Consider the following 121,896-nt stretch of genomic DNA (forward strand, 5'->3'; position numbering starts at 1 on the left):
GATGTCTCTGGAAATGCCCTACAGCGCAGTCAGGACGTCCACACGGAGAGTAGTCACATCGGTGTTAAGGGAGGCCACATCTGCTCTGAGAGAGACTACCGCATCCTCCAAGGTCTGGATATGCTTTCCTAGGCTGGGTGTCTAAACTAGAGCATCAGGGATGTTTGGATTAGGAAACTGAGGCTTATCTTGACTCTGCTCATGAGAATGTACTGGTAACCCTACCGGAGAGTGATGTGGTGACTCCTCTGGAGGTTGTTGCTCTAAATCAATCTCCATGTGTGCATTCGCAGCCGCCGGTGGGTCTGCTGGATCATCTACTGCTGCTACTGTTGCCTCTCCCTCTGCCTCCTCCATCTCTGCTAACTCTGCCTCCTCAACTTCATCAGCTGCCAAGACGGCCTCATCCTTTAGACTCCTAATAAGAGTGTTGTAGCTCTTATTCCAGTCCTTCTTGCCATAGCGGCAAGCCCCTGCCTCAGAATGCTCTGCCGGGTGAAAAGGATAACGCCGGTCCCAGAGGATCTGGGTAATCAGATGTGCGAAGGGAAGGAAGGTGGCCCGCCCAGGCTTGGTCGTGTTGATGTAGCTCAAGTAAAGTCTCATCATAACACTCCAGTAGAGTGCAAGAACAAAAAACTGATGGCCTGTATAGAAGGCATAGAGGGCTACTATAAAATCTGAACGCCGCTGGATCTTATGGCCCGCCATAAATACATTTCGGTATAAAACTGAGTCGAAGAACCATAAATCATTGAGCAAATAAGTCCGGGTGGCGAATGTCTCGCCATCACTATAAAGGCCAGTCAGGGCAACAGCCATATCTGCGTCAGTTGGCTTCCAAAGAATAGGATACTCAAGGTCAGGAGGGCAGACGTGTGGGTACCGAGAGGATATGGCCAGTGTCTTGACTGTGATACGGATGAGATAGCCGTCAATGGTAGTCCGTAACTCAGACAAGTTACTTGGGGCCGGTCGGAGGTTCTGGTAGAACAACCGAATGAGCCGCGGGTAAACTGGGTAGGCCACCGGGGCCAGAATAGCTGAAATGCCGTGCCGATCAATCTCATCATAGGCCACCTTGGTCAGGACTGACCGGGAGAAGAAAGCAGTGTCAAAGACAGACTCATGCGCTACTGAAAGGCGTGAATATCTCCTAATAGGTCTGTCTCAAACCTGGCCGGGCTGTACCGGTGGTGGTGAAGGAAATGGTATTTGCTCAGCCTCATCTGCCAATGAAAAAGATGAGGATGTGGGAGCAGAAGAGGAGGAGCGCTTGGACTGAGCTAGAGCTGGCTCCTCTACTCGCGGTTTCACTCTGCGCTGATACTGCCTGCGAGCAACAGTCTTGACTCGAGTCATGGTCTGCAAAAGAAAGAACACTTGCAATTGTAGTCAGTAATAGGAATAGCATATGAAATATAGAATTGAAGCACAACAAATAGATTCATGTTTGTCAAGTTAAGATAGACAACTCAGAATAAATTACATGAATCTATGCAAGTGATAATGCAGCCAGGTATAGGCATTGAATGTTCAAATAAAGTGAAACATGCTGAACATGATAAGTATGGAATGCATCCAATGTGAAAAACACAGGCATTGGGCAAAAATAAACTAACATGAACACTGATAAGGGTGCAAGAGTATAAGTATACAAAGCAGTAAGATGAGATCAATCCAAGTTGGATCGATCATGAAATGGTTGAGATCGATCTTTCTCTGATCGATCAGAGAAAGAGTGTAATCGATCGATTTCTGTAAAAAAACACGAACAGTCATAGATCTGTGACGTGGACAACACGGGAGCACCCGAATATGCTCGAGGGCCCCTATACACCTCAACAAGTCCAAATTGGTCACTTAATTTGGCACATGACCCCCAAAATGAAAATCGGAACAAAATATATACAAAAATAAATACGCACACACACACACACACACACACATATATATATATACTTCGGAGCTTCAAAAATGGCAACAATCAACATCAAAGTTCTAGATCCAAACATGGAAAACATAGAAAACTCGAGATTGAACCTCAAAATTGAGAATAGAACCCAAAACTTACCAAGAACAAATGAGAGAAGTGGAGACGGAGAGGATGAGATGAGATCTGGGGAGAGAGAGAGATTGGAAGCTTCTGAGATGTTGCCGGAGGTGGTGAAGAAAGTAAAATAGTGCTGGGAGAGAAGGAGGGTCTGAGATCAATGTTGAAATCGATCTAAATGACCCTTGGGTTATATTTTTAAAAACTATCTCCGACCTGTTCGATCGATCACTTAGGTGATCAGATCGATTGAATTTCGATCGATTAGGAAAGAACTCAGATCGATCGAACCCACAAAATGACAAAGTATTTTTAAAAATAAAACAAAATATTTTGGGATTTTTGGAAAATAATAATAAAAATAAAATAAAACAGAATTTTATTTTATTGATTTTATTTTATTTTTTTTTTTTATAAAAAAAAAAATTCAAAATTAAAAAAGAATTCAAAGTCAACAGGAAGCACATAGATCGATTGAACATAGATCGATCGAAACTCGATCGATCCAACAGGTGAAAACCTGCAGACATGTTCGAACGATACATAGAGAATTGATTTTTTTCATGGTTTCAAAATTTTTCTAAGTATAGGACATAGATCGATCTGTGGAAAATCTAGATCAATCTTGGAACATTCAGATCGATCGGAAATAAAGTTCGCATGATACATAGAGGGCTGAAATATGCAGGAAACTTATGCACGATGGGACAGAGAGATGGTTGGATGCAGGGATATATAATTGTTCGATCGATCTGAATTCTTCACAGATCGATTGAACAGAAACTAATACCTAATTCAAAACTGAAAGTGCAAGCATTCTCAATCAAAGTCCTTAACAATGTGTATGAACCCAAAATATATCTAGACGACGCAAGAAATGAAAGGTAAAATAGAAATGAGGGAGGAATAGGGTTGTGAACCCTACGAAATGTACTAGTCTTTAACGTCTCTTGCAAGACGTTGGGCTCTTTTAGCCCGAATCAAAAATCTTGTTGTGCATCCCCTCCTTAGCGGGGTAAAAAGCACTTTGAACCCTACCTAACAAATTGTTCCCTAGAGAACTTGTTAGATTTGATTCAAAGGAGATTGATGGTCCTTTGTCAATGCTATTCTTGGGCTTCCATGCCCTTTCAGTACTTGTTTTAAAAACATTTTTCCTTGGAGTCTTTTTGGTAAGCAAACCATGGGAATGTGCAACATCAAGCAAAGACTCAACTTTATCAAATTCATTTTCAATACATTTTTCCACAACACACACTTCTTCATGCTTGTCCATTGAATTTGGGTTGGATTAAATATGTTCAACTTCACTTTCATGTGGTCAAATGAAATTTTCATTATCCCCGTTCTATAATTTATGTTGGAATTTGCAGTTGCCAACAAAGAACGGCCAAGGATAACGGGAATTTGGCTCTTGGAATTCCGAACCAGTTCTATGTCAATGACAATGAAATTAACTAGGAAGAAGAACTTATCAATCTTGATCAATAAATCCTCAATAATACCCCGGGGCTTTTTGATGGATCGGTCAGCCAGTTGTAAAACTACTAACGTCGGTTTTAAATCTCATAAGCCCAATTGAACGTATACCGAATATGGAAGAAGGTTAACACTTGCTCCTAAATCAAGAAGAGCCCGATTAATGACATGGTCACCAATGATGCAAGAAGTAGTAGATGAATTGGGGTCTTTGAATTTTGCAAAATAGAGTTTACTTGCTCGGTCAAAACCACTTTCTTTGGTGCTTGGCTTTTATTCTTCCTCTTTTGGGTGCAAAGATCTTTCAAGAACTTGGCATAAGCCGAAATTTGCTTAATTGCATCCAAGAGAGGAAGATTAATCTTCACTTGTCTAAACATTTCAATGATTTCGTTGGCTTTGCCTTGTTTTTCAATAAAGATGGATCCTTTCAAGGCATCCGGAAATGGAGCCTTTGGCTCAAAAACCTTTTCAAAATCCTTTTTCAAAACATCTTCAACACAAGAATTTTTTAAATCATTGTTCAAATCATTTTTCAACACTTTTTCAACAACGGGTTCACGCACATGCAATGAAGGATGAATAAAATGTGAAACGGGACGGGTGTCGACTTTTGGTTGCACCGGTTCACTCTCTTCATTAGAAACACCTACTTGATTGTCAACAATTTTTCCACTTCTCAAGGTTGTCACCACATTGACATGTTCAAATGTGTGACCTTCCGTTGAGGAATTGGTTTCCACAATAAATTGCTGCTTTGGTAGGGTATTTAGAGGCATCTTCCCTTTTTCTCTAGCATTCAAAGTACTAGTTATTTGTCCAACTTAGGTTTTTAGCTTAGCAATGGATTAGGAATGGGAGTGAAGTAATTGAGTATTTGCCTCTAAAATACCTAACGTGGTCAACACTTTTTCCTCAAAAGTGGGACTTCTAGAATTTCCTTGAGAGTAAGATGATTGATTAGGAAAATGAGAATTTGAGAATTGGTTTCCATGTGGCGATTGAAAATATGATCTATAACCTTGGGAACCTTGGCTTTGCATTAGAGACGGAACATACTTGCCTTGAAAACCACCTTGGGGAGGGTTTGAACCTTCCATTTGGCTTTTCCAGGAGAAGTTTGGATGGTTCCTCCACCTGGGATTATAATAAGTGCCATAGGGATTATTCCCTTGGTTGACAAATGTGGCATTCACTTGTTCGTGGTGTTTATTTTGCACATGTCCATGTTGACAATTGGAAGTAGAATTTAAGACACTAGAACAAGTCATGCATGCTTTATTAGATGGATGATGAACATGATTAGGGGAGGAAGACACTTGATTCACGGAATTTTGGTTGATCAAAAATTAATTAAATCGAAAGACTTGACTTCAGTGGCTATGCCATTGGAATTATCAACTTGATGCAAGCCTACATTCTTCCTTCCACCTAAATTTCTACCATTCTTGGAGGATAAGAATCTATGCATTGAATTCTCACTTATGCATTCATAAAGACGCCAAACTTCATTTTCATACTTATCAAGATAAGAACCAACCATAGATGCATCAACCATACCCTTGTGATTATCCGGCAAACTTTCAAAAAAGTATTGAACTAATTACCACTTAGGCATGTCATGATATGGACACTTCCTAAGAAAGTCATTAAATCTTTCCCATGCTTCATGAAACAATTCCCCATCCCCTTAAAAAAATTCTCTAATGGAAGTTCTCATAGCATTTGTCTTTGAAACCGGATAGTATTTTTTCAAGAACTCTTGTTGCATTTCCGCCCAAAAAGTTATCGAAAAAGGCCTAAGATTGTTGAACCAATATTTTACCTTATCTTTAAGGGTGAAAGGAAAAAGTTTTAATCTCAAAACCTCTTCTGGCATGTCTGTGTATTTCACGGTGGAACATACTTCAAGAACCTCATCCAAATGCTTGTAAGGTTCTTCACTTGGAAGTCCATGGTAATTAGGAAGCATTTGAATAGTTTGCGGTTAAATTTCATAATGGTGAGCTCTAAATGGGGGTAGTTGAATGCATGTTGGTGCATTGTATTCATTTAGAATATAATGATCACGCAAAGTAAGAGGAGGATTCACAACCGGTGGTGCAACATAAACATCTTGATTGCTTTGAATAATAGGAGGTTGTGCAGTAAAAATTGGCCGAGGCATTCCCAATGGAACTTGGCCTTGTTGTTGTGAAGCAAATGGTCTTGACTTGCCTAATGGTACTTGAATATTGTCATGGTGCACATTAGGGTGGAGGATGCCTTGTTGGTCTATGTGACCAAGGTCCTCCACACGGTCCTCATTGATGTCTTCCATTGATGAAATGGAATGACTAAAATTACCTCTTCCCTTAGAATTACGAACAATGGATTTAAGATTCAAATTAAGTGGGACAAGAGTAGGATTTAATGATCTACGACCATGCATGCACAAACAAAACACAAACAAGCAACAAGCAAGTAACAATCACTCCTCCTCTGAAACAAATCAACAATCAATAATCCTCCACATACGATGATCCCATACTCCCATACTTTGAACAATATGCAAGAAAAATTAAATTGCCTCCACGTGGGCTGACGATTTATCTAAGAACTTAAAGAATTGCCACCACGCAGGCCGACGATTTAACTAGAGATTGAGTTAAAAAGAGCTCACAAAGGGTCCTTAAGTAACTTCAAGTTGTTTTTCAATTTTTCCTATGCTTTGCAAAATTTTTTTTTTAGATTTTAGCCTTTTTATGCTTAGCTTAGCTCCTTACTTTAGAATTCTCCTTCGCTTAACTTCCTTTGCTCAATGCACCTAGCTAATCAAGAACAAACACAATAAGTAATCAAAATAAAATAAAGTAAAGACACGATCAAAAGAGTACTAATTCCTAATTGTTTCCAAAATACGGCGTTGCCTAATCCCCGACAACGGCGCCAAAACTTGGTGCGGTCGCTTACCAACAACTTAAAATATGTTAAATAGTGCCCAAGTTTAAATTTGTAAAGTGCCACTACTACCTCTAACTATTAAATATAGCTAGGGTGAGTAGGTGTAATGACCAGGTCATTTTCCTTTCTTTCCTTTTTCTTAAATTTTACGAATAAAATTTTTTCCGTTTGATTTTCTTTTCTGAGCTCTGTTTCTCGTCACTTGATGTTGTCTCGAGTGCTTAGAAATGGTTTCCAAGACTCTTTCATTTGGATTGAAGACTTCTTTTAAAGACCAAGTCATTTCCACATTTTCACTTTTTAGACACTATTCACTTTTTGTCCTTTTTCCTATTTTGTCTTTTCCCCGTTTGTCACTCATAACCTCACTTTTTGAGCTCAGAGTTGGTTTTTGACTTCATGTATTTTCATTCTAAGTGGTTTCCACGAAATACATATCTTTACTTTTGTAGAAAAGTACTCTGGTTGCTCCCGATGTCCATGGATGCACAGTTTTTTGGAAAAATTTTCTTTTCTTGGGGTATTTTTCATAAATACTTTTGAAGATATTTTATTTTAGGAGTTTTTAAGAAAATATTTTTGGAAGATATTTTCATTCTGGGTCATTAGTGCAGTTAACCCTTTTTGGAGAGGTCATTGTGCAATTAATGAAAGTTATTGCAAAATACCTCGTTTTGAGCCTGGATCCTCATACGAGATTCTTTTTCACTTTTCATCGAGTCATGAACTCTTAGAATTCCCTTCCGGTCGTTTTCCCCAGTTTTAGGGATTTTTGAACCCGGTTAGCGCCAAACTTGTTTGGGTCATATCTCTCTGCTCAGTACTCAATTTTCGACACCGTTTTATCTGTTATTCATATTTTCTCATTTTGGTTTTTTTTTATTTACAGTGTTTTGCCATTTGATCGCGTCTGCTCAAATTCTACTTTTTCAGACCCGACAGGGCCCTTTCGGGGCACTTTTAGGGTTTTTCTATAAATAGGGTGACTTAAGAGAAAAAATCAGATTTTCTCTATCTCTTTCCCTCTCTTGGCCAAAATCCATGGCAACCACCTTCTCTCTCTTCTTTTGAACCACTTCCCACGTGTAAAATGTCATAGTGCCTTAGTGTTTTACGCTCGCCTTGACGACGCACACCTTTCCCCCTTATTAGAATCCATTTCTGACCATTTTTTATTTCGGGTTTCAAGTTCAAGTTTGGATTTTCATGGTACCTCCTTGCTGTTTAATGTTCACCTTGTTGTCCTCGACATAACCTAGGAGTATCGTTGGATTCGGAGCACTTTTCTTTCGGTGGGGATTTAAGATTTTATCTCAAATGGAGGTAGGGGTGTTGTAGTTTATATTCTTGATGTACTGTATGCTATTGATGCTTATAAAACTCTTTTACATGTCTTTGTAACAAATCTAAAAATTTTATTATTTATTTTTCTTGTATGAGATTTGATTCTCCCGGTTGGTTATGGCTTAGTTTAAACATGTGGCATGATAATAAATTACACCTTGATATGATCATTAACATATATTAAATTTAAAGCATTTGGATAAGTATTGAAGTTTTTATTTAATATTTTTCTTGAATGAAAGTTTAATTCATGTGGCCTTATCTAGCTTGAAATCAATATGTGATGTCAAATTATATTAGGCCCTAACACACTCTTCGACATAGATGAATTTGAGAGTAATCGGAAATGTTTTAAAATCTAGAGATAATTAATTAATTTGATTAATTAATTTATTCCAAGTGTACTATTCACTTCATTGGATTTTCGACTTGATATTATTGATGTGCATGTTATATACTTTCATATATATTAAATCGAGAATACTTGATTAGGTTTTGAAACCCTTCATTTAATTATTTTCTTATAATAAAGTTTAATACTCATGGTCGTATCTTGCATGGAATTCACTTGTATCATGCTATTAAATCAAGTCTTGACATGTTTTATAACATACTTTAGTTTGAGATCATTTGGGTGAGTTTCAAAATCTGGAGATTTTAATCAAAATCTGGAATTAATTAAAATCCATTCAATGGTTCCATGGACTTGATTAAGTTTCTAACTTAGTATTCATGATTTCCTTGACAAGTTCTCTCACGTGTATCAAATTGAGATTAATTAGATAAGTTTTAAGACTCACACTTATGTATTTCCTTCGTATAAAATTTAATTCACATGGTTGTGACTTGTATGAAATGAACTTGTATCTTGCTATTGAACTCGTCCTTGACATGATCCTTGACGTATCTTGTTTGTAGAATATTGGACTTGCCATGTAATCTTGACAATTTAATCCCTTAAGTAGATTAAATTCCCTTTTATTCTTCCGTCGAGTTAATCATGTCTTGATACAGAACTCTTGTCAAGCTTATGATTGGACTTGTATTTCATGGACTTTTATCTTTCTATCAAGCATCATGACCCCTTGTATCTTGATTTCATTAATGTACTTAATAAACTTGCACAATTGTCTTGGAATTGTTTAATTACTCATGTGTTGTTTAGTAATTAATTAAATCATTAACCTTATACTTGTGTTATATTTACATCAATGGATTGCATGTACTATATATATCTTGGTTGTAGTCAATATAGATGCATACCATGATTTCTTGACATTTCACATGCCATGATAGTTGATGAACTTAAGGCATGACTTATGTGACGGCCCTGATTTTTCAAGCCAGTGCGTCCTGTGATGAACCGAATATTGACCCGATAACGGATCCGAATTGCGGAAGCAAAAACATAAAACAAGACTCTAAGAAATCAAAGTGACCTTCCATGAGGTCGTGGAACTCAATGAGAACTGATGCGGAAGCAAAAGATAAAAAATATGACAAATAAATCCTCAGGGGCAAAATAGTTATTTCTGAAAACTATGGACTCGGGTGCCACCGAGCACACCGTTGGAAGGATAACGAAAAACTAATCAAGATGGACTCAAGAATCACATGATTCGGAGTCCGGACGAAGGAGAAACGGCATGACGAAGAAAAATGAGCACTTAAGGCTAAAAGGGTAAACTGGTAATTATCCAGGAAGATCCGGGTGCAACCGAGTACATCGTTGGAAAGACAGCGAAAAATTAATCAAGTTAAAAAAAAAATTCATTCGATTTGGAATCCGGACGAGGGAGAAACGAGTGTTTGAAGTTTTGATGTCGTGGCGGCCCGACGAAGGCCATGGCATGCCCTATGCGCGCCCGGCGCCCAGTGGCATGCCCATGCTGACAGCAAGGGTTCAAAGCAAGTTTTTCAAAACTGAGGGTTGAAACGGAGATCAAGACTAGTTTTTCTGGAAAAACACACAAAAGAAACCCCCCCTAAAATTAAGTTTTCTACATAACTCGCGGAGAATTAAAAAAAAAAAACTCACTGTAAAATGCCCAAAATGCCCCTCCATGAAATCTAGTCATGAAGGCCAAAAAGCTGCTAAAATGCAAACTGGAAGTTGAAACTTCACGAGGGATTTCCATTACCAAGACGACATTTTCTGGAAAAATACAAAGAAGAAACCCCATCTAAAATCACATTTTCTATTCAACCAAATCAAAAGAAGAAATTAAAACTGATGTGAAAGGTCTAAAATGCCCCTAAATCAGATTATGCAACAAAATTTCAAAATGAGTCCATAGGAGGCTCATTTCACCAAAGAAGAAAGTTTGCCTGGAAACGACCATGCACACAAACGTAACTTACCTATTTGGACGCGCTACAATGGTCCACGGCTTAAAAATACCACCGATATAAAATCCAACCCCCCAACGAGCAAAAAGGCAAAAATGAACAAGAAAAGGGAAATTTGAAAACCAAAATTATCAAATAATTTCAAATTACCGTTTGGCCCTTGGCCACACTTCAAACATGATTTATAAGACCCTATGAAATAATAAGAATGGAATTCCCACACCCGATGCAAAAGTTATGAAGTAATGACATAGCATTTTTCAATATTTTCATAATATTTCATAAAGTTAAAGTTACATAGAATACAAGATACATATCATTAGCCTCTGGCCTCATCTCATACATGTCAAATACATTGCATAGAGTGTACTTATGTACACATTACATAATTGGAATCAAATATACACATTTTGACATCTAAGGTTACAAGTGGCATTTCAAGCCAACTTTTACAAGAATTGAAACCTTCAAGGCTACAAATCATCCAAGCAATATGAGAATCTCGAATCTTGATTCCTGTACCTGAAAAATGTCCCCACTACGTGGGTGAGTAACATAAAACTACTCGTAGGAGATGAGCATGCATCGACCTAGCATTTTACAATAAGATCACCTTATGGTGAAACATGTTAAAAGGGCTCATGCCACCTAACGTCTATATCAAAATGAGACTCAGGGAGCATCCTAAGCTACTCATACAATTGAAATGAACTACGGCATACAAGTATACATGCCAAAGTACACTAAACCGTATTAAAACATGATACACGACATTCAAGTACACATGCTCACAAGTATATTAAATCATGTTAAACGGGATAAGCAATATCTAGCATACATACACAAGTATAAGATATATGTATAAAGTACTAATAAATCAAGTATACAAACACAAGTATACTAAGCTAAACACATACGCACAAGACAAGTATATATTGCACAAGTATACAAAAATGAAATCCGCACACACAAGATAAGTATGCTAAGCGTAAATACACTAGATAGAGTTTAGATACACCAATAAGGATACAAGTTCAAGTATACAGTTTCAAGTATACTAAATGAGATCAAAATACATAGGCAAGCACCAATTCTCAAGTTACAAGTAATCCATGATTAACAACTTGAAATTGAATGCGAAATCAAAGTAGAAAGACTAGGACATGTGGTCACTAGATCAAGCAAGTGTTTCCGGGTAATTATGACCCATAAGGCACCACCTAGTGCGCACATGCATAAGTTATTCCGGGCAATTACGACCCACAAAGTACTACCTAGTGCGCACTTATGACTTAGAAGACTCTTGTCTCCGTACTAGAGCCAAACCCTAGCCATCACGTGAAATATGTCCTTATAAGCTTTCCAAAATCAATAAGTCCAAAACTTATACAAAAATCAATAAGTTAGACCAAACTTATACCAAATCCACGAATGCATAAAACCATCTTCCATGCATAAATAAGGTTGAATCCACATAAACCATGTCCTATAATTCAAGTCTAGATAACATATGACATGTCAAGCCTCTAATATGCAATTTATACACCAAAATAAGAATATTTTATAACAATTGAACCACATTACCACACTAAGCCACAAGTACTAAATAAGTTCCAATTTAGTAACTAGCTTCCAAGGTAAACAATTGTAATATTCTAACAAGCTATACACCTACACAAGATATATCTAAACAAGCTATGCAAGTCAATGATATTCTATATAATGTTAAGTCTAATTACCATTTCAAGAGGTCTCAAGTACTAATTCTACATCAAATTAGTAATATGTTCACAAGGTGATTAAATAGACTACATTTCAAGGGATTATCAACCTATTACCTCCAATATCAATTTAAGTGACCAACACACTTAAAATAAAATTAATTAAGCTCATTCATTAATTTTTCTCTAGATTTTCAAACATATCCCAATGTCCTCAATTTAATATATGTTAAAGAACTCACCAAGGCCTACTTTAATATCACATTACAAGTTGGTTTCATACTTGATATAACTATGTGAATTAATCTTTCACAAAAGATAAATATTAAATAAGTTTTGAAATTCTTACTCAAATGTTCCAAATTTAATATATGTTACACAACTCACCAAGGCCTAATTTACTAGCATGCCACAATTTAATTCTAAACTATATATCATCATTAGAATTAAATCATAAACAAAGAAAATAAATAAATTAAATTCTAAAAACTTGAACAAGGCATGCTCACAAGTTGTATATGCTTATAAAACAATCAATACAACAATAATATAAACCTAAGACATCCCCTACCTCAATTTGAGATGAAAATCTCAAAAGCCCACCGAAAAAAAAGTGCTCCGAATCCGACGATACCGAAAGGTTTTGTCGGGGACAACACGATCTACATGAACTCACAAGAAGCCCCATCAAAATCACAACTTGACTTCAAACCTGAACTCAAAATTTGGCCAAAAATGGGTTCTAATAAGGGTGAAAGAAGCGCGCAGTCAACATGAACACAAAACGCAAAGGCCCTACTATGTTCTGACAAAGAAATGAAGTTCAAATGAGGAGAGAGAAGGTGGCAGCCTCCCTTGGGCTGCCATGGAAGCTTCAAGTCGTGCAAGAGAGTGGGGAAGATGAAAAAATAAAACATCTCATCCCCCTTTTATGAAATCTCAAAAAGTGCCCCGAACGGGCCCCGCTAGGTCCGAAAAAGTGAAATTTGAGCAGATGCACTCAAATGAAGAAACTCTGTGAATGAAAAAGATTCAAAATGAGAAAATAAGAATAACGGAAGAAATGGCGTCAAAAAATGAGTCCCGAGCAGAAAGTTATGCCCCAAACAAGTTTGGCGCAAACCGGGGCCAGAAACCCTGAAACTGGAAAACATCGACCAGAAGGGACTTCTAAGAGTTTACGACTCGATGAAAAGTGAAAATGAATCCCGTACGAGGATTCAGGCTCAAAACAAGATAATTTGTAACAACTTTCATTAATTGCACAATGGTCCCCACAAAAAGGGTTAACTGCAAAACTGCCCTAGAATGAAAATATCTTCCAAAAGATATTTTCTTAGATACCCCTGAAATAAAATATCTTCAAAAGATATTTACGAAAAACACCCTAAGAAAAGAAATTAATTTCAAATAATTATGCATCCATACCCCTATGGACACCGGGAGCAACTAGAGTACTTTTCTACAAAAGTAAAGATACGTATTTTGTGAAAACCACTCACGATAAAAATACGTGAAGTCAAAAACCAACTCCGAGTACAAGAAGTGAGGTTTTGCTAATAAAGTGACAAACGGGGAAAAGACGAAATAGAGAAAATGACGAAATAAGAATAAGGACAAAAAAGTGAATAGTGTCGAAAAACGAAAATTGTGGAAATGACTCGGTCCTCAAAGGAAGTTGTCAATCCAAATGAAAGAGTCTCAGAAATCATTTTCGAGCACTCGAGACGACACTAAGCGACGAGAAACTGAACTCAGAAAAGAAATTTCAACGAAAAAAATTCATCCGTAAAATTCTGAGAAAAAAGGAAAGGAAGGAAATGATCGGGTCATTACAACTTATATGTTCCAAAATCTTAGTTGTGCATGGAATGTGGTTTAATGCATTACTTGTACCTTGATACACTCTTGGTGGCATAACTTGTTAATTTTGGGACTTGGGATATCAATCAAGATTTGACATGGCTAAGACTTGGTTCTAGTACGGGAGATAGAGAGCTCCCTATATTATACTGCGCACTAGGGGAAGGTACCTATGGGTTAATAGCCCAAAAGTGATCCCAAGAGTACGGTTTTAATCCGGGCGATATCCAAGTATCCATATTAGTTTATTTCACTCTTTAAATTTCAAGTTGCTATTCCTTGAAATTTTAAAACTTATCGTGTTATGTGAAATGCTCCAATCTTGTTTAATTGCATAGATATTATGCAATATCCTTGATTTCATATATCATTCTTGTCTTGTTAATTGGAATATCCCAATCATGTTAATTACATTGATAATATAATTCTTGTTAATTTATATCCGAGCATCTTTCTTGTCATGTTATATAGAGTATTCATACCACGTTTAATTGCATAGACATTATGCTCGCTTCGTGTATTTCAATCTCATTTAGCATACTTGAAACTGAGCACTTGCTTCTTATATCTAGATTCCATTTAGTATACTCGTGTCTCGTATACTTGCCTCATGTGTTTCTGATTCCGTTTAGTATACCTGTGTTTTGTATACTTACCTCGCATGTTTTCATCGTGTAATGATCCGATCATTTTCCTTCCTTTCTTTTTCTCAGATTTTCACGAATATTTTTTTTCCGTTGATCTTTCATTTCTGAGTTTGGTTTCTCGTCACTTAGTGTCGTCTCGAATGCTCTGGAAGAGTTTCCGAGACTCTTTTCCTTGAATTGACAACTTCTTTTGAGGACCGCGTTAATTCCATATTTTTATTTTTCGACACTATTCACTTTTCGTCTTTTTCCCTATTTCGTCTTTTTCCCCGTTTATCGTTTTTCTTTGCATAACCTCACTTTATGTGCTCGGATTTGATTCCGGCTTTGCATGCATCCACAATATTGGAATTCCATGACATTTGTATTTTTACTTTTGTAGAAAATACATTCTAGTTGCTTACTTTTTCGTAAAGGGCATGGACGCATACTTTCTTGTAAATATTCTTGATTTTTGGGGTTTTTGTGTAATTATAAAAAATAATTATTTTTCGTCTTAGGGACCTTTTAACAATTTAATTTGTAAAATATTTTGAAAAAGAACTTTTTTGCAATTTTTGAAAAATGTGACAAGTGTCACATTCTCATGGTGCCACTTATTGGCATTGGGGTGGAGTGACTTGGATGCATCATCTTGTGACATTTGAAGGGTGGAGATTCACCCACTTGTTGGCCTAGGATTGGTGCACTTGTTGGCTTAGATGGTTAACAAGTGTAGGCTTAGGATTAAGCTTAGGAAGGAGCATTGGATTTGTGACAAGTATAGGCTCACAAATTAGTCTTGCATTGTGTGTGCGTGAGAGGTAGTGTAAAAAAACATAGTAAGTGGAGGAATACTAGATCCTCCACTCACCATTTTCACTTTAGTCTTTTTCATTTCCTTGTTCTTCAAAACCCTAACCTAGCCACCATTAAAGGAAAAGCTTGGTTTAGAGTTTTCACTTCATTTTTGGCCTCATTCCATTCACCTTAAACCATAAACCTTTGGAGACAAAAGTTTCCTCTCACTCTCCTCTTCAAAACCCTTATTTTGTTTTCCATTTTTGAGCTTGGTTGCTTGGGATTATAGAGATTCAATTCTCTATTGAGGTAGGGGGTGTTATAGTTTATTTTTCAAGTGTTTTACTTGCTTTTGCATGAAATATAAGTTGAATGCATGTCTTTTATTAATTTGAGAAATTAATGATGTATCATAACTTGCATATAACTCATTTTAGACTTGATATATGGCATAGCCATGACTTGATCTTTGTTATATATTAAATTAAAATGATTTAAATGAGTTTTCAAATCTAGAGATTAAATAAATTTAATTTGATTTAAATTCTAGTTAATTGTGTTTTGCTTATATTCCATTTTAGACTTGATATATGATATGACCATGACTTAGTGCTTGATATATATTAATTTTAGATCATTTCAACAACTTTTGAAATATAAAGATTTAATTGATTTAAATTAATTAAATTCTATTTGAGATTTTGACTTGATTTTACCCTAAATTGCAAATGGATCTTGGGCATCCTGAAAAATAGGATCAGAATATAGATCCTGTAGGTGACTTGATTCAGCAATAGAAGAGGTATCATCAGCTTCTTCTTCATCTTGGGACAGCTCTTGGATGCGATCCGTTAATGAGGCTGCTATCTTTTTGAGCTCTTCTATTTCTGTCTTGGGAGCAGATCACCTTGTTCTGGTGGTATCTGTAGAGGATGTTGGTTTTATTTTACTTTGCCTGACTTGCTTGGGTGCTGTTGTTATGTAACTTGCAAGGGGATCTATTTAGGAAACTCAGTATCAACGTAACCCATGATCCGGTCAAATTGGAAGGTATCCCACCACTTAACATAATGGCGACGAATGACTAAATTTTTGTGGATATCATATTACCATTTGAAAATCCATGGAACTTTGTACTTGGAAGAGAAGAGTAGAAGAATTGGAAATTGAGAATTGTGTTTGTTAACTTTAAAAACAGTATGGAAATATTTAACTTGACAGCGAGGGATAAGGGAAGAATTTCTGGAATGGGACCATGATAAGCCCACCATTTCAGAAACCAAGAAGGGATCTGACTTTTGAACTTATTATCAAAATTAATAAATCAAGAATGAGTAAATGACTCATTTTGGTATAATAAGATAATTGACCAGGCTTCTGCATAGTTAAAGTAACTGAAGTGGAGGTCATGACCAGGAAGAGGCTGGAGCAAAGAGGGATGAACACCCCATTCTTCCATAGAGATGATCTTTTGAATATATATTATTTAAAAGTATCTGGATTGGCTGATTATTAAAATAAGGTTTTGCGTGTAATATGCATAAGATGTCTACATATGGATTAATTTCTTGTTAAGTTAAAGGTTGGTACATAGTTGAATTGCATGCATGGATTAGTTGCCAAAGGCTTAAATATACTGTCTTATTGGTTATGAATAATTTTCATATATGGGAAGCATGGTTGAGTTGCTAATTAAATGTATAAGTAAATATATTTATGGAGGCGTGGTTGAGTTGCTAATATATAAATAAATGTGTGTATAATGGCATGGTTGATTTGCCAAAGCATAATTAAATTGTTATGTGTTAGATGATTTAAAATTCATCTATAGATATTGTATATATAAGTTGAATTATGATTGGATATTCTTATGAGAATAATCTAGTACATACAGGTTAATTATTATTTTATTATATTAGTAAAATAATATTGGTAGAGACATGGACTAATTGTCAAATCATAAACATTAGCTATGTGATATAAATAATTGAAATTATTATTTGGTTTTGGATTAGATGTAGTATTCTTTTAATTAAAATTTGTTGTTTAATTAAATTATAGTCTATGATGGAATTAAGGTTGGAGGAGTCTCTTTTTAAAATAAATATATATTGATGGATTGGTTTATGTATGATTATTAATTAATCATTGGTTAATGAATTTGACAATTTAAAGAACTTATTCATTGTACTTATAAGTATTTATATATGTGTGTATCGTCGTACATTAAATTTGAAACTTTATTAGGGTTGGTTTTAGTATAGATGATTTGTTTATTGGTTTTTAGAGGGTTGGTAGAAAGAACTTGCTCGTGGGTTTGACCCACTTTATTTTTATCTTTCAGGTTACTAGAGGTCCAAGTCTCAAGGTTAAGAATCCGCAACTCAAGGACTAATCTATTCTTTTGGTTTATTTCAATGTAGGATATTATTTCTTTATTTGACATTACTATTTATTTCTAAAATTCTGGATAGTGACTTTTAGTTAAAGAGTCTTTAAGATACGGGATTTTCGAGTTATAACTATTGGAGAATTATTAGTAGATTTATTATTTATTAGTTTTTCTTCAGCATATTATTTATTCTTTATTTTGTTTTGTAATCTGTCCTTGTTTAAATACTTTAATTGTTTTGATTTTCCCTGATGTTGTGCGCGGATTTGATTAACCTCTGTTCCAAAATTAGGGGGTATCACAATTTAGGACTCTTAACAGAGGAGAATGAAGCGATTAAAAGTCGCTAGAGACGAAGAAGAAGGAGAGCAGTAGGCCGAGAGTCGACTCCCTTAGAAAAGGAACCAGCTTCCTTTTGATTTTTTACGGCTCTTAGGGCGAGAGTCGGCTCCTTTTTTAGGGAGTCGGCTCCCTTGCTGGGAAAGCTAGCTGGATGTGTTTTTGAGTTTAAATTTTTTATACGGGGGTTTTCGAAGCTATCTAAATTGAATTTGATGATTTAAATGGACTTGATAAACTCCCTAAATGCATAATATACATTAATATGCTTAAGATTGAAGACATAATAGAATTTGATTAACTTATGAGTTGATTAATTCACAGAATGCATAACATACAATAATATGCAATGATATGGAGATGTATGCAATTTAATTGAGATTTAAGTTAATTACTTGTTTTGTAAGTTAATTACATGCTACTTAAAATTGTATATTATTTAATTAAATGTAATGGATATTTGTATGATTATTATCATATTTATTTCTGGATTCTTTGATGTATATACATACTTATATCATTTGTTGGATTGGGAATTGTTATCAGGATATGGTTTCGGATTTATACACCACTATCAGGATATGGGGGCATACTATGGATGAGTTGGCTAATTTGTTTGATCTCATTCTTCGTGTCAGGTCACGAATCCATGTGGATGACATGCCATTGAAAGACTATAGAGGATAGTTTATTTTTATTATTTTGGATTTGTATATATTTTATGGATGAGCTGGATAATAAGTCTAGTCTCATACTTTGTGTCAGGTCACGGATTCATTTGTAGTTGACATGCTATTGAAAGACTATGACGGATAGGATGTTTTATGTTTTGGATAAGATAAGGATATATATATATGGATATGTGCCATGATATGCGCTTGAGTTCTCAGAATCGGTTGTTAAGGAGTGTATATTGCCTTGGGGATGCATAACTGGATATAGTGGAATACTGAATACCCTGATAGATTGATGGTATTCATGACTACCAACGGGTTTTGCATTTTGCCTACTATCCAATGGAGTCTGCCCTATAGTCTAGTGAGAGTCCTTTAGTGTGTATCTATACGTATACGGACTATGTAGCTATTGCATAAGTATACTAGGATATATTTGTTCCTTAGGTCTCCATGAGATGTAGTAGAAAGAACTTATTTGTGGGCCTGACCTACTATTTATTTTTCAGGTCTATAATAGTACCAGGTGTAGATTTTGTTCATGCAGAACAGAGACTAGTCATCATCATTCTTCTAGTTATCTACATAGGATTTTGATTTATATTTTCAGTGTTCAGATGTAGACAATTATTACTGTTATTTATTCCAGTTTGGAATTTTTTAGTGGTCCACATAGTATGAATTCCCGAGTTGTATTCTATAGGATTATTGGCATCAGAGAATATTATTATTTAAAAAAGTATGATTGAGAATTTAATTTTTAATTTAGTTTTCATTTTAGCATTTTATTTATTCTTTTATATTCTGTGTTCATTTATTGCCATATTGTTTATGATATTCCCGGATCTTCGGGCGTGGGCCTGACCAACCCACATTTAGAAATTCAGGGGTATCACAAAAATTTATTCCAATGCAATTATAAATACAATATAATAATCATATAAGGTATACATTTTTTATATGGTATACATTTTAAGTGTTGGTCCCACCTTTGAATTAAGGTTTGCCGTATGTAATGTCAAAAAGATTTTCTCAAGTCCTTTTCAGGGAATTATCCTTGATATTAATGTGTTCAGTACTTTACAATGTCACACAGGGGTAGTATAGTTATTGCACATTCATGAGATAACTTTTCATACAGTTTAAGGAAGGTACATTGTGTTGACAATACATTTAACAGACACAATAGTGGATTATTCCTGGTTTTGCATATGTTATATTGTCACATAAGATTTCAAGGGCAAAAAGGTCTTTTAACATATGTATCCTATTATTTTACACTTGCTCATGAAGCTATATTGTAATGTATAGCTAAGAAATCCAATGCCTTTACATATACACAACTTTTGCAATAGATTCCAGGATATATTGACAAATGTCCACTTTAGGGGTATTTTGGTCATTGCAAATGATGAACACTTCTGTGGCATGTGTCCTGTAGTCCCAGTCTGAGAAACTAAAGCCTGTTATGCATTTTTTTAGTGATTAAATTTGATATATATTGCTGATCTATACACATATACAAGCTGTCAAATAGTATGCTCACTAGAGGACAAATTTGCAACGGTGGTAGGGACATTATAACCTCCCGAATCCAAGGATCCGAATCGCGAACCGGGTTCATGCTGAGCCCGAAGACTCTCAAGGGAAAAATGGTCATTACGCACCTTACTAAGTGTTAGGAGTCATAATGAAGTCATACTAGTCGTTTCTAATCACATCGGTTCATGAAAACGATATAATTCCAATTTCAGTTTCACGCCAGACCTCAAGGGTTTAGAAGGGTAAAATGGTCATTTTGATTCATAATTATGAAGCGAGATTGGTACTAATGGAAATAGGATTCAAAATCCTTCAATTTGGACTCGAGAATGATCTAATTCGAGTTAGAAATGAAGATGATATGTTTAATCAAAGTTTGGTCATCGACTAAGGGTATTGGTACTCTTTGTTGATCGATCGCATCCCAAATGCAATTGATCGCAAAAGTTGTGATAGGTCAAAATTTCGCAGTGCCCAAAAACATCTCTCTGGAGATGGATAGTAACCTATCTGCGATCGATCGCAACCCAACACTTAAAAAGAAAAACAAGCAACAACTCCGAGATTTGGCCCTCTGTCGATCAATTGCAACCTAAGGTGCGATTGATCATAAATCCCCAAAAATTAATATTTTCCTCCCCAAATGCTATGGTTAATTCCTATACCTCTATTTTGATATGATACATACATCTCAAAATCTATCCCAAAGTAATTAAGCCTGCAAATGAATCGAGTTGTTTATGAAAATTATATGATCTAGGGTTAGGGAACACAAGACGTCCCAAAATCAGAACTATGAAGCTATCAATAAATAATTCAAGCATATACCCACAATCAATCGACACCAAACCAGAGGTTTTGAAAATTATAAGAATTTAGGGTTAGGGAACACAAGACGTCCCATTTTGACGAGTTAAGGTTCTGAGTTGGGAGGGAAAGAGCAAAATGAAAATGGTAAATTTGAGAGAGTATTATACGTGGAACATAACATTTCAGTATGCCGTAACAAATTTTTACCCAAACAACGTCATCCCCACTTATTCGACGTGGCACTGCGAGGGCCATGGGTTTCAAACCAGCTGGAACAGCATGCTCTTCCACACGTGAAGATTTCCTTCCATATATTTCTCTGTTCTTTGTAGTCAAGGTTAAACAAAAATGGCATATTCATCCAGCTCTGCAAATCAGACCCAAATAAAATAAGACCCAAATAAAATAAAATAAAAAATAAAGAAGAAAAAGTGTACTGTTATCGTAGATTGAGAACACCCTTGAAGACCACTTATGCAGAGAAGAGCCTTGGTGCAAGGTTCTATGGGTGTGCCAGCTATATGACAAACTCTTGTGATTTTCTTATGTGGGAAGATGATGAAGTTACCGATTACTACAAAAAAATTATTTTTGATCTTATATCAGAAGTTAGGAAGCAGTTAAGAGTCGGAGGAAATAAAGTTTAACATATTGTAAGAGAAAATGTGAAGGATCTGAACATGCATGGTATAAAAAATGCAGAGGCAACTATAGGGGAAATCAAACAATCACAAATGCAACTGTGTGCTTGTCTATTCGGTTTTTTGCCCTTTTGATTGATGTTGTCATTTTGAAAGTTGTGCTATGGGGTCAAAAATATTATTATGTGTGAAATATCAGGATGTTTTGTATTTGAATGTGATCAGTCGAATTCGTAGAATATGATCAGTTACTTTTTTGTATTTGTATTTTGCATGTGATCGCTATCTTCTTCTTTTTTTCATTTGTAATGGACAATACATTTCAAAGACAACCGTATATATAACCATCCACAAAACCAGGCAATAAACATGTACAAAAGACACCATTTAACTTTATGATAAACTACGCAATAATCCTGTATAAATGAAACCAACCATGCAATAACCCTGTACAAATGACACCAATCAAATGACAAATTCATTAATTACAAAGAAAATTTAATCGAAGCTCATTGTTTTACAAAAATGCAAGCTCATTGCCTCTACAGTCGACCTGTGAGCTTGCAAAATGGACTACTTAAACAGTTAAACCTAGCCACTTCAACCTTTTTTGCTTTATAGCTATATCCTTGCTTCGCTGGGGCTTCTCCTACTTTTGTTGCTGCCACTACTTTTGGCTTCCTAATTTAGTTGCTGCCGTTACTTTTGTTATTGGTTTCTTCAGTCCGGACATGACTTTTGCAATGGGTTTCTCATAAGCTCTACCCATGTAGTCCAAGTCAAGCTGATCGTCTCGGCATTCATGACTGCAAAATGCTCGCAGGTACCTGCAATATTAATTTTATGTGTTATCATTATAATTTATATCAAATTTGCACTAATGATAAACCCCAAAACATTCAACTTAATGAAAAGAAAAATGCAACAAGTAACAATCCTCTTCCTTTGATGCATATTATATTAATGTAGTGTATATATAATACCATTTTATAGATTAAGAGCTAAGAGACAGAAAAATTTGCCACCAATAAAATAAATATAAAACCTATATAGGAAAAGTAGCTTAAATTGCTAGAGAAACTTGGGAGTATGGTGAGACTATGACTATATTAGAGAAAGAATTTGTGAATTTAATAAATAGTTGGACTGGTAATATCATGTGTGTGAAAGCATTAAATATGGTATACAAAAGAAGAAAAATAAATATAGATCGGAAACAAATTAAGAAAGCTAATTTTAAAATTATATTCAAATAATGTTGAAGGAAATGAACTGATTTAAGAGAGATCACTAATTATAACAAAAATATATAGACGCATTAAATTAATTTTTTGCCCCCCGAAGTTTTAACTTGTGTATATACTAATCTATATATATATATATGATTTAAGAGAGATCACTAATTATAACAAAAATATACAGACGCATTAAATTAATTTTTTGCCTCCCGAAGTCTTAACTTGTGTGTGTATATATATATATATATATATATAAAAGTAATATAGAGAGGTAGAGAATAAAGAGAGCTTAGCTGTGGGAATTAAATTAATAAGCAAAAAATAATACAGTAAGAAACTTACCCATACATGAATACATCGTTGTGAGGTTTGAATTTCTTCTTGCATCTAAAACAAGCTTGAAGAAACATCCGGTATCCTTCATCCACTTTATCCTTCTTCTTCGTCTCCTTCTCCCGAACAGGTGATTCAATTGTAAAGATCCACGGGCGAGTCTCTGGCGCCGCCACAGGCACAGCAGGTGGCACCACCGTCTTTGAGACCGCCTTGACCGGTGGCTTACTATCAAGTACTACTGCCGCTGCTTTGGAAGAAGAGGCTTTAGTTTGAGTAGTAGTTTTCTTTGAACGGAGAGGCATCGGCGAGTACTCAATTGGACTGACAATTTCTCCGACGCTAGATGACCGATTCCACGTCATTACTCTTGGAGGGTTAGATTTAGGGTTGGTGTTGGAGAAGGAGAAGGAGAAGGAGAAGGATGTGTATCATATATATATATATATACATATATATATATACATATAAACACACTATGATCAGTCTACAACTAGGAGTACATCTTAAAATCCGTCTACAACTAGGAGTCTTGAAAGAGAGTTTTGAAGAGCTTCCACGAAGACGGTTCGCGCGTGATCCCACCTCCACTCTAATCTCAAAGAATTAAATACTCGTTATAAAATTTTGACAGCTGTCCCAACTCCCCTTACACTTTACCCTTTTCTTTTTTTAATAGTCTTTTTATTATTTTCCTACGTGAGGGTAGGTGATAATTAGTGTGCATCGTGTCAATTCAAAGGCATTATTTTACGTTATTCATTTAATCTTGACCCGGTTAATAATTGTATCATAAACTCTCAACACTAATTCGACCTATTTATTAAATAAATTATAAGTGTAATTCGTTTAATACCTATTTACAAAAAATATATATATATATATATATATTATCTTAATTATTAATAATACTCAATAAAATAATACATACTAAGAAAATATAAGTTTTAATGAACCAAATTATTAAATAGTTTTTAGTTTATAAAAGAATAAATTATAAAACATAAGTTTATACAATAATTTTAGAATTTTAATAGAAATTTATTTATGACACATATAGTTAAACGTGTATAAATATGTTATACGAATTAAACTCCTTAACTCAAACATTACAGGATTAACTAAACGGGTAAATCGTATTAATCCGTTTACGACTCGAACCCGTTTAAAGTCAACCCAAATTCGTTTAACTCGCGTCTTATTAACGAGTCGGGTCAATTAACTTTTTCTCAACTGGCCTGACTTTTTTTATTGTGTGTTATCCAACAACGTATAAAAACATATACCCAACAATACCCTAACATGAAAGCACTACAAACTGAAATCACAATGACTTTGCAAAAAAAAAAAACTGAAATCACAATAAATTGAAATGCAAAACAGAAAGCGTAAACAATCAGATTTACAAACATAATAATAAGAAATTGACAAACCAACGATGATTAATATGATTTACCTGATATATAGCTGCCAAGACAGAGAGACGAGTGGAGCTGAGTTGCAAAATTGAGACTAAAAAATTGCACATCATCAATGGTGAGAGATGGGAGATAATTTTAGTGAAAAAAAAAAAAAAAAATTGACAGAAAATTATGGTAAGGATTTTAGAATTGAAGAGGTGGTGGACAAAGAAGGTGGTGTAGCCATGGCGGAGTCAGCCTTGACAGGGGGTTATTGTCCCGTGGCCATGCTGACCTATTAGTTTTTATTACATTTTATCATTAGTTTTTATTACATTTTATTTATATAATACTAAGTTTGGGTAAATTTGATCCGAATAGAGCATTTGACATTTATTATAATAACTTTCTCTGAAGTTTGGTGCATGTGCGCACAATGGCTCCCTCACGTTGTATGTCTGTCAAAACCGTTAATAAAAATTCATAAAATAACAAAGTTAACCTTATTATGTAACTCTTTTTGTTGAGCTTCCACGAAAACGGTTAACGATCCCACCTCCACTCTAATTAAATATATTCATTAGAAAATTTTGACAATTGTCCCACTCAAACGCCCCATAGTCTTTTATTATTGGTTCAAGTGCAAAAAAACTCACCACACATATCTTACATTAAATAGCACGCTTTGGCCCTTCTCAACCTCTCTCTGCTAGGGTTTTACAGGACCGAGCGCTAACAACTTTCATTAACGGCTAATTAGCCGTTAATTGCAATTATTAGATTGAATCGTTATTCCTTTCTTTGTTTGGGCCTTGTTTGGGCTATTTGGGCTTGTCTCCCTTTCCTTGGGCTGTTTTCTCTCCTGTATAAAGTTCACACAGCTTTGGAGTGGCAATTCAGGCCCTGTTTGGCTGGGCTTCCTGTAGCCTCAAAACGGGCTTCCAAGCCCAAAAAATCCTTCGTCAATAATAAAGAGCGCTTGGTAGATTTTTGAAAACGAACTTTTAAAAAATCTCAGTGGTTTAGAAGTCCGATTGACTAAAACCAATAAAACATGCTTCTTAATTGACTTCCAGTAAGTTATACACTTTTTTAAGTAATAAATATAAAATTCCTATATTGTCCATTATTTAACCTATTTCCATTTCTAAATTTCATTGCAAACTTTTATGTTTCTATTTTTGTATCATCTTTTTCCTTTGTTCTCTACCCAAAAAATAAAATAAAAAATAATACTAAGCAAAATTTCACAGAATTTTATTGAAAAAAAATATTGTTGAAAAACTATTCAATAAAGGAAGAACAAAAATATTGAGGAGTTGCAGGAAAAAATACTATTGAATCCTATTTGACTTCAAAGTCGGAAGAGTTCCAAGATTTATGAACTCTCTCATCCGAAATTCAATCATATGTAGAATTCTAAATAACTTTTCTTTCTCTATAATATATATATATATATATACACACACAATATATATATATATATATATATATATATGTATATATAATTTCTTTTTTCTTTTTTGAAGGCTACTCGTTCCGCTATTAAAGTGATTTAGAGTTATAAATAAGAACAAAAATGGAATATTTTTGCTGCCATCTTTCTCTTTCGTTTTATTTTTCTTTCCTTTTCTTTTTTCATCTCTTTCAACTTCTTTCTTGTAGTCAACAAAAAATAAAATTTCTACCATGTCAATTGGGTTAAATTTGTACACCCAAATCTTCACTATACCTACATCTTAACAATTTCACTCCATTACTTTAATTATGATTTTTTTTTTTCTTCCCTTCTTTGTACATTTCAATTCAATCTTTACTATTATTCATGATTTATTAAGGATATAATTGTCAAGTTAAATTATATTAATAGTTAAAAGAGCTTCAAAAAATTTACCCACCAAACAACTTTTTGTGTTTTAAATTCATGTCATCAAAATGCATTCTTTAAAGTCGATTCAGTGGAAGGAATTTTAGAAAGTGAAAGCTACCCCAAACAGGACCCTAATGTATTACGTTATATGGTAATTAAGTAAATAGATATCAAATTGATATTATAGTCAACTTTATTATTATGATAATTATCATATTGGTATTTAATTATTGGATAAGTATTTTATTTTTTTTTTCTACTTTGAAACAACACGCATAATGTTTATGTGCGCAAAAAAAGCTAAGAGAGAGAAACCAATTTTTACGCTTGACTATTGTCCAGAGTTATAGTCTAGCACATTGTTCATTCCGCTCAATGTTTGGCTTGATCTTTACTAGGTATACTGTCATGGATCGAAATATTTATATTTATATTTATATATATATTTTATATTTATTTATGCATTATGAATATGTGAAAAAAATAAAATTTTAAAGAGTTTGGAATTCATATTTTATTTGTGTATGCTTAACGTTTGCACGAATAATTATAATTTTTACATCCCTAAGTACATCTCAAAACTCCCCTCATCTCTCTGTTTTTTTCTCTCCCCCTCTTATATTAACTCTTTTTTAACAATCCACATCACATTCTCTCTTTATATATACACCTATAAGGTGTACTTGATTTGAATATACATATATAATGAAACTTCAACAGAGGCATGAACGAGCTGACAGATTATCATGTCGACTGACATTCAAAACTTTCATATTGGCATTCGACAAATCCTTTACTTTTCATAGCTAACATTTACTTGAGTGAGAGAACTAATAAAATTGTGAATCTGAATAACTTTAATTACTCTCCAATTATTTGCTTTAATTGATTGGAGTTTTAATTTCTCCATGAATCAGAAGATAAAATAGATTTTTTGATGATTTTTATTTTCTCTCTAACCAAACAAAAGATCATGGTTTTTTCTTCAAATTGTAATTGGATTGATGAAATGAATTGCTTGTAAGAGGAAATTTAATAAGAACAAAAGAAATTTATTTATATGGATCCGTGGTGGTGGATTTTCATCCCTCCAGACTTTTTTCACTATTTTATATATATATATATTTTTTTTTATTTTTTTTTTATTTTTTTTTTTTGTGCTATCTGCAATTTCTGGACAGATAAAGGAAGAAATAAGAGAAGATTAAGGAAGAAGGAAGAAAAAATAAAAAATTCAAATAACAGTAAACTTATGAATGTAGGAATCAAACAATGGAGCAAATTTTTTTTTTTTGAAACCTTATGAAAATAAAAGAAATAACAAACAAAACAATAAACCAAAAAAATAATAATAAAAATGAAAGGGAGAGATAGAAAGTTGGGTGGACTATCAGGAAATTTCAGTTCTGAATTTTTGTCTCCGAATTCTTAAACTTGATGCGGCAACGGCGCCATTTGATGAATGTAAATGTCTAAAATAACCGTCGTCGTTCTTCTAAACTTCATGCAAAAATGATAAAAACCTGCAAATACTTGATAAAAATAATATAGGATAAGCAGGGTCGAACCACTCTCGAGTTAGATTTCGAACTCAAAGTCAAAACCAAAATCTATGGGATGAAAAAGAATATTTTAAAATAATTTCTTGAACTTTTTAATTATGAAATAAAAAATAAAATAAAATAAAAATAATATTAAACAATTTTTTTGATCAAATAATGAAAAAAGTCCAAGGGATGAGAATCCTCCACCACGGATCCATATAAACAAAAAAATTTTGCTCTTATCAAATTTCCTCTTATAAGTAATTCATTTCATCTATCCAATTATAACTTGGAGAGATGAAGAAAAATATATAATTAAATAACACTTGCTTATATATGAGAGAACATTTTTTATTTAATGTGATGTATTTTTAGTAAATAGAAAAAAATATTTTTCGAATTAACATTAATTGGCAAACACGAGGAATCCTCCTTCTATTTGATTTATCAATCTAAGAACATAGAATGGAAAAATAAAAGACATGTTCTACAGAGGAAAATTAAAACAAGAAATGAAAGAAATTCAATTACATGTCAGACATGGTGCCTTCATCTTTCCCTCCGAGATGAAATATTTTAAGCTAACATATTAACAATAAAATACAACATAGAAACAGAGATGTTCTTCGTTGAATAAAAGAAAGAATTACAAAGAAAAAGAAAAATGATGCAATACAATATAAAATTTCTAACTCTAACTCTTATTTTTAACCCCCTACCTCCTCAGCGTCCTCAGCCGAGGCCATATGTCGAGGCTGTTGTCTTTGCGCCTTTTCCAGCGTCCTCAGCCGAGGCCATATGCCTTGGTAAGGCTGTGTTTTGGGCCTTGAGTGGCAATTTTATTCCAATTTGGTTTGAAAGTGACTCACTATTTGTTTGCAAAGCAGTGTTGGGGCTGTGCCTGTGCCATGGCTGTTCCAAAATTCAGGCTATTGTTTATGATATCATGTAGGCCTCTAGGACCTTGGCTTCGGACTCTTTTAGCCATTTTTTTTTTTCCCGATAATTCTTTTAGCCATTTTCATTGCACTGGCAATCAAGTTGCTAAATTTTTCCAAACTAATTATAATTTGTTTCCAAAAATTGAGCCTAGCAGGTTCTGATTTATACCAAAACATATTCTCACTTCTTTTAAGCATGTTTTTCCAAAGATATCGGAATCAGAAAACAGAAAACAGAAAATACTAAATTAAATGCATAAGCACTTGCCCACATCATTATTAAATTCAAATAATTTACTTGAAAGTCCAAACCTGTGGACAGATTTTTGGCCTTCACGCTTGTTGAACCTTTTTTTTGGTAAGGAATGGGCATTAAAGTCAACCTACTGCATTTTGAGAGAGTGTTGTAAAGAGTCCCACATGGAAAAAAAAGTGAAAGCAGCAATGGTATATAGAATCCAAGCCTAACACACTTGGCCACGACCTTACTTGAACAGGATCTGTTCTATAGGCTCGTACCTCTGCATCCTTGATTACTAAGGAGACAGGAACCTAAGTCTGGTGGATGAACCGTGACTGCATGACCAGAGCGTGATTAATAGCTCTGTGGTTCGATGGACCATTAGAGCAGTAGAGGATCGTTCCCAGTCAGTTCCATCTGGCTGGGGTGGTCGTGCAGTTGTCTGACAGACTACCCAAAATTTTTATTTTGCTCAAAATAAACCGGGTTTTCGGGTTCTAAGACGTTCATACAAAAATAAGAAACCATTGTAACACTCAAAACTGAGAAATCATCCAAAGAACAAAGAAAATTGCATCCAACCTCACTTGTCCGACCTTTGATTAAACCACCACTGAAAATGCTCACAATAGAAACCGAAAATCATATATTACTACTTACTAGACAGGTGTCATATTAGGATAGAGCAATAGTGTATTCATTCCTAGATTAGCATACTCACCAGCTTAGAATATCCCTGTAAGGAGGTTTGCAGCAGTTGAGATGGCTGCACCGGTAATAGCACCCTGCACAATTTGCTCATGAGAAGAATCATCGGACGTGAGTGCCATCGCCATACCCGTAATAGCTCCCGCTACTGCACTGTTTTTCTGCACCATATAAAGGAAAAGCAATAAGACTAATTTAGGCTACTGAGAACATGAGGCAGCTGCTCTTCACAGAAAGGAATACGGTTCTTGGCATAAGACACGATTACGTCAGATTATGTCGCTTTGAATGGTTGATCAACACAGTGCCACCAATGAGTTGGTGTATTTGAGTCTTTCTTTTCTTTTTAAGTATAAAGGTCCGCTTTCATACAACACAAGATAGAATTGTTGGCCACTGAATAGCAAAGCACAACTCTTTCTTTGCCTCCGGTTAAGCCGTTTAAGCCCTTTATTACAAGGCGTCACAAAGTCCTTGCCTTCCACCTAGGGATGGCAATGGAATGAGTTCGGGGTGGGGGCTCGCTTCCCCAATCCCAGCCTATTGTTCATTTCCTCTGCACAGTCATTGCCCAAAATTGTTTAGCAGACAACCCCACCCCCCTTCCTGTCACCCGTTTAAATTCCCTGCCTCACCCCGTTTAAGTTCCAACTCAAAAAAAATTCTTAATTTTTCACTCATATTTAGGAATATAAACCAAGTAAACCTCCTTAGAAAATAACACTATTGTACCAAATTTACCAAATAAACATTAACATTCTTCTAACAAGAAGAGTAATTTTGTACACAAAATATAAGAGTGAAATAGTATTTTTCGCATTATAAACTGAGCAGGACCTTCCCCTTTCCCTGCAAGCACTCGCGCAAGTTTTCACTATAAAACCCGTCTCCGCTTAAAACCATTGAACAGGCCACCAAGACAATTTTAAACGGGGCAAGAAGGAGCGGGTGCCCAATGAGGCAGACCATTTTGCAATCCGTACATCCACCTATTGTTTCAAAATAAACCTAATTAAATTAGGCCATGCTCGGGCTAAACAGCAACCCGAATGGGAAACTTGGGGCCTTGACTTTTACTAGCCTAATAAAGGGAGGAGAGGTTAAAATGAGAGTAGTGTTTACTTCACGTAGGAACCGGATAAATAAAAGTCACAATTAGAGTAACCCTTCTACACAATATAATCAAGATTTTGTTAGAAATTTGCTAACCATATACCTTAACAGTAAGTAAATAAGTAAAGAGAAGGCAAATTGCAGTTCCTAACTTCTATCATTTTTGTATCGCAACTGCATAATTGTTGGCTTGATTGTCCTGTTAAATTAACTAAAAGGACCTTAAATCAAAGGGAAAAACGAATAAATTCATGATATTAATGTAGATCCTGACAACACTCAAGATGGCATTGTAAGCACAATAAAGAGTCATGTATGCATCTTAAAAAGGAGCCAAAAGAGATCTCCTAAAGATAGAATCAAAACAAATATGCAATGTTTGGAATTGACCTAATTGAGATCTACAATGGAATTTTCCGTGTTTAGGAGAACTTTCTCCTTCCATATAATCCCAAAATGCAGCACCATTAAAGCATGAAATTCTTGAAATAAATATGATACATAGAGAGAGATGCAAAGGAAATTACTATCCATAGAAGTCCAATTCTTAACAGAAGTATGTGGCAGCATAAGAGTATATCACTTCATTGATGACTATGGTGGGTAGCAGCATAAGAGTACATCACTTCATTGATGACTATGGTGGCTTTTCCACTTAAAAAATAAAACATAAGACAGATCGGGGAGATGAAACGTAGGATTTACCCAATCATGAGTCCCACGAGCCTCCTCTAGCCCATATGTGAGGCCCGAGTACATTCCAGCTGCCAGTCCTGCAATGACAACAGATTATTAGCTCCCTAAACACTTCCATCCGCCAGGCCTGAGTTTATTGACACATACTTTCAGACTTTGTGCACAAACATCATCTCACTGCTACCTAAGTTCATATCTCAAAGAATTAGCCGTCGTTTAAATGCCCAAAAAAACTATATTCTAAAGCCCAAAGAAAGAAGAGTGCATTACGTAGATAGCTAACATAAGATCGCTAACATAAGATCAATACCCAAAACCTCTAAAAGAAAAACAAGGTCCCGAATTTTGTTTATTTACAGGACCAAAGAAAAATCAAAGAAAATACGAACTTCAGCCATTTGACTTGGTAGCCATAGTTCAATGGAAATATATTCCGCCAGATTCTTACTATAGACTTCAAAAATAAACAAATGCTATTCGGGAACATAGAACTTACCCCACTGTACAGATTCTCTTCCAGTGTTCCTTACCTGAAAATCGTTGCAGTAAGATAAAAATTACAAACAGAACTGAATCACAAAAGTGAACCACAGCGCAACAAGAGGACCTGATAAAAATGTCTTATAGGCATGTGAACGAAATAAATTATATAACCATCTGGTGGGTCATAGTAAGGGCAATAAAATGGTTGGGTGCTTCTTCTATTACAAATACTTCCCAAAAACTAAGACTGGCATTACTGCAATCGGTAATTGTTAGTGTTGGTAACCAAGTTGAAATCGCATTTACAGCACTGGTAAGGAGCTAGAACAACATTTTCATGGGTTGTTGCTGTTCTATCAGAACACTGTCATGGTTCCAAAAGATATATTACCGATCTAGTTACATAAGAAATTAATCTAATGCAGTAGGTTTCGAACGTACCAATGCTTCAATAGACTTTCTGTTTGTTTCCCCTGCATTGAACATGAAAAAATAAAAATAAAAAATAACACTAAAAAGACAGCTAACAGAAAATCCTTCAAACTAATTGAATTACATCATTCAAAAGTGGATAACACATAATCGGCCGGAATAGTGTGCTACGTTTCGTAGCCGAGCATTCCATCCCTGTAACTTATGTAGATGAATTGTATGTTTAATCTCTCCAGAAAACCAACAGCGGGATTAATTGTATCCTAAATTCAGAAATGGTAGCCTGTTTTAACAAATTCATTAAATGAAATCACATCCCCCAAAGTTATAGCAATTGAGGCATTTATGTCAATTATTCACCCACTATGCAGCATTTTGTACCATTGGACTAGATTCCCCTGCTGCTATTAGTCCACCCAGTGAAAACTAAAGACACAGGACAACCACCTCTTCGAGGTGTTGGTCCAGGCCTAATGTTGCAAGATTAAAGGCGAGAAAATGAAGGGCTAGCTGGAAATTTGTCAATCTAAACCCTCCAGGCTCTCTCTTTAAATTGAAAAATACTCGAGCGCTCCTGAATCACCAACTGATTGATTAAATGGTGACATATATTGATATGACCCACGGAAGTAAACGCATATTTTATAGAACAATGATATATCCTCTAAATTCGGAGGAGCAAATGGGGAACCAAAGGGCTTCCCCGTTGCCTCCCGCCTGAATGTAGCTCCCCATTTGCTCCTCCAAATTCAAAGGTTTTACCATTTTCCTTTTTAATATGATTGGTTGATGAAATTGGTGATAATGGAATAATCAGCTTTTTGTCTAGTTTGTTATAGTACCTACCTGTATATAAACATTAATAGCCGAATACATCCCATATCAACACATTGATTCAGCAAATACAAAACCACTAACAGTGTGTGCGTTTGGCGGCAAATGCAATAAGCTGAACTTTATTGAATTTTATCTCATAATAGAAATTTCCTGAAAAGCTAAATTAGAGTATTGGATTTTACCATTGATGGACAAGTAAAATGGCAATTCCTTCCAAGCAATGCAATATATTCCTAAGGGAAGTGTGTGTATTATATACATACACAAACATATGTATATGTGTGTGCGTATAACCATTTTCTTCTCATAAAATATACACAAACACATGGTATATGTTTGTATATATAACTAAGGGCCATTAATGAATTAATTAATTAGGAAAAGAGGAGCTAGCTAGGTGCGTTGTTTGTAGCAAGCGTACCTCTGAGGTCAGGAAATCGATGCTTCTTGTTCTTGCTAGGGCTATCTGCACCTGATCATATTCGAGTCCAAACAGAATTCATTGTACAATGAACACATTAATTAATTAATTAATTAATTAATTAATTATATATATATATATACAATCATCTTCTCACCTTCAACAGTCGTGAAATAAGCTTCCCGCGACACAGCCTGAATCGCTCCAATCTGTTAAACAAATCCATGTTTATATAGAGAGAGACACACACAATGTGTACAAATTGTGTGCTTCATCTAAATGTTTTTGTGTGTTTGTTTGTATTCATGTATACATAGATCGATATAAATATATATATATATATATGTATGTATATATTACAGAAGCGGCTTTGACGAAGCTTTCGACGATGCGGTTGAGGAGAGGGTGGCCGAGATCGAAGAGACTGCCCTTGTCCAAGCTGCGAAGGTCATTCAGCAGTGACCGGCCTTGGCTTTCCAAATTGCTACCAAGACTATTCATCTTTCGTTCTCTTTCTTTACAACCAAACAACAACCTACAATAACACCCACCGATATATATATATATATATATATATATATATATATATATGTATATGTATATGTATGCAGAGTGTGTGAATGTGTTGTGAGTGCGGTAGAAGAAGAAGAAAAGAAGAGGATGGTGGTATTGACACGTGTAAAGAGTTTCCTTACGTGTCCAGTTTAAGTAACGAGAACGCGGAACTCGTGGCCGACTCTTAGGATCTACTCTGCCACGTGGCATCTGCTACGTATGATCCAGGTCAAAAGTCTCTGGATCATAATCTGCTGCAACGCTGGTGGGAGGATTTCACTGCAACCCTATTGAACCAGTGCCAATTATAAATCAAAAACTTGCACCTTTTACTTCCTATAATAAAAAAATAAAAAGGGAGAGAAATTAAAAAGGAAAAATAATTTAACTAGCAATTTTTTTCTTTAAATGTTAAAGATGACATGGTCTTTTTCTTTTTTTAAAAAAAAATTAAGCAGTTCATGCACACACACTAACATACTAGATTAAGAAAGCTTATTTTCTACAACTTTTTCTTTTAACTAATTCCTTACTCTCTGTGTGTGTTTTTTTGTTTCCTACTAAATTATTCAGATGTGTTTATTTGATAATTATGTAAATCCTTTGCCACAACTACAAACGTACCATTTAGATAGATCCCACTAGAGCACACTAATAATTTTTCCTCAACACTTGGTAAATTAATTCAGTAAAAATTCTTAATAAACTAATTCAACGAGTTAATCCACTAAATATTAATAGATGGAAACTATTTAATAATTTTTCCTTAACACTTGGTAAATTAATTCAGTAAAAATTCTTAATAAACTAATTCAATGAGTTAATCCACTAAATATTAATAAATCGAAACTATTTAATAATTTTTTCACAAATAAGGACTAAAAAGCTCTCGAGACCATGGTAGGACGATCTCAAGGGCTTGCCATCTTGCCTTTGTCTTGGGACTTCGAAAAACCTTGAATAGGAAGATGAAAAGTTGAAAGGTAGCCTAGATACTGAAACCCTTCTAATCACGTTGAATGCGCGATGGTTGCATTTATTGCTGACTTAAGGTTAACAAGCCAGGCCTATAATGGGATGGCTCAAAGACTATTGTGACCCTCTAGATTCCAAAGGAGCATCATTGCCTACTAGAATAGGTAAGGACTGAGGTGTGATGGCTCAAAGACTATTGTGACCCTCTAGATCCCAGAGGAAATTATCATTGCCTATTAAAATGATAAATGTAAATCAAATATGAATAGACGTTTACCACATTTAAGACATATTGCTTGTATACATGAGGTGTTCCTTTTAAACAAATGTAATCAATCATTTTCTTTGGATGGTTTACCATCAACAAAAATTAGTGACTTTTTATGCATAAAGAAAAAACATAGCTGCATCAAAGTGAACACACGGTTAAGGAATTCTTAAAAAAAATGGAATTTTCCACTCAATATAAAATAATACAAACAAAACCACTAATCAAATATGTACTGGTAAAGACAGCCGGGTCAGTTTTAAAGATTCTGTTGTAATCTTCCCATACCTTTCTTAGGACAGCCTTGCATTTTTCAACTGATTTCAACAACACTACTCTACTGTTATCCATCAATTGTACAGTACTGTTATTCAGAACGAATTTTTTGCCACATACTCCTTGAGTATTATTCAAAAACTTTCCCCAAAAATTTATAACCTAATATAATAAAATAATAAATATTAGTTGTTGAATTTTTTTAAACCATAAACCTGTCATGGAGGGTAAAATAAAATTATTCAAATAAATCTACTCATCGGGCTCGAAACAAGGTTGGGTACGAACAAAGTTACCATGTCACATTGAAAGAGGTCTTGACCATACATCACCACCAAGATTTCACTGATAAAATGAATGACAAGTTGTAAAAAAAATTTAAACATATAAGATACTTAATGTTGTTCAAAAAAATAATAAAATAAAACTAGAAGTATCAAAATAATTTTTATCACTTACTAATTTTCATGGCCAATAGCTGCAACATAACTTAACAATTTCCTCTGCTCTTTTTTTAGCCGAATATTTTTACCATCTTCAATGGCCAATGAGAGAAGGAATATGGTCCAGGCTTTAATATCCTAGTGCCTCTTCCGCACTTTTATTTTCAGCAACTTCAGAGTCTGATATTGCAATTGCATATTTGGATGGTGTACCACTTCACTCAAATTCTATGTTGGGAGGGGATTCGGTAACTCTTTCAGGTACGGGAAATGTCACACCAGGGATTATCAAGACTGATACCTGAGTTATGATTAGAGGGATTTAGGAATTTGTATGAAAAATATTATTTTTTACACTTCAATCACCACAACAAACTTAAGCAGATCACCTGTTATAAAATTTTCGTTTATGTTTTTTCTTTTCTTTTTTGGTCTTTGTGCTTTCTTGGTATGCCTACGATAGCAAGCTTATCTCTTACTTCTTGGGTATGGTTGCGATACCAAGCTTTGTCTCTTACTATTTTCTGCATATGGCCTTCCTCTTTGTACTTAATTTGTATGTATTATTAAAACTGCTTAATGAGATAATCTAATTATACAAATCAAATTTTTAATGTCTTCCCTGCTTCTAAGCCTTCTTAGATTTAGCGTCTTCCCTGTTTTTAAGTCTTCTAAAATTTTATTTGTTGGAAATATTTAGCGTCTTCCCTGCTTTAAGTCTTCTTAGATCATGTTAAATTATTTTTCTCTAACGGGCTAAGTGTCCTTGTCAGTTCACCACCAAGTCTTCCAAGAAATTTTTTTATGTAACTTGCAATGAGGCAACATCCAAAGAGAACGCAAAAAGATCTTCCAAGAGCTTCTTATCACTAAAGTAAGGGAAAACTAGTATAAGGGAGAGGTGAATAAAGAGGGAGAGCTTTTAATAGTACAACCCAAATTTGAATCCTTAAAGTACAACATCTAAATTAAGAGATAACAGTAAGTTTCAATAAAAAAAAAAAGCTTCTATTCTGACTCAAATTACTAAAAAACAAATGGGCTACAATGCCTTCTGCTAATACTCATATGTTAAATAATCTTATTATGAGAACTACCTAGTCAATATCCTAAATAAATTGTTACAATATTAAGGACCTGTCATGATCATAGGACTTTGACAGAAGGTTTCGTTGTTATATAATGTCATTATTCTTAGGTTTCTATTTTCTACTATTATTTAAAAATTGGAATAATGTAAACTGTTTTTTAAGTTACCATAACTAATATACAATAATAATCACAATGTAAGCTTAAATATACAATAATAATCACATAATAGCTAATAAATAACTAAATCAAAGCAAATAAAAAGTGAGAATCTTACAGGAACACTAGTGAAAACAATATCGTTCTGAACGGCCTTTTGATCCATAATAAATCTCTCTTCCCTATTGGGCATATCGAGGCCATAATACATCTTAAATAGTCCACTAATGGGTATATCCCATGTGTCGTCATCATTTAGAGGTGCATGTTGTTGCTCACCAATTGTGTCCATCTCCTCCCAAACAAATTGTTCCCCCTCACATATGTAAATGGGGAACGCAATGTTTTCCTTCATGCATGTATCTTCATCATTTAGAGGTGCATGTTGTTGCTCACCAATTGTGTCCATCTCCTCCTCAACAAATTGTTCCCCCTCACATGTGTAAATAGGGAAGGCAATATTTTCCTTCATGCAAGTCTCTTCATCATTTAGAGGTGCATGTCGTTGCTCACCAATTGTATCCATCTTCTCCCCAACGAATTGTTCTCCCTCTCATGTGTAAATGAGGGAGGCAATGTTTTCCTTCATGTATGTCTGTTCTTCGTAGTTCGACACATCTTTCCCCTCAATAGAACCTTCCCCTTCCCCATCACTTTCACCAGTGCCCTCCCCATTCTTCTTACCAAACACTATTGGTCTTTTCTGGGAACAACGCTGCCTCAACAAAGACTCTAGTCTGTGAAGCTTCTTTTTTGATTTTTTCGCATTCTGTATTATTTCCATCTGAAGATCTTTGATGTAATGCTGCATAAAGAGACCATTGAATTAATTTTAAATTGACAAAAAAATGTATTAATAGTTTGTTAACGTAATTGAATGTATTTTTACCTCCAACACGGTGTCCGAACAACTATCATTGTAGGACTCAGACTGAGAAGGGGACAACTCATGTAGAGATGGGCTAACATTAGCATTCCTGTAATATAGTCTCGGCCGAATTGTGGTCAACTTTTTTTATGTTATAAAAACATAATTAGTCAATCTTCAATTATGACCAAATGTCATTCTCATATGTTGAACTGCATATTGTACAATTAAATATACATAATGCAAATTGTAGGTACAATGCAAATAAATAAATTTTATTAATACCTGACCATATCCAAAACCTCCCATCTCATGCTCCCATCTTAATCGTTCACATACAAGGTTCGTGTCCCAAAATCCAAGGCTTTGGGTATCTTTAGTGTCATAACATGGGTGTTGCACTTCACATCTTATTAAGTAAATAAGCTGAATTTCATTTAACAAAACATATGAGACATGATTAATATTAACAAATAACGTCAGTCATAAAATGAACTATCTAGTGTAAATATATCTTTTAATTTATACCTGCAATAAAATCACGAATCCAATGTACATTTGTTTCCCATCCCCATCTTCGGGGGTTTTCAACGATTTCACCAAACAATTACGCACATAGGTGCACCAATTGTAAGATGTAATTGCATTCACATCTTCAACAGCTTTTCATAAGCCTACGTGTGCATGATATTGTCCATTCGGAGAGAGTACAGCTGCACAAGCAAATAGTACAAAGGCTCTCTTGAAATCTTTAACAGCCTCCAAATTCTTTACCCTATCCATCAGTTGGTCCACATGCATTTCGTTATCATTGCGATACCCACCTTCGTCTACCCAATCAGAATCAAAATTTTTACAAATAGGCACTGGGATAATGCCGGCAGGTTTACCAATAATGGACTGGACATCAATTGCATTAATGAGCAGATACGCATTCTCCTCTTGAAGTCTAATCCGACATTTTTGCACTTCAAAATTTTCTACCAAGTAATTGAAGATTTTAGTTGATAAAAATGAATATTTCAGGTTAAGCATATTGCCAAAACCAATATCCTCAACATTGTTCCTCTTTTCCTCTTTCAGATTGGATACTACTTCAATGAATTTCGACAAAGAGCATCTATGCCACCCAGCTTTTAATTTGAACTCTTCATTCTAAATTAAAAATAAATTCTTATTAACAATCAGGCATTATATGTCTTCAAACAAAATCACATCTCATTTAAAACATTACCTTATTTTTTTTGAATTTTTTTCTTTCCCGTCTCTTATCCATTACAACCCTAAAAAGATATGGTTTTCAATTTGTAATAAGAGGTAAAGTTATAATAATTTTTTTTTTATAGATTGCAATTACTCAACAGTGTCCTGGCTAAAACATTTATCAATTACTCCAATCCTGAAACACAGTAGAAAGCAAAGAAGAAATAAGTTAAGCAGCAAGAATAAAATGCAATGCATGGAAATCTTATAGTAAAAGTATCCTATATTTTTATAATTTTATAAACATAATTTAAAACTTAATAAGTGTGTAATTATTGCAGGAATTCATAAATACAATTAAAGATATGAGTGTGTGCATAAAATGTAAACATTGCCATGCTGGTCTCCTACATCGAAATTGAAAGTAAAAGTAAGGGCAAGCTAGAAATGCACTCTCACAACTCACTAAGAAGCCAAAAGAGTACAAACTTACCACGCTGGTTTCCTACATCAGAAACACCAGCCACTTGATTTTACCTTTGAACTCAACTTTAGCCAGACACGTACCCTCGAGCTCTATTCTTGTTCACCAAATCTGTCGCCAGTTAAGCAAACCCATTAGTAACTTTTCAAAGATAATCAACAAATGCTCCAAGAACAATATAAATGCATACATACAGTTCTAAGTCCCTCAATAACTTCAAACTATAATAAAAATTCAGAAATTCTCTGAAAGATCTTCAATAACATCCTAATAATGCGTATGTGTATCACAGAAAGGCTAAGAACCTTTAATCTTTTCTATGTATCTGTTTTTTTTTTTTTCCCAATTATAAGACCCTATAGGCCTAGAAATACTTCTCCAAGTCTTAGAATGACTAGAAACGAATCTGAAAACTTTGGATGAGTTTTGGATTGTTCAAAAATAATTCGAACTTAAAGACGTCATATTTCCAATCTAGCCTATAAGACCACCAGTAGACAATTATGAGCATTAATGCTCCACTTTCTAGAGTGTTATCTTGTATTTAAAGTTGGACATTCTTCAAAAGTTTGAGAAATAATCTGACTTGTAGGCTTAGTTGAGGGCCAAATAAAGACGAAATTGATCGACTAATATACTGTAAGAAAACATATTGAATTACTTTTTGGATTTCTTTTACAGGTAATAATAGCGAAATTCATCTTTGATAGTGATAAAATTCATTAAAGAACATGCAACGGACCCTCCTCATCCCCTAACTACAAATGTAGGCTAAGCGATGTAATCTTCATATATCTCTATATTACATCCACAAATTGAAGATTGTGCCAGAATATTATCCAAAGCAAAAATATCATTAAATAATATCATAGCACCTACTAACTACTGTGCGTGGAACAAGCTATATCCATAAATACAGATGAGCAAAGTCATAAACTGAAGTGGTCTTTCATTGCAAAGATATTTTCTCAAGTCAGGTACCGCTTACAACGGGAGCAATAATGGCAATCCGAAAAAAAACCCCAATACTTAGTTGGGCTAGACGATAGTAAAATTGATATAACTGCTATAAATGGTCCGATACTGAAGAAACGAGGATCTACTTTAGATAGAAGAAGGTTCTCATTGTTGTACCGTACAGAGGTGCCTCTTAATAGAACCGGGCGAGTTGGCTTTTAACGATTGAATAGGAGAGGGGATTTACCCCACTTAGAACAGACGGGAAAAAGAAGCGTATTGAAGTTTGATTTTGACCTAACACAAACCAATCAATCTTAGCTTATGAACGGCATACTCGGATATTTAACCTCACTACTTTTGAAGATGAGAAAACAAACCAATCTGGTCAACCTTGTCTAATGAGTGGCGTAGCATGAAAAGACAATACAATGTAGAATTACATCTACACAATTCTTCAAACGGCATTGATCTTGTAATTATAATGGCGCCCCAGGTTTTAGAGTTTAATAAATATCACATCATAAACACTGAATTTTCGTGCTAAAAATTTTAACTACTTTTCAAGATTATAATGTACAGTTGTTTAAAAATAATAAGATTACCCTAACGCTAAATCAGAGAAAATTTGGCCTCAAATCCACCCACAAAAATACAAAGAGAAAATGTGGGAAATTACAAAGGGCAACATTGGCGCCCTATATATCCACATATAGGCACATTGCTCAAGAAAAGGAAGCAAGGTGGAAGGATACAAAAGATCAATCGAAAATTTAAATTACAAAAATTAATGCTAATGACCGTTTATACAGAAGCAAGAGTTACTCAAGCTCAAAGCATCAAAAAAAAAAAAAACAACACTAAATGAAGGTGATGTCTGCGACCACATTGCGAAAGCATGATGTCACCCAGCCCTCGAACTGTACAGTATCCTCTCCCAGCATTCCGAAAACCAGTCATCTGCATTCTGATGGTTCACTTCTTTTGAGGAATTAAGTTCCTTTCGTAGCACGAGCACGCGTGTGAGTCATAATAACCAATGGTGAGAAGAATTCTCAATGCCGGATATGATTCTTGAAAAAAAATTTAAGACCTATCTACAGCCATTTCTGGTGAAGAATTGTGAGGTATCAACGGACAGTCCTCTCCGCCGATATGTCTACCGTCTGAAGTATTATGGAAACTACCCGAACAGCTTCTAGGAGCAGCAGCTGGTTCCACATCTGTATGGTTTTCCTCATCTGAACTGCTACTGTTATCAGAATAGCTTATGGATGCAGTATGTCTCTCCTCTGGGTGCTTTACATCATCCGAACTCTTGTTTGAGTCTGGACAGCGAGGAAAAATATGCACGGCACTTGCTGTTTTCTTGCATGGTAATACTGCCTGACTTAGCGTGGAGCACAAGGCAGCAAATACACTCTCCTTTGACTTTGTGCTTTTACCCAATCGTTGCTTCTTTACCCGCTCAGGCTCCTCTTTTGAAAGCAATTTTCGTTTTAACTTGAGGGATTCGACTGTTCCCTCATCTCCACCAAAGGGTTCCAACTGTTTCCTAGGTGGTGGCTTGTAGTCTTCATCATCCTCATCATCATCATAGTCAACAAGTCCACCAGATCTCGCACTACTAAAGTGAAACAAAACACAAAATATAGCATACTACTGTGAATAGTGTTGATAAATATTGTAAAGAGAGGAAATTACAATACCTTAATGATGGGACATTTGAAGCACATCCATTGGGTACAACAGGCAGAGATTGTACTCTATGTGCATTTGACACAGATGCAGATGCAGAATCTTCTTCATCACTGATTAAGAACTAGAATCAGAAGCTGTTCACTAGGAAACTTACACAAAAAATTTCTATCATCGATAAAACACACGCACCTGTCCTCATTGAAGTAGTCTTCCTCTTCTTTCTCGAGAGAACGCTCATCCATACGTTTTCTGGGGTCTAACACATTGATGGTGCTTTTCACTCCAGTATTCTCTAGGGACTGCACATTCACTCATTAAAAACAGTTGATTTCTGAATCCGAAAGTGAGAATTCAGGAAAGAACAGAGGATACCTGCTCGTATTTAACTTTTAAAGACTGGATTGAAGCTAAATTATCAAACTTGGCCAACTGATCCCAGAATGAATCAATTAAATATTTCAGTAATATCTTCAAGTTCTCCTGTATGAAACAAACTCATCAGGAGAATATTTCCAGTTATATCCAATCAAATGCAACATACGACAATGTGACGTATATGAGAACCTTCCGGATATACTCAAAGAGCTCAAGAACTGCAGAGTTCAACAGATTATAACGATTGCCATTGTCCACCAAAGCATCCACAATTGGTTTCAAAAGGTTGTTCTTCACAATATGATTCATCAAATGCTCATCCTGCGCAATACCACAATAGTACGTTACCTCTAAATAAATATATAGCCCCAAAGAACACTAGTTAAAACAGATAACTAGATAAGGTCCATGATAGGACTAGAAATTGACTAGTATATAATTCATAAAAAAGTTGCATTCAAAATTTACAAATTTACAGGATGCATCTGTAAAACTGAAAAAACCTAAGAAAAATACACAGCTGAACTTGCAGGAATTGATTTCTTCCATGGAAGTTCAATGACTTCAAGATCTAAAAAATCACAGGATACACCTGTAAACCTGAAAAAACCTAAGGCTGCATTTGGCTGCATAGAATTGAAGCTTTGGAATTGGAATTGGTGGAATTGGAAGAAAAAAATAATTCAATTTTGTGAGTTACTTTTCTCCAATTCCACCAATTCCAATTCCAAGGCTCCGATTCCATGCAGCCGAACATAGCCTAAGGAAAATGCACAGCTGAACTTGCAGGAATTGATTTCTTCCATGAAAGTTTGATGACCCACTCCTGCAGGTTATGTATGCAACATAACACCACTACTTATTTTGTTGTGTCACAAAAATGTGTTTTTAGCTGATTTTCCAGTAAAAATAAGAATAATAAGAACAAGAATAGACTTTGCAAGATCTACATTAAAGTGTCAGTAAACCAGTTCAATTACATGTTAATGCCTTCTGGTTAAATATGAAACATAATACCTAGGTGGCATTATGGCAGGTTTTTTAAAAAAAAAATAGATAAAAACAAAAACAAAATTATTTCAAGGAAAAATTAAGTCGAACCTATGAGACAATATGAATTTACCCTAAGTGGCATAAAGGCCCTACTCTACATCGAATCGGCATTCTCCTAACCAGAATTATGTCATCACATTTAATCTATGAGACAACATACAGTAAGTTTATAGTATCTGACAAACAAAATCACTGTCTTGGCGTCTTGTTCTATGTATCAAAACGACACTCATTCCTAGTAACATTGTACTTGAATATAGCTTTCACTAAGTGAAGTTACCAAGCAAGAGGCAGTTCAAAGATAAATTAACATCTCAGATAAACCAACTCAACCTAAGAAATAATACGCCAGTTATTATAGTCATTTATACATTTAACAATGTATTGATTACTACATTCTACTGGAATTCACTATTCTGTAAATATGGTAATTAACCAACAAAAGGCGGTCAAGATATCAATTGACACCTCAGTTAAACCAACTCAACCTAAGAAATAATACGCCAGTTATTATAGTCATTTATACATTTAACAATGTATTGATTACTGCATTCTACTGGAATCCACTATTCTGTAAATAAGGTAATTAACCAACAAAAGGCGGTCAAGATATGAATTGACACCTCAGTTAAACCAACTTCATTTGACACCCAATCACTGCCGTACTTCACTTTCATAACTAATTACTTTCCACAACAAACCTCCACAACTACTTAATCCCCTTCGCAAAAACATTATAAAAACAAAAACAAAGGAAGGACCCAAAAGAAAATGGTGGGCAAATATTTTCCAATCAACAAAATGATATTTTAAACTCATTCCCTAGCCTTCCCCATACAACAAAGTAACTTTTTTAATGAAGTTCTAACTCTTCCCAACAAAAGCACAAATAATAAACAGAGACACGAAATACACCAGAATTTTACCCGAATTTGGTAGTTCAACCATCATTTCTCATCTTCTGTTCGTATTTTCTATCAAAGCCCAAGACTTTATTGAACAACTCTCTAAATGATCTCCAATAATGTTTTTGAACTTGATCCATATATAGAATGCTATTTCAGCTCACTAAATGAGTTCAACAGCTTTAAAAATAAATTCCTATTACAGACTAAGGTGTTATTTATGTGTGTAATTAAATGAAGTTTCTTAGTTCTTATTTACTTGTAACAGTGCTCCATAAATTTATGAGTTCCTCTTCTTTTCATACTTAATAGATTGATAAACAATATATCTACATAAATACCATTTTTTCATTCCACTCTATCCAAAGTCATAGCCTAAGTCAAACCAAATGTTAACATATCCTTAGTAATTCTACCCACGTTAACTTTGGTTTTTCTCTTCCCCTGGCATTACCCTACATTTCTGAAAAATATCATATCTACAGTATTTCTAAAAATAACCTTTTTGAATTGATAATGAATATGATGTAAAATCATTTTGTTTTTGTAATGATTCAAAGGGTTTTATTTTCTTATGATAACCCATTTATTTAAATCAGTAGCTTCATAACACGTTGATATATTCTACTTCACTATCTTTTGGTATTATTCTAGACCATCTAACCTGATATAAATCGCATTGAAGCGGAAGCTGAATCAGTTGCAGGCTATAATGTAGATTACGCTCGGGGTGCAATCCTTAATAGTTCACTGTTGGTGGATTTCCCAAGAACAAGAAGAAAAGAGGGGGTCTGTTGAATTTCATTTTTACAAAAGAAGAAAAATATAGGATTAAGTGTTGACATTATGGGCGTACAATGGGAATTGAACCCGTGCATGGTATTCACAATCCACTGCCTTGATCCATACCAACAGATACAAAGAGACCTGCCAACAGTGAAAATTACCTTTAAAATAAATAATTTCCCTTGATTCATTCAGGCATTCGGAAGTTTCTTACAAGTTAAATTGAAATGAAAATATTCCCTTCGCTCCAAAATAAACCTTTATTGCAATATTAAGAAAAGCAAGATGATCTGCAAGTACGAAACATGGGTTGTGTGATTATCTGTAAAATATGTATGCTCGTCACAAAGAGGATAACTCACAAGAATAATGTGAATTTTTAATAACATTATCAATATTATAAAATGACAATTTTAAACTGGAAATAACGAGAAACTGTGTTTTTATTTCTTTTATCAAATTTTTTTTTTTTTTAATATGTAAAATTGTATAAAAGCGCTCAAAAGGGAAGCGAATCCCAAGAGAAGAACACAAGGCCACAAAGGACCTAAGCCTTCAAAGAGGCCAAAAACTCTACAATCTCCTCTAAAGATCTATAATCTCTCCCTGAAACCCAACAAAAAAGAGTGGAAAGAATAGAGAATTTAAGAATAGAAATCGACATCTCCTGCCCATCAAAAATTCTCCTATTCCTCTCTAGCCAAATGCACCACCACACACACAGAGGCGTAGCCCTCCAAGCATCCCGAATGTGAGCTCCCACAAAGCAACCACTCCAGGCCTCAATCAACCCTCTAACGGATCTAGGCATGACCCATGGAAACCCAAACAAGCCAATCATCAAATCCCAGCAGTCTCTAGCAATTATCAATTCTTATTTGATTGGTTTCATTGTTGCCATTATATATCAAGAAACTTGTTTCTTGACTATTTTCTTCTACAAAAAATGTGTATTGATTCTGGGGATATTAATGATGCAAAGAAGGATATCTATCTACATCTTTCCATAGAAAAATTAATAAAATTATGTAATTTAAAGATTAATCTAACATTTGTTTTTTTAATATTTGCAATTTTTTTTTTGGAAATTCTAATTGATAACTTTGTTTGTTAGCACTAATATTTATGCCTGGAGTTGCTTTTTTTCCCTCTTTTGCAAGTCTTTCAGATCAATTTCTAATTGCACTTATTCTCCCAATTAGATAATTCATTTTTCTCTGGAAGGAAAAAATTATCCAATTCATAGAATGAGTTTAATTATATGATTTGATCGGAGAATCTTTTCTTTTTCAGTTTCACTCATTTCATCTACTTCAAAAAAAAATTATGCAGTTGTAAATTTTTGAGCAGTAGTATGAAGGTAAATGGTTCAGTAGTATGAACAAAATTAGTCAACAATATTGAGCAGTAGTATGAAGGTAAATGGTTCAGTAGAAAGAACATAACCAAAAAATATGCAGTTGTAAATTTTTGCACAGTCGAAAACCAAGAGAATAAGAAAGAGGTAACTACCCATAGCTTGTACAGACTGAACCAAAGTGCTGCCCACAAAAAGTGGCTGCACTGATACTCAAACATGCAGAGTAAATCTATATGAGAATATAGGGAAGTTATGCAAGTGAAGAGAGCATATATCATCTCCCAGTCACAGAAGTCAGTTGTCAAAAATTAGGAGAAAGAGCACTCGAGTCACTCAAGTGAGATATTGTTTTAAGCAATTTCGTGCTTTCAACATAAATTACCTCCCTAAGAACAGATATAATTAATAAATGTATCTGTCAAAGTGGTACTGCCCAATCCCCACCTGAAATAAAAGTTGCTACCAAACTTTCATAAAAATATGTAATCCAGTACGTAATAACCAATTTTGTTACCCAAATGGGAAAAAGAAAAATTAATTTACTCCAGGTAAATCAAATAAATGAGCTCTATTCACCCTAGGACCAATATGTTATCCTTAATGACAATATGAATTGCAACTCCGAGAACCACAATGTTATCCTGACAATATGAATTGCAACTCCGAGAATCACAATGTTATCCTTAATATGACAATAAAAATTGCAACTCTGAGAACCACAATTCTTCTCCAGAGATTAACTAATCATCAAACACAATTACTTACATTACGGGAGATAAGAGTTCGAACAAATCGAACAGCAGCAACCACAAGGTATCTTTCCCTTCTTTGAGTCAGAAACAAAACTTTATCTATCACGTTATTGGAGAGAAAGTTGCACCTGCAAACAGAAAAGGAAATGCAAACTGTCAGAAACTACACGGATAGCAGCACCAGAACAAAATTGACTATCAAAAAATGCACATAAGATTACTTTATTCTATATGGGTCGTGCAAAATACAAAAGTTTAGCAGTTCACAAATGTTCAAAAGTATTTCAGGCTTTGCTTTGGCTTGAATCTCAGTGCATCTGCCAGAGCATGCAGATCTACTGACCGAGTGAGCAACACCATCTGAAGGACATGATGATGTTATAACATCAATTAATTGACCCAAGTGCTTCTCATAGAAAATCTCAATGATAGTATCTTTCTGCAACAAAAACCAAATAAATCAAACACTCAATATATACAAGAAACTCAAACAGAGCAGCAAGTTAAGACTAAATAATATGAAAATAATAATAATAATAATGTTACATGCAAACTTTAAAATAATTTTTCCAATTTATTCAACAGAAAATAAGTAAAAAAAGAATATCCATAATGATAGACATGCATAATAAACTCAAAACATGCTGCAGGCTCAAAATGCAAAAATATCATATAACATATCACTAAAAGCTTTTCGATGATCAACAAATAATGTGCCGCCTACAGCACCAATTAATTATATGTCAATGACAATGAAAGAAAGTGAGTCTCGGCATAAACATCAATGATCAAATCTATCAAAAGAGGGTGGGAAGTTGGGTGATTCGTCAAGGAGGGAAGTTGGGACCCGGTGATAGAGCGTTTCGATAGAAGGTTGGCTGGGTGGAAAACGCAATATCTTTCGAAGGAAGCGAAAGTTTCTTTGGTGAAGAGTACTAACATAGGGGAAACGATAAAGAACAGGGTTAAACCCTGGAATTCACAAAGAACACACTCACAAGAGAGAAACTGAAATTATATTGATGCTAATGATGTCTGCACTTACATCTCTTGCCTTTATATAGGCAAGTCAAAAATAAAATAAAAAAAGAAAGCATGTGTGAAATAATATTAAAGGGAAAATCTGAGATTTGATGGAGCAGATCCTCCTTAAATCTTGCAATGGAGAATAATATCTTCTATTGTTGGCAACTTCACCAAATCTTATTTATTTATTTTCTGAATCCTCCTTAATTCTTGGAATGGAGAATAATATCTTCTATTCTCCTTACCTTTTCAGCCTCCCCGATTTACGATGATTTTGTATGCTCAGATAATCGTGAGCGAGCTGTTCTACATCAATATCCCCTGCGTAAAAAGAACTAGTCCCTAAGTTACCCGAATCTGGCGGGTAATATTCATGTATGTCAGCCACATTGGAGGTAGAAGAAATGGCCATGTAAATCAATCGCATAGTTACATATTTTGCATCCTACATCAATAGTGCAGCTATCAAATGTAGACAATCACTTCAAAATCCTCATCCCTGTTTTTTCTCAGATGCTCGAGAACAATCAGAATTCATGCTCAAAAAGCCCATTCAGAGCAATGATGGTGGTTTAATTTCACCTAGTGAGGATGAGGTGATGATAGTGGTGAGAATGAGATGGCGCGCTGCAGGAAGATATGGTTACGGTTATGGTGGTGTTCTGGTAGTGGAGTTGGTTATGGAAGTGATCATGGACTAAGGGGGAGTTTGGGATGTGCCTGAGTTAGGAAACGCAATTCCATGTTTGCTAAACATCTGAGTCTTATTTGTCCAACAACTAGTGACGATGCAACATACTCAAGCAGATGACACATGAATCATCTAGACTCCTCATTTGTTGCACAATGCTTTGGTTGCCTTTAAGGAGATCCAACTGGTTCTAATACACTACTGCATGTATAAGTTGTCTTTGAATATATATTACATAACGGAATAATTTAACTTATAACTGTCTGGAATGTTCTGGAATGAAGTAGATCAAGTAGTACTTAGTGAATTAGTGTAACAATGTAATAATTTAACTTATAACTGTCTGGAATGTTCTGGAATGAAGTAGATCAAGTGGTACTTAGTGAATTAGTGTTAACAATGTAATAATTAAACTTAATTGTCTGGAATGTTCTTTTAATGAATTTTACTTATCAAAAAATAATAATTGTCTGGAATGTTCTGGAACGAAGTAGATCATGTGGTACTTGGTGAATTAGTGTAGAATATTTTGAATCTATGATAGTGTTTTGAAGAAATGTGTAAGTACAGATATTTGTTAAGGTTTTCTAGAATTGTTTGCTAAGAAGGTAACAAGGATTGAGTGTCATTTGCTCCCACAAAGCTCCCTAGTTGTAAAAATGTTTATAGAGAGTTAAAAATTACTTCTCCCCCACCAAAAAGTGTTGTGCCTAAGTGTTATGCCATTACAATATTTTTTTTTTGATAAGTAAAAATGTATTAGAAAGCGTTCAAAAGGGGAACGCGTCCCAAGAACTGTACAAAAACCGAAAAAAGATAAAGGGGGAGTCCTATGGACCCAAAGAACCCAAAAAGTCCACGATTTCATCTAAAGATATACAATTTCTCCCCATAACCCAACTAAAAAGAGAACAAATAATAGAAAACTTCAACGCCCCAATGGAGAATTCCTCCCCATCAAAAGATCTTCTATTCCGCTCTTTCCAAAGGCTCCACCAAACACAAAGAGGGGTCACCCTCCAATAATCGCGAGCAAGAGCCCCCACCCTTTGGCCCCTCCAAATGTCAATCAAATCGCTTGAGGTCTGGGGCATAACCCACTGGATGCCAAAAAGACCCAAAATAAGACTCCAGCAGTCAAGAGCCAAGGGGCAATGCAAAAGAAGGTGATCCACAGACTCTCCATCATTCTTGCACAGACACCAACGGTTGACTATGATTTGTCTTCTCTTTCTCAAATTATCCAGAGTCAAAATCCTACCCCAAGCTATAGTCTAAACAAAAAAGGCCCCCTAAGAGGAGCCTCCAAATGCCAAACCGTTTTCCACGGGAATTGGTACCATGAAACCCGGAGAGGCAGAGAAAGAAGGACCAGACTTGAAAAGTCCCCTGCGAAGAAGGCACCCGAGTCAAAGAAATTGAACCAGTACCATCCACCTCCTGTCTATACAAAAGGTCCAGCAAGCCAGTGACGTCATCCAACTCCCAATCCTGAAAGGATCGACAAAACCACACATCCCAAGACAACCTACCGCTATCGAGTCGATAGCAGACAACAACCAAAGCATGTCTATCAACAGCAATCCTGAACAACCTTCCTGCTGCACGGGTTTGGCTAGAAAAATGTAAAATTTTAGGCCCATGACATACAACTATCATCCACCACCGTACGTATATCACATTCAATCATACAAATGATAAGGATGCGGTTATGGACATGCTTACTCTCCCCAAGTGTAGTTTTACCTAGGTCATCCCAACAATTACCTCCAAAAAGACATAGCTATGAAGAAGCATATGACCCACCCAATTTGTGAAGTGGGAGTAAGTTCGTAGGCCTATCCAACAATGCAGGTTGGGCATTCAGAGGCTAAATATGTTCAGCAGGGCCTTGTTGGGGAAGTGGTTGTGGAGGTTTCGAGTGGATAGACCCAAGTTGTGGAGAAGGGTCATCGTCAGCAAGTTTGGGAGGACAGTGGTGGGTGGTGGTCTTTAGCTTCTAGGCAGCAAGTTGGGGTGGGTTATTCGAAGGCCATCCGGAAAGGATGGAATGAATTCTCCAAACACATCCAATTTAGGGTGAGGAGTGGGAGAGGGATCAGTTTCTAGATAGATACGTGGTGTGGGGACTGTTAGAGAGCGTCCACCTATTCGTGTCTCTATCAGATTGTTGTGGACAAGGTGTTGGTGGCCAACTACTATTACCTTGATACTTGTAGGTTGTTTTGGGATGTTAAGTTTCCGAGATCCTTCCAGGACTTGGAGCTAGGAAACATTGGTGAGTTTTTGGCCATGTTGTACTGGCAGAAGGTGGGGGATAGGGCCTCATGTTTGGTGTTGAATGGAGTCTAGTCATGGGATTTTTAAGGTTTGTTCTTTCCATAGGAGTATAATGGATGTTCCCTGTTAGGACCCATCCCACATTGTGTAGATATTGTCCGCTTTGCACTCTTTGTATTCATGATTTTCAAAACACGTCTACATAGGTGGGAGGCAATCCCCATTCCCCCATATAAGTCTCAACAACTTCTCTAGCCAGGCGATATGGGACATCACAATCACCCCCACTACAAGAGACTGCTAAACAAGGTCCACGACGTGCAAGCATACAACGGGTCAAAAAATGGGGCCAGCGGGTCGAAAGCAGAACCATAACAATAATAATTTTGATTATTTATCATTTCATCATATATTTTTATTTTTTATTTAATCATCCAACTACCAGTACCAAATTGAATTGAACCCACTGATCACATGACAAAAATAAATAATAAAAACTTTGAAATCCACAAAGGTACACAATTCCAAAAACAAATAAGACAATAAACAATGTTAAACACAAGTTGGGACTATAATCCATCAAGCTGAGAGATGAAGCTGACAAAATGTCCAATTCAAAATCAGGCTACGCTAATAAGCCAGATGATTGCCTCAAACTCAATGAAGGGCAAGCAAACCTCACAACTGAATTTCAGATTGCCACAAGCTTTACAGTCTACTTGCCAGCATAGTTAATATATGAAAAAACTTTGTCCATACAACGATGATGGCATATACCCAGGTACTCGCCTAATAGCAATGTCATGAAACAATAAAAGATAGTTTGAAATTTATTTCGGAATTCCGTTTGCAAATGGACAAAAGTTACTCAAAGAACAAAAACATGAGAAATTGAATTATAAAGACACCTGTGATCCTGATGCAGCAGACGGATCCAAAAGGTTGCGAAGAATTTCAAGAAATTGGCAATGCATGTCATCCCCAAAATCTGTTGTCATTCCTTTAACCTGGATATAGACAACCACAAAATTAATTCTTTTAGCCAAGTGAGAGAATTGGACAAGACGATTGCAAAAACTAAAAAAAATAACAAACAAAACAAGCACAAATAAACATACATATACGACTTTAAAATAAGACAACTCGCAAATAGAAATGATAGAATAGAAGCAAATTCATATGTAACAAAAAAGGCCATTAGACAGTGTTGGTTGGAAAAACTCTGCTATGGTGATGATATTGAAGGGAAGATCCTGCCAAAAAATAGCTGGACACGGATACTATAAATCTTAATTCCTCTTATTCATACTACTACTTCAAAATGAATAATAAATGAAAATGTAACTTTATTTAAAACCCTAATAATAATATCCTTTCTCTCCCACTTCACAACTTGGAATGCACCACTTTTATAAAAAGATGACTGCTCTCACTTCCTTAATTGAGGATGCAAGGAGGGACACGCGCGGAGCTTCACATGGGCCAGGGGGCTGTGAACCCCCAAAATTTTTCAAAACTGCTACATATGCAAAATCCAGACTTGCCTCCCCCCAGCACACAAAATAAAATAGAACTTCTATTGAACCTTAGTTGGCTTAAATTTCTCAAGCCCGATAGGGATTATATGTTATTACATATACATGTATATACAATACACAGATATAATATTGTAGTATTATGTACAATTTTATGGATCCACTTCCGATCCATAGTTCTGACATGAACTGAAAGAACTTGTTTTCACCAGATATAATATTATAGTATTAATATATATTATCTGGGTTGCCTAAATAATCGAAATTATTGAATTCGTATAAATGATTGTTTTTGGTTGCCTAATCAAATGATATGTCTGTGAAGAGATTATGTATGTCATATTAACGAATTTAAGGAAGGCCTTTCTACAAAATAATATTGGCACTTATGTAATGTAATTTTTTTATTGTTCTCCTTCAAGAAAATGCATTTAAGTTAGATCAAGAATTTAATGTGATAGTGTCCAAGTAAGGATCAAAGGATGAAAATGGAGAAAAAGATGGTAGAACGTGTATATCAAGAATTTACTAGTACAAAGCACTAGGATAAACATAGTTATAACCGAGGAGATATGAGGAAGATCAAAGGTGAGAGAGAGATAGAGAAATAGTTTAAAATAAGCTAAATTTAAACCGTATGTAAAACAAAATTAAGCGTAGCTAGTAAATAAGAAATTTTAAATGTTGAGTTCTTGAAACCTTTTTTTTTTTTCAACTTCTCGGCCTGAAATAAAATATGAGCTAACTAAATATTTAAAAAAAATCAAGTTTTAGGGTCTAAAGTAAAGTAAAAGGAAAATTTTTGACCCGGTTTTTTTGCTTGTGGGTTGCGGACCCTATTTAGTACTCTCTTGTAGCCCGATATATAAGGGCACTTAGGGTTTGGAGTGGAATTATTTTGTAACACTGAAAATCAGAGAGAGAGAATGAGAGCAAGAGCTAGGGTTTGGAGGCTGAAAATTGTACTCTCCTATTTTTCGCATAGCGAAAACTTTTGTCCGATCTCCACCGTGGATGTAGGCTTTGCCGAACTACGCTAAATCTTTGTGTTCTTTGTGTGTGGAGTGATTACTTTTCTGCCCTGTTTTTTTATTTGTTCTTGAGTTCGCTGCGTTTGTCGTAAAAAAGGATTTCTCGAATCGCCCATTGGATTGAAAGTCCTGGAAAGTTCCCATCACCTCATCCTAACCACACCCCAGCTTTCCAAAAGGAACCTCAAAGTGAAACCGTCTGGACCTGGAACTTTGTCTCCATTACAGCTCTTCAACGCTATCAGCACTTCCTCTTCAAAGAAAGGCCTCTCCAACCCCTCCCAGTCCAACTCAGATATCAAGTCAAAATGCAAACCTCCAAGACGAGACCTCCAACTGAAAGTCTCAGTTTACAGTCTCTGGTAATACAAAGCAATCCCCCTATGGACCTCCTCCTCTCTACATAGCTGAACACCATCAACATGAATCCGCGTAATATGGTTGCCCACTCCTATGGGCGTTGTCAAGCCTGTGGAAGAATCTCGTATTACGATCCCCCTCGTTCAGCCACAACGCCCGTGACTTTTGACGCCATGAAATCTCCTCAACCTCCGCCTGACACACTGCTCTATGCACCCCCTCTATACTGCCCATCCCCTCCAACGGATCAATCTCTGAAAGAACCATATTCTTCCTCCATTCCAGTTTCCCAAAAACCTCCTTGTTTTGGCTGAAATAAGGGTAGCAAACCCTACACAAACTTCCAAGCAACCACTTGATCAATCAATCAGTTTCCTTTCTTTCTTTCTTTCTTTTTTACCGTTCCTTCTGTTTTCCGTTTTACCTCTTTTCTTTTAGGTTACGTATAGTAACGAGAAACGTTTCTTGTTTTCTATTGTCAACCCCTAAAAAAGCAAAACGAAAACAAAAATCGCGTTCAATACTATGTTTTTATTTTTCTATAACAGAAAACATTTTCAATTTTTGTGAAGAAAAGAGGAAACATAAAAAAGATGTTTCTTATGTTTTCGGCACTGTAGTGTAGAAACGTTTTCACTATTGCTATTACACAGGTACTATTCATTTCAAATAAAATTCATATTATTTGTGTTATATAATAAGCTGCATATTAAATGTTAATAGAAATATATATTTTTAATATAGAATATATTAAATAGTGTACATTATTTTTTATTTGATAAAAATATATTTTAATATATAATACATTAAATAATAATGTAAATTATTTTTTGTGACAAAATAATTTTTGAAATAGAATATAATGTTATTAAATTATTATGTAGTAGATATTTTATATTATTATAAATCACATCTATATTATATTATATGTAAATATTAAATTATAATTAATTTACAATATTATAACACAGTATATATATTTTATTACATATAAGATATATTATTTAACATTTTTTATTCATAATAAATTATCATACGCTAAATATATTATATATCACATAATAAATGCATGCATCATGCATATACATGTATTTATATACATAATTGCTAGGAGTGTTTTTGTCTTGGTATATCTAATTTTGTCCGTATGATGTATTGGGTATTATTAAGATTTGTAATTTTAAATTGAATTTGTAGATTTATGGCTTTTTGATACTAATGGAAGCAATTGTCGTGTCTGAGTGGTTGGATTGCTCCCCGTGTCCAAAAGTCCGTGTTCAAGTCATCCACCCTCCCCCTCCCCCTCCCCCTCCCCTCTAATCACTAACCCCTAAAATTCTTTCTATGAAAAAAATAAAATTCAAATGAAAAGACTGAAAAATAAAATAAAAAATTTAAAGAATGTTATGTACATTTTGTAACAAATATGTATTACTAAACACTGTTATTGTTTTATGTTATCAAATTTGTGGCAAAGTGTTAATAAACATCATTTTTTTTTTTTTGGATCAGTAAAAATGTATTAGAAAGTGTTCAAGAGGGGAACGCATCCCAAGGGCTGTACAATAACCGAAAAAAGAGAAAGGGGGAGTCCTATGGACCCAAAGAACCCAAAAATTCCTATACACATCATTTTTGCTTTCTATTTTCACTCAAGAATGCAAAATCATGTTTCTACTTTCTTAAAACTGCAAATCAGAAAACGAAAACGTTACTAAACGCACCCTTATTTAGATTACAAGATCACCATCCCCCTAAAAACAAAAAAAGTAAATATATATATATATATTGGAAATGAATCCATGAAAGTCATAAAGTTCAGCAAGGCATCTCACCATCTGTTTCAAACGCAATTGATTTAATATATTACACATATTTCCTTCAATTTCAAAATATATACATGGTGATACGTCATATCTGTTTTCTTTCTTATGGCTACTGATGTACACACACGCACAAGGCTCATTTGTCATAGTTTAGGTAATGGACATATGCCCGCCATTTTCAAGACCAAGGCATGTATAATAAAATCGACAAAAAAATTAAATAAATCAATCAATGGTTGCACACCAGAAGTCCAAGAAGGGAAATCCCCTCCTGACGAGTGACAAAAGAACACAGAAGAACTGGATCCTGATTTAGGAAAAGAATAAGAATTTCTGTCCTGCATCCATCAGACAACTTATCATTAGGATTATATCACCATTCATCGGAAAAGGAACTGATAGAATGAACAAAAAGGACAAACTATACACCGAAATAAGATATCATTTGAGTCCTTACCCAGTTAATACAATCTTTTTATCTTCACACTGCAAAATATCAGTGATGACGTCAATTATACCTTCATTTACGAGATCCCTACAGGCATTAGAAATTTCAAATTGTATTATTGTTGTTGTTGTTGTTTTATTATAATTATTATAATACATGAGAGAACAAATATATAGATAATTATAGATCTTCACCAAATGAAAATTGCCTATCTCAAAGATTACACACAAACACGGGTAAAAGTCCAAATTCAATACAAGAAATATAGTAGGAAAACAAAAGTTGAAACTTATGATAGGCATACCTAAATAGCCGGAGTTGCTGAACCATCTGCAAGCTTTTGCTAAGACTAATAAACTCTTGCAAGAAAAACACCTGTATTCATGAAAAAGGTAGCAGGTTCAATTCATGAGGAAGCAAATCATGAAAAATTAACCCTCCCACCGAATGCAAGGATGTTTGTGTGGGTAGGTGGGTGTAGAGAGGGAGGGGGTTCATATCCATCAGCCACAGACAGATATGGCAGATATGGCAGATATGCATTGACAGGGACTGACACAGCAGACCAATGAAAGCAATTAAAATAAATAAGAATAGCAATGTATTCTTTAAACTCTCGAATCCACGAGAAGAGGTTGAGAGAAACTCTCGATTTCCTGATATTGAAAAAAGTAATAACTGATCCCTAAACTATTACAATAGCATGTATTTATAGGCCTAAGCAAATCCTAAATTATAGAGGAAATTAAATCAATGAAAACTTTCCTATAACAAACACAAAACTATTTAACGAAAACTTTCCTAAAACAGACACTAACTATTAGGAAATTAAAACAATGAAAACTTTCCTAAAAAAGAAAATAGAAACTATAAAACACTATTCACACCACTGTTCATGCACTGTTCCCATGTACTACATGCTCCCCTTCTTTAAAAGAACTCGCCCTCGAGTTCAATAAGTGGTCCTCTTTGTATTTCGCTGACGGTTCATCGTATATAAGTATGAACAAAATTTTGTACCACTGACGACTTGACCTTAGTGCTTCATAAACTTGCTTCTTAGTTGACCAATCCCAAAAGAACATCAAGTGTGACAAATCAAATTTCCTTGGCAACTCAAAAAAAAAAGAAATTGTCTTGATCATACGTGCAGAAATTCGACCACATCATTACAGGAACCTTCCCATTGAAGACTTCAGTAAAGTTTTGCGTGTCAGCTACTATCCAATGCCAACATCCTCTTCTTTGTATGCTATACATCTAATTCTTTATCCCTTTTGTCCAAGGACTCCATCTTTGAAGCTTTATTATTGGAAGTCCATTGAAGTGCATAAAGTAAGGACAATTTCATCATCCTCAACTACAAGAGGTGGAGCAACACAATTTTGCTTTTGATCAATCTCAATAATATCACTTGTTGCTTTAACAAAATTATTTTGACCTTCCTTGATGTCACAATCCTTTTCTTTTCTTTTTTATAAGTAAAAAAATCAATAGAAAGAGTTCAAAAGGGAACGCGTCCCACTTACAATAACAAAACAAAAACCTATGGACCCAATGAGTCCAAGAAACCACCAACATTGTCAGAAGAAGAACAATGTCTCCCCTTCGCCCAACTAAAAATGGATCGAATAATATGAGGTTTCAAAGTTGGCATAGAACCTCCATTCCTTCAAAACATTTGTTGTTCCTCTCTCTCCATATGCACCACCAGACACAATGTGGAATGATTCTCCAACACTCACGAGCATGACCCCACACATGACATCCCCTCCATGCTTCAATCATGCCCCTTGTGGACCGGGGCATCACCCAAGAAATGCCGAACAATCCGAAAATAAAATTCCAGCAATCATGTACCACAGGGCAGTGTAAGAGTAGGTGATCCGTAGACTCACCATCGTTTTTGCATAGGCAACACCAATTGACAATAATAACGCCTCGCTTCCTCAGGTTATCCAAAGTCAAAATCTTACCCCACACGGCAGTCCACACAAAGAATGCCACCCTAAGTGGAGCCTTAGAACGCCAAATAGTCTTCCAAGGGAAAACGAAACTAGCAAAGTTGGAAAGACACATAAACATAGATCGAACCTCAAAACCTCCATAGGAAGAGGGAACCCACAACAAAACATCATCACCGATGCCACCAACCACCTGTTGATACAACATATCCAGAAAAGCACAAGCCTCGTCCATCTTCCAGTCCTGAAAAGAACGCCTAAAATGCACATCCCACGTAATCCCACTGCTATCAAGCCGATAGCAATCAACTACAAAGGCATGTCTATCACTAGCGATTTTAAAAAGTCTCGGAAAAGAGCAAGACAACGGCTGGTCTCCGCACCATAAATCCTCCCAAAACCGAACACATCTACCATCTCGAGCTTTGAATCTACTCCCTCCATCCCAAAATAGTTGGGTAATTTGGAAACTGTGACTCACAACTTTGCGAGTCACAGTTCCCAAAGTACCCAACTATTTTGGGACAGAGGGAGTAATATGAGAAGAGAACACATCCCATCCTTTCCGAATAAATTTTCACACGCCAACTCCTCCTGCGTTAGGGACTGGGCATGAAAACCACCCACCTCTCTCTTCCCCATACGTACATGAAAAAATCCTCCTCCACGGGAGGTGTCTTTCTCTACCAAATCTCCACAACCACTTGCCTAGGAGGGCTCTATTAAAGGGGATCAACCTCCTAATGCCCAGACCAACCAACTTAACAGGCTTGCAAATATGCTCCCACTTGACAAGATGGTACTTGAACTCTTCTCCCCTACCACCCCACAAGAAATCCCTTTGAATTTTTTCGATTCTTTCTGCAACAAAACACGGAATCTGGAACATAGATAGGAAATAAGTGGGAAGGTTTGAGAGAGTGCTCTTAATAAGAGTGACCTTCACCCCCCCGCCGCGAGGCGACAAATATTGCTTCTTCCACCCAACCAATCTCTTCTCAAACCTAGCAATCACAAGATCCCACGTCCCCACCCTTCTAGAGGAACCCCCAAGGGCAAACCCAAATAATGAATAGGGAAAGAGCTCACCCCACACCTAAGAACTGCGGCTAAGGAGGAAATGCCCTGAACTTCCCCAACCAGCACAAACACGCTCTTGCCAAAATTAACTTTCAACCCAGAAACTACCTGAAAATAGACAAGAATACACCTCAGATACCTCAATTGGGCCGCTTCATCATCACAAAAAACCAAAGTGTCATCTGCGAACAACAAGTGAGATATCTCCATCTAATGAGTTAAATCTCTACCCACTCTGAAGCCTTTAATAAAACCCAAATCCTCTGCCCTCTTCATTAGCCTACTCAACCCCTCTATGACAATAAGAAAGAGAAAAGACGACAAAGGATCACCTTGTCTCAACCCCCGATAAATTAAAAAGTAACCATCAGGAGACCCATTAACAAGTACAGAGAACTTGACAGTCGAAATACATGTCTCTATCCAAGTCCTCCATCTACTTCCAAAGCCCATTCTATGAAGCAGATATAACAAGAAACTCCAATTAACGTGGTCATAGGCTTTTTCAACGTTGAGCTTGCATAAAACTACCGGTACACCACTCCTCAGCCTAGAGTCCACGCATTCATCGGCGATAACGGAATCTAAGATCTGTCTTCCCCCAACAAAGGCGTTTTGGGAGTCCGAAATAACCCCATCCATGACAACCCTCAACCTGATAGCAAGAACCTTAGCAATGAACTTATAGATGCAACCCACCAAGCTAATGGACCTAAAGTCCTTAATATCAATAGCGCCACCCTTCTTAGGAATAAGGGCAATAAAAGAAGCATTTAACGACTTCTCAAACACCCCGTGAGAATGAAACTCCTGAAAGGTACCCATAACCTCCCTTCTAACCACCTCCCAGATTTCCATCAAAAAGCGCATAGTAAACCCGTCAGGCCCCGGTGCTTTGTCACCATTACAACTCGACAGAGCCTTCACCACCTCCTCTTCGGTAAATGGGGCCTCGAGACCATCTCTCTGAATCTCGGAAATAACATCAAAATGAAGACCATAAGGCTTAGGCCTCCACCCCAAGCACTCAGTGTAGAGCCTCTTATAGATTGAAACAATCCCCTTATGGACCTCATCCTCCCTACACAGCTCCTGACCATCAACCCGGATTCGCCCAATATGATTACTCCTTCTATGGCCATTTGCAAGCCTGTGGAAAATTTTCGTATTGCGATCCCCCTCTTTAAGCCATAAGGCCCTGGACTTCTAACGTCATGAAATCTCTTCCATTTAAGCAATCTCAGCGAAATCCGCCTAGCAAGCTGCTCTCCCAGAACGTAGAGAGTCACCCTCCCCACCCACCTCATCAAGGCGGTCAATTTCAGAAATTTCAGCAAGGACTCTGTTTTTCTTCCATTCAAGATTCCCAAACACCTCCTTATTTCCACCTTTTCAGTTCGGTTTTAAGGGCCCATAGTTTCCGGGCTAACACAAAACTGCTGGACCCAATGGCAGTGGCCTCCTCCCACCAGAACCAAACAAACCCTTGGAAATTCTCCACCCGCAGCCACAGTCTCAAATCGAAATAGGGAACACCTAGAGTTCAAACCCCCACAATTTAGAACCAGCGGAGTATAATCTAAAGTAACCTTAACTAAAGCCGCCTGAACGACATCCAGAAATTTCTCTTCCCACTCCCCAGAAATCAAGAACCTATCCAGCCTTGAGAGAGTAGCAGACTCCTTTCCACTGGACCAGGTAAATGTTGCCCTTTCCAAAGGCAAATCAATGAGAAAGTAACCATCAACAAACTCCGAAAATTGAAGCATCTCCGAAGACCACCTTCCCCCTGTAGACCTCTCTAACGGAGACCTAACAAAATTAAAGTCCCCACCCAGGCACCAAGGAAGAGACCACGGTCCCTGAACGTGGCTTAGCTCCTCCCAAAGGAAAGACCTCTCACTGTCATCAACCGGTCCATAGACCCCAGAAAAAACCCATCTGAAATTGTCCTCCTCCATCTTGAACACGCAGGAAATAGAAAACCTCCCCCTCTAAGTGTTCATCCTTGACAGCCATAGTTGATCGTACATGACTAGAATACCACCAGAAACCTACCTCCCCATAGACTTCTGACCACCCCATCTGTCATCGATGCCATCTTAGTCTCTTGCAAACAGACAATGTGGGCTCCCCACTTTCTCAAAGCAGCCTTCACCACCCTCCTTTTGCCCGGGTCGTTGAGACCTTGAACATTCCAAGAAATAATTCGTAGCTTCATTAGGAAACAGATAAGATCATCTCCCCTCCGCCCTTCCTCCCACTCTCCTTCACCACCCCTTCCTTCCCTTCGTAGTTTACATATGAAATAAGATTCTTGACCTCCTGCTCCCCTTTCCAAGACAGTTCTCTTGGTTTTAGCCCCTCTCATACCCTGGTTGATACCCTCAACCTCTCTCCCTCCCGCAATAACTTGAAGGATGGATAGCGCCTGATCACTTTTGCCCTCACAAGTGACACCCAGCATTTCACTAGTGGCACCAATATTCTCTACCACCCATTCCTTGCCCAAATCAGTAGTCGTCTCCAAACTATCAGGTCACACTACAGCCAAAGGTTCCACCATTCCTATCACAGAGTGATCCATCTCCATCCATGGAATTAAATCCTTGGAACAGTCCTACTGAAAGGAAGCCCAATCTCCATTCTCCTCCCCCTCACTCTCCCTGCCATTAACATACATATCCATCTGCAAATCCGTATCTGTAACAGAATCACCCGGATCATGTGTCATCGAACTGTGAAAATCATTCGCCTTGAACTTCGGAAGGCAAACAATTTAGGCCTTTCCAAGCTACAAAAAGCTGAAGCTCTTTGAGCAAGGTCATAGCAGATTCGTCAGTCAATTTAAAGTGGAGATCTCGCCCCACGCAAACCATCACCCCATCAGAACTTCCTTCAATTCCAGACGTCTCCTTTGCAGCCTTAGTCACTGACCCATCAAGCCTCGGAACAATAGGCCCAGAAACATCCATCTGTTGAACACAAACATCCTCCACACCACCACCACTCCTCAACACCCCACAAGAAGGAGTAGAAAAACAAGAAGAGCAGAAAGGGGGCTCCGAGGATGAATGAAAGAGGACGTACCTGGATTGACGAAAGCAAAAGAGCGAGCTATCCACTTCTGTTTATCATTGCGAGACTATCGGGAACCATGGCTGGACGGCTGATTTCTCCGATTTAAAGATTTAGGGCACCTTTCATTTGACGAGTCAAAATCAGAGAGGGGCGACCTAGGAAGCACAGACACGCCGAAATGAGCGAAGAATCCGTGTCCGACACTCGCCAGACACACCCCGACACGTGTTGGACACACCCAAAAAAGCGTGTCTGGAACTTCTTTTTTTTTTTAATTTTCGGACACGGCACGGACACTCCGCGAACATGTGTCCGACACACCAAGGGTGTGTGTCCGACATGCGTGTCTTATTTTCGGAGGTCTAAAAGACAATTTTTGAAAGAAAATTGGGTTAAAGTATAAATATGTGAAGTTATTTAACAACTTTTACTCACTTATGTGGTCAGTACATAATAATTTTAAACTTGTAATTACATGATACTAGTTATTATTCTAATGTCTTGTTTTCTATTTGGTTTTATAACTCTGCAACAGTGTTCTTTTATAGTTTATTAGTTATGAGTTATGATTTGTGTATTTTTTTCATTGTGAGGTTGATGAAAAATAGTAGCACTCAGTAATTTTTCAAGTACTACATCATATATGTATATATCATCTATTCGCCGTGTCCTCGCCGTGTCCATGTCCTAATTTTTTTGGATTTGCCGTGTCGCCGTGTCCATATCGTGTCATATCCGTGCCCGTGCTTCTTAGGGGGCGACCCATTTGTGTAAACAGTACAACAACATTTATCGTGTCGAGAAATTCTCTCTTTCGCGTTCAAGCCGGTCTTGCTTGCACTCATCTTCCTCCACCTCGTTTTCTCAGACAAGGACCAATGTCTACTTAGAGATGACAAATCCGTAGATGTAAAACGTTGTGAAACAAACTGAGCATGGGCCTGGGCTAATCTTCCATCGCGAGGCCCCATTGAAACATTTGGGATGGGCTTGTCATTTGGTAATGAAATGGACAAGCAACTATTGGGCCCTCGCTGGACCCTCCTTTTAATCCCCTGGGGGACCCGAAACCCAGACCAAAACATTGATCCAATAGGCTTGGGCCTATGAGATCCATTATTCAAAGTAGGCCCGTCATAACCATTTCCCAGCCTGTCGCATACCTGTCCAAGTGTGTGGACATCCTTAGTATGCGCATGCATACTACTTATGGGTCCCTGTTCCCCACTTGCAGATGGCACGGTGAAACGCATGCGTCTCTTTCCTTGAGGGCCGAGATGATTCTGAAACTCCAGTCGGGAAGAAGGACGACGATGCCTTCCATTGCTCGGCTCCTCGCACCCATCTTGTGTTGTGGATCTAACATATGAATCGATGGAGGCTTTCGGAAGGATGGATGGTGATAATTCCTCCCTCAATTCAACTTTGAATGCCACTCTCTGATCTTCAACAAAGATGAAATCCGGGATCACACCTTCATCAGAAACATCTCTCTCCTACCACCATAACATCCACCTCCACGTCTCGAAAACCACCACCACATATTCCCTATGGCTTCGAACAACATCTGACATCGAAGATGAAGGGGCAATCCGCACATCAGCTCTCGTCTTCCCCTTACCCTTGTTCTCACCACCGAGCAGCCAACTGCAAAATACTAGACATCAATTGATAAAGTAGCAGCGCCCCATATCTTTCTGCCAGAACTAAGAACTCTTTGTGCCTCTTTCTCCGACGGTAGTCTAAACAGAAGAAGACGATCAGGCAGGGTTGAAACCGTTACCCTACACGCGATCTTCCAACTCTGCGTCACCCACGTCTCAATTGACTCAATACTTCCCACCTCTCTATCGAAGCGTCCAACAAGGTAAGATTTTAAAACTGATTCTCGGCATGCAGTACTGTGATGATCGACCCTAAAGGTCCTACCATCTTTAGTTGGGAAGCTTTCAACCTCGTCGTTGAGAATGAGATGTGGTAGATTCACTACTTCAAGGAAAGATCCTCCCATAAACCCTAATCCATGTTAGCATCAGGAATCACCAAGAAATCCTAATCGCCCAAAAATCGCTTCTGACATATTATATTGATAATTGAATAGATAAATTAATAAAGGCAGGTAATTGGTTCCATAATAATGATCACCCCTTCTTTTGCTTATCCATCGACAAAATATTGATGAAATCAGCCAGATTTATGGCTCCATGTACACGTACAGCTTTTCTTTTCTTTTTTTACTTTTGTGAATAAGAAAATATAATGAAAAGAAAAGCTAAGTGAAGTCCGGCCTATGTGATGTTGACAACAACACATGAGCTTCAAGAAGGCGGATGTATTTCTATCAAAAGTTATTGTAAAATTTCTCCTTGGACTCTTTGACAGATGAATTCTCTTTCCGACAATTCTGATATTTTTGGTACAACATCTGCTCATAATTTGGTGGTAAGAAATTAGAATTCAATAGCCGTTTCATCTTGTACAACGACCACACAGGCTGTTTTCCTTGCCTCCTCCAGTTAATCTGTGTTTGTTTCTACCAAGCTGAAGCCCATTCTTTAAATTTAAAGGCTACAAGCGGAACTTGCTTGATCTCGGGTATCTCAAAATAGTCGAAAAAGTCTTCAACTTCTTCAAGCCAGTCCAAGACATCTTCAATATCAAGTCGGCCATTAAAAGACAGAAGGTCATTTTTCATCCGAAAATCTCTATGATTTGCTTCTACCCCTTGATCTCCATGTGCTAGAACAATACTTTCAATCCGATCATCGCTCGAATTAGACCAGGCGTCTTGTTGAAACTGGCACTCATTATTAGCACGCTGAAGATGACCACATTGATTTTCAGCCCTTTGTCATGGCTGATTCACACCATCAGGTTGGTCCAGATCATGCCTATTACAAACCTGCACACGATTCATGGCTTTAGTTAGACGTTCAACTGCCATCTTAATCTCCTGTTTGAGTTCCTGACGCAATTGCGAACATTCTTCCACCTGATCACTGTCCAGGGAGAATGGCTCTGATACCGGACACAGCGGATCAATGAAAGCAATTAAAATAAATAAGAATAGCAACGTATTCTTTAAACACTCGAATCCATGAGAAGAGGTTGAGAGAAACTCTTGATTTTCTGATATTGATAAAAGTAAATAACTGATCCCTAAACTATTACAAAAGCATGTATTTATAGACCTAAGCAAATCCTCCACTATATAGGAAATTAAATAATGGAAACTTTCCTAAAACAAACACAACTATTTAGAAAATTAAAACAATGAAAACTTTCCTAAAACAAAAAAATTGATACTAGAAAACACTGTTCATGCAACTGTTCTCATGTACTACATCAGGGACTGCTCGAAAATATGATATTACATACTGCTGCAAAGTTATTGCCAGGTGGTGGACAGCAGAAGGTAAGCTGAGGAGATCAATCAATGAGTGTTGATAGTTGAACATCAATTGACAAATCAATTGCAGATTTAGAGATTATTGTGTTGTCACATTAATTATCATCTCTTTTGTTTTTGGCAAATTCAATATAATATATATATATATATATATATATTCTTGATTGTTTTCTAAATGGTTTGGCTATGGGATGCAGAGGAAGAGAGCATTGATATGATTTTGTCAGATTTGAAGTGACTAGTTTTACTTATTTTTTTCTTGCAAGGAAAATTCAAGTGATTAGATATTGTAATCAGAAGGCCATATCTTCCTCTTTACATCGCATAAGAGACTCCCTGTAATTTGCTTATGTTAGTGATGAAGCTTTACACATCGAAAATTTGCACTAGGAGGTGCTGCTGATGCATTCAAAAGCTATAACTTCTCTTGAACCCACCAGGACTTCAGCTTGCAGATAAGAACTTAATTATTCTAGAGAAAAAGATATATATATAGATATATATATAGAGAGAGTAGACTTAGACAGTTTAGACAGATACAACGGAGACCTATAAATGTGCCCGTAAGAAGAGGAAAACTAATTTCCATAGAAGGTAAGAGGCGGAGAGGGCAACCAAAAATAACATGGGATGAAGTTATTAGAAAAGACTTAAAGAAGCTAAACATATCGAGTGAAATGGCATGTAATAGAAAAGAATGGAGAAAGAGAATTCATGTGGCCGACCCAATACACATGAAGATTAAGGCAAGGATGATGATGATGATGATATTATGTATATATATATATATAGAGAGAGAGAGAGAGGGGGGGGGGGGAGGACCTAGAAGTTGTAGGTGGGGTCACAATACCTGCTGTTTATGGTTGCATCAACTGTGGAAGCAGGCAAGGGGTGCAGCAGAAAATATAGTAGGTTATAAGTGGTCATTTACAGGATGAGCTAGATGGAAACGTTAATTTGGCAGTAAATCGTGTTGTCAATCCGGTTGGTAAGACTCCAATGGAAAAAAAAAAAAACAAACTTGTGAATGCAGGATGTCAGAATGGTGATGATACCAACCAAGACATACAGAATGTGGGAAGCTGCTTATGCTACCACAACCCACTGTCTTTGGGCTACCAAAACACACTTTCTAAAATGTGATTTGGGGATGTAATTTACACTTTCAACCTAAAAGATAGATAAGAGATGTGCATATGCATGAAGAGACATCTCTCTAAGAAGTTCATCTAATTTCTTCAATATTAGTATTTAGTTATTAAATTTCAATTTATTGAAGTCAAATATATCTAAACATTGCTCAAGAGATTCTTTGGACACTGTATCCTTGAATTAGGCAGACACTCTCACAGAAAAGAGTAAAGTTGACATTTCAACCTGAAGATTCACTTTTACATATTTACAGCCAAACAGAGATAAAATCACTTTTGACAGCCAACAGCACCTCTGGAAATCAGAATTCAAAGACTAAGCTGATTCTCAGTAAAATAACTTCTCTCACAATCATTCCAAGCAAGGTCATAAATTCCAGACATTACAGGACGACACAGTTGCGTTGTAACAGACTCAGCTGAGTCATTCTTGTTATTGGCTGTCAAATTGGTTAAAATAAATTCACAAGAAACTAGGACAGGACTTGGTGGGAATCGGGTGCGACTTAGTGGTACTCAGCCAAGTCTTCTCAGTAAAAGTCGTTACTTCACTGTTACCACCGAGTCAACAGTCCAATCCTTATTCACTTTTACCTCAATTTCTTCCCATTCTCTCCCTCACTAACAGCTTTTGTTTACCCCCAAAGTCCAACTCAAACCAAACCCCAGATATCTGAATCAAATATATACATATATATATATATATATATATATATATATATATATGGTATGGATCTCAAATAGATCTATAAACTTTGCTCATGAATCTAGGCCAGACCAAATCTACCAATTTTTCAATCTTTGCAATTTTAATCAAAGGCATGAGCATTTCAGACTTTCATAGTATCATAGAATCACATAAATAATGCTTACTTGGGGTTACAAACTTATGGATTACAAATACGATTTAAATACTAATTTTAAAATTTTAAGATACTTCTATAATCTGCTATATTTTATTTCTGATTTTCTAATTTAATGGTATAGCTTCCCAATTTTAGTATTTCAAAATTAAATTTTACGAACACATTACACGTTGTATATTGTATGTGTGCAACCTGTAACTTCTACATACATAACTCGCATAAATTATTGTACATAAATTAGATTTTGTAGAATATTTTTGAAAGATAGAAAATTTTTTAAAATAAATAAAAAAAATCATAAAAATTGAAAAATTATTAACAAATCAGAAAATTGTTTATACATTTTATAATGCCATAATATTATAATCTATAATTTAAGTTATTTAACTATGTCTATACTCTATAATTTAACCTAACTATTGTGCCAGATACCCCTCATTTTCAAATTCCATTTCAATCACAAAACAATTATATGTATACTAAATTGTTGCTTTAACGTCCTTTATTAGGTAATTTTTTTATTTATTTTACAGCTAAGTGCATTTGGAATCATAAATTAAGTCTGCTTTTAAAAACAATATATATATATATATAAAGCATAAATTAAGTAAAAGCTATAAATTAGGAAGTTATTACTGCTCGCAGAGACTTATGATATAGCCTGTTAGCTTCTTATTATATCAACTTTAAGAAAACGTCAAAATCCATTAAAAATAATATAAAGTATAAACCCATATTCATTAGATTCAGCAGTTAAAACTTCAATATCGGTTTAATTAGTGACATCAAAAAAATTTCACGACTGTGATTTCAAAAAGATTTCACGAAACTGTAATTTAAATTCCATTACAACACACAACAGTCAAACCGCGAATGCTAATTTTTTTTTTTTTTTTTGGTAAGTAAGATTTCATAAAAGGCGCTCAAGAGAGGAGCATTCCCAAAGAATACACAAAACGCCAAAGGCGACAACTAAAGCTTTAAGCTGTCCACAAAATCCAAAAGATCCCCCAAAGATTAACAATTATGCCATTAACCCAAAAAAATATGAAGTATGCAGTATGCTATACTTGAGAGACCAAATAGGAGTCTCTTCTCCCTCAATAGATCTCCTACTGCTCTCACACCACAAACCCAACCAATCCACCATAAACAAAGGGGAGCGACCCTCCAAACAACCCTGTCTCAGCTCTGCACAAGACATCCTTTCCAAGCCACAATCGTATCCAAAGTAGACCTTGGGAACACCCAAGAAATGCCAAAAGCAACCAAAATCATGCACCAAACATCCCTCGCTATTTTTAAAACCTAGATTACATGAAATCACTTCTGCAAAACCTGAACAACACAAAGCATGTACAACCATATTGATATTAGTGTGGTAGGACATAGCCAAACGGAAGAGCTCTTGGTGAATGATCTAATCAATTGGAAGAGCTCTTAGTAAATAATCTAGTAGTGTTCTTTCATCCTAGTAAATACCCCGGAGTTCAAGGAGGATACAAAAGTGCAAGAACACAATTGACAAAGCTAAAAAAGCACCAAAGACTATTATACTAATAGCACCATCACAAAAGTTGCTTATTCAAAACAAAATAATAATAATACTAATAATAATATTCAACATCTCCTATATTCAGATACACAATTTAAAGAAGACTAGGTTGAAAGGGTGATAGCACCAAGGAATTAGTTACAGCATACATACAAATCAATATACAGTCAGTGTTGGAATTTGCATTGTAACAGTACAGTGCCTTGAGAAACAAAGAAAGACGAGCAAAAGATGGTATTCAGTAATAAAAATATTACCAAATTTTTCTTTGACTCTGCTGAAGTCATAGATGACTTCAACCTTGCACACAATTCCTGAATAAAAGTGCTGTCATCTTTCAACAAAGAAACAACCTATGACAAAACAAAATAATCAGGAGCAGGAAAAAAAACATGGCTTAAAATGTGTGGAACAAGGTAACCTGAAAATCTTACAACGGCATTATTCGAATGAATTATGGAATTGAGACTTGCAATTGTTGCCTCATCCGATAATCTAGGCAAAATAACATCCTAGAAGAGAGGTACTATAAGATTAGAATCACATCACAGAAACAAGCAAGTAATCTACAGGGACACAACATTGAAGATCTTACTTTCAAATAACTGACTCTGTATGTCTGGTGTATCTTTGACAGAACAATCGGATTTTTAATTGGTATGGCCTATACACATGCCCAAAATAAATCAATATACAGTTGCCAAGGCAATATTTTGATATTCAAAAAAAGAAAACTTGACTAGATAAGAATGAAAACTTTCCTCCAATCACTCAGCCACCTTTCTAAAATAAGAAAAAATGAAGAAACACGCCACACAATGTACCTCCTTAAAGACCACATGGTCTTTCAGAAAACTGCGGTGGTGTTGGACAACAGGTACCTCAGGATCATCTGAAGACCAAATTCAAAGCAGTTCAACATTATAATAGCAACAAGAGAAGGCAATGGACCAAGGCAATTATGAACTGAAAAACAAAAAAAACATATTTGTATTCTTGCGAATAAATCGTGGAATTAGCTGTTGCTATTTTTGTTCTTTGTTTTTTCTTTTCCTTCTTTTAGCCAAGAGGTATTTGAAAAACAATCTAAAAAATAGTGCGACTATACAAACAAAGCGAATTCATGTGATGAAAGAAAAGCATTTTGAAGAATTAAAATTTAAATAAATAAATAAAAAAATTTAAATAAAAAAATTGTTCCAATAGAACAATTAGTGCGACTATATATACTTCACTGGCTTCATATTAAAAGAGCATTATAAAGAAATTACCTGACACACATCCCGAAATGGTAGGATCCTAAGAAAGGAGGGGAAGAAAATCCCCTCCTGTGAACAATAGATCATGTTCCGTGACTTCTGTCCAATTTGGGGTGTTTGCTAAACATCCCAACCTTTTTGTGCAGTGCATCCCAAACTGGACGGACCAGGAACTACTATTCCAGTGGTCAACAACAACAACATTGGTATAGGATACCAGTAGAACACAAGAACCCAGTGTCTAACTCGTGTGAAAGAAAGAGAGACAGACAGACAGACAGAGACAGAGAGAAGAAGTGATGGTGGATTACAGTTGCTGAAGACCTACAAAACTAGGGTCCCTGAGTGGCAAGTCTAACTCCACCTTGAACCAACAGTACCCACTAACACAACAAATGCATGAACAGAGAGGGATAAGTGCTAAACTAAAGGTTTAGGGAGAAGCTCTAGAATAAAGAGAGTTCAAGATAAGTAGGACTAAAATTGAATACATTGACCTAATTTAGTAGAACTATAAATACAAGTAAGGATGTAGTAAAATTATAGGGTCAAGAAGTACCAAAAGGCGAAGACTTTCATTACCTAGGTTCGATTATGCACAAAGATGCAGGAAGATAGTGTTAAGAGAGTTCACTAAAAGTACTTGTTTCAACTATATAGAAGTTGGATAGCATTAACAATAGATTCACTAAAAGAAACTGGGAAAAGTACTTGTTTCTGGTGTAGGGGTTCTTTTTGAATAATACTATAAACAAGTATGAAATGGTGATATAAAAGATACAAATGTGAAGGAAACGGAGAAGATGCTTGGTGAAGGAGGAGAAGAAGACCAGTCTTCAAGATTAAGAAGGAGGTAGGGCAAATATACAGTACTTATGACAACTCTTTTCTGGTGTGGTATTCCTTCATGTGATAGTGTTATTTATAGGTCTAGATTATGCTAGTTATTAACTAGCAGCCCCTCGCGTGTTTGGCCCCTAACCATGATCACATGGATAGTCCTGATAAGCTAGGAGCCTAAGAGGTCCAATCCTTTCATCAAGCCATGCATTATGCTGTGTTTTCCCCCATTTAGGACATTAAATGCTTTTTGTTCTTGCTTGGTCGTCGGTTGGCCAGCCTGTCATAGCATTAAATATGATTTTAAGGTTTGCTGTCATAATGTATATATTTCCATCATCTCGTTGACCGAGCCTCACTGGGAGCAGAGGTGCTTCTTTACTTCTCATCCACCAATCCAAGTTCCTTCTAAGTTTCCCAAAGTGAAGTCCTCTGTAGCTGCGAAGGCCTACCTTCGTTTCGTGCTATGTTTGGACTTGCGTAGCAATTTGCTGACGAGCTCTTTGGGGCTTTAACGTCTCGAGGTACTGCGAGGCTCGGAGGAGCCTGTAGGCTGAGCTTCTTGATCCTAGCAACTTGGTATATTGCTAAGGTTTGGGATGCTCGAGGCTTGAGCCCTCAAGGCTTATTGAACTGGTGCAATGCCAAGGTTTGAGTCGCTCGAGGATTGGTTCCTCGAGGCTTATTGACCTGGTGCGCTGCCAGGGTTTGAGTCGCTCGAGGGTTGATCCCTCGAGGCTTGTTGACCCAATGCGCTGCCAGGGTTTGAGGTGCTCGAGGGTTAAGTCTTCGAGGCTGGGTGGCCTGATGCTATGCCAGAGCTTGAGGTGCTCGAAGGTTAAGTCTTCGAGGCTTGGAGGCATGATGTGATGTCAAGGCTTATGTTACTTGAGGGCTAAGCTCTCAAGGCTTAATAGCCTGATGTGATGGCAAGGCTTGTGGGGCCCGAGGGCGAAGTTCTCGAGGCTTGATGGTCTGATGAGATGCCAGGGCTTGCAGTGCTCAAAAGATTGAGCCTTCAAGACTTATGCTATGTTTGGTTGGAGGGATGGATTGAGGAGGGATGGATGAGGCTTTTCGTGTTTGGTTGGAGGGAAGGGAAGAGAGGGAGGAAGCAAGGAGGGATGCTTCATCCCTCCTTTCTTCATGTTTTTCTATCCGCCCAATTTTGGAGGGAAGGGATGAGAGAGAAAATGAATAACTACCAACAATATGCAATTTTCAATTTTAACCTTTACAAAAAAATTCAAATGAATATCTCCTTTTTATTATTTTATACAGTGAGGATATTTTCGTAAAAAAATATTAAAAAATCTATTTCCCTTCCTTCCAACCAAACAAAAAAAAGTTATCACCCCATCCATCCTTTCTACTACCCATTCCATTCAACCAAACAAAAAATGGAGAAGACACCTTCCGTTCCCTAGGGATTCCTCATCCATCCATCCCTCTATCTCTTCCATCCATTTTTCCATCCCTCCAACCAAACGAAGCATTAGTGTAATTTTGACTTTTGAACTTGCCACGGAATCTTGGCTACAAGGTTATGTTGACTTGTCAACATGCCATGTCAACAATTGGTAACTGACACCCACATTTAATCCCCCTGCGCACGTGATGATTCGAAGATTATCGTTGCGCGTGCAAGCCCTAAGTGGTTGCAGTCCCATTGATTCAAGGAGACTGAAGGGACGCGAAACTGAAAGGACGCACACGGTAATTAATGCGCCGCTCCAATGTCGCCTCATATGCAGATGTTCCTGAGGTAAGATTTGTTTAAAAGGAGGGGTTTGTGATTTGGAAACATTACCATTGCATACTCTTTGAAAAAAAAAACTCAGGCAGATTGGGAAGAGAGATTTTAACTTCGTTGAGTTGCTTTTGCCGCCATTGTTGCCGGCTAAGTAAGAAGGAAAGAACACAGAGAGAGCTTTTAATCTTATCGTTGCCACAGCATCCTTCAAGACATCATGGTGAAGAAGGAGGAGTTAAGCAAGAAGGATCAACTACCACCACAAGTGCCCGTGGTCTCGGAATGGCGACGCCGCGACGGGCGCCATTCTTTGGGAAACGTGATATGTTTTGGCACCGAGTAGAGAGGGGTGGTGTTGCAGGTGAACCACTGGAATTCTCAGAGTTAATGGAGGAGTAGGTGGATATTGCCTTTGCCTCGCGTATACTATCAGATACCATTTTGAGGTTCTACGTATAGCAAGGGAAGTATCCATGCTCCTATATAGACTTGGTGAATCACCAATCCTAGGCTTGGCTAGGAAGAGTGGACAGATGCGATTCTTGCAAACGAGGGATATAAGGGTATTTTGACCTCACAGGACTTCTGGCCTCGATTAATTTGTTTCGTCGCTTGAGCATCCCTCGCGATTTTGCTGGGGTGTGGGAGATGGCCTCGCGATGGAGTTCGAGTTCGCATACCTCTATTACAACGTAGGGGAAGTTTACTCCCACGATTTAAAACGTATCTCAATTGTTGGGTTTGCCCTTTCAAGGTACAGAAAACTCTGGGTCATGGTCATTTAGCGTAGAGGAGGAAGTGCTGAACCGAGATCTAACAACGGCGATAGATAAGATCAAAAGTGTTGGTACACTTTGGGGCAACAAGGAGATCAGGCGTGCAGATCAAGGAAAGGGGGCTCGTAAGTGTACCTTTGGGTCCTGGGTGCAATACTACTTTAGGGACTATCCTATGTCCAAGGAGGACTTATCTGATGAGGGAAGAAAGGGCATCACTAGACCTTGGGTGGATCATCATACGAACCTCACAGCCTATTTGTTGAGCTGGCTGTCAAGGTATGTGCTAGAAGGCACCCAAGAATATGCTACTCTACCTCGCCATCTGGATCTCGCTATGAAATTGGCGAGCGGAGTTAAAGTGGCGCTCGCGCCTTTATTTTTGGGAACCCTGTACCATCGCTTGGATGTGGTGGTAGAAGACGTTGCACGCTCTGTGGGGCGCTATGTGCAAGGATCGTATGTCTCCACTTTGTTTTTACAGATGTTTCTGTATGAAAGATTTAAGGCTAATGCCCCCATCGCCTGTAGACTTAGCCTTTGATGGCATGGGCGCGCTCCTCAAGGGCGTCTCAGCTATGCGATTGACCAAAGCTTCCAGTTTATTGCGCGACCCTATGCTGCTAATTTACCAGGCGCATTGACTATGGCAATGTACTTTGATAATGATGAGCATATTCCTGTTGGTGCCTTTCGACTAAATGCCAGCGAGGTGCTAATTTTTCTGTTGTGTACTACTCCTGGGTACTTGCAAGCATCCTGGGAGGGTAGGAAAATATTGAAGACTTACAATCCTCGCAGGGTGCCCTTTCAGTTTGGGTATGATAGAGGGGTACCCTCCCAATACGTCTTCGCAAGAGGCAAGGTATCCTACAAGGGGAGCTTTATGAGATTTTTGACAACGCACACGAGATTCCTAACAGAAGGGGTTGGTGCCTTGTTTTTGCCAGGGAGACAAAGGGTCCCTATGTGCACAGAATCAGCGCGAACGTTCTGGACTATTGAGCTTACAAGTTGGAAGGATTTTTGTACAAGTCCTGCAGAGCGAGTGAAGGCCCATGTAATATATGCTGGGGATTATTCATTAAGGCCTCCCATTGACTTTGAGAGGGGGGAATATTGTATCTTCGTGCCTCTGGCTGACCCAAGTGTGCGAGGGGAGGCGTCGCAAGGGGAGGCCTCGCAACCGTCGTAGGCAGGTGTTGTGCCAACATCTAAAGTAGCTCCAGTGGTTACTTCTGTGAGGCGCAAGAAAAAGGGCGAAGTCTCGTGCGAGGGCTGGGCCTCCTCCTAAACGAGCAGCTGTGGCTACTGCAATTCCAGCGACGGCTATTGTAAGTGGGGTAACTACAAGGCCTCGAGGTCCAGATGTGTCTCACCCGAGGGCACAACCTCGCCTATCAATTCTTGTAGATGAAGATGAGACTGATAGTGTAGATACTGACACTTCAATTGATGATCCTAAGATACAGCCCCTCACTGGGGAGCATGGGTCGATGGCAGCTGCTTTTGGGCCAAGTGCAGCACCGAAAGAGGGGGGGGGGGGGGGGGGGGGGGCGTGTTTCGGAGCGTGCGCGAAGCTGGTCTCGACACCACAGTTCTAGATGTGAGCTCTGGCGAGGTGCCCTCCTCTGACAAAGATTTTCCTAACTTACCCCTTTTGACTTTACGAGAGCCTTAGGGGAGAATATTGTAAATTCTTGTATTCAAGAAAATGCCCCCTCGCGATCAGCAGAGGCGAGAGAAGAAATGTTGAATTCCCTGAATGTATCGCCTTTGATTGTTATAGAAGACATGCCTGCGCGTGATACGGCACAAGGGACAGCAGGAGAATCGTCTTAAAGTGTTGCAAACACAAGACAGCTCAAGGTTGAAATGCCTATAATGCGATATGCACCACCAGTAATAGTGCTAGGAATGTTTCCTCGTCATTCTAGCGTTGTGATCACAGAACTGCCTGGCGAGGATATTAATGCCGGTGAAGAGTCAGAGCTTGTGAGGGAGGAAAGGAGTGATGCTCGAGATGAGGTTAAGCCGAGGAGTGATAATGAGGAATCGACGGTACTACCCTGCAAGACTTCAGAGCCTTTGACTGAGAAAACTGCTGAGGTGCTGGAGAAAGAGAAATCTATGGAGGTGTCCTCGCAAGAGGTGCCAGGCGATGGCGAGGATACAAAGATAGAGCAGACCTCATTATTATTTTTTTTTTTTTTTTTTCTTTCTTGATAAGTAAAAAGTATATTAGAAAAGCATTCAAAAGGGGAATGCGTCCCTAATACAAGAAGAAAAAAGACATAAGGACCAATAGCATCCAAAAGATCAAAGATATCATCAATCGAGGAGCATGCGCTTCTTCTTACATAACAGAACAAGAAACGAAGAATATAAATTTTTAGATTTGCTAAGGATGATTCCTTTTCTTCAAAGTTTTTGTTATTCCTCTCGCCCTACACACCACCAAACACAATGTGGGGAGCAGACCTCATTAATGCAAGATCTTTTCAACTCTAAGGAATCTCAAGAACTGGAACAAGATCCCCCCATGTGAGAGGGGAGTGAAGAGAGAGAAAGAAGGCAATCCTCGCCCTTGGTTGAAGTGCGAGGTCCGTTGGATTCACTCGAGGCGCAGCATAATGCCTTCATGGGAGGGGTGACCGAGGATCAAATAAGGCAGGTCCCGCCCTTAGTTGTGGTGCAAGACTCCTCGTCCTCGCAACTGCAGGACAGTATTGCAGTGGATCAAAATGTTCTTATGGCAGGGGTAACTACAGCAACGGGTACTGAAGCTCGTGTGGGGAATGAGTTGCAACGAGGTGTGGTCAACTCAGAGGTAGAATGGATGGGCATATTGATACCTCGTGCCTTCGTGGGCCTGCTAGAGACAGCCTTAGCTCAACACCCCGAGGTGCCCCAATTCCTGTCTGCGCGCCATGCATATGTTCAACGAACAGGGTACCTTTGCCTTGGCAGAATTTTGGAAATATATTTGGAGATTGGGCAGGGCTCGACCGACGAGCAAATCCTAGGGGAGGCAGCGCTTTTATTGGAGTATGTGTTAATGCTCGAGATTCATGTTTTGTGGGTGAAGAGGAGGCTGCTGGCACCGCGTATTCAGGCGGTGTAGGCGCGAGTGGTGCAGCTGCAAGAAGAGTTGGCACGAGAGCAAGAAGGACTTGAAGTGATGGTGGAAGATTCTCATGAGCTCGAGGATGATTATTCGCTACAGTCATCTTATGTAGGCTAGATCTTTTGTTTTGATGTATTTTGCCTTTTTGTTTTTTTTCAAAGTGTAATGGTCTATACTTGTAACAAAATTGCTGAATGAGAAAGTGTGCATTTAGTCATTGTATGCATGTTGTGCCAAAAAGATTACTTCTTTATTTGTCAAACACTTGCAGCAAGGACAAACACTTAACAAAAGTAATGCTTTAGCCAAACATCGTTAATGGGGCTAGGATCAGAACCCTCGAAAGTGCAATAGCCACTAGCGCTGGCTGTCTTAACGATGTAAGGGCCTTCCCAATTGAGTGTGAACTTTGGGGCTGAAAGGCCTCACATGATGCGTGCGCCTGGCCTGAATTGGTGAGGTTGGACATGCTTGTTGTATGCTCAAGCTATGTTGCGCTGGTATTGCTGGAGGTGTTGAAGAGCTGATTCGCGCCTCTCCTCAAGGGCTTCCAACCCGCTATCGCAAGGCATGCGAACTCCACTTCGCGAGGCAAGATTGGTTAATTTGCACGTAATTGATTTATATCTATATGTATATGTAACTGCAAATCCCAAATTTGATTTGGTCGGATTTAGAAGTGGGTCTACTGTCGTCGAAGGTGGCGCCGGTGATGGCGGGGAATAGATACCCTCTGGACGACAATGGGAGCTCAGTGATGGAGACAATGGTGGTGTTGGTAGTGGTTTTGGGGATGGAGATGGTGGCGGTGGTTCATTCGCCAAGAGGTGTATGGCGACGACTTTATTGTAGGCGATGGTGGTGGTTTTGGTGGTAGGTTTGATGGAGGGGCAATGGTCGCTTGTTTGGGTTACAGTTTGAGGGAGGAAAGAGAAGAGAGTGACGAGAGAGAAAAATTGGGTTTCTCATATGGGTTGTTCCCGGTAACCCATTTACACCTATTTGATCTAAGGGTATTTAAGTCAAAAAAAAAAAAGGTTGCTTTGTTTAAATTGATAATTTAATGTGTCAAAGGGTAATAAAGTCAATTCACCATTGTCGGGGTGTCTTTTATCAAACCTTAGGGAGTGCCATTGTCCAAAAATAGGGCAACTTGTATATGTTTGTCCTTGTACCAAACCTCAGTGAGTGTCATTGTACTTTACCCTTTATTTTATTTTATTTTATTAAGGGTCAATTGGTCTTTTGCCTTTTCCGGTGGGCTGATGGGGTAAATTGCAACAAAATCATAGTTCCAAGGGGTTTTTTGTAGTTTAGGGAGGTTTCTTGCAAAATCCCAATAGTTCAGGGGTTTTTTTTTGCATTTTACGCGTAATTAAATTAGGTACCAGTGTGAATACCCAAATTCATGTAACAAAGGTAATAATTAAAATTAATTACATAAAATCCCCCCAAAGTCCATCCACTAAATTTTTAGGAGATAACCTCCAATTGCGCCAGGAAGATACATAGCTCAAGCCTGAAATACCAAAATTTTGCAAAACACGTGATGGAGATCATGAACCATCCTGAAATACCAAAATTTTGCAAAACACCTGATGGAGATCATGTTATGATCTGCATGCATGAGCCTCACATTATTTTGACCTTTAGTTTTGGAGAAGAACAAAGATAGATAGAATTAGGGGTTTGAGGTAATTAGGGTTAACTTTTATTTGTTGTATTCTTTTGGTAATGTTTTAATCTTAAGGATATTTTAGTACTTTATTATTTTAGGGTTTCTGAGGTTTGTCTATGCTTTCGCTTAAATAAAAGCTACTCCCTCCGGCCCAAATCATAAGTCCACATTTCTTTTTTGGAATGTCCCAAGGACCTACCACATTTGGAAATTTAACTTTTTAACTTTCCAAGTTGCCCTTTGCTTTGAATACTTTTTCCAACTTGATAATATATATATCTATATATATATATATAAACCTTAAAGGGTAACTTGGTGAATTTATAAGGGGATAATATAATAAATGCATGTCCGCTTAAAAAGTTAGAAACCCGATAATGGACTTATAATATGGGATAGAGGGAGTATTGCGTAATCAAACAATTCAGTTTTTGGATCATTGGAAAATTATCGTGATTTCAGAATTCTCTCTTATGTTCTCCTCCATCCAATCTTCTTACTCTTCTCAACCCTTCAATCTATCCAGCCTATTATTTCAACTTCTCTTCTCACCTCTTTCATCTTTCTCCTCGACACCTTCTTCTAGCCTCGTCTCATCATTCTCATCCCCTTCTTTCTGTATGATTTTAAAAGCACTCTTTTATAGTTCACTAATGAAAAGTTCTTGATGTAATTAAGGTTAATTTGCACGTAATTGCCTCCGTTCTTTTCGTCGGAGTCGAGTCATCGCCACAGAATTGCTACTACGCAGATCACTAACTGGCTCATGGCAACCTAAATCACAGTCGAAGACCGTCATTAAGACCAGTCACCAGAGTATACTTCTCATCTCGTATTTGCAGGGGGGAAAAAAAAATTTAAAAAAAAAATTAGTGTTTTGTTATGCAGCAGAGTATCAATTAAGATTCTTAAGATTAGTGTTGATTAGTTCCCAAGCAGTGTCTGGTCTGAAGATGAACATAGGAAAGAGAGATTGTTCTGGTGGAGTAGGTTGAGAATGTATTTGCATTAGCTGAGATTTGGGATGCGCTGTTGGAGATTTCCTGGTGAAATATTTGGGTCTTCCTTTGGGAATCTCATAGAGGGTTTCTTCTGGGCAGGATCCAATGGTGGAGAAGTTTGAGAAAGGGCTTGTTGTAAATTGTATGGAAGAAACTATCTCACAAAGGGGGCCACCTTACTCTCATTAAAAGCACCCACTCAGATCTTCCCACGTACACATATTATATATCCTTCTTAAAGATTCCCTCATATCTGGTGAAAAGGATTGAGAAGCTGCAAAAGAACTCTTTGCGAGGGGAATAGCGAACAAATTTAAAAAACACTTGATGAGTATGGACAAGGTGCGTCAACCTAATCGGAAGGGAGGCTTAAGAGTTCGAAAACTAAATTTTTTTAATCAAGCCTTATCGGGGAAGTGGTTGTGGAGATGAGTTGGAGTCTTGGAGAGAGAAAAAAAAATGTGGAAGAGGATCATTGAGTGTGAGGTTGGAGAGGGTCGAAAGGGTAGATGTCTAGGGAGATGTATGTCTTAGCAAAAGTGGGCCTTCAGAAAATTGTCATGAAGAGTTGGAATAAGTTATTTAAACACATTAGATCCAAGGAGGGGGCAAGGGGAAAGATTGTGTGTACATCAAGTTTAAAATACTGTCTTAAATGTCCGGGAACTTGATGCCCGAAACGGAGGAAGGTGGTGAAATTGGCATTGTGGAAGCGAGGTGCCCAAATGGTGTGCTTGCAGGAATCTGAATCGGCCAACCTTTCGAGAAAAAGAAAAAAAAAAAAAAAGGGAATCTAAATTGGCCTCTACCATAGAGAGGATTTTGAGGAGTATTTGGGGAACTCTATAAGTTGATTGGGAGGCCCTTGATGCTAGAGGTAAGCAAGTAGGTATTTTGGTCTTGTAGAATAGGAGATGGGTGTCGAAGGTGGATGTAGTGAAGGGGAGATATTCCATATCTTGTCTTTTTGTCACAGAGGAGGACGGATTCTCTTAGGTTTTCTCTAGGGCCTATGGTTTAGTGAAGGATTCAGAGGGGGGTGGTTTGTGGGAGTATCTTGTCTCTGATGCATATAAATCTCCTCTTCCAACTCACCATGCAAGAAAGCAGTCTTGACATCAAGCTGCTTAAGCTCCAAGTCATACAAAGCAACCATAGCAAATAACACCTGATCGAGCTATATTTCACCACAGAAGAGAAAACCTGATTGAAGTCCACCCCTTCATTCTGTGTATAGCACTTCGCCACCAAGCATGCCTTGAACCTCGGATCTTCAACTCCTGGATTTCCTTCCTTCCATCTTGAAGACCCATTTACAGCCCACAATCTTCTGGCCCTTCTTATGAAAAGACTCCATCTCCTCACTCATGGCAATAGACCACTGTGCTGACCCTCCGCCTGTGATGGCCTCATGATAAGTATGCAGTACCTGCTCATCAATATCCTCTACCACACTAATTGCATAAGCAACCGAATCAACATGTGAATACCCATACTTGCCACATTATACTACTCCAACTGTGCATCTCCCTTAGTTCGAAACTGCACATGCTCATTAGTTGACCAATGAGAAATATCCTCTTACTAAACCTCTACATGCTCCACCTGACACCCTAGGCTCTCTCTGAATCAACTACCTCCTTTTTCGGAGTAAGCATCGCAGACTCATGAAAGGTCACATCCCTACTAACAAGTATCTTCTTTCCTGAAGCCTCTAGGCACCATAATCTGTATCCCTTGACCCTACGCTGATAACCAAGAAATATGCACTTCTTAGCCATCAGTTAGCTTCCCTTCATTCACATGATCATACGCAGGGTACCCAAATATTCTCATATTGTAATAACTAGCAAGAGAACCAGACCATACCTCCTCCAGAATCTTACAGTCAAAAGCAGTCGACGGAGACCGGTTCACCAAGTAACTAGTTGTAGAAACAGCTTCATCCCAAATTAACTAGTTGTAGAAACAGCTTCAACCCAAAACGCTCTGCCTAACCTTACATTAGACAGTATACACTGTGCCCTCTCCAACAGCGTTCTAATCATCCATTCTGCAACTCCATTATGCTGTGGAGTTTTCCTCATTGTGTGGTGTCTCACAATCACGTGAGTCTTGTAGACTCATTAAATTATCCATCACAAAATTCCAAGCCATTGTCTATCCTCAAGCATTTAACCTGTTTTCCAGTCTGCTTCTTAATCAAGATCTTCCACTATTTGAACATGACAAAAGCCTCATTCTTGTGCTTCATAATATAAATCCAAACTTTCCGAGAAAAGTCAGCAATCATGTCATCATATATCTACCACCATGTGAAGTAACCTTAGAGGGACCCCCCAAAAGCAAGAAGAAAGACGAAGGAAAAGAGAAAAGGGTTTTGATGCTGTGAAAAGAGATTATGAGTGAGGACTGGTATTTATAGCCATCAATGGTACGGTTGAGAAGCGATCGTCTTCAAGGCTAAGCATAGAAAGGAGAATCAATTTTCTATGAATCCTATACTTGAGTTATATCAATTTCTTCCAGCTTGTATAAACACCGCCTTTTTCATTGAAATGCCTATTTCACTAATAAAAGAGAGACGAAAAGTAGTAGACATCAAGAAATATAGTAAATTTGGCCTAAACTTATTTGTTAGCAGAGTTTATGTACGTATAAATAGGGAAGTTGCAAGCACAGTTGCATCCAGTTTGAGAAGTAGTAGTCATGCAATAAGGGGTGGTAAGGAGGGGTCTGATTCACTTAGCTTTTCTCAACTCTGTTCCAGACCTATGTTTGCAAACAGATTCCGAACAGTATAGATCTCCTTTCTTTGTTAGATAAGGGAACAACCAGGCAGTCCAAGGTAAATTAACAGGGAAAGTACCCAAGTGAAAACCAGTAGCTCTTCCAATGCATCTTTTCCTTCGGTTGTGTGAATTCCTAAATTGAACTTCACTCTCCACTGCTTCCTGAAGACGCAATGCTCATAGAAATCCATCTTTTGACCACCAAGCAGAACCTGCTTACTCGGAACATTCATCCCCTCACTCATATGCCCAAGCCACATATGCCACAATCTGGTAGTATCTGAATCTGGATTAGAGGACGATACAGCAACTGAACTCGTGACTGTGCTACCCTGCTGAGCGTATAAACAATGCTTCTTCAATCCCTTCACCACCACATGAGCACCCTTTGAAACCACAATGACTCCACCTCCAGCCTTGTAAATGCAGATAGAATCTAGGGAAATCAAATTCTTCCTCAGTTCTGGTATACGATGTCATCTCACTATCCCGTCATACATCTTGATTTGAACTGTACAATACCTACAATCTTGCAGGAAGCATCATTGCCCATCAGAACTTCCACTCCATTAATGGACTGATAAGAGGTAAACCAGTCCCTGTTTTGGACAAGCATGAAACGAGCAACCCAAATCAAGAATCCACGCATCGCAAGAGCTGTTGAATGAAATCGTGAGAACATTACCACCATCAGAATCATTACCCTCCAAAACAGCCACACTATCAACTTCAGCGGATTTTCCCTTTCCCTTCTTACGCTGCGGACAGTCTTTCTTTAAGTGCCCTTCCTTGTGACAAATGTAGCATCTCAGCACCTTCCTTGTGACAAATGTAGCATCTCAGCACCTTCTTTCTATTCTTATACTTGGAACGATTTCTGCTACCAAACCCTTCCTTCTAATTCGAGATCCCTCTAACAACCAACCCCTTTGCCGAACTTTCTATATTGCCCTCAAACGTCCTCCTCTACAACTCTTTGGAATTCAGAGTTGTCTTCACGTCCTCCATGGACAAAGCAGTTTTGTCATAAATCATCGTATCGACAAAATTCTCATACGAGGGTGGTAGAGAACACAACAGAATAATAGTCTCATCCTCATCTTCTATCTTGACATCAATATCATTCAAGTCCATAATGATACTGTTTACCTCGTCAAGATGATCTTTCATAAACAAACCTTGTGCATCTGAAGAGTGAACAACCACTTCTTTAGATACAAGCAATTCGCAAGAGATTCCGTCATATACAGAGATTGCAACTTGGTCCATAACCCATCTAGTGTAGTCTCTCCAGCAACTTCTCACAAAACCTCGTTACCCAAGCACAACAAAATTATACTGTGTGCTTTCTCCATAACCTCATCTTTGTCCTTAATCTTTTCTGGCAGTGCATCCTTCCCCTTTGGCGCTTTGGATAACCCATGTTGAACCGATAGAGCCTACATCTAAACCTGCGACAGGTTGAAATCATTTCTGCCGTTAAACTTCTCGATTTCTAGAAACTTGGCCGTCATCCCTGCTTCAGACCGAAATATCTGATATCAATTTGTAATAACAAACATAGGGAACCCAAGAAACACGACAAAAAATAAACACGCCACACAAAAAAGCACACAAAGATTTAGCGTGGTTCGGCAAAGCCTACATCCACAATGAAGATCCGGCATCTGGAGATTACATGTTTTAGCCCCGAAACCCTAGCTCTCGCTCTCACTCTCTATTTTGCAATTTTCAATGTCTCTCATTAATCCCACTCCAAACCCTAAGCACATTTATATATCGGGAACAAGAGAGTGCTAAATATGGTCCATGACCCACAAGAGAAAAACCGGGCCCACACAAAGCTCATTCAATGGGTCATCGGGTTGTAAACAGATCGCAACACAACCAGGCACTAAATTCGGGCCACAACATCACACGTTACTATTAGACTACAAAGGGGTGAGGAAGAGGAAGACCCCATTCCAATTTGAAACCATGTGGAACCATGCAAAAGGGTTCAAGGACATGGTTAGGATTTGGTAGGATGGTTACAACGTATAGGGGAACATGAATTATGTTCTTGCATCCAAGTTCCGATTACTGAAGGCAGATTTGCAGAAGTAGAATAAGGAGGTGTTCGGAAACAAGGAATAGAGGAAGAGTATATTGTTTATGGAAATGTCAGTGTTTGATCAGAAGGAAGGGGGTGAGGGGAGAGAAATGGAGAATAATTTAAAAGGGAAATTGACGAGATAGCTATGCCATAGGAGATCTCGTGGCATCAAAAGTCCAAAGCATTGTGGCTTAAGGAAGGCGACAAAAATACAAGATTCTTTCATAGGTTCACCAACGCACATCGAAGGAGCAACCATATCAAGAAAATACATATCCACGATGATTTGTTGAGTGGAGAGGAGGATGTCGATAGAAGAGTGATCTCCTTTCACCAAAATCTCTATACAAAGAGCTCCAATTGGTGGCCTTTGCTGGATGGTTTGGAGTAGAAAAGGATAGAGGAGAGCAAAATTGTTCCGATGGGGAAGGTTGGTGAGATAGATACCTTGGCCAACTTTCTAGAATGTTGTGTAGGTTCATTCCCGACGATGTATAGGGGATGATGTTGGGAGCGTCGTCGAGACAGATGGCTACTTGGGATCCGATTTGTGGAGCTTCCTGATAAAAGACTTGAAGGATGGAAGAAACAATAGTTATCAAAATGAGACTTATTACTCTTATGAAGAATACCCTTTCAAATATTCCAACCTACTTTTTGTCTTTATTTCAGATTCTAGCCATTGTTGCAAGGAGGATTTAGAAGCTTCAAAAGAATTTACTCTAGGGCAGTTTGGGGATGAGTTTATCGCTAAGTGAGTTGGGAGAAGGTCTACAGTTCGATACAGGTGGGGATGGCAAAATACCCCGCGGTGTCTAGTACCCGCCCCACCCCGCCCCGTTTAAACCGGTTATGGGGGTGGTTAAATGGTTTTGGGGAGGGGATGGGGTTAGGATTGAAAACCCGTATAAATATGGAGCGGGGATGGGGAATGGTCACCCCACCTTGCCCCGTTTATAGTTATAAATTACAATTTTGTCCTTATACTTTATTTTATATTCAATAATATTAGACATGTATTAAGCAAATCTTAGTTTATTCTATTCCAATCACTAAATATTCTTTTGTATTATTCTTATTTAAGAAATTTTATATATTATTTTGATGTTCCAATAATAATTTTAGTCTTAAATTTCAATTGAGAAGTTGAATCTTGTTTTTATCCGCATAAGAGAGAAAGAACTATTATTATCATAGAAAATTTGTTTTATTATTTACTTTCATTAGATTCGTATTACAATTACGAAAATACTCTACAAAACCCGCCCCTGCCCACCCCGTTTAACGGTTTTGGGGCGGATATGCCAGTATGGGGGTAGCTATTCTAAACGAGGATGGCGTTCCCCGCCCCAACCCACCCTATTGTCATCCCTAGATACAAGTAAGGGTTTAGGGGCTTGAAGGTTAGTCTTATTCAACCGAGCATTGCTTGGAAAATGGTTGTGTAAGTTCAAGGTGGAGAGAGATAGACTTTGGGGGAAAATTATTTAGAGGAAATATGGGGAAGATTAGGGAAGTTTGAGTTCTTCGAAGGTGAGTGGTCCAGCTAGTGTAAGGATTTAGAAATTCATTCGGAAGAGGTGAAATGATTTTTCAAAACAAATCAAGTTCAAGGTGAGGTCCGCGAGGCACATCCATCTATGGACAGATGTTTGGTGTGGAGACAAACCAGTGTTCTCCAGTTATTATATTATATTGCGGTCGACAAGCAAATCTCAATTACCGATTGTCATCATCTCTTGGGATTTTATAAATTTTGAGAGATTAGGGCCCTATTTGACCCTTGTGTAGTGATTTTGTGGGATATGGTCCCCGTTTCGGCACTCTTTAATGATACTTGCTTTAAGAGGCACTTACAGGATTGGGAGATGAACAACATTACCAGATTTTTGGCATTGCTTTATGTTATGTCAAACGCAACGAACCAAGATAAAATCAAGAATCACGACAGAAAAGTAAACACACCACACAAAGAACACAAAGATTTATACGTAGTTCGGCAACAACCTATGTTTACAGTTAAGATCCAGCGAAAGTCTTCACAATGTGTAAAATCAGAGATTACAAGTTTTCAACCCCACTCTGTTTCTATATGAATTTCAGTCTCTCTCTTACACCACTCCAAAACCTGAGCGCCCTTATATATTGGCCTATTAGAGTCCACGTCCCATGAGCAAAAACAGATCAAAAAATTTTCACACAAAGCTCATCCAACGGGTCGTCGGGTCACAATGCGACCCGCCACCAAATTCGAGCCACAACATCACACTTTATGATAAGTAAGTGGGTTGGGTTGGGGGGGTGGTGTTACTCCCTCCAAGGTTGCTTTCTTCGATTAGACGATGGCTCTTGAGAGAATCCTGACTATCGATAGCTTAAGGAAGAGACGCCACATATTGGTTAATGGATATTGCACGTGCAAGAAGACTGAGGAGACAGTTGGTCATCTTCTCTCGCAGTGCCAAATGGTTAGAGAAGTGTGGGACATGTTCCTAGCTCTTTTGGGCATCTTCTAGGTCTCATTGAGTTCCACGTTAAGCATGCTAGAGGCTTTAGAGAGGTTGTATAGTTGGTTCGCAAGCTAAAGCTCAAGAGGCTTCGAAGGCTACTCCCTTATGCTTGTGGTGGGGCATGTGGAGGGAGTGAAATAAGAGGCTTTTTGAGGGGGAGGAAACTCCTATAGCAGCTGTGAAATATTCTATTTTCTGCTCTTTAGTTTTCTGGATCAAAGAATGGAATTGTAAATCAATGGGGGAGATAGTTAAGCTTGTAGATAGTTTGAAAATATAGAATCTTTGGTTGGTGGTTGGATATAGGGCCTTTTGTATTTCTCTGGTCGCGCCCCCCTTTTGAGGGTTTCTAATGAAATCTTACTTAATTTAACCCCCCAAAAAAAAGTGTAAAGAGGGAGACGTATCAGATTTTAAACCAATGCTTGGTGTGATGATAGACCTCATGCTTGTATATCCAAAAGACTATTTGGAATTGCGGTTGATAACATGGCATAGTGGCTAACTGTATCGTCTTGATAACGGCATAGCAAAATGGGATATGCAGTTTGGTAGACCTATTCAGAATTGGAAATTAGAAGAGGTCTTTTATATATGATTTATCAACGGCCAATGGATACGGAGGGCAATGATGAATGGTGCTGGATGGAAGAAGGGCATGGAGGGTTTGCGGTTAGATCATTCTATCAGGCACTTCAGAGGATCAGGAGGTTGCATTTCGCTGGAAAGCAGTGCAGAGAACTAAAGCCCCACTCAAGATGACCTTTTTCTGGAAGGACAGTGGTGTTGGGTCTTGACCTGGACAACTTGAAGAAGTGGCGCCAGATTGTGGTTAATTGGTCGTGTATGTACTAAGGTAAGAGAAGTCAATGAAACATCTTTTATTGCATTGTCCAGTAGCGAGAGACGTTTGGGCCATATTTTTTTCAGCATTTGGGATGCAGTGGGTGCCACCAGCATCTAATTTGGAAGCTCTCAAATATTAGAGGGGATGTACAGTGACGAGTCAAGGTCGAAATGCTTGGAGGACCAGTCTGTTATGTATTTGGTGGGACTTGTGGAGAGAGAGATAGGAGATCCTTTGATGGTGTCGAAGAACCGATCTGGGTGTTAAAGCACTCTATTTTGTGTTCTTTATTTTTTTGGGTTAAAGAGAATTTAAACTTATATGAGGTTTGTATGGATAGCTTGGGGGTTCAGTGCTGCTTTCTTTTCTGCAGTTGTTCCTCAGGTGCGCTCCTTTTTGGGCGCTTTTTTTAATGAAATATCACTTATTAAAAGAGAAAAATAAATAAATAAATAAATAGTATCCAAGCATGAGTTTTCACTCCTAAAACCAAGCAAACCCTTTTATTTGGGAAAAAAAATACCCCCACTGACACAGATGGCATTCAGAGAAGGGGCAAAGAGACTTTTCTGATGAGGGAGACGGAGAGAGAGAGAGAAGAGAAACTTTCCAAGGGAGATGAATTATGGTTTATAATTGTGCAATGGGGAAGAAAAAAGAGAAATATGAGGACGAATAAGAAAACATAGCTATATCACATGAATCACCCGTGGTTGAGCTCCGGTGTAGTCGCCGATGGCAGTAAGTTATTTTTTTTTTTTTTTTCCTTTTCTTTGTTTTTTTTTAACTTTTCTTTTGTAGCTTACCAGGTGCTTCCGTTCTCTTATTTATGGGAAAAGGTTTTTTTTATCATATGTACTGCAATTCACTGTAAGATCACGCAATGATCCCAATGGTTAAAAACCACATGAGCAAAATAACTTTAAGCAATTCAATTCAACTAGGCGTGCCTTCCTGGCGTTTTGCGACTTGCACTCCTCACGCTAAAGCATGCGCCTTAGTGAGGTTGCCTCACCTGTGCTTGCAACAGACAAAAATCATGCACCTCGTTGCTCCTTGTGCCTTTTTGGTGCATAAGTGCGCCTTCAACAACAATAGTATATCCTGTCCATCTTTTCAATCTCTTCTAGTTTCAACATGCGAAAATCATGCGCCTTTTGGCTCTTATGCGCACTTTTAACAACAAAGGTCTATCCAGTCTATCTTTCCAATGTCTCTTCTCAGCCCCTTCGTCTGTCATCTCATCCCTTTCTTCTAGACTTGACTCATCTTCTATCTTCTCTAACCCATTTTTCTTTCTGATTTTACAATTAATTTTTTTTTTAATAAGTTTTCTGATTTTACAATTACTGGCATCAATTGTCTGGTTTCACATCAAGTGATATTAGAGCAAATTGTTCCTACATCAACACCTCCTTCCTTCAACTTACCATTAAGAGATAAACTATTAAAGAATTGATAAATCCCTAAACTATAAGAAATTTGAATATTCCTATTCCAGGGGATCACATGCAAATTTCTTTTAGATGGTTTTGTACAATTAACCTTAATGGCAATTTAGTAATTTTAAGAGATATATAACAGTCACCTAATGACGGGTTGTTGGCCATATTTGTACAGTTTCAATAGTTCAAGGGATTAACTTTATTTCAAGAGGGTAAAGAGAACAAAATTCAGTCCAATGGGGTTTTGTGCAATTAACCATAATAAATAAGTGTGACAGTAAGAATGAAAAAGATAATATCAACCACCTACATGTTACGAGCATAAAAAAATTTGGATGTTTGTTACATGAGGCAAAAGCTATGTTATCAAGGTACAACCAGACTAATATCAATAATCCAAAATGAAAGTTTTCTAATCTAGACCCATAACACAGTCCTCAACAGCACAAGAACTAAGAGTACCAATTTGATATCATTAAGAGATAAAAAGGAGAGAGAAACATTGGTTCTATTCAGAAGGTAATTAAAGTGAATTCTTTAGACAAACAACTTACATTCGAGGGAACCAATAATATCCATTATCAATTCATCACCAAATATTTTCTCAAAGATTTGATGACTATTGAGCAAAACTGCAAGAAATAAGACAAAAAAGTCAATTAGCCCAAAGAAAAATATGCATGCACAGAGAAGCAAATACTGAAGATCAAACAACAAAATATAGTTAAAATTAGAATACCAACCAATCCCTTTGACTATCTTGAATATCATGTGAAGGCCATCAATATTTTCCAAATCTTCACAGATTCTAAACAGGTCCATCAGCCTTTGTAGAAAATTTTGCTGTGCAAACAATCAATTTTGTAGAGAGCTCATATTGATTAATCATATGTTAACAAGGAACATGAATCGGTAGGAAAAATAAACAGAGTCATGAGAGACACAAAAATCTATTAAAAATAAAATAAAATAAAAAATATTCAAAAAAGAAATTGAAAAGATGAAGAAAAAGATAAAAATAAAAAGCCAAATTAAATGCATAAAGATGCTAAATAACCAGAGTTCTCATTTCTAACATAACTTCAAAAACTTCTATAATAAACCAAGACACTGTCTATAACTTATTTTGACGCCCAAAAAAATTTATTTTTTGCAATAAGAACAAAACGCTTCAACTGCAAAATTTGGATACAGTTATTGCACATCAAAATTAATACAAAGCACATCAACATACAAATTAATGAAACTACAGCAGAAGTCAAATCCTCTACAATAACCATTATATTTACCAGTTGTTTTTTATTATGAAGCCTTCTTTGATATTTACACAGTTAGTTTCTTAGAGAGGTATAATGGTTGGTAATAAGTTTGGCAAGAGCATTTCACAAACTGAAATCAACATTTCATGTACAACATGTATTCAACCTTCTGACAACCAGCTAGGCCAACTAATAGGCTCTTCAAAGCTTTTTGACCACTACGGACATCATATATTTGACTCTTGGAATAACAACTTCTATTTATGGAAACTTCTACACTTGAGACTGCATAGTCAGAAAAGTGCCATCAAACCATTTCTAACAATGTATATCGCACATCACTTTTACTAAAATATGTCTGCGGGAAGCTTACATCATGTAATATGAGTTCTGTCAGACGCATCTGATCAGTAATGCCACTGTCCATCACAGTCTGCAAGACCAAAAGCAATCGAATCAATTGATTATAATGTGTACATATAAATATCTATGCATCAATGCATCTAGGGGCAATTGCTTGCTGCAATGATAAAAAAAATTGTGCTGCCACAAATGGTGGATTTGAGTCTAAAAGGAGTCACCTTGTGCAAAATAATGCCAAAACATAAATTGGAAACAAATTTACACCTCCACCCTGTAAGTGAAACTAACACTTTGTCTCCTATAAGGCTATAACTAAATGGAAAATTCCATATTTCAATAATAAAGGAAAGTGCATGTTTCTTGAGCACCCTAGTAATCATAAATGAATTCTGGCATACAAAATTACCTTCCAAGGTGGCCTTTTCCACATGGACAGATACTTTTTGAGCCATCCTTACCATTGGAAAATTAGTAAAGAGGAAAAGTTCTCTGAAATTGCATGTTTAAGAGGAATGAGGAGTAATCATCTCTTACTTCAAAGCAATGAGACTTGAAAGCTGTGGAATCTTTTGTTTGACCTGTTTGTAATCTGGTAGGTGGTCTAGCTCTGTAGCAGAGCTGCAAGGTGGTTTTCAAGAGAACAGAGTAAGGAAGAGCAGTAGACAGGTGATGGGAACCGCTTACTTACATCTTTCTCAAAGTATTTGCTTCAGCGGAGCAGGAGATCTTTTAAAGGTGCCACTACTCAAGTTTCAGAAACTCTTGCTGAATTCTTTACCATTTAGTGTTATGGAGGATTGCACTTATCTTCATAATTATGTAGATTCTCTTGGTGGTTAAACTTCTTTACACTGGATTTAGTTTTTGTGTGTTGCTGTTTCCCTTTACATACTTGGCAAGAACATGTGTTTCGCACCCACTTGGCAGTCTCTTAGTGAATCTTTTACTTACTAAAAAAGGAAAATGAAAATAACATAACCAAGTAAGAACTATCATGAATTTCAAAAACTACGCCAATTACATCTGCCACCTTTAGGTTTTTGTTTGAACAATAGGAAGGCATTAATAACTCTAATATTAGGCTTGAGGGAAGTCTAAAAAAACATAAAACATAAAACAAAAATTAAGGGACATGACTCATTGAATCATCACTATATTCACTATTCCACTTAAGAAATTTTAAGATTTAACATTATTACAGGTAGTAATATTAATGTTATCAAGTAGAAAGGAAGCACATTTTGGCAATTGGAGTGTCCAATTTTTGGTATACAAGCACTGAATTTCTTTAGTATAAGAAATTCTCAACAAAAATAATAATAATAATAATAATAATAACTAGGGAAATAATAATAATAAAATAATATTCCCCTCCCACACCGTTGCTTGTCTTCTATTATTACAATAACGCAAACAAATTTCCGAATTCAAGAACAAACAAACCAAAGTAAAAGTAATTCTAAAATTCTAAATGAAGTAGTAAATTTTCCTAAGATGATATCAGAATCACAAAGAAGCTGAAAGTTAGTGATTAAGTCAATAAGCTAAGTTACTGGCCCTCAACGAAAGCAAAGACCGTGGACTATAAGCTATTCTACTATTAGAAGACTGGTTTTATTGTAATCTATTTGGTAGTTTATCAACAGAATCCTCCACAAAGAACCTTCCTCCCCCCACCTCCCCTATTTCACTTTGGGTGACTTGCCCTCTTCAAGATTTTACATTTTTCTTACCACATAGCTAATTGCAACTTCCAGCGAGATAGAAAAAGGGTCAGTGACTTGGCTAATGCCACAAGAGCAACAACATCATCCAATTAGAGTCAGCTGGACAAGAATTCCAATGCCACAAAAATGATAAGCAGTCTGAATTATCTCGACCAGCACATACCATGCTCATGGAAAAATAGATGAAGTAAAAATAACGAAAAAAATAAAATTTTAAATTATCTGAAAAATGGAGAAAAAAGGATCAATAAAAACCTTCAGTATTAAAGGAAGTGTAGATAGCTCAACAGAAGGCAAATCTCTCAACTCACTATTGACGCTATGATATGACTCATCTGCAGAAATGACATAAACAAAGATCAGTTATCCATGGCACCAGCATGATTATTGCTTTCATGAGAAGAAAAAGAAAAAATTTAATTGACAAACAACGAATATCTATAAGAAAATTTTCTCTAGGTGATGAAGTTCATAAGAGGCTCAAAAAAGAACAAATTCAAAGAGAATAACTCGTAAGCAAGTTTTAAATGGTGTTGAGTAATTCTCCCTCCCTTCTATCCTTACAAACCTATTCGACAGGTTCAATCCCTTTCTCCACTAAAATTTCAACATTGAGTGCTTGTTGAAATAGAAGGATTTCTTTTTTATTTTACATACATAAATATAAAGAGACATGAGTGTGGAGAAAGAGAAGAAGAAAAAGAGAAAAAAAAACATAGAAATAGAGAGATAAGATGATAGAATGTAAGAATTCTGCCGAAGAGTTTGAGGAGCACAGAAGTCCACCAGCCAGTGACTCTTGCCTTCGCAAGTAAATTCCCAAATCCAACTTATAAGCAGAAGCAAGTGGAGCTTGCTTTCTTGAGAAAGAAAAAGTTGGGCTAATTGCATCTTAAGAGTAACTTGAACATGAAAAAGCTAATGTAGTAACAATTAACAAAAGCCATCCAGAGATGGAAAACAAAACCAAAAAAAAAAAAAAAAAGGAGAGAGAGTGGATGTGATTCTTTACTCGATCAAGTTTCTTATTTTTGTGTCAAACATGAAATTCATGTTCATAATATGGATGATGTGTTTCTAACTCGAGGACAACCACGACATAAAGCAAATTGCATCATTATCATGTTGATTTGTTTTATGTCATCATAGATATGCAACTTCAAGAGCTAAATAGTCATTTTACATAAGCGAATATGGAGTTGTTACTTTGTGTGGCATGCTTGTGCCCAAATGATTCATTCTCTGCTTGAGAAGAAAAAACTAATCCCCCTTGCTCAATTTTATCCAAAAGAATTTCTTTTTTTGCCCCCGTGAAACTTGATGATCAACTTGAGAATTGCATTGTGGACGTCCACTCTAGTAGCAAGTTTCAAGGATTAAAAGGGGGATTAGTGATCTTGCAAAATGTATGGTCAAAACAAAAAAGGACAAGGTGTATTCATTGGATTATTTAGTTTTAACATTGGCATTGATCCTACTAGCTGCGACTGCCATTTTAGAGAGAGAATTTTCTGATATGAATGTTGTGAAGAGTCGACTACACAATTGAATGGGAGATCAATGGCTGAATGATAGATTGATTGTATATGTTGAACAAAAGATATTTAGTAGCATAGATAATGAAGCTATCATATGATATTTTCAAAATAAGAAAACTTGTCTTTTTTAATTTATTATTACTTATCAAAAAAAAAAAAAAAAAAAAAAAAAAAAAGAAAACTTGTCGAGGACAATTGTAAATCTACTCAATAAAATTATCAATTAATGTTTACTTATCAAATATATATATATATATATTATCAATTAATGTTCAAGTTCTTTGTTTACTTATCAAAAAAAAATGTTCAAGTTCTTTGTTTAATAGGATGGTTTGAAGTTAGGAGGAATGGCAGGAGTGATAGGACAGATCGACTTGAAAGGAAATAGGTTTCCCTCCATATATTTGGTAAAACCGGAGAAAGGCGTTTACCAATACAATCTTCATTAACACAGGTATTTTTAAAGGGCCAACATGTAAAAAAAAAATAAGAAAGGAAATGGTGGGCCCAAATCAAAACTTCCCTTCTCTTTTTCCTTCTATTTCCACTTACCCTCATAACAAATGATGGAAACACCATCCCCTCTCTCCCCCTCCAACACTCTTCCCTTCAACCAAGAGTGCATAAAAAAAATTACTTACCAAAAAAGAAAAAAGGAGTGCATATAATTTTTAATTCATAGGAAGTGTAGCCTTTTACCATATTCAAACTCAGAAGACAAGGAAAGGAATTCTTAAATACTCATAAAAAGATGCTAGAGATTGGATGTGGTCAATTTGGTTCTTTTGGGTGGTTTTGTATATGTTCCTATGAAGAGTGTTAGCCGAGATATGATAGGCGCAAATCATGGGATGTGACTTACCATATTATCTGAGATATGATATCCACAAATCCTGGATTTGACTTTATTTACGCATATGTCTAGGCATAGAACATGCAATGATATTATTCAGTTTCCTTTATTGTAATATTAACATGTGCTCCTTTTAATATATAAATATGAGAGTTGTGAATGAATGTTTTTACATCTCATTCAAACCTTTTTACATATTTCTCTTTTCTTTCTTCTATATTATATTTCTTCTTGGTATCAGAGTCAGGGTGGTCCGATTGCAATGAAGGCATTGCAAGTTCGGCACCACCCATTCGAGAATGGTCTAAGGAGACATCCCCCATCTGGGAGGTGTGGAGTAAGCAGGGTTGTCCAACCTCAATGATGGCATTGTAAGTTCGAAACTACCCATTCAGAAATTGTCTGAGGAGACATGGTTGCTTTTTTATGGTTTGAGGAAACGTGGTTGCTTTTTTATGGTTTGAGGAGACATTTTTTATTCTTTCATCTACATTGTTTAAACATATGTATGAAGGGGAATGGTTTGAGGAGGCATTGTTGAATCTTTTATCTATATATTTTAAACATGTGTATGAAGGGAAATGGTCTGAGGAGACATTGTTGGTTGTTTACGGTCTGAGGAGACATGGTTGGTTATTTCTGGTCTGAGGACATATGGTTGGTTGTTTATGGTCTGAGGAGACGCTTTGATTTGTTGATCAGCACTTCATTTGACAGAAAAGCATCGCTAATCAGATTTGCATGTGTTAGCAAGATTGTGTCTAAGGATGCATTTTCCAAGTTGGGCATCTCAGACATCCACGCACCCACTTGAGGGGGAGCGTTAGCCGAGATATGATAGGCGCAAATCATGGGATGTGACTTACCATATTATCTGAGATATGATAGCCACAAATCATGAATTTGACTTTATTTACGCATGTTTCTAGGCATAGAATATGTAATGATTTTATTCAGTTTCCTTTATTATAATATTAACACGTGCTCTTTTTAATATATAAATGTGAGAGTTGTGAATGAGTGATAAAGGTATGTCATATTAATAGCAAGTCACTTCCTAGGAAAGAAAGTAGTTTAGTTTTGTTAGAATGTTATACATATATATATAAATATGTTGGGCCATTACGTAATTACATTATGTTAGTAGTGCCCTTGTGTTATTAGGGTGACTTGTATCCCTTATATAAGCCTATATAGGCTTATTAGGTTTGTAAGTGTGTATGTGTGAAATACAGAACAAGTTCTCTCTCTCCTTCTCTCTCTCTCTCATGATAAACAACATGGTATCAGAGCTCTACGAATTCATGGGTGTGAGGGTCTGTAATTGTGTGGTTTAAGATCGGAATCGCGATTGTGGTGTTGGTGTTTCGTTTGTCATTGGCAGCTCCTCGTTCACTATCATCAGATCTGCATCGTCATTCGTCGTCGTCAGATCTGCATCGTTCGTCATCGTCGTTGCCGGCAGCTTCTTTTTTGGTTGTCAGCGAGCTCGTCATCAGATCTGGTATCAGATCCGCCGTCTTGATTTACAGAGGAGAGATTCGTCGAATCTTTTTTTTTTTTGGCCGGAAGTTACAGAGGTTGCTGTCTCTTGATTCGGCCGTTGCTTGTGACTGGGTCGCCATTATCTCCGCTGCTTTGTTCACCAGCGTTTGTGAAGGTATGAAGAAGAAGATCCTTGTTTGGCTACACGGTTATGCTATTCCAATCTTGGTTTACTAAACCTGGAATAGCTATTCCAACCCTAGATAGCCCAGATTCGGCCCGATAGCCCATATCCGGAATGTTTGACCAGATCCGACCCGTTTGACTAGATCCGGTCCGTTTGACCAGATCCGACCCGTTTGACTAGATCCGGCCCGTTTGACCAGATCCGGCCCGTTTGCCAGGTTTGGCCAAAATACCAATTCTATTTTTTTTTTCTTCTCTGTTTTGCTGGGTACAACATGGCTTCCAGTTCAGATTTGTTTTCTCCCACCTCTGGTCTCCCATGACTTCTGATAAATTCAATGGAAAGAATTACATACTGTGGGCTAAATCTGTTAAAATTTTTCTCAAAGGTAGAGGCCTCGGTACTCATCTAACTAAAGAGAAACTCAAGGAAACTGATGCTTCTTTTTATGCATGGGAAAAGGAAGATGCTCAGATCATCTCTGTGATGATAAATAGTATTGAACCCCAAATCAGTACAACTTTACTTTATTTGGATACTGCCAAGGAGATATGGGACAGATTGCAGAAACTGTATTCTGGGACAGGTAATATCACTCGTGTTTATGAGCTCTGTAAGCAGTATTTCAATCTTGAACAAGGTAATCACAGTATAGAAGAGTATTATTCCAAAGTTATGGGAGTTTGTGAGGAGCTGAATATGTATCAGACCATTACTACTGATGTTCGAAGTATGCAACAACAACGTGAGGACTTTAATGTTGTCCGTTTTCTTACTGGTTTGTCATCAGCTTATGAGTCTTTTCGTTCACAGATTAAGGGCAGTCCCACACTTCCATCTCTTGCTAAAGTATTTTCTAGACTTTAGCGCGCTACACTTGTCAGTGATACTTCAACTTTGAATACTGGGCAGAGTGGTGAGCGTTCAGCATTGATTGTTTCAAAGGGTGAAAATACTGTTTTCCGTGGAGGTCGTGGGGGACGGTCCACACGTGGCGGTCGTGATTCACAGGGAGGACGTGGCCGCGGTAAGGAATCACGAAAATGTACTCATTGTGGCCTTTCTAATCATACTGTGAATTTTTGTTGGGATCTTCATAACAAACCATATAGTTATGCAAATCAAGTTTCCTCCTCTCCAAATGATGTTGCTTCTGGATCTCATAATGTAGTTGAATCAGATACGGTCCCTATCCTACGTGACAAGTATACTCAGTTTTTGTCTTATAAGCAAGCATCTAATTCATCTTTCACAGCTACCTTTGCCCAGTCAGGTACTGCACACACATGTCTATTGTCTTCCACTCGCAGTCCTTGGATCATAGATACTGGAGCATCCGATCATATGACTGGATGTTCTTCTCTTCTATCTGATTTTAATTTTGTACCTCCTCCTCAAAGAGTTACCCTTGCTAACGGTTCCTCCGCTAAGGTTTCAGGTTTGGGGACAACTCAACTTAGTGATTCCTTGTCTCTCTCATCTGTTTTATATGTTCCTCAGTTTCCCTTTAATTTAATGTCTGTCGATAAGCTTACTAAATCTCTTCAGTGCTCTGTTACATTTTATCCTACTTTTTGTGTGTTTCAGGATCTCAAGACGAAGAAGACGATTGGTACGGGGTATGAAGCGGGTGGCTTATATTACTTTGATGTGGCACCTTATCCTGTGGCTCTTCAGTCTTCTCTGTCTCCATTCCAGTGGCACTGTCGTCTTGGTCACCCGTCACTTCAAGTTTTGCAACGTCAAGTTCCTAGTCTTAGTAATTTGAAATTCTTGTCATGTGACGTTTGTCAACTTAGTAAGCACCATCGCGTGTCTTTCAAGTCTAGGGTTAATAATCGTGTTTCTAGTCCTTTTCATTTGGTTCATTCAGATGAATGAGGTCCAACAAAGCATTCTTCAATCAATAAATTTCATTATTTTGTGACATTTGTGGATGATTATTCTCGCCTGACTTGGTTGTTTCTAATGAAGGATCGTTCTGAGTTATTTTTAATTTTTCAAAAATTTCGAAAAGAAATCAAAACTCTATTTGGCTGTCCAATTCGTATTTTACGTTCTGATAATGCTAAGGAATATTCTTCAACCTCCCTTTCATACATATCTTAGTGATAAAGGAATTATTCATCAAAATTCATGTGTTTATACTCCTCAACAAAATGGAGTTACAGAACGTAAGAATTGACACCTCTTAGAAGTAATCCGTGCTCTTTTGTTTCATATGCGCATGCCTAAACGGTTTTGGGGTGATGCTGTTCTTACTGCCTGTCATCTAATTAACCGTATGCCATCATCTGTATTAGATGGCAAATCTCCACATTCTATTTTATTTCCTGATTCTGCTTTGTTTTCTCTTACTCCTAGAGTTTTTGGATGTGTATGTTATGTCCACAATCTTGGTCCTGGTTTTGATAAACTTGATCCACGTGCCACAAAGTGTGTATTTCTTAGATACTCTCGTTCTCATAAAGGTTATCGTTGCTATAGTCCTGTTTCTCAAAGGTACTTTATTAGCGCGGATGTGACCTTTTGTGAGTCCGTCCCATATTTTTCAGATAGTGACTCCATTCTTGATATTACTCCTGAGTCGCCTCTTCTTACAATTCCACTTCCCTCACTTTCTCTTCAACCTAGATCTCCTTTGCCTGCTCCGTTACAGGTGTACACTCGAAGACCAAAGCCATCTGCTTCCGTGCCTCCTCCATCGTCTTCAGAGTCTTTGGATCCAACACAGTCCACTGTGTCTAATTCATTGCCTATTGCACTTCGTAAAGGTACTCGCTCGTGTGTCACTAATCATCCCATTGCTCATTATGTTTCTTATAATTCCTTATCGCCATCCTTCTCATGTTTTTCCTCTCAACTGTCTACTATATTTGTTCCTAAGACTGTGCAGGATGCTTTGTCTGATTCGGGCCGGAGGAAAGCAATGCAAGATGAAATGGATGCTTTGCATCAAAATGGCACGTGGAATCTTGTTCCATTACCTCCAGGTGTCAAACCGGTTGGTTGTCGCTGGGTATAAACTGTGAAGTATCTTCCAAATTGGTCCGTTGAGCGTTTAAAAGCTCGTCTTGTTGCCAAAGGTTATACTCAGACTTATGGTATTGACTATGATGAGACATTTGCCCCTGTTGCTAAGATTTCTTCTATTCATGTTTTGATTTCTCTTGCTGCTAATAGACATTGGCCTCTGTTTCAATTAGACGTTAAAAATGCTTTTTTGCATGGTGACTTAGCAGAAGAGGTTTATATGGAGCAACAACCTGGGTTTGTTGCTCAGGGGGAGTATCTTCACACTGTTTGTTGCCTTAAAAAGGCCCTATATGGATTGAAACAATCTCCACAGGCTTGGTTTGGAAAATTCTCTGAGGCGGCATTAAAATTTGGTCTTAACAGATGTCAGACCGACCATTCGGTATTTTACCAGCGCACTAAAGCTGGCTTCATCTTTCTTGTGGTATATGTAGATGATATTGTGATCACAGGTGATGATTCTGAAGGCATTGCTAAGTTGAAGTTGTTTCTGCAATATCGATTCCACACTAAAGACTTGGGCAAACTTAGGTATTTCTTAGGTATTGAAGTTGCTAGATCCAAGAAGGGTATAAGTTTATCCCAACGAAAATGTGTGTTGGATTTATTAGAAGAAACAGGTATGTTGGGTGGTCGCCCCCTATGGATTCGACTACAAAACTTGTGTCTGATGAGGGTGATCTATTTAATGATCCGGGCAGATTTCGTCGTCTTGTTGGGAAATTAATTTATCTCACTATCACTCGACCTGATATTTCATATGCAGTTAGTATTGTAAGTCAGTTCATGGGAGCTCCTAGAATGCCACATTAGATTGCTGTTCTTCGGATTATCCGATATCTCAAGCAAGCTCCAGTTGTTGGGTTACTATATAAATCAAATGGTCATCTCAGGGTGGAAGGTTTTACAGATGCCGACTGGGCTGGTTCTCCTTCAGATAGGAGATCTACTACAGGCTACTGCACATTTGTAAGAAGAAATCTTGTTACATGGCGAAGTAAAAAGCAAACGGGGGTAGCCCGATCTAGTGCTGAAGCTGAGTATAGGGCAATGGCCCATACTACTAGTGAGTTGACCTGGAAACAACATTTTCTAAAAGAACTTGGGTTGACAGTCGAAGCTCCTACTCCATTGTTCTGTGATAATCAAGCATCAATTCACATTGCCTCAAATCCTGTGTTTCATGCGAGGACCAAACATATTGAAGTTGATTGTCACTTCATTCAAGAAAAGATATTGCGTGGGAGCATCTCTACTCCATTCGTGAAGTCTGAAGATCAATTAGCTGATATGTTTACCAAAGTATTGGGTCATAACCGGTTAAGAACTATCTGTTCCAAGCTGGGATTATTTGATATATATTCTCCAGCTTGAGGGGGAGTGTTAGAATGTTATATATATATATATGTAAAGCCATTATGTAATTACATTATGTTAGTAGGGCCCTTGTGTTATTAGGGTGACTTGTATCCCTTATATAAGCCTATATAGGCTTATTAGGTTTGTAAGTGTGTATGTGTGAAATACAGAACAAGTTCTCTCTCTCCTTCTCTCTGTCTCTCATGATAAACAACTAGTTTCAGCAAAAGGTATCTTTTTCCTTTTCTCAACTCTTTCTTGCAAATTCAATTTAGGCAGCAAAACACTCCCAAGTTCCCAACAGACACTCGGTTACAAAATAATAGGCAAAAGACAAGGTAACATTCATAAAACCAAGATCATTCCTTTCCAATGTGTGTGTCATATGACCGTGTGCCACAGAGCGGTGTTTACTCCTTTGAGGTAATTGTTTAAAAATATATTATTAAGCAATAAAAATTAATTATAATAAAACCAGACAGGCAAAAGCAATTCTTAAAACCACTGGATCCACAGACATTCTTTTTTTCTTTTTGATAAGTATGACCCACAAACATTTTTCTTGAAACTATAATGGTTAATTAACCACGGGCAGGTCAATGGTAGTAGATAACTGATTCAACCGAAGGTCCTATTGGAAGTTTGGAAGGGAGCATTATATCTGTAAACCTGGATCTCTAAGTTGAAATCAACCAAATTTCAACACCTTGGATTACCCAATGATCATTCCTGAGATGTTTTATCTTGAACTAGAAATAGTGACAAAAAAGCTAGTCAAAACTTGAAATCAGCAGATATAAACAATCATTCAAGTATCACTTCCAATAAGATAAGAATTTAGATTGCGGACCATCTAGAGAAGTTAAATGGCATTGACCCCAGTTGCCCCAACTACTATCAATGTCTCAATAGTTAAATAATAATAATAATACCAAGCTCTAAGGAAACAGTCGACTTTGGAAATTCACATGGGTTGACAATTCAAGAGACAAAAATTACATGGAAGTATAACCATCCATGCTTCTTTCAAAAAGATTAAGTGACTGCAGCAAACACTTACTGTTAAGAGTGTTAAAATGCAAATTTCTTTGCACATTACAAATGTGATCCCTACATAAAACAAGTAAATTATTAATGATTATACAAACAAGTCAAACAAGAACAATATAAATGAAATAAAGGAAAAGTAGACAAAAATATAATTACTGGTTACCATATGTAGGAGCATCCTGTAGGCTCTTGAAAGCTAAGAGCTAATTCAGTTGAATACTCTGGATCTCTCCAAGAGATAATGGTATCTGGAAAAATAAAGCAAACATATATCAATCAATAGCCTCGAAAAAATGATTGTGCAATGCAATTACAGAAACAAAATAATACCTTCTTGCTTTCGATAAATATCATCTGAGCTTATTCGGTGCAGAAGTAGAGTTTCACTATCTTCTTCATCAATAACATACAAATCCAGTTCGTCTGATCTCTGTTTGTTAACATTTGCATTCAATCAAATTGCCAATGTACTTTTAACTAATAGATTCTTGAAACAAACTTCAAAAGTCACAAATCTAAGAGTATCAGACAAATGTAAAGGCAAATCACAAAAATAGTCACACCTCCAAGTAATCAACAGTGACGTGTCCAGTTCCTTGATCATCCCATTTTCCATCATCACTAAGACGGTATACCTTAACACGCTGAAATAGAAATTAATGAAAGGATAAAGTGAGCACTTTTATCAGTTGTGAACCTTCATAGCGTTGTTAATTAGAATTAAATAACAATGGAGTCAAGAATAATAGGCAAATGTATATAACAACTGGAAATGTCTAGTTCATATAGAAAAGCCATAAAATGAGATAGCAGTGATTAAATGCACCTAGTAGGCTGCACAAAGAACATATATTCGTAACACATACACTGGCTGAAAGGAATTTTTTTTTTTTTTTTTCTTTTTTTTTTAATAAGTAAGATTGTATTAGGAAGCGTTCAAAAGAGAAACGTAGCCCAGAAGAACAAACAAGGAGCAAATAGGGTAACCCCAAGGGGTTGGTCTAGTGGTAAAATTACTTGGGCTTTGGTGCCTTCTTAGCACCAGGTCTGGGGTTCAATTCCCACTAGGAGCTTACAACTACTTGGGGCCACGTCTCCGTTGCCATACTCAGCAATTTACCTAGCCCGGGGTGGGGAGGCGCCCTTCTTGAGTCCTAGGGGATTAGCGGGGCGAAGAACCAAATAGGGCCCTCAGCCTTTCAATATGTACAAAAAATCAACTATCGCCCCCATGAATTTAAACCCAACAAAATAGAGAACGGAGAATAGAGAATTTCAGTGCCTCAATAGGACACTCCTCCCCATCGAAGGATCTCCTATTCCTTTCCTTCCACAAGCACCACTAAACGCACAAGGACACCACCCTCCAAAAATCACGGGCTTGGGGACCCACCATTCACCCCCTCCAAGCCTCAATCATGCCTAACGAAGACCAAGGCATAACCAATGGACCCCGAATCAGAGCCGACATGGTACTGCCCAGTCTTGAGTGATAGGATGCATATAATATAAGTTAGCAATGAGCTGCAACCCAGTCAGTATCAAAGGCAGACCAAGTGATACAGATTATAAGAACATGTCTTGAGCCGGAGAACTAGCAGATGCACCATTAGGATTTAGGTGCATCTCATTAGTTACAGCAAATTCACAACTTTGAATGAGTGTCCACGGCATACAGACAAACTTATTCCAGGACCATGAATAGGGACATTATATTTTCAAGCCAGGAGAAGATATATAGATTTGTTCCCAAACTATAAGTTTTACGAAATTCCTGTACCACAAATTTTTCCATTAGGTTGTATTTTTTAGGCAATATGTGGCCATTGGAAGTATGAAGGCAACAAACTAAGACTGTCAGAGTGTTTTGGAGTGAGAAAAGTGCAAATAAAGTGTATAAAATTGCATGTTGGAGCATCTTTAAAGTTTGCTATTGTTTTTGCAGTTTGGGAAAGACTTTGCAGTCAATCACATTGTTGTATACTCTTCTTCGTCAGGGATTTGATGGGAAAGCAATGATTAAGAAGGCAATTAGAAATGAGCAAAATAGGAAATTTACGACATTTTATAATATAACTTTTCAAGGTGGATGTTTACATTTTCATCCATACCTGCGGTTGCTCCCTACCAGCGACTCCTTCAGGTGTGTGTTCGTCTAGGGATCGTTTTCGCCATCGGTTTGGCTCAGATCTGAGGGGTTCGTATTTGTCGGTATCGGTGATGTCGGAGTCCGCTAATTTTTTCACTTTTGTTAACAGCACTGCGTAACAGGCATATAACAGCGTACATGTCTGCAATTAGACGGTATTTTCTTGAGGTTGCTCGGCTCCCTCGTCTCTCACTGGGAGGGTCTGTGAAATCTGCCATACCTCGTAGAGGACCATCTATTTATCTTGATGGAGAATCAGTTGAAGGGAGAAGATCGACGCTGCAGTCCTGTTTGGTTGGGAGATTTGATAAAGATGTAGGGGGATGTGATCGGATTCAGGAATGGGCAGCAAGGGCGTGGAATACTTCATGTGGAGTGGGTGTGACGCCCCTTTCTGACTCTTTGTTCCTCTTTAGATTTCCATCTCTATTGGAGGCTCAACGGGTGTTGAAGGAAGGCCGAAGACAGTGGGGATCGGCTAATCTGAGACTTGATGTTTGGTCATTCAGGGTTGGTTGTTCAGGTGTGTTAAAGGACAAAGGAATTAAGAAGATTCAGTTGTTTGGGCTCCCTCTTCATCTCTGGTGTCAGGCTCCGTTTGTTTTAGTTGGGGAGTTATGTGGTGGTTTTGTGCGTGCTGATGCCGATGAAACGAGAGATGCTGAGTGTCCGAATCACAGTGAAAATGGAAGCAGCTTGTCCGAAAGAAGTGTTCATTCATGGTGATAGCTTTTGCTACAGAGTTTCAATTTGGGAAGAGGTCTTGCCTGAAGTGGTGCCAACTACGGAAAGTTTAGAAGGAAGTGTTGGGGCTTTCCTCATGAAAGAGGAAGAGTGGTACAGGATTCTTAGCAAAGGGGTGAAAGGGGCTACTGAAATCCAGGATTGGTTGAAGGAAAGAGCGTACCAGAGTACAGTGAGATTCGTAGGAGGAAGACAAAGTGCTCGCCTTGTGCCGATGAGGAGCGTGCAAAGGGCAGAGAGTAGGGTCACGTGTGGTAATCATAGATTTGCTAAACATGATCGCACTAAATCTTCTGCATGTTGGAAAAAATCATCTGAAATCTTTGGGGGAAGAGATAAAGCTGAGATAACACGTCATTGCGCTGACTCAACGAACTGGGCTGGGACAAGCAGTAGGTTGGGCCGAAGCTTGGGTGGCAGGGCCTATTCTAAGCCCACAACTAAATGGGCTGGGGAACGTGGACGCTTGAATAAGGGCTCTGGTGGTTGGGCTCAAGTTGAGCCCATATTTAAAGGAGAAAAAAGAAGTGATGGTTATGCAACAGTTGGGAGACGTAAAAGGGGTTTAGATGGGGGAATGGACCAAGCAAGTGATGGGCTGAGCAAGGGCAATGGACCAGAGAAGTAGTTTTATTAATCGTTTCCAGCTGAATGGATCATTTCAAAATTTCACGGTTATTGGGCCAACTGGGCTTGCTACGGACAATCCGTTTGGGCCATTGTGTGAAGGGCTTGAGGTCACAACTGATGAAGCCCAGTTGGAGGATGTGTTGACCGGACTTGACCAATATGGGACTAATATTAGGGCTTTTGATAAGGTTAATAAGGGCATCATAGGAAGGAAGGGAGCTTGGCAACAAGAGAGAAATATCACGAAGGTTCGGATGCGGTCGAAAGGGGATAGATGGTCGCGAAATCAGAAGCAAAAATGGGTGGCCTCCAGTGAAGTAATTCCAGGTACGTCCTCTGATCTTTTCCTTACCGTCTCTTCTCTCTCCCCTACTACTACTTCTACTTCTACTCCTTTTGGGGGGATGAGGAATGTGGGTGAGATGAAAGGTGGGGGGATAGATCTGGGTTCTACGCGCCTCCTGTCGGTGGCTGAATCAGGTGGTGAAGGGGAGATTACTGAAGTGTCAGGCCGGAACCTTAACCGGTTTATTGATTCCAGGAATGCTGCCAGTATTGAATCTTCAAAGGATGGTGATATTTGTGAAATGACCAAGCTGTTCCCGCAGTATTTCTATTAACGGGAAGGCTGTTCTGTGTGTGGGACGCGGGATTAACATGATTTTTGATGGGGAAGCTGCGGATATACTGAGAACAGAGTTAAGGAGAAAATGGGAACAGGCTAATGGTAACGACGACGTGACTTCATTTGGGGGTGTTGAAAACAGTAGCAATGGCAGAGAAGACTTGCCACTGATTTCTAGCGATTTTCCAGAGAACATTCCTGATTACAATTTTACTGTGAACCTTCCCGTCTCTGTTGGGGAAGAAGATGCAGATGGTGAAGGATGGATCAAAGTTCACACTCCTTTGGCAGTGGATAGAGAGGAGCAATTTTTTGAGCAGCAGGAAGGTGTGAATGATGACTGGTTTATGAGTTGTATTGAGGGGGAAAGCAAGCTTTTGGGTTTAACTTGGGCAAACGAAGACAAGCAAGTGCAGGATTTATTTCAAGCAGTTGATGACGAATGGGGAAAGAAAATAAAGAAGAAGATGGGATCCAACTCGAAGGGAGTGAGAGAGTTGAAAAGCCTATTTTCAGACGTTAACTATGAAGGAAGGAGTGATGGAGGGAGAGAGAGGAGTGAGAGGAGGAGAGGGGGTGGAGGGATCAAGCTGTCTTAATGAAGCTAAACATTGTGATATGGAATGTTCGGGGTCTAAATGACCCAAACAAAAGGAGGGTGGTGAAGGAGTTAATTAGGAAGTGGAGGGCTCATGTTGTATGTTTACAGGAAACTAAGCTGGATGTTGCAGAGGGCAAGGTCATGAAAAGCTTATGGGGGGGTAGGTTTGTGGACTGGGAGGTCATTGATGCAATAGGGACAGCCGGGGGTATTGCTGTTTTCTGGGATAAAAGATGGGTGACCAAGGTTGATGTATGGAAAGGGAATCATTCGTTGTCCATCCTATTCAATATTGAAGAAGATGGGTCAGAGTGGTTCTTCCTGGAGTGTATGGGCCAGTGATTGATGGGGAGCGCAAAGAGTTGTGGGAGGAGTTGGGAGAAATTAGAAGCAGATGGAATGTCCCCTCGTGTATTGGGGGAGACTTCAATGCTGTTCTCAGACCAAATGAGAGATCCTCTAGGGGGGCTTTAGATGGAGCGATGATGAAGTTTACAGATTTTGTCGAGACACACTGCTTACTGGATTTACCCATGGAAGGAGGTCAATTTACTTGGTCTAGTGGTCGTGAGTCTCCTGTCATGTCTCGGTTGGATAGATTTCTATTGTCTGCGGAGATGGAGGAGAAATTTCCTAACGTTTCTCAGGTGGCTTGTGCTAGAGCTGTTTCTGATCATATTCCCATCCTTCTTGACTGTGGAGGAATTAGCAGAGGAAGGTCTCCGTTCAGATTCGAGAATATGTGGCTGCGTGTGGAAGATTTCAAAGAGAGGGTAAAGAACTGGTGGTGTATGCATGATCTACGGGGAAGCCCCAGCTATCAGCTAGCAGAAAAATTAAAACGTTCAAAGAATGTTATTAAAATTTGGAATAAGGAGGAATTTGGAAAGTTAGAGTGGAGGAAAAATCGCCTTCTAAGTGAAATAGCAGAGTTGGATAGGAAGGAGGGGGATGAAGGGCTGATTCCTTTAGATAGAAGCAGAAGAGAGGAGTGTAAGGCTCAGTTTGAGGAGATTGTGAAGATGGAGGAAATATCGTGGAGACAAAAATCTAGAGCTTTGTGGCTTAAAGAGGGGGATTGGAACACAAGATTTATCCATCATTTAGCTAATGCCCATAGAAGAGGGAATTATATTGGGAGAATTAATTTTGATGGGGTTTTGGCTTCAACTGATGAGGAAGTTCGGACAGGCTTCGTGTCATATTATCAGAACTTACTTACAGAACCTGCAAGTTGGAGACCTTTATTGGATGATCTTGAATTCAACAGCATTTCTGGAGAAGACTAGGATTGGTTGGAAAGACCATTTGGGAAGATGAAGTCTTGGAAGCCTTAATGAGTTGTAATGGGGATAAAGCGCGGGGTCCGGATGGCTTTACCACTGCTTTTTTCCTAAAGAACTGGGAGGTGTTGAGGATAGATGTTCTGAGAGCATTGAATGCCTTTTTCGTCCATGGCTCTTTCGAAAGAAGCCTGAATGCAACGTTCATCACTCTCATTCCTAAAAAGGGAGGGGCTGTGGAGGCCAAAGACTTCCGCCCTATAAGCTTGGTGGGATCTGTATATAAAATAATTGCGAAAGTTCTATCGATTAGGCTGAGAAAAGTATTGGATGGAGTGATATCCGAATCCCAAAATGCTTTGTAGGAGGAAGGCAGATTCTTGACCCGGTTCTGATTGCAAGTGAATGCATTGATGCTAGACTGAAGAGCGGGGAATCGCAGATTGTCTGCAAGCTGGACATTCATAAAGCCTTTGACCATGTGAATTGGCAATTTTTAATGTACTTGTTGGAGAGGATGGGATTTGGTTCCAAATGGAGGTTGGATATTTCACTGCATTGCCACAGCTTGATTCTCTATTCTAGTTAACGGGTCTCCAGCAGGTTTTTTGCAAGCTCAAGAGGGTTACGTCAAGGGGACCCTCTCTCCGCTTTCCTTTTTATTATTGTTATGGAAGCATTTAGCAGATTAATGAAAAGGACGGAGCATCTGGGTTTTATTCAAGGATTTTCAGTTGGGAGCATCTCAAATCAGATTATTACATCACACCTTCTATTTGCAGATGACACTATAGTTTTCTGTGATGCAAATGTGACTCAGATGAGGCATCTGAAATGTGTTTTGGCTTGTTTTCAAGTGGTCTCAGGTCTGAAAATTAATGTCAGGAAAAGTGTGATCGTCCCATGGGAGAGGTGCTGAATATTCAAGAGCTAGCAGATATTTTGGGATACAAGATGGAGTCGTTGCCGATTTCTTATTTAGGACTGCCTTCGGGACTTCTATGAGGAGGGTGGCTATGTGGGATCCTGTTATTGAACGATTCCAGAAGAGGCTCTCTGGGTGGAAGAAACAATACTTATCAAAAGGAGGTAAACTAATCCAATTGAAAAGCACACTCTCTAATCTGCCTACATATTTTATGTCTTTATTTCCGATACCCAGCACTGTGGCAAGCAGACTTAACCGTATTCAAGCAAATTTTTTGTGGGGTGGCATGGGAGAGGAATTTAAATATCATCTTGTTAATTGGGAGAAAGTTTGCACCCCTATTGTTAAAGGGGGATTGGGGATTCGCAAGTTGGTATGGGCAAATAAAGCTCTACTCGGAAAGCGGCTGTGGAGATTTGGGAATGAGAGGCATTTGTTGTGGAGGCGGATTATTGCTTGCCGCTTTAGGGAAGAGGGGTGGATGGAAGTCCAGTGAGGTGACTCATTCAGCGGGTTTGGGTGTTTGGAAAGGAATTCAGAAGGGTTGGGATGAGTTTTCAAAACGGATTAGGTTTAGAGTAGGGAATGGGAGTCAGGTTAGATTTTGGAAGGATTTATGGTGTGGAGATGTAGCTTTGGAGAGTAGATTCCCTCATTTATTTAGGATGTTTGCGAATAAGCACGCTATGGTTGCAGACTATTATCGGCTTGATAATGGGAGAGTAACTTGGGATGGGTTATTCCGCAGATGTTTTAATGACTGGGAGCATTTAGAGATTACAGATTTTTTGGGTTTATTGTATAAGCAAGTAGTGGAGTGGGAGGGCAGTGATGCAATGGTGTGGCAGGATGGATCCAAGGGGGTGTTTGAGGTAAGGTTATTTTATCGAAGGCTCACGGAGTCCGTCCGCACAGTTTTTCCTTGGAAAGCTGTTTGGAGGACTCCAGCACCAGTTAAGGTGGCCTTTTTTGCTTGGACGGCATCTCTTGGAAGTATTCTTACTTTGGATAATCTAAGGAGAAGACACCAGATTGCAATTAATTGGTGCTTTATGTGCAAAAATACAGGGGAATCTGTGAATCATCTTTTGTTGCATTGTTCTGTTGCATCAGATATCTGGGCTATTTTCTTTTTCTTTTTTATAAGTAAATAATTCAATAAAAGGCGTTCAAAAGGGGAACGCATCCCAAATACAACAAGAAAAAAGAAGGTGCCCTAAGGCCCCAGAGAATAAAGGAAATCAATTGTTTCCTCAGGGGAAGAGAAAAATCTACCCGGAAACCAGGAAAAGAGATGACAAATAACAATAGACTTCAGCACCACAACCGAAGACTCCTTTCCTTCAAAGGATCTACTATTACGTTCCTTCCACAAACACCACCATAGACACAATGGCGCTATCCTCCAATACCCTCGAGCTTGAGATCCCACTCTCCCCCCTCTCCATGGATTTGGTGTGGATTGGGTTATTTCCAAGGACACAAGGGGAACGATAGAGGCTTGGCGAGGGCAGCAAGTGGCCAGGAGATCTAGAGCTGCTTGGAGGGTAACCCCGCTCTGTTTATGGTGGGGTTTGTAGCGTGAGAGGAATAGGAGAGTTTTTGACAGAGTGGAGTCTTCTATTTGGGAGATTAAATCAAACAATTTACACTCCCTTCATGTTTGGGTGATTGGGAGAAGTTGTTCATCTACGGATTCTCTAATGGATTTTTTGGACAACCTCTCTTTGTAACGCTGCTTTTGTTGTCTTTTATTTTTGTTGTAAAGGGTTCGCTCCCCTTTTTCAGCTGAGCGTTTCTTTTAATGTTATTGCTCTTAATTACCTATCAAAAAAAAATGTTGGAGCATCTTTAACAATAAGTGCATGTAGTCCGACGGTTAGGATGCTTGCCTTCCAAACAATAGCTCAGGTTCAACTCCCATCAAATGCAACTTGACCACTTTCATTTTATTATTAAAAAAAAAAAAAAACTGTTGGGCACAGGCAGGTTCAGAACTGAACAACTGGCCCGGTTTAACCAGAACCAATCTGGTTCTGTGCCAGAATCTGCCGATTAAAGGCCGAACCGGCAGTTTCATTAAGGAACCAACCGATTCTCAGTAAAATTTCAGTCTCATCGAGCCAGTTCGCCGAACTATTAGACCCAGTTTGGTTGGAGAGAAATGGGAGGAAAAGAAAAGAAAGGCAGCGGAGGGAAATGGGATATTGTGTTTGGCATAAATCATTTTTTTTTTATAAATAAGCAAATTCATTCAAAAAACGTTCAAGTGGGGAACGCATCCCATAAACAACAAAGGGATCCTATGGTCCCAAAGAAGAAATAAAATCAATTATCTCCTCGGGAGGAACAAAGCCCACCTGAACCCCAAAAACATAAAGATGATATAAAAGATGATATAAAAGCTGACTTTAAGAACACCAATCGAGGATTCCTTTCATTCAAAAGATCTATTATTCCGCTCCCTCCACAAACACCACCATAAACACACGGGCGCCATCCTCCAAAACCCACGAGCATGACCTCCCACATAGCACCCTCTCCAAGCCTTCATCAATCCTCTTGTAGATCGAGGCATAACCCACGAAACCCCAAACATTCCTAGCAAAAGACACCATCAGTCCAAAGCCATTGGACAATGCAACAGAAGATGATCCACCGATTCCCCATTGCACTTGCACATACAGCACCAATTAACTGTGATTTGTCTTCGCCTCCTCAAATTATCAAGCGTCAAGATCTTGCCCCACACCACTGTCCAAGTAAAGAACGCCACTTTGAGCGGCACCTTAAATCTCCACACTGTTTTCCACGGAAACATAATCACTGTATTATCTGAGAGGCATCGGAAAAAAGATCACTTCAAACATTCCCCGAGAAACAGGCACCCAAACAAGCGAATCTCTATCCTTACCACGGGTCTTATGCCAATACAAACGATCTAACAACCCGCAAATGTCGTCCAACTCCCAATCCTGAAACAATTGCACAAAACCGCACATCCCAAGTAACCCTCCCGCTATCAAGCCGATAGCAGTCAGCAACCAAGACATGCCTATTAACAGCAATCCTAACCAATCTGGGAATGCACAAGCAAGGGTACAATCACCACACCAAAGATCCTCCCAAAAACCGCACGTCCCTACCATCCTGAACTCTGAATCTGATGTGTTTGGAGAACTCATTCCAACCTTTCCAATGGATTTCCAAACTCCGACACCAGCAGGAATCCTCACCAAACACGAGCACCATCCCCCCGTTTCTTCCCCAAACCGGCACAAAATAACCCTCCTCCACAACCTATGACGTTCTACTCCAAATCTGCACAACCACTTGCCAAGGAAAGCCCTGTAAAATGGCACCAACCTCCTTTTCCCTAAGCCTCCGGCTTGAATCGGCCTACAAACCTGCTCCCACCGAACAAGATGATATTCAAATTCTCCTTGAAGTCCACCCCATAGAAAATTCCTCTGAAGCCTCTCAATCGAACTAGCAACCCCAGATGGAATCTGGAAGAGGGATAAAAAATAAGTAGGGAGGCTTGATAGCGTGCTTTTCAAAAGAGTAACCTTCCCACCTTTCGATAAATACTGCTTCTTCCACCCTGCAAGTCTCCTCTGACCCTTCTCAATCACCGGATCCCAAACACCTACAGTCCTCGAAGAAACTCCCAAAGGTAACCCCAAGTATGTAATCGGAAAACTACTAATTCCACATCCAAGCACAGAAGCTAACTCACCAATATCTGCACCTCCCCTACTGGAATCAAGGCACTCTTCCCTACATTCACCTTCAAGCCTGAAAACGTCAGAAAACAAATCAACACTGATCTCAGATACCTCATCTGGGACACCTTAGCCTCACAAAACACCAACGTGTCATCCGCAAACAATAAATGAGATACCTCCATATGATGAACATCACTCCCACCCACCATGAAACCCTTAATAAAACCCAACTCCACCGCCCTCCCCATCTACTAAGGGTCTCCATAACAATAATGAACAAAAAAGGAGACAAAGGATCCCCTAGCGCAAACCTCGCGAGCTACCAAAGAAACCGGTCGGAGACCCATTAACCATCATCGAAAATCTGGCTGAAGATATGCAGGCCTCAATCCAACTCCTCCATTTATCCCCAAAACCCATTCTCTCCATCAAGTACAACAAGAACTTCCAACTCACATGATCATAAGCTTTCTCAACATCGAGCTTACAAAGAACACCTAGGACACCACTCCTCAACCTCGGGTCCATACATTCACTAGCAATAAGGGCTGAATCAAGAATTTGACGCCCACCTATAAAGGCATTATGATATTCCGAAATGATATCATCCAGAACAACCCTCAACCTTAATGCTAGAACTTTAGCTACTAATTTATTAATGCAGCCCAACAAGCTAATAGGTCTAAAGTCCTTAACATCCGAAGCTCCCCCCTTCTTTGGAATCAGTGCAATGAACGATGCATTCAAAGAACCTTCAAACCTCCCCTGAATATAGGAGGCATGAAACGTATCCATCACCTCTCCCCTAACCACCTCCCAACTCTCTAATAAAAATCTCATAGTAAAACCATCCGGCCCCAGAGCTTTGTCCCCGTTACAACTTCTTAGCACCTTCAACACTTCCTCTTCAAAAAACAGAATTTCCAAACCATCTCTATTAATTTCTGAAATAGCGTCAAAGTGCAAACCATCAAGCCGGGGTCTCCATAAATAAGGCTCCGTAAACAAACCCTGGTAAAAAGAGACAATCCCCCTGTATACATCCTCCTCCCTAACCAAAACCTCCCCATCAATAGTAATCCTCCCAATGTGATTGCCTCTCCTATGAGCATTTGCAAGCCAATGGAAAAACTTAGTATTCTTATCACCTTCTTTAAGCCATATGGCTCTAAATTTCAGCCTCCAAGAGATTTCTTCCGCCACTGCAATCTCAGCAATCTCCTTCTGGCACGCATCCCTCCTACTTTCCTGACCCTCATCAATGCCACCCACACCTTCCCACCTATCAATCTCAGCAATCTCCGCAAAAGCCCTATTCTTCCTCCACTCCGGATTCCCAAACACCTCCTTATTCCACCTTTTATTCTCAAGTTTCAATCACTTAAGTTTTTTTGCAAAAATAAGGCTCGGATTACCATCCACCCTGATACCCTCCCACCAAGTCCTCACAAATCCCTGGAAATCCTCAGCCCGTAACCACGTATTTTCAAAACGAAAAGGAGTACTCGTCCTCAATCCACCACAGTCTAAAACCACCGGAATATGATTAGATGTCGATCTAGCCAAAGCTGCCTGTACCACGGGCGGAAACTTCTCTTCCTAGTCTCCAGAGAGAAGAAAACAATCCCGTCGGGGCTAAGTAGGAGACTCTCTACCACTCCCCCATGTAAACTTAGCTCCCTCCAACGGTCAATGAACTCAGAAAACTGCTCCATAGCCGATGTCCATCTTCCTCTTGTTGATCTCTCCCCTCCATCTTCCTCTTGTTGATCTAACCCCCCCCCCCCCCCCCCCCAACACCACAGCAGACACCACTGATCCTTCACTACCCCCAACTCCTCCCACAAAATGTGCCTCTCCCCATCCTCAACTGGGCCATACACACCAGAAAACATCCAACAGATTCCATCCTCCTCCATGGAAAAAGCACACGAAATAGAAAACCTCCCTCTCCGCACCTCCGTTTTCGAAACCCATCTCCTGCTCCCACAAAATGTGCCTCTCCCCATCCTCAACTGGGCCATACACACCAGAAAACATCCAACAGATTCCATCCTCCTCCATGGAAAAAGCACACGAAATAGAAAACCTCCCTCTCCGCACCTCCGTTTTCGAAACCCATCTCCTGTCCCACATCAACAAACACCCCCCCCCCCCCCAAAAAAAAAAAAAAAAAAAAAAAACTCCTCACAACCCTATATATAATGGAATCCATCTCTGTCTCCTGCAGGCAAACCACATGCACACCCCACTTCTTGACAGCCATCTTCACCACTTTTCTTTTGTCTAGATTATTAAGTCCTCGGACATTACAAGAAATAATTCGGCACTTCATCAAGAACAAATGGATAACCCTTCCCCTTTCCTTCCCCCCTCTACCCCTTTCATGGCTCCTCTCCCTCCCAGCCCCATTGCTTCCCTCATAATTCACACCGGAAAAAAACTGCGAACCTCCATTCCCCCTCTCCACAAAGTCAACCTCTTCTCCTTTCTCACTATCCGTTTCCTACTACCCCTCTCCTCCCCAATCTTCCCCTCAACAATTGAATGCAAAATCATACAAGACTCCTTCTCCTTTAGCTCAAAAAAAATCCCCAACAAACTACTCACACTGTCAATATTCTCCTTTACCCAATCCACCCCACTGTCCTCATGAGCTGCAACAGGAAAACCCCTCCAACTCCCCTCCAGTCGTATCTCAGAGAGTGGTTGAATGCACTCCAGGACCTCAGCCTCCTCCCATGAAACCAACTCCCTGTCATAGAGCGCATTGTCCTCTGCACCCTTACCTCTGTCATCATCAGCTGTGCTACCCACTCCAGTACAAATAGGAGTGCCTAAAGTATAAATCATTAAAGGAAAAGAAAGGAAATGTAGAAATTAGAGGGATTAAAATTAGGCATAATGAGTAGGTTTTGTTATCCTTCCAAAAATGGGAGGAAATGGAAGGAAATGGCTACAAAGTTTAATAAAACTTTTTAATACCGATTTTGTCCTTATTTCACGAAAGACAAAAACAAAACACCATATGAGTCCTTGGGCATGTTTTTATTCTCTATAACTTTTTCTTTGTTTTCAAATTGTCACTTTGGCTTGAATGCTGTTGTAGCACAATCTTCATATTTGGCTCATCATTTCTTTCCTATATATTTGTCTTTCAAATGTGAAACGGTATAGTGGTAAATTCATTAAAATAATTTCCTTTCCATTCTTTCCCAAAAGATGATTAAGTGCGAAGACTATCATTTCCTTTCTTTTCCCTCGTTAATCAACCAAACATGATAAGAGGTTAACAATATCTTTTCCTTTCTTTTCTTTTCTCCCGTAACAAATGTAATCTTTTCTTTTCCCTCCTGTTATATCAAACATAGCCTTAGTGAGACATCTAAAATAAACCCTATAATTATAACAACGTCCCCTATCCGTCTGTGTGGACATCAAGGCATTTTAAGCGGGGACACTTGCTAAAAGCGACCAAATCAATCATTGGAAAAGTACTCACAGCTATAATCAATAAAGTAACAACAACTATCTTCCAAAATCCTGATAATATATGCCTCTTATAAGGTCAAACACCAACACTTAATTGCAATTACGTGGTCAATATAAATGCAACCAAATCACTCGTGCCCCGACTACATTTCATGGGTGATAAACTAGTCTCAAGGTCAGCAAGCATTTACTGAACCAGTATAAGTTAAACACAATTTAAATTGGCCATTTAAATTGCTTGAAGCTTGCTGACGATTTAATTACTTTCTTGGATTCGTTGGGGCCTTAGTCCTGGTCCCACTCTTGTAATTGGGACGCGTTCCCCTTTTGAACACCTTTTCTTATATTATTTTTACTTATCAAAAAAAAAAATTGCTTGAAGCTTGACTCAACTCACTTCCAATGCCAACTCTAATAGACTTATTATGAAAATGACATTGACAAAGTCTCAGCATTTGTCACTTTGTACATCCCTTATCCATTAAGAAGCCATATATATGACCTCGTTCCTCCACATGGTCGACTTGATACGACTGACTAACACTCCAATTGCAAGCATGAACTGCCGTGACAAGGACATATAAATTTTGCAATATTCTACAGCTCTAGGGGGTCACACCCATTATAGACAGACCAAACATTTTTCCAACAAATAACTTTTCCCCACAAATGGAAGAAATATACAGCTCCAACATGAACGCAAAATCAGCTTCAACTTATAGTCCAGCAAATACAATGCCTCGCGAAACTGTAAGCCACGATAAAAAGTTTATACACTTAACCACCCAATACACAAACCTTGGAAAGTAGAAGAAAAATGAATGATTTTGTCCACTCAAACTAGCCCTATGTTATCAACAAGCAATTGCATTCTGACCTTAAAATAGAATCGTATCAACAATTATACTATTACTATATGTGTATACAACATCAAAATGAAGTCAATTGAAGGGGGAATACAATCAACCCACAGAATTGAAGTTTGCAAGTAAGAGAAACTATCTTAAAAGCAACAAGCCAGAGCTACATAACCGCAACCAATAACCAGTAACTTTATGTTAACTCCAACTTTTGGGCAAAAGCAATAATCTCTGTGTAGCAGCGAAAAAACTAACCTGCAAAGAATTGTTCGCAGTCGGAGACTTTTCTTGCGCACCCATCAGAGCTTATCTCTTCGCGAACTGAAATTTGCAGTGAAGATATGGGCGCTTATCTCTTCGCGAAATGAAACTTGCGGTGAAAGATTTGGTGAGATTGAATTGTAGAGGTGGATCACTGAATATATGATTAGGGATTTGAGGACAAGGAGAGAGAAAGAGAGGGGTAAAAAAAAGGAGGTTTAGGTTTGGAGGATCAATAGAAAAACCCTAACCACCTTCGACGCAGTAGTGAACCTTCGGTGGTCTCTCTCCCCTCTCTCTCCTCTCACTATTTCTCTCTTCCTTTTTATCCTTTTCTGTGAGGTGTCTCTTCCCGACGTTAAAAACAGAAGTCACCAATTATATATTCTGGAATCTCTGCAATGCCCTTTCCCTTGCTTTGGAACTACAAAATGTGCCATTGACCTTGTTGTCTGAGCTTGATGAATTCTATTTACACACGTTTTTTTCTCGAGATCCAATCATAAGTGAGTCAGCAGCGGTCAGCTTCCTTTTAACAATCCAAGTCGGTCCCACTTAAAATTAAGGGTGCAACTTGGAGAAATTATTAGGCATTATATTATTACAGTATAAAAAAATTAAAAAATTAAAAAATTAAAAAATAATTAGGATTAATTTCACCTACACTTTCTGACCTTTGCCCATATTCCATTCACACCCCCTCTATATTTCAATATTCCAACTACACCCCCTGCGGTTTTGGTTTTGGTGTCATACTACTCCCTACCATTAAACAACAAACGGTGTGTGTTGATGTCAACATGAGAAAATTGTTAGAAGGTCAATTTTACCCTTCCAATGTGTAAAATGGCATCTTCAACCTCATTTACAATACAAAATTACCACTAATTTGTTAACTCAAATGTACAAGAATACCCTTCCTTCCACTTAAACATGTACAGCACAAAGGCACACGGTGAACTACTGATCCACGGCACAATGGTGTGTGGTGACTGGGCGAGGAGTAGTTAAACGGTGACGGAGTTGGATCTTTGATCGAACTACTCAACGACGGAGTTGGATATTCGTTTGACATATATTATTTGATATGTGTCTGTTGAAAAGAGTAAAAATTTTGAGAATGTAGTGTTTTGAGTTGTAATCTTGTATTCTGAAATACAAAGGGAATTAGTATAATTTGGTTTCAAATTTCTGTGATTATCAAAATTATAGAGAGACTGTGGTGGGTAAAATGTTATGTGTTGGTTGTGGTAGGTATTGCTAATGGTGGAGGTAACAATGATGAGTCCTGATGAAAATAGAGGTGGAGCAACAATGGTGAAGTTTTTATTGGTACTTTGACATATGTTTTCTGAAAACTGTAATTTTTTTTGAGAATTCAGTGTTGAATTGTTCTAATGCTATATTCTAAAATACAAAACCAATAGAATAAAATTAAAACATGTTATGTTTCCAAAATTTTGATATCTTACTCGATTTAAAAAATAAAAATAAATAAATAGTTTTGGCAAAATAATCAAATGTCAAAATTCAAGGTAATTGTATTTTGGGTTATTAAATTTTGATTATTCTATCATAGTGGAGCTTGGTAAGTTCAATGTGTTAAATTAGGAATTAGTATAATTTTGTTTCATTTTTCTGTGATTCAAACTTTGATTATCAAAATTATAGAGATTGTGGTGGGTAAACTATTATTTTATTTTATTTTTGGGAAATAAATGGGTAAAATATTGTGTAATAGGTTGTGGTATGTATTGCTACTGGTGGAGGTGACAATGATGAATCCTGATGACAATGGAGGTGGAGGTGGAAGTGGAGGTGGAGATGGAGCAACAATGTGAAGTTTTACTGACCACCACGAACGCATGTCCGATAAGCTTGACTAGGTGGATGGCGACGACAGTGATGGGTGATGGCCGTCAAGGTTGTAATCCGATATCCCGATGGTGATGGGCGACGACGACGGTGATGCTTTACTCTCTCTCCTCTCTTTCTCTCTCTAAACGTAACCCCTCTCCAGACCCATGATTCTATCTCCTCTATGTCTCCTCCTTCATCACCACACCCACATTCTAGAGCTCTTTTTAAAATTTCCCCTTTCTCTCTCTAAAAACCCTCACCAACATACCACCAATTTCAGAAAGCTTTGGTGCCTCGCCGGTCTAACCATCTCTCAGATATTCGCTGGCCTTTGGAACCCTTGACCTTGTTTCCTTTGAGAACTCTCTCATCACTAGATTCTAAGAGACGACAAATCGCAATCACCGATCACCGCTTCAAGCACCACCAATCACTACTCACCACCATTGGAGCAGTCAAATTTTTTTATAAAAAAAATAGTCAATCTTTAGCTGCTATTTCTACGTGATTTCATTACAGACACTATTAATCCCAAAAATGGATCCACAGAGTAGAGAGGAGAGAGAGTAATGGGTCTGCAGGTAGAAGGGGATTAGCTAGGTTAGACTTCAAAGAGAGAGATAATACACCCAATATATGCGTGTAACGTGTATTATATTTGTCTGTATATAAAAGCTATGTTTTTTTGTGCAGGTTCATATACATATATTTGTATGTGTATATAGAAGGGTGTTTTTGTCTTTTCAATTTAGCTCCAAATTTTAATATATAATGGATGGGTAAAATTGTAAAATCACCTAACTCTGTTAATAAGGTCTTCACAAAGAGAGGAGGTAGGTGGAATATTGAAACGTGGAGGGGGTGTGAGTGGGATATTGGCAAAAATCAGGAGGTGTAGGTGGAATTAACCTAAAAAATTAATAACTGTCTTAGGGGATTTTAAACTTCTTGACCTGATTTTCTTGGGGGTATTTTGGGCATTTTATAGTGCATTTTATTTGTTTCAGTCCACAATGTCAGGTATAAAACTTGATTTTGGAGGGGAGGTTTCTTCTTCGTGTTTTTCCAGAAAAATTCGCCCGTTTTTGCTCTCTGTCGCTGACAGATCCTGTAACAGCTTTTTGACCCTCTTGACCTCTTTTAATCTAGGGGCAATTTGGGTATTTAATAGTGAGTTTTTTGTGTTTTTCTACATGTAGTCGGGTAGAAAACTTGATTTTAGTGTGGGTTTGTTCTTCATGTTTTTCTATAAAAGTTTGTTTTGGACCTCGTTTCGGCTCTCAGTTCTGGCTGGAACTTTTCTTCCTCTAGCATGTCATGGTGCTTGTCGGGGTGCTCGTCTCGACATCGTGACGTTGACTTTTGTTTTCGCTCGTTCTCCTTCGTCTGGACTCCAAATCGAGTGAACT

The 121,896-nt window shown here is 37.8% G+C and overlaps 3 protein-coding genes and 1 non-coding gene across 8 annotated transcripts; 1 reads left to right on the forward strand and 3 right to left on the reverse strand.

Annotated features, from left to right (window-relative positions):
• Positions 1–22,063: 22,063 nt before the first annotated feature.
• Positions 22,064–23,852, reverse strand: LOC132311812 (uncharacterized). The gene is made up of 2 exons (XM_059810302.1): positions 23,158–23,852; positions 22,064–22,404 (listed from the first exon to the last, which is right to left on the reverse strand). Exons 1-2 carry the CDS (start codon positions 23,511–23,513, stop codon positions 22,245–22,247), a joined length of 516 nt encoding a protein of 171 aa, XP_059666285.1. The 5' UTR covers positions 23,514–23,852; the 3' UTR covers positions 22,064–22,244.
• A 3,790-nt stretch (positions 23,853–27,642) lies between these two features.
• LOC132293347 (outer envelope pore protein 16-2, chloroplastic-like) lies at positions 27,643–34,347 on the reverse strand. The gene is made up of 8 exons (XM_059790794.1): positions 34,195–34,347; positions 33,992–34,043; positions 33,835–33,885; positions 32,586–32,617; positions 32,158–32,191; positions 31,671–31,738; positions 29,866–30,013; positions 27,643–27,950 (listed from the first exon to the last, which is right to left on the reverse strand). The coding sequence occupies exons 1-7, from the start codon at positions 34,333–34,335 to the stop codon at positions 29,870–29,872; spliced, it is 522 nt and encodes a 173-aa protein (XP_059646777.1). The 5' UTR covers positions 34,336–34,347; the 3' UTR covers positions 27,643–27,950; positions 29,866–29,869.
• On the forward strand, positions 29,383–29,596 carry LOC132284616 (small nucleolar RNA U3). Its single transcript, XR_009472324.1, has one exon. It is a non-coding gene; the product is annotated as a small nucleolar RNA U3 (small nucleolar RNA).
• A 7,417-nt stretch (positions 34,348–41,764) lies between the features above and the next one.
• LOC132293356 (uncharacterized) lies at positions 41,765–118,971 on the reverse strand. Of its 5 annotated transcripts, none has more exons than XM_059790815.1 (24): positions 118,622–118,971; positions 103,890–103,970; positions 103,657–103,756; positions 103,490–103,574; positions 103,337–103,386; positions 94,074–94,153; positions 92,102–92,161; positions 91,213–91,312; positions 91,024–91,101; positions 71,171–71,238; positions 70,942–71,010; positions 70,781–70,858; positions 70,604–70,699; positions 57,545–57,615; positions 57,250–57,327; positions 57,037–57,130; positions 52,949–53,047; positions 48,265–48,482; positions 48,057–48,171; positions 43,377–43,508; positions 43,185–43,292; positions 43,002–43,111; positions 42,821–42,922; positions 41,765–42,735 (listed from the first exon to the last, which is right to left on the reverse strand). In XM_059790815.1, the coding sequence occupies exons 1-24, from the start codon at positions 118,664–118,666 to the stop codon at positions 42,198–42,200; spliced, it is 2,655 nt and encodes an 884-aa protein (XP_059646798.1). In that variant the 5' UTR covers positions 118,667–118,971; the 3' UTR covers positions 41,765–42,197. The 5 variants fall into 5 exon arrangements, 3 of the variants coding, with proteins under 3 accessions (XP_059646798.1, XP_059646789.1, XP_059646805.1); XM_059790806.1 differs by having other exon boundaries at positions 41,765–42,738; XR_009477827.1 differs by lacking the exons at positions 41,765–42,735; positions 42,821–42,922; positions 43,002–43,111; positions 43,185–43,292 and adding an exon at positions 46,093–46,221 and having other exon boundaries at positions 43,403–43,508.
• Between the last annotated feature and the right edge of the window lie 2,925 nt (positions 118,972–121,896).

Source organism: Cornus florida, unplaced genomic scaffold (genome assembly GCF_030987335.1).
Source record: "Cornus florida cultivar Cherokee Brave unplaced genomic scaffold, ASM3098733v1 CherokeeBrave_3.0.0_Hap2_Chr01, whole genome shotgun sequence".
In the NCBI taxonomy this organism is placed as follows: domain Eukaryota; kingdom Viridiplantae; phylum Streptophyta; class Magnoliopsida; order Cornales; family Cornaceae; genus Cornus; species Cornus florida.

Bases quoted from the DNA above. Each gene is read 5' to 3' on its own strand.
- LOC132311812 (XM_059810302.1), bottom strand. From the start codon at position 23,513: ATGACGTGGAATCGGTCATCTAGCGTCGGAGAAATTGTCAGTCCAATT. The intron at 22,405-23,157 runs GTAAGTTTCTTA...TTAATATTGCAG, and splicing joins AACGATGTATTCATGTATGG to GTACCTGCGAGCATTTTGCA.
- LOC132293347 (XM_059790794.1), bottom strand. From the start codon at position 34,335: ATGAATAGTCTTGGTAGCAATTTGGAAAGCCAAGGCCGGTCACTGCTG. The intron at 34,044-34,194 runs GTAATATATACA...TTTGTTTAACAG, and splicing joins GCTTCGTCAAAGCCGCTTCT to ATTGGAGCGATTCAGGCTGT. The intron at 33,886-33,991 runs GTGAGAAGATGA...GAATATGATCAG, and splicing joins TTATTTCACGACTGTTGAAG to GTGCAGATAGCCCTAGCAAG.
- LOC132293356 (XM_059790806.1), bottom strand. From the start codon at position 118,666: ATGGGTGCGCAAGAAAAGTCTCCGACTGCGAACAATTCTTTGCAG. The intron at 103,387-103,489 runs GTAACCAGTAAT...TGTTTTATGTAG, and splicing joins ACAGGATGCTCCTACATATG to GGATCACATTTGTAATGTGC. The intron at 70,700-70,780 runs GTAAGATTTTCA...GTTTTGTCATAG, and splicing joins TTCATTCGAATAATGCCGTT to GTTGTTTCTTTGTTGAAAGA.